The sequence below is a fragment of the Blennius ocellaris genome (assembly GCF_963422515.1).
Source record: "Blennius ocellaris genome assembly, chromosome: 13".
Lineage (NCBI taxonomy): Eukaryota > Metazoa > Chordata > Actinopteri > Blenniiformes > Blenniidae > Blennius > Blennius ocellaris.
The window spans coordinates 22,385,154-22,507,049 of record NC_137662.1 but is presented as its reverse complement, the minus strand read 5'-3'; the positions used below and the strand labels follow the sequence as shown (position 1 = coordinate 22,507,049).

At 44.3% G+C, this 121,896-nt stretch overlaps 7 protein-coding genes across 7 annotated transcripts; 1 reads left to right on the top strand and 6 right to left on the bottom strand.

The window, feature by feature from the left end:
• Positions 1–818: 818 nt before the first annotated feature.
• On the bottom strand, positions 819–26,184 carry fbxw4 (F-box and WD repeat domain containing 4). Its single transcript, XM_080507610.1, has 9 exons — positions 25,866–26,184; positions 24,355–24,450; positions 24,074–24,259; positions 23,018–23,150; positions 22,430–22,515; positions 8,803–8,868; positions 3,077–3,217; positions 1,611–1,752; positions 819–1,016 (listed from the first exon to the last, which is right to left on the bottom strand). Exons 1-9 carry the CDS (start codon positions 26,051–26,053, stop codon positions 882–884), a joined length of 1,173 nt encoding a protein of 390 aa, XP_080363736.1. The 5' UTR covers positions 26,054–26,184; the 3' UTR covers positions 819–881.
• Positions 26,185–34,098: 7,914 nt separating this feature from the next.
• fgf8a (fibroblast growth factor 8a) lies at positions 34,099–38,046 on the bottom strand (the record flags this gene model as incomplete). The annotated part of the gene is made up of 5 exons (XM_080507616.1): positions 34,099–34,383; positions 35,643–35,749; positions 36,895–37,075; positions 37,863–37,899; positions 38,015–38,046. 5 exons carry the CDS (start codon positions 38,044–38,046, stop codon positions 34,099–34,101), a joined length of 642 nt encoding a protein of 213 aa, XP_080363742.1.
• A 9,390-nt stretch (positions 38,047–47,436) lies between these two features.
• slc2a15a (solute carrier family 2 member 15a) lies at positions 47,437–63,016 on the bottom strand (the record flags this gene model as incomplete). Its single annotated transcript, XM_080507609.1, has 12 exons — positions 47,437–47,884; positions 49,679–49,806; positions 51,243–51,318; positions 51,792–51,893; positions 52,112–52,222; positions 53,250–53,437; positions 54,611–54,743; positions 55,742–55,887; positions 57,364–57,488; positions 58,247–58,407; positions 60,418–60,516; positions 62,972–63,016. 12 exons carry the CDS (start codon positions 63,014–63,016, stop codon positions 47,630–47,632), a joined length of 1,569 nt encoding a protein of 522 aa, XP_080363735.1. The 3' UTR covers positions 47,437–47,629.
• A 2,875-nt stretch (positions 63,017–65,891) lies between these two features.
• galm (galactose mutarotase) lies at positions 65,892–69,986 on the top strand. Its single transcript, XM_080507611.1, has 9 exons — positions 65,892–65,916; positions 66,370–66,556; positions 66,945–67,099; positions 67,367–67,480; positions 68,002–68,094; positions 68,534–68,615; positions 68,988–69,138; positions 69,233–69,407; positions 69,588–69,986. Exons 2-9 carry the CDS (start codon positions 66,370–66,372, stop codon positions 69,663–69,665), a joined length of 1,035 nt encoding a protein of 344 aa, XP_080363737.1. The 5' UTR covers positions 65,892–65,916; the 3' UTR covers positions 69,666–69,986.
• Positions 69,987–70,385: 399 nt separating this feature from the next.
• LOC308138471 (B-cadherin-like) lies at positions 70,386–86,816 on the bottom strand. Its single transcript, XM_080507599.1, has 18 exons — positions 86,646–86,816; positions 83,176–83,290; positions 80,689–80,771; positions 79,272–79,427; positions 79,006–79,137; positions 78,221–78,376; positions 77,353–77,497; positions 76,506–76,678; positions 76,282–76,410; positions 75,840–76,025; positions 75,499–75,743; positions 75,232–75,374; positions 74,386–74,477; positions 74,152–74,284; positions 73,084–73,302; positions 72,283–72,413; positions 71,968–72,111; positions 70,386–71,210 (listed from the first exon to the last, which is right to left on the bottom strand). The coding sequence occupies exons 1-18, from the start codon at positions 86,694–86,696 to the stop codon at positions 70,995–70,997; spliced, it is 2,649 nt and encodes an 882-aa protein (XP_080363725.1). The 5' UTR covers positions 86,697–86,816; the 3' UTR covers positions 70,386–70,994.
• Positions 86,817–101,156: 14,340 nt separating this feature from the next.
• nt5c2a (5'-nucleotidase, cytosolic IIa) lies at positions 101,157–112,941 on the bottom strand. Its single transcript, XM_080507602.1, has 18 exons — positions 112,848–112,941; positions 112,291–112,410; positions 109,920–109,993; positions 109,063–109,180; positions 108,872–108,967; positions 108,309–108,400; positions 107,949–108,006; positions 107,725–107,818; positions 106,968–107,021; positions 106,798–106,881; positions 105,750–105,791; positions 105,544–105,651; positions 105,391–105,457; positions 104,472–104,642; positions 104,227–104,278; positions 103,204–103,264; positions 102,420–102,596; positions 101,157–101,620 (listed from the first exon to the last, which is right to left on the bottom strand). Exons 2-18 carry the CDS (start codon positions 112,389–112,391, stop codon positions 101,384–101,386), a joined length of 1,686 nt encoding a protein of 561 aa, XP_080363728.1. The 5' UTR covers positions 112,392–112,410; positions 112,848–112,941; the 3' UTR covers positions 101,157–101,383.
• A 1,441-nt stretch (positions 112,942–114,382) lies between these two features.
• On the bottom strand, positions 114,383–119,624 carry cdk1 (cyclin dependent kinase 1). The gene is made up of 8 exons (XM_080507613.1): positions 119,594–119,624; positions 119,143–119,184; positions 118,875–119,031; positions 117,990–118,113; positions 117,113–117,283; positions 116,874–117,037; positions 115,738–115,879; positions 114,383–114,673 (listed from the first exon to the last, which is right to left on the bottom strand). The coding sequence occupies exons 2-8, from the start codon at positions 119,177–119,179 to the stop codon at positions 114,557–114,559; spliced, it is 912 nt and encodes a 303-aa protein (XP_080363739.1). The 5' UTR covers positions 119,180–119,184; positions 119,594–119,624; the 3' UTR covers positions 114,383–114,556.
• Positions 119,625–121,896: the final 2,272 nt, after the last annotated feature.

Here is a 121,896-nt window from a genome sequence, read left to right as displayed (position 1 = left end):
AACAGAAACTCACTGATGTCTGTAAGTACTGGAAAACAAATAACGTCTTTTAAATGTCCCTGGTGACCAATGAACACTGACAGCATCCTGCGAGGGGCGGGTTCGAGAGCGTCGGACACGACCAGCGTGCCGGAGCATGTCAGTGAAAAGCTAAAAATCCTCTGGCTCGAGGCAGGCTGAGCACATTAAAAAAAAAAAAAAAAAATGATTTGCTCACGACGTCTGCAGAGCCTGTGGGTTCGGGTCCCAGACAGCCTCCAGCTCCACAACCGGCACTTTGAAGGGATTAGGACGAACTGGCATGGTGACAAAGACGTCTGGTCGCCGCGGAAACGCTCTGTTTGGGTGTAAATACATTTGACCTTCACACCTGAGACCACACAACTGCGGGATTGTTGGTTTTCACCCATTTAAACACACCTTCTACTGTGTGCAGATCCTCGTGACGGACAGACGCGAAATCTGCATGAGCACATACACAGCACCTGGAGACACACTGTGTGTGTGCGTGTGTGTGTGTGTGTGTGTGTTACTTTCAATGACATTTACTGGCTTTGGCAATTCAACATTCTCAGAGGCTCAGATTTTACTGGATCAACTTTTCAGCCTTTCTATGCTTCGATTGTCACGTTTATCTCTTGAGCACACCGAGAATCCCTTTTTAATGTTTTGTCCTGTATAAAGTTTGGCTGAAACATGTATCATCTTTCTCTTAAAATCGCGGCGTCCACATGTTATTTGTTTATTGTTCCTCGGTCTCACCGACGCGGATACAGCCGCAGTCCCACAATCAGACAGCGAGCATCGGTAGGGTGAGAAAGTACAAATGTTTATTGGGAAAATAGACATCTTTGTTGAACCGGTGACGGCCGGTCCGTGCGTCACCGGAGGCTGGCGGGCCGCAGCCTGAAGTCCAGCGAGTGCAGCGACGTGGCCAGGGCGGCGTACAGGTGGGAGCTGCTGAACCTCAGGCAGTAGACGGGGCTGCTCACGGGCCTGGAGCTGAGCTGGAAGAACTGCAGAGCAACGACATCACAGGAGCTCAGATCAAGTTGCCAAAATCAACGCGTTAATTGTGGATTAATCCTGATCAAAACACAGTTAACCCGTCTGCAGGATCCTAAAGTCGTCTCAATTATCAGCCGTGGAACCAAAAATGTGGGAAAGGTCAAAATGTTTTACACTTTTCACTGAGCTGCTTTGGTACTAAAAGAGGAAGTTTGACTGAGCCGCCGTCTTGCGTCTCCTCTCTTAATGTGGATAAATGTTTGTTTTGAGAAAGACAGACCTTTTTTTCCATTAATATAAACCGTTAAAAGGAGTTTAATAAACACGTGAAGTGTATATAGTCTTCCTTGAGTCTGTTGGCTCAGGCAAAATGAAACATGATTAATATAGATTAAAAATCATGATTAATCTAGATTCATCCACAGCAAAACAAATATTTTGTGATATTTCGTTGCGCTGTTTTGTGTTGTTGTGTTACTTCTACCACTCCGACTAAACCTGTGTGATTCCTGGTGAATAAACTGGAATCCATCTTTGCTTTTGCGGTTTGACGGCGGTCCCGGCGGCCATGTTGAGCCCACTGCCACGCCACACACACACACCTGCAGACACGCAGCCTGCCGCCGGTCCCACAGGCGAACCACCCCGTAGTACGACGAGCCGCTGGCGATCATGTGGTGCCTGTCGGTCTGGATGCAGTACAGGGCGCTGTCGTGAGGCTCCTCCCACTCCATCACGCACTTCCTGTTGGGAGGACATCGCACGTGAGCTGTTCGGCGGACGGCAGGAGAATGAAGAGGAGCTGGTCCTTGAAAAGTCTTCACAGAGAAGCTGAGTTCATGTTTAGACAGTCACACACATCTGTTTTATGGAGGCACTGACATGATCGCTAACTTTATTTCCGTATCAGCATTTAACCTGTGGTGAAACATCAACAGAGCGACATAAAGAAATGTGGAGATCTACTCATCTTCGCTGAGAGAACGTCTCGAGGTTGAAATAGACGCCACCTCTCTTCAGGTTATGAATCAATGAGGCGACTTCTCATGTGTTCGTACTGTCAGACTAGAAGACGTGGATTTCAGACGTCAGGCTTCAGAACCCTGAGCGGGACTCCTGACCTCCGCCGGCTCCGCGGAGCGCGGTAATATGGTCCGCCCCCCCCGCCCAGGGGAATCAATAAAGTATGATTAGTTTAGTTAGCGAGTGATGGCGGCGTTTCAGGAGTAAAATACTGTGTGGTTCTTCTCCCCTGTGGTTTAATGTCGAAATATTGAAGTGAAATAAATTAGATCTGCATGTTCATTCAGTCGTTTTGTTTTTTTGTGTGTGCGTGCGTGCGTGCGCGTGCGTGTGTGTGTTGGTAACTGGGTTGCTGCCCGAGGTTAAAAGAGAAATAATGTATTTTGGGAACGATTTCTGCCAATAGGCATCAATCCACCATTAGTGCCACTTCATCAATAAGAGATGGAGACACCAGAGGAGACAATGGAACACACACACGCACACGCACACACACACACAAGCACACACACACACACACACACGTCTGAAGTTGGGTGAGTTTGTTGTGTGTTGTCACTCCGGCGCTGAGGCCCCTCCTCCAGACCACTTGGATCATCCTGGAGGTCTCTGGAACCTGGTGAGGTTTTGGCCAGATGAATTATTGATATCTAAAGAGGGACCCCCCTCTGCTAACCTCTTCTCTTCCAAAGTCCCCCGAGTAATCTGACAATCAAGTCGAATTTGTCTTACTTGACTGATTCCCAAGAAACACAGACTGTCCTCATTGGGAGGCCTGCTGTCTGAGACTCACATGGGAGGGCGGGACGAGGCCGGCGGCGAAAAACATGCACAAATACACTGGATTTTATACACCAGTGTGAAACTTGAATCCCACCCAGTGCAGAACTACATCAGGATCGATATCTTAAATGGGCACAGGGTCTCCTGAAAGGTTACTTGTCAAACGTCGAATGTAAGGTCTTGAGCAGTTCAGTGGAAATCTGAGAAATATGACTGAAGATGACGGCTTGATGAGGACAGTTTTAGAGAGGAGGTGTTGTACCGTGTGCTGAGCCGGAGGTCCCACAGGCGGATGTAGGTGTCGTAGCCACAGGTGAAGATCTGGAACGGAGTCTCGAAGACGATATCTAAAATGCCGGCGCCGCGGCGGAACCCTGAGCCGAGGCTGCCAACACACGCCAGCCTGGAGGAGGAAGAGAGCGGGAGAAGGTTCAGCCTGATGTATGCGGCTCCACGTGGAACTTCTGGGACGCTTTCCGACACCCGAGGACAGAGGAGTCTGAGGAAAACGACAAGAGTGGCGCCGAACCAGACCGACCAGGTCTGTGGGTTCTTCAGCTCCGTTTCTCACCTCAGTATTTCCATTTCCCCGACTGTGTTGGGAACGTTACTTTACAAAATGGAATTTATTAAAAGGTTTGTCCTTTAAGGGTACTTAGTTGAATTACAACTTTTTAATGTGACCACAACAACGGGAGGGTTTACGGACGATGAGATAATTCAATACTGCGGACAAGTTGGAGTGACGGTCGTCACTACCGATCCCGGTTCCGGTTCCTCGGTACCTCAACGGAGTGGGGCGGGGGGGGGCTGGTGGACAAAATCGTAGCCAAACCAAACTTTTTTTTCAGTGGGACCACGTGGAAACCAATCCCAACACCGCAGTGCGACCGCCGCTATAGCTCCCATTTTGAATAATGGCAACATGGCTCTGTCGTTCTGGCTTCAACGTCCTGCAGTTTGAAAAAAAAGGCGGATGAAATCAAGACTGAGTGAGCATGTGTGTGTGTGTGTGAGAGAGCGAGAGAGAGAGAGAGAGAGAGAGAGGGGGAGAGAGAGAGACCAGTGAGCACAGCTCCATGCAGGAACATGCTCTTGTGATCACAGCTACGTCCCGCGAGCTCCTCAGCTCTTGATTATTGAAGAATAACTTGCTCTCAGCAGGGCAGATTATTGCAGAATAACTGTCTCTTTGTTGCCATTTAATTCCCTCCATGACCGTGACTGTGCGCGACTCTGGCATGTTTGATACCTGCCTCATAGCAACCATTTAAAGGGGGCTTCTGGCCTTGGCGACCGGGCAGCCCTCCTCTTCGACCCGTGGCCCCCCTCCCTCGCCCTGGAGCTCAATCTGCTAGCTCAGGCTGGTAATCCCCTAGCCTTACCCTAGGGGGCCTTCTTATTGGGCCAAGACTTTCCCCGCAGGGAGCTGGATTGGGTGAGAGCTTTCTCATTGCCAGGCTCTCATGACTAAGCCCGAGTCAGCGGGGAGTCTGCGATGAGGCTGAGTTCGAGTCTGTGTGGGGTGGCGGTGGGGTAGTAACAATTATTTTCCCTTTACCACTAAAGCCAAGGAGCTTAGCACATGCCACACAAAAAGAAACTCACTGGAGTCAAAGGGATACGAGCCGCTTCATTCATAACTGAATTAAAACAATACCTCAACCACCGAAAGGTCCCACCGATCCGCAGCTCAGGCCTTCGTAATTCTTCAAACAAAAAAATGAGTGCAATCTTGAAACACTCTGAAAAAGTCTTGCAGCACTCACAAACACACGAAATAGGAGAAAAATAAAAGCCGGGATTCCATAAATGGGTCCGGACATCTGTGGAGGGGATCTTAAAGGCGGTAATAGCGCCGTCCAATGAGCTGGTGCACGGTGCGAAACAGCAGGGATTCTCAAATTGGTAGGTCGCTGGCTTTTATGGGCGGCGTGTGATTACAGGATGGCGGCATAACCATGTAATCTGTCATAACGACTGTATCTGTGAGCCGGCGGAGGGACAGTGTTCTGACCTGAGCGTCCTCTCAGGCTCGTCTGGGTCCTGAGCATACCTGGCTGCAAAAGTCTGAGTCGCGACCGTCGCACCAGGTAAACCTTCCGCCCGGTCTTTATTTATTGCAGCGAGACTGGAGGGGAAACGGACGCGGTCTCTCGGTGGTTCCCGCCATCGAACTGTCGCCACGACTCAACTGGGCGTCTGAAGGTCCAGTGTAAAAACCCACATGCTCACACGAAGGCATTACTTAGGAACGAGTGAAAATGCACCTGCTCACTGCAGTGTCTGGATGTTGGTTGTGAAAAAGGGAAAGCGGAAGCTGAATGTCGGCCACGTTCACGACGACGACTTCGCTTTCTGCTAAAACAAATGTAGTCAAACTTACAAATTCAGTTTATTATGATTCGAAACACACTGGAAGTTTTAAAAGATGTCCCTCGTCAATTAACAGACGATGAGTTTAACCACAAACTTTAAATTGTCTTTTGTCTGATTTAGACTCATCTCATTGGGTTTTTAAACAAATAGTTAATAGTTATGTCTTTAGAATAATAACATGTATCCTAAACTCTCAAAGCTCACGAGATGTTGAAACGTTCAGAACAAAGCCAGATCATCGGGAAATATAACCGCTGACTGGTATAAAGTATGTCTAAGCTTGATAGCTGAAAGATGTGTGGGATCATTAGATCGTAAACTCACTTGTTGCTTCCCTCCATTTCCCTTCCTTTAATCCGACGACGAGCAAACGAATTAACCGAACAAACATAATAATGGATAAAAGCAACTGACCAGGACTTACTAAAACAACTGTGATCTGTCTGATTGTGGGTTTTTTTTTTTTGTTTTGTTGTTTTGTTTTGTTTTATTGAGGACAAATTAGTCTTAAGCTGGAGAGAAGAGGTAGTTTGATGACCTTAAGGGGGCTGTAGACTTAGTGATTGTTAAGAAGAGTTTAAGTCCTGATTTAAGCCTGTCTGGCCTCACTGCAGGAGTCAGGTTGGCTTCGGGGGCCACACACACACACACACACACACACACACACACTCACACACACACACAAGATGTGAAAAGAATCATTAATGAATAGACAATGTTGGGGAAAAAAAACAAAAAAAACAAAACAAAACAAAACTGAAGACGCTGGGGGCATTATCCGTCAGTGTGGCGGCAACCACTGTGTGTGTGTGCGTGTGTGTGTGTGTGTGTGTGTGTGTGTGTGTGTGTGTGTGTGTGTGTGTGTGTGTGTGTGTGTGTGTGTGTGTGTGTGTGTGTGTGTGCAGCCCGAGGATGCCCCAGGAAGCAGGACCTCATGTCAGCTCCTGTCGAGTCGTCAGACAGGTGGAGAAAAGGAGCCTGCTGAGGTTTTCTTCCACTAAAATAAACAACCTGCTGCACGTCCACCCAAAAAAAAAAAAACCCTCGGCGGCTCGGGCTCCGCCGCGGCACCGAGGAGGGCCGCAGCGCCGCCGCCGCCGCCTTCCAGAAAGCGCTTCCACAAAGAAAAACCCAGCGCCTTCAAAACCCCACATGCACGTGTGCGCCCACAAAGACAATACGGCGGCAATTTGTATAACAGAGCGTCCACCCGATGCACACATTTAACCCCCTTTTCAGAGTCAGGAATGTGAGGAATCCCAGCCTGGCCATTTGATTGTAAAAAAAAAAGAAAAAAAGAGTGCTTCCTTTCTGAAGGTTGGGAGTGTCGGGGTCTCTTTGAAGCCTTTTTTCGGCCCCAATCTGTGTTTAGCCATGAGCGAAGACACTGTGAAAAGTCGGGGTGCCCCTTGTGTGGGACCTTAGTCTATATGGGTGATCAGAAGACTTCTTTGTCCCTCCCGAGTATAAAAAAGAAAAAGAAAAAGAGAATCATTTGCAATGGAGAGAATAAAGAAAATGTGTTAAATGAAATTTTAAATCAAAGCTGCCGAGGCTGAATGGAGGCTCCGGCTTCATGACTCCACACAAATTGAAGGCGACGACACGTTTTTCCCAGTCTGCCGTTTGACCCTTTATTGTGACAATCGGAGGGAGGCGAGGGCCTCAAGTCCAGAATGACCACACAGACTCCTGAAGCCTGGAGAGTCTGAGAAATAAACTGACTGGCCCACTTCAATGTCATCACACAGCCTGGCTTCATCTGATGTCATTTAAATACCTTAGAGGGGCCCGCTGCACACAATTTCAAGCAAAGTTGGTAAAAAAAAAACCAACAAAAAAGGTCTGTTTATTATGACAAAACAGTTCCCAGAGTGAAAGTTTTTTCTCTCCAAATGAACAGAAAAGTTCACACGAGCTGCACGGTTACAGTGGAGGACGGAGACTGTTTGTTAGAATCTAACAAGTCTTCTCAAACAAAAGTTTTCCTACAGTTTTATCACACCTGCAGAATTCCAGACGCATTTCTTCCATACAATTACTGAGTGAACCTCTGCCGTTTCTTTTAGCAGATACAGAACAGAATCTGTCGTTGGCTCGTGTGATTTTCAAGATTTACATGAGGCTGATCTGGAGGCTGCACACAGGCCATGAGACATGAGCCGGACGGAACCAATGCAGAAAGACTGACAGTCCAGCGGACGACTTTACAGACCCTGTCCAACAGGGTCGGACACAGATTTTGACAGTGGCGGGCCGTCAGGGCCTTCAGGGCCTTCTCTGCAGGCCGAAGAAAAAGATCTGACTCACAGACTGATGTTGATTATATTTGGTCCATGAATACTTACTAAAGAATTACAAATATTCTACCCGCTTCTTCTCATCGCTTCTCCCTCGGCTGCGCTGCTTCCAGACACGTACTTCGACATTTAACCTTTTAACCAATCGCATTTTAGCTATCATCTGTTGCCGGGTAAAGAAATCGGCCTTCACGTTCAGTTCTGCAGGCGTCTGCGGTGTAAAACTAGTGTGGGTCACGTGGCTGCTTCAACCAATCAGGTTTTGATATTGACGACTCAGGGCCTTCGAGAAGGCCGAGCATGACGTCAGCGTATTCAAGCCTTCTGATTGGCTCGTCAGAGAGTTCCCTCTTGCATGGACGGTTATTTGACAACGGTTTTGCAACGACTAAAGGAGACGATAAAGACATTTGGTTGTAGATTTATTGTCAAAACAAGTTTCAAGAGGGACTTTTCCTGGAGGTCATTGAACGCACCGCAGAACTCCGGAGCGCAGGTCCGATTCAATTTGCTGGTGCTCACTCCAAACTCCATGGCAGGATTCAGCATTATATTTTATATATATATGTATATATATATATATACATATATATGCTTGACCGTCCCGTCCTTCATTCCCCCTGGCGCGTCTCCCACCTCCTCTCCTCCTCAGGTTTCCACAACATTTGGGAACAGGAAGCCTCTTTTTGTGTTGGCCTGTTTTCACTGGCCCAGATAAAGCTGGGAATTACAGCAGCTTGCCAGGGTCATATCAGGTTTTCAGCTTTCCTTTCAGACACAGGTAGTCCAGAGGCCCCCCCCAACCCCCCCCCCCCTCGCTTCGGACTGGCTGCTCCTCCCTCAATACTTCACGCTCCTCTTAAATGTGTGCCTCATTTGCTTCTTGGATTAGCACTTACAGCCTTACACCTGCTCTCCAACGGCTCGGTCGGAGTTCGAGCACAACAGTTTGATTCACACGAGAAAAGATAACGGACATAAAAAAAAACGAAACCCAATAATAATTGAATTGTCTTATTTTCCCATCTCTGAATTCTATGACTTTTTTGAAATCATAGATGTTATCCTGACCTTTTTTCCATCATCGTGCCGCAACACAAATGTAAATTATAGTTTTATTTAAAACGAATCAGCTGTAAGAACAGAGTGAAACATTGTGGAGGGGGTGTCGTCCAGGTGAACCTGCCTTCACACACAGTTTTGTAGTCCAAAAAAAAAAAAAAAGCGTTCTTAAATGACGTAATTAAACCCCGTCGGCGTAACACTGCAGAGGTTTTATAGGTGGGTGACAGGAGGCGTTTCGACTCACCGCTCAGTATCCCAGATCAGCAGAGGAGAGAGGTTCTCGCAGCACGCCGTGCCCGTCACAAAGGAACTGCACGGAAAACACACAGGAGCAGGTGTTTAGAAAGAGCGTCACAGTTTTTTTTTAATGGCGTGTTCATGCAGACGTTCAATTTCCACGGCGGGATTCAAAAAATGTGAACAACTACCCTTGGATAACCCAGAAAACAGATAGAACGTTTGACAACTCGACAGCCAGAAGCAGCCGTCGATATCACACAAAATACAAAACGTGGATGGAGAGCGTAATAATGTACGGCAGCAAAATCAAAGTTCTTCAAAAAGCGCTTTGGACTGGAGGGAGGAACAAAAAGAGAACTTAGACCGGTCTTGTGTGGCCTCAGAGTTCAGAATTCATTAGAAAGTGAGGTGCTTGTGAGAGGCCATACCTGGTGCCACACGAGTAAAGCTGACGATACGTTATACGAATCCATACATATCATTATCATCGTTGTCGTTGAAGCGTTTGATGGAGGTCGCACCATTACTGGATGCCATGGTAGACTCAACTCAACTCAACTTTATTTATAAAGCGCTTTAAGCAGCCGTAGCTGAGACAGAGTGCTGTACATTGAAATAAAAATATAAGAGGCAAAATAAAAACATTAAAACAATAAAAAAGTTAAAGCAATAAAAACAATCAGATGGTAAAACAATAAAACAAAACAAAAACGAAGGCACTAAAACCAGAGCAGAGTCTCACGCTGAGGTAAAAGCCAAAGAATAAAAATGGGTTTTAAGACGAGTTTTAAAAATGGACAGTGAGGGGGCTTGTCTAACGGGGGGGGGGGGGGGGCATTCCAGAGACCTGCTAAGACATTTCCAATGAGCACCTATATACCACAATAATATAATGGAAAACTAAAATCAAACCATTTATACTGTATTTCTTTTGGCCGTTGTGGTTTTGGCCACCTCGGCAGGTTTCTTCACAGATAAAGGGAGTTTTGTGTATTCAACTGTTGAATTGAATTGTTTTTCAGCATGTGACTGTGGGGGGTGTTTACGACAAGGCTCTCTTAATGTGGACTTACATATTTTTCTGTTCTGAAGAAATACAACAGATTTGTTGTCAGCCGGGGGGGTTAGAAAACGTTGTGTGAATTGCAACACCGATCTGAGAAACGTGGGCCCTTTGTGCGGTAATCCGGGTGATTTAGATCTACGCCGAATAAATCACAAAGCGGAACTTTGTCCATCTCTCTGTCCTCGCCGCTCACAGCGTCACGGGAGGGCGGAGCAGCAGACCCTCCCTCCTGTCCATCAACCCTGTAGGAGAGCCCTAAGTCCGGGGACGAGGGGCCTGACCCCTGCTAGCAACACCCCTGGTCATAAGCCCACCCCCTACAGCTTCTCAGCTCACAAACACACACTCTCACACACACTCACACACACACACACACACACACACACTGAAAAGACAAAGTTGTGGTCGCGATGCTAACGATTCGCCTATCAATGGGATTTTCTATCACACGTTAGCATTAAGCTACCAGACTTGCAGGGAGGGCAGAATAGTGAGTGACGCATAAACTGGACGACAACGAATCAGTCATGAAATCCGTTGCCAACGGCTTCACGTGTGTTGGAAGGATAAACAAGTGAAGAACAGTGTTTTTCAACCACTGTGCCGCGGCACACTGGTGTTTCCGCGAGATCTAGTCAGGTGAGCCGTGGGAAAGTATCCGATTTCACATTTTTTTCTAAAAATCATTTGCTCTCACAGCCGAGCAGTGTGTTGCAGAGTAATCATGTATAAATACTCTTCGCCAATAGATGGCAGCACAGAACTTTGCCAGTGAAATCGAAACTGAAAGACGTCAGTCTGGTTAATCTCCACCTCCTGCTGCCATCTTGTATCAAAGTACTGTGTCAGTGACAGTGATGGAGAAGTTTTTGAAAAGGAAGAATGTGAACCAGGATCTCAGCTCTTCATCTATCAGGTCCAGGTTTCACACTGAGGGAGTCAAAATAAAAAACGAAATTGGGAAATACTTTTTTTCTGTATTTATTTGATTCCTGTTGATAAATCTTTGATGACAATTACTTTATATTGTTCATATAGGCTACAGAGTTTCACATTTTAACATTTTCGGGTGGTGGTCTGACTCCAGATTTTTCCAAACAAAAAAGTGTGCCTTGGCTCAAAAAGGTTGAAAAACACTGCCTTAGAAGAAGAAAGTGATCCGAGTGTGAAAAGTCGTGGAGCGGTACCAGTCTGCACAAGTTTCACCAGCAACCCCATTGGTCCCCGCCTCACTACCGCCAAAAGCCTCCGTATGGCACGGTGCGACAAAGTGCGCCCGGCAACGCATAACGACGCAGGTTTGCGGCATCACTGCCAACAGATTGCGGAACACATTTGTCGCTGAAGCGTCCGAGCGAAGCCGTGAGCCTTAAGTTAAAGGAAATGTTTGACGTTTAATTTTCAAATTTTTTTTAACAGAAAACAGAAAGTAGTTAACAAAATTCCATTTGATTTGGGAGATTTGAAAATGAAAAAGAATTTTCAAGAAATGCTTTTACATTTCAAGGTTGATAAAAAAAATTTTCATTTTTATTGCGTTTTCTTGATATTTGAACTCTATATCCCACGGTGAGTGGGCTCTCAACCAAGACGGGCCACATAAGATCTTCCTCATCGTCTTCATCAGTCACACTCTAGTTGTAACTTGGAATGCCAATCGTGCCCAAACCGTTGGCGTTGAACTATGGGGGCACTGTCGAGGTGTCCCTTCTGTGTACCGCCGCCATTGGGACTTGCTTCCACTATAGCAATGGCTCTTTAGCGCCATCTACCAGAGCGGCAGACGACGTCCTCCGTCCAGGTCAACCACCTGTACGTCGTCGTCCCACTCTTCAGAGGTACGGCGGAACTGCGCGGGACACGTCGACCGCCGCTGTTGGCACCGTCACAGACACGTGTTGCCGATGGGAGCGGCGTGAGTGTGTGTGCGCCGGGGTAAAGGGGGTCACCGAGGTGGCAGGACAGCACAGGGCCGCAGCGGTGGGGGGGGGGGGTGAGGCGTGGAGGCAGCTGTCAGGCCCGTTAGACGGCGCGGCCCACTGGCAGGCCTCTAGTAATTAGTGTTGGGTAAACTCATTTATGGTCCAAATGGGCCGGGCGGGGCTGGGACCCATATGCACCGTGAGCGACCTCTGACCGGGCTGACACAGGATACAATAGGGTGACGGTCACACTCACTATCTGGACCCTATTACTCTCCATTACTCACATTACTCCCGCCTGAGTGAGCCGCAGCGCTGCCAGAGGAACGGTGGGGGACACCGTCCATACAATAAGACCAGGACTCCCCCCCTCGCCCTCAAAGTTGCCTCACCCCTCTGAAGTGGCAACCGGGCCTGAGCCGGGGTCAAAGCCTGTACTGATATTATAGCTGCTAAGGTCAGAGCCTCTATCGCCTCATGTGGGACAGGTGTCCCCCCCAAAACACTCGGGGGCCAGCCAGACAGACAGACAGACAGACAGGTCTTTCCCCCCCTCCCCTCATCATTAGCAGCATGCTGGGCCTCTGCTGTCCACTGGTTAACCCCATCAGCTGGAGGCATTATCATGCCAGGGTCACACAAACTGAGCTTTCAGTGGGAAACGGCTCAGAAAGTGAAGACGGGGACGAGGAAACACGCCGACAGAGGTTCAGGCCATCTCCAGAAAACAAAGACACTCAAAGATGAGCTCAAAGGTAAATATTGTGTCCGTCCTCTCGTTCAGAGTTCGATCTGACTCACGGGGGCTGAAACCATCACCGACCTTCTCCCAGTTCAGTCGACGTCAACAGAAACCTCTGCACACATTCACTTTTTTTTTTTAATCGACTCGGTGGGAAACTCTACCATCGGCTGCACGGCCGCATTGCAGACGTTCTAATTTCTGCTTCTATTCATTTCAAGTGAACGTGAAAAGTAGCTCACTTCACTCCTATATAGGAGGTTTATTTTGCACATCAGCCTCAGATAATGATTGAAATTGTAGTTACTGTATATAGGTAGTTTATTAAGCAGGATGACATCACATATGACATCACATCTGATCACGGCTGATGTTTGGACTGTGAGAAGATAAATGCTGGATAAATGTCCTCCTGACATACTGAGTAAAGTGGAACTGCACCTGAATGGAAGGAAATAAGTGCCATACCTGGTTTATTTATGAAATATTCCATATGTCAGGCAGGTTCCATTTTTATTTATTTTTTATTTTTCACACCTTCGGGGGAAGTAGATCGTCGTCTTTCAATCAATACAGACATGATCTATGTGAAATGGTGCGAGTACAGAACGACGTGAGGCGGGAAACAGAACCTATGAACATCTAATAACCTACATGAGGACAAGAAGAAGCAGAACAGAACAGAACAGTCTCCACAAGTGTGGAACGGCGGATTTTACGATACCATGGAAATCATAATATCGTAGATATGGGCAGTTTTAGGAATTTGAAGAATGGGAGAAGAAAAGCATATCGATGGAATTAAAGCTGCAGAGGAGAGGAGAGGAGAGGAGAGGAGAGGAGAGGAGAGGAGAGGATTTGTGTCGTACAGTGTGACAAGCTGAACGTATACGATTGTTCAATCACAGTCTGCAGGAGCCTTTAGAAACGTGGTCTACGATTTTAGCTTCTCGGTGTTATAGAGCAAAGCTCCCTCACCTTGTATTTGCACCACGGATCAGTTTTAAGCAACATAATTATTCTGCGTCGCGGCAGGACGGCGTATGAAAAGACCGTTAACGAGTGTTTAACAGTGCATGAAAAAAAAAAAAAAAAAAAAAGTTAAGCCCTGAGAAAGAAGCGCTGACAGAGTGAAGCGTCGTTCAAAATGACAAAACTTTACAAATGTACATTTTCTAAATAAATCTTTTCATTCTCGCTTTGTAGCATACAAGTTCAGTAAACTACTATGAAACATGGTTTTCACTTCAAAACAAGACTCAAATACACAAAAATGGTCATCACAATCTAAATTCTTATTTTTTAAACCATTTTCACTTTAAATGTTTAATACATAGCTCCATTTTTATTTTTTTTCTAAATAAATTTAGAAAAAGTTTACACACATCCCAGTTTTCGCTGGTGTGAGTTAAATTGGTTAAAACAGCTGATGTTAAGAGAGGCGGATCCGTGTTGTGGCTAAAAAAAAGAAAGTTTTAATGGCTTGAGTTGTGTCAGAATACTGTATGAACGTTTATAATAATTCTGTTCCCACTGACTAAAAAAAAATATTATTAAATTATTTAAAAAAAAAGCTTTACAGGTTTGTCGTAATGACCTGGGAACACCTTGACATGTCATTTAATTCTGAAGTGTGCCATACAAATCAATATTAGTTCTGTGATCACGATTTCTTTTTTATAACTGAAATTAAATGTCCGCACGAAGAAGACTCGGCATCTAAACGGGATGCTGAACTCCGGCCTGCCACGGCTGACCAATAAATCAAATTCTTGCCTTTCATAGTGCTTGTGTTGACTTTTGTTAGGAGCGAGGCAGACAGGTCCTCAATTAGAGGGACATAATACAAACAAAAAGTAAGTCAGTATTTATCTCAGCCTCTGCTCCTAGGACCAATTACACATGAATGGAGGAGAACAGCCCACATCCCCACTCGAGGAATGCGGAGGCATTTCGCCCTGGACTCCAGGGGCGGTTTAGCTTTGCCCCATCACCCCCCCCCCCCCCCCATCAAAAAGAGGGTTGCTAATTTGTTGCGCTTGACCCCGGGCTTTGTGCCCGACGTGTATCTAGTTTGTAAAAAGGGCTTTTTTTTTAATCTGGTTTATAAGTATGTCTGGGCTCATAGGGTTATGATGCTTTTATATTGGTCAGCGTGGCACACACACACACACACACACACACACACACACACACACACACACACACACACACACACACACACACACACACACACACACACACACACACACACACACACACACGCACGCACACACGCGCACACGCGCACACACACGCGCACACGCGCACACACACACGCACACTCTCTCTCTCTTGCTCCCTCTAGCCCTCTCCATAGTGACATGCATGGGAAAACATTTACATGCACACACACATGGACTTTCTCCATCAAACACACACACACACACACACACACACGCTCGCGCACACACACACACCCCGGCCCAACCCCCATTGGCCCTTTTGGCTTCTGCTGTGTCTCCTGTGAGGAGGGTCACCAGGACATTCCTCGCCCGACCCCTCGGCTCTGTTCAGCCGGCTGGAACGGAGCGAGACCCAAAACAAGTATCCACACCAGACACACAACAGACCAACAACGCCGTCCCATTCAGATTTTTCAAATGAATAATCATTTAAAGGAAAATGTCATTCACCTATTCCTCCGTCGAAATAGTGTCTCGCTTTATGGTTTTGTCTCCTTTTAGACATTTAGATATTGTTGTTTGTTTGGGTTTTTTCTTTCTCACGTAGATAACTCCAGGGAAATATTATCACAAAAAACAAAAACAAAGATATAAAGGGACGTCCCACAGAAGGAGGCACAGGCCAGGTGGAAACTACTGCTGCTGCAGTTTCAGTTTCATTCAGTATTTAAGTTAATACGTCATCATTTATTACTGTCAATTTAAACATTTTCTTAATTTATTTTGTTTATTTAACGACATCACGTTCCAGTTCCAAATACAAGCAGAATGGAAGCTTTTGGTAGTAGTTCGCAAACTGAAATGTGTTTTTAACAGCGACAGGTGCCTTGACCACACGAAAAAGTTGTGTTCCAAATTCACCGCTAAAATCAATAGTGGACAGTGAAACTGAATACTGAATGAAACTGAAACTACTAAATCGAAAGATTAAGAGGTGCTTTTACAAGCAGATCTAAACATTTATCATTTGTTATATGTATATGTAGATAATGACAGATGAAAGTCTAAATAGTCCAGTTTCAGGAGGAAACAGAGAGAAAAGAGTTTGTGTCACTTATTCTTGGCAAGGAACTACGACTAGCTTGTGTCCTCCTACTAATAAAAGTAACAATTTCTATTATCAAAGACCTTTGTTCTGTTTAATGGCATTTTATCATACAGTCATACTGTATATGATGGTTGCACTTTGCTAGCTAGTCTTAGATTTACTAACTAAAAAAAGAAACATCAGATCACAATAAACACTAACGCTCAACACATAGCCACCGGCTAACGCTAAACACGTAGCCACCAGCTATCGATTAACACGTAGCCACCGGCTATCGATTAACACGTAGCCACCGGCAATCGATTAACACGTAGCCACCGGCTATTGATTAACACGTAGCCACCAGCTATCGATTAACACGTAGCCACCAGCTAACGCTAAACACGTAGCCACCAGCTATCGATTAACATGTAGCCACCGGCTAACTGTAAACAAGTAGCCACTCGCTAAGACTAAATATGCAGCTACCAGGTAAAGCTAAGGTTATTACTACTTTTAAAATACACACAAATAAGGTTTATGTATAGACTGGTCTCCAAGCATATGCAAGTCTAGTTATTGATTTAAAGCCGATGTTAGTAAATAAATCAATGCACGTCGAATTTTGAAAATGCTGCTTTGGTATCAAATCCTGAGATTAAAATGCAATAAATTGTGATAAAAGGATATAAGATTATTTGTCTGTCTGATAACAAGATATCTCAAAAACCAATGAGCGGAGCTTCATGAAAATTGGTACACCGGTGCATTTTCTTCTGAGGAGGAACCCATTAAATTCTGGTGGCGATCCGAATCAAATCCTGGATCCCAGATCCTAACCCCCATCCCTACCCTTGGCGGAGGTCAGAAATCTCTGACTGCTCCCGATTGGTTTAAATTTATTGAACGAATTTTCCAATTTTTGTTTATTCAGGGGAGTCCTCTAACTCAGTGGTTCCCAACCTTTTTTGACCAGTGTACCCCTTGAGCTGGTTTCCATGTGAAAAGTACCCCCTCTCTCGTGTGTGATTATTCGCCTTAATGTGTACTTATATTTAACCCTTTGTCTTTCTATCTATCCAACTGCTCATTTAAATAAAACAATTATTGTGAGTGTAAAAACATACCTTTTAATGAGACACTTGCGCTTGCTTGTCTTTCATAAGTCTTTCATAATTCCTTTTTTCACTGGGCTCCCCTGTGCCTGCGTCCGAGGCGACGGTAGCAGTAGCGGTAGCTGGACGTTTACTCCTGCCTAGCCATGCATCCATGTTTACAGTCGGTATGCAGCTAGAGTTAGCTAGCTTCGCGAATCGTGCGCGCCCGCAGCAAGAACGTGAACCTTTTTTTTTTTTTTTTTTTAAAGCGCGCCACTTTATAGTCTTTTCATATTATGTGCATTGTAGTGTTACAATCACTGTGGACGAACTGCTACTCATGGAAAATAAACGTATGGCCTTACTAAAATTCATGATATAATACAATATAATATAGTATAATTTTTTTTTTTTTGTGTGTGGATACTGTAGGGTAATTTATAATCTTTCTGCGTACCCCCTGCAATACCCTCGCGTACCCCTAGGGGTCCGTGTACCCCCGGTTGGGAATCACTGCTCTAACTGACCGTTACATCGACTGCGGAGTATTTAGCATCGACACACTTCGGGTTTCCCCCCAGCGCACGAGTCCAGTGACTTTGCACATCCCCGGCGTACCGCCGCTTCCAACATGAATAAAAGAAAGCAGTAAACCTGCGAGGTGAGAACACCTGTGTGGGGCTCGTGGGTAATGAGAGGTCTTTCTGTGCTGCGGGTGAGCATGTGTGGTGAATGTGTGTAAAGTGAGTCTCAGCCTGTGTTTACGTGTGGAGTTATAGTAGTTCTACTGCGTGTGTGTGTGTGTGTGTTCAGGGGAATGTCGGCTTATAATGCGTTTGCATGAAGCTATCTGTGTGTGAGAGGAATGTAAGGTGTGTGTGTGTGTGTGTATATGTGTGTGTGTGTGTGTGTGTAATGAGGGGCTTCAGAGGGAGCTGTGATTATTCTCGCCTCCTGCGGTGCGGGTCCTCTGGCTATGTGGGCCCCAGAGAAAGCGCCCTGTATTTAGCGTGTGGGAACACACATTCTGCCCCCTTATCGCTGCATTGTTGCAGCCTCGCTCTTTTCTTCTCTTTTTTTAACTAATTGAATTCTTGACTCCTGAGCCACAGGGACAGCTCGGGAGAGACCAAAGAGAAAGACCTGGATTTTTTTTATTTTTTTTGAGGGGGGGGGGGGGGTTTGCTGCGGTTGAGTGGGGCAAAGCAGTGGGGGTGAAATTGGAGTGTGTGAGGTTGGGAGGTGGTGCGGTGAGAGAGGGCCGGTGCGGGCCCGGGCTGGGTGGCTGCCGCGGCGTCGCAGTGTACCCGCCGGAGGTCAGAGGTCTTCCTCCCCTAGTGGCGGTGGGAGAGCGGCGAATCGGGGATGGTTTATCCAACAATCATTTTCTCCTTTCGGAGGGTTTTCAAAGGAGATTTCGGCCCCTGCGACATCTTTGTAGCTGTGCTTGAGAAATTCTAGACAAAACAATTGGAACCCCCTTCCCCCCTTTCGCCCACCAACCACCACCACCACCCCCCACCCTCCTCCTCCTCCTCCTCCTCCACCCTGCCCCGCCTGCTCTCATGTCTCTTCTGGGTAGCTTCTCCCTTCACTGGCTCCTGCAACCCCCCCCCCCCCTCGCCCCCCTCCCTCCCTACAGCAGTGGTCAGTGTAGCGTCCCAGCAGCACCACAGCTCCATGTCAGCAGACACACCTGCTGCAGGGGAACAGACCAAACCCTCAGTGAACCATCTACATTTCTTTCTTTTTTTATAGATTATCTATTAGCACACACATATTTCTATCATTGAAGCCATTAAACTGCCACAGAACGAAGTCCAAATATTTCAGCTGTTTGACAACAGGATGAAAACCTCATTCTATATCATTTAAGAGTACTTGAAAAAAAAGGCAAAAAATATAAAAAACAATTGTTACAATAAATCAAATGACTCCCGCATGACAGTGAAATGTCGTTTTGTGACAAGCATTTTTCTCTTTACATTTTTTAGGCAACAGTTGACTGGACTTTGTCTTTGCAAATCTGTCGCCTTGTTGGAGCTCCATATGTGTCAACGTTCCAAAGTGTAACAACAAAATATCATGGAAAATAACTGGTCGATAATGTAGCTTGAAATGTATTAAAAAACTTTTTTTTTTAAATATAAAATGCTAAATTCCATAACGTATCAATAACAGTCAATAATGTAAAAATATTAAACTATTAAAACAGGATGTAAATATGATTAATTTTCTACACTAATGGAGAAATAGATTACAGATTGTAGAGAACGGAAAACAGCAATCATATATGAACGCCATGAACCGTATATAGATATACATAGAAACAAATAGTCCAAACTGTTAGAATTTTTGCAGTGTTTTTCAAAATGAAGCACCATAAATCATTGACCCACTTTATGATGTAATAAAGTTTCTACAATATTTGGTGAAAAATATTTTTGCCTGCCCTGAATTGGAAAATGTAAAGTTTTTAGGTTTTGGGCTCAGCGTCTTGTTACATTATTGACCAGTTATTACAATTCTGGTTTTATTACATCATGTTTAATAACATTTTGGGTCGTTGATACATTTTGAATCATTGTTACATTTGGAATCTTTGTTACATTTTGGGTCGTTGTTACACTTTGAATCATTGTTACATTTTGAATCTTTGTTACATTTTGGGTCGTTGTTACACTTTGCGTTGTTGTCCTCACGTGGCTGAGGTATCTGTTAGTACCCTCACCATCCTGAAAAAGTATCATCTTCACCAATTTATTGGCGAACGGGAGACGTATCTCCCTGAAAGCGCATTAATTAAAAGGCTAACAAACCATCTCTATTCTATTTTACATGTGTCACTCCTTAGTGCCTTTGTAACTAAGTCTTTTGAAAATTCATTTGGTTGTAATATTGATTTTCCCAAGAATAGAGGAAGCAATAATTAAAGCTCATCTGGTGGTGTATTATTGGTTACACTGGCTAAAGGTTTAAAAAAAAAAAACTGAAACTAAAAATATATAGTAAATATAAGAAGATTAATTACATCGCCCTCTAGTGTTGCTGAGCTTTTGAGGCCCAGGAGAACCACAGTGTGAAGTCATGTAAGTAAAGGAACCACTCTCTAGGTAAAGTCAGTCATTTTAGTTCAGAAGATAAACGCTTTGTTCAGCCTGATAAACAATCTGCACGCTTCTCTTGGATGTCAACGTGAAAACAATATAATTCAATTCCTTTGAACAAAACAAGAAAAAGTAAACAGAATTTTAACCTAATAACATTTTTTATGTCACATCTTGGTTGCAGCATGCAAGAAAGTGTACAGAAACTGTGATGTCTATTTGCAGCATATTTGTATTTTGGGGGGATTTCGTTGAAACTAAGTGTAAAAAGTATGAAACTTGACATGTCTTTTTTTTCTTTTTTTTTTTACAGATTAACCCAGTTCAACCTGCAATAACAGTAGAAAAACCACAAAGTTTTCTTGATCAAAGCATGTTTGACAGAACCGATGTAACTGACATCCCACCGACAGTGAATCAGTGGAGTCCCTAACAATTCTTACATGAGGACATCCAACTAATAAAAACACTCAAGAAGAAGAGGAGGAAGAGGAGCAGGAGGAGGAGGAAGAGGAGGAGAAGGAAACTGTCCTGCTCTAAGCAGCCTTGACATTTTGCCACAGCCACAATAATCCTCAACAACACACCTACCTATGATTTTATCTTAAACAACACCTGCGTGTGCGTGTGTGTGTGTGTGTGTGTGCGTGCGTTGCCTAGTGTTTTCTTGCCAACGCTGACGTAAAAAGCCACTGTCCGTCCTCCTTCACTGACCACTTCTCTTTTGATCAATATAGTTTTTATTGAGCAAATCGACCCTGAAATCACAACTAACAAACTAACACAACTTTTTGATTTTTTTTTAAAGATATTCCTCCATCCATTCTCTAAATACGTCCATATTAGAACCAGCTTTTTCTCCATCTATCCATCCATCCATTTATCTATCTATCTATCTATCTATCTATCTATAGCATAAGCTACTTGGCTACATGTTTGACGTCTCTGTTGCGTTAATTTTCACTGATGTTTACTTCAATTTCACTTTACTTTTTATTCCCAAATTAATATATTCTAGCCTGTATGTTTTTTGATGGATTCTTTTTAATCTTAATTCTTTTTTTTTTTAGCGTGTGGAATTTCTATTTCTAAAATGTCGTGCGAGACCGAAACGCCATTTCACTTCACAAAAAACAACCAAAAAAAATCAACAATACTGACGATAAGGATATTAAAGCAAACAGAGCTCCGGTATCGGAAGATATTCAAATTCGGGTGTCGGGAAGTGGAAAGACCCTGGATCGGTGCGTCCCTAGCAAATACGTTCACTAATATATAAGAACGTTAAATACTGTCCCTACTACAGGCCAGATGATTCGCTTGATTCTTTCTGCTCCTTTTCCAGTGTGGACTCTTCCTCCCCGACTCGTGTTTGGACCGGTGAGCTGAAAAAAAACATTGCGGTTCCTTCTAGACCAGGGGTCGGCAACCTGCGGCTCTTTGGTCCCTCCACTGCGGCTCCTGGAGCCTCGGTCCCACTGCAGTTCAACCCGGAGGGACGTAAGGAGGCAAGGCCACCCAGAGCGCAGTCCCGCTACAAAGAGTGGTAAAATGTAGGGTCGTGAACGACGCAGCGACGTGACGTCATTACGCAACAATAATGGCATGAAGAACGTAGAATTGCGGCTGCAGGTCATGACAGCGGCTCAACTGGTGTCTGAAGCTGGGAGCTTCCTGTACCTTTCACAGGAAAACCGCTGCGCTGCGGAGCGCCGACAATTCCAGGAGGTTCATTGCAGACTTGTTGAGAGTGACGGAACATTCTAGTGAATTACACAACAACTACAGGACATAAAAGCCTCACCGCTCACACTCATGGTTCTAACAATCCCAGATCTCCCACATATATCTTCCATTTTAATAATGTGTAGCGATAAAGGAGCTGAGAGCTGCAATGCATTATGGGATTTTCTGTTTGTCGTGTTTTAAATGTAATTATTGGGGGTTGTATTAGGTTTGTAGTGTTGGTAATAATTGTGTTTTTGTTGCTCAGTTCATGTAGTTTAGTTTGTCAACCAGCAGTGAGGAAGGTTTTGTGTGTCGTGTCCTCCTGGCATGGTCTGCCAGTGGGAGTGTCAAAGTAAAACGTGTTCAGTAGGAAACGGGACCAAATGGCCCTTTGAGCATTAAAGGTTGCCGACCCCTGTCCTAGATTAATAGGCTTCTCAGCGAGTTCATGCCTGCTTCCCACCACGGACTTAGAACTCGGCCAGGCCGCTGTGCGGTGACATGTGAGAGCAGGTTTCTTGATACCTCAGCCAGCAAATTGGAGAATTAATGATGTGGATAATCTGAGAGCTCGTCTCTTCACACCAGAGCTGCACTGGGACACGTGGATTCACCCACCAATCAGTAACCAGACTGAAGGTGTGTCAGAGGCAGTGGAGGACACGCCGTCCGGCTCAGAACCGCGGCAACAAACCACGTTGGTGGCGGGAGTCTTACCTCTGAGCCGGGCTGATGGCCACCGACCAAACTCGCTCTGACATGGGGAGACTTCCTCTGGCCGAAGACGACGACAAACTCCAGATCTGAGGAAAGTCACATGAGCGTTTATTGTCCAATCAACTACATTCAGATCCAGATTCCTTTATGTATACACACACACATCATATTTTATTAGAGATAATGAGTTTCTGTTACAAGATAGATAGATAGATAGATAGATAGATAGATGAATGATAGATAGAACGATAGAATGATAGAACGACAGACAGACAGACAGACATATAGATAGATAGATAGATAGACAGACAGACAGATAGACAGACAGATAGACAGATAGATAGACAGACAGACAGACAGGTGAACGATAGCTAGATAGATAGCTAGATAGCTAGATAGCTAGATAGATAGAACGATAGAATGATAGAACGACAGACAGACAGACAGACAGACAGACAGACAGACAGACAGACAGACAGACAGACAGACAGACAGACAGACAGACAGACAGATAGATAGATAGATAGATAGATAGATAGATAGATAGATAGATAGATAGATAGATAGATAGGAATACTAGGTTCTGACCCGGACTGTGCGGTCTCTGGACCCGCTGACGATGAGGTCGTCTCGACAGTCCAGACAGTGAACCTCCTGGTTGTGACCCTGCAGCTCCACGGAGCCATCGGCCCTCCTGCTGTGCACCAGGATCCGACCGTCGCTGACACACAAACACACGGGGCGACTTTGGTCAAATCACAGTCCTCCCTGGACTACCCGCACCTCAGTGAAATGGTTTTCTTTTTACAAAATAAAGCTCAATGCAGAGAAATGGAAATTCAAAATGTACATTTTCAAAATGAAACTTCTCATTCTCTCTTTGCTGTATAAGGAACTGTTGTTGTATGCACACATTTATTTTCATCTAATTAAAATATTAAAAGGAATAACAGTATTGCTAAATGTATTATTCTTAACAAACAAAAAAAATATTTGATTCACAACACACTGTGATGCCATTATTTTTACTACCCAGACATCCAGACAGTGGCATGTGCATCACAGGATGTGGTGGTGAACGAGTGAAAACAATATGTTGTCCAGGAATTTGTACCATTTCATGTTTTTGTATGAAAAAAAAAGGAGGAGAGCGCTGGTGGATTTGCTGTATTCTACAGTAGAAAGGATTTCAAAATAAAAAACTTTCTTGACAAATTTTAACTTTCTTGTTTACTAAAAAAAAGTGAAACATTTGGAATACTTACTAAGTTATTTCATATTTTATTACAAGAGATCCACTCAGGCTGGTTTTTGCATTCTAAATGACTGACGTAATGGAAAATGAAGCTTTCAGAGCGCACAGTCTGTTCCTGACAAATACCGTATCGTTCCCAATAGACATGGCGTTCGCTTCAACTGAGAACAAGTGAGCGTGAGTTAAAACATTTTTGTAAAATATAGGAATTGACAAAAGTATTTCTGCAAACCGCTCAGATCGTATTTGCTCGGAACTTCGTTGGGGAAAAAAAAGAGAGGGGGGGGGGTGCTCTTCTATTGGGAGCTATACGGTAATTACTTCTTGTGGTTTCGATAAAGAGCGTCACGAGTCGGTTTACGTTGATGCGGCGACAGCGTGGCGACTACCTTCCCCCGCTGATCAGGTGGGACGGCGTGCACACGAAGCGGCACACGTCCCCCCGGTGGCCGACGTAGACGTGCGACGGGCGCTGCTGCAGCCGGCCGGACTCCCTGCGGACGTGGTGCGCTCGGATGTCCGCCGCCTGAGACATGAACAGGGTCTCTCTGTCCAGCTGTAACCACGGCAACAGTCTGACGTCAAGACACAGAGTTTGAATTGAAGACCGGGGGAGCGAGGCGTGAGGTCACCGTGACTGGATCAGTTGTGATAAAAACGAGCGTCTTACTTCGTCTTCCATTTGAGAAGAACGTCTCTCCTGCAGACTCCGCCATGCCAGTTCTGGGCCGTCCTCACTCGCTCTTTCACGGGGATGTGAGGATATCTGCAAGAGCAGGGAATACAATACTCTGATAATGTCTTTAAAAAAAAAAAACACACACAAAAACTGTGGAACCCGCTACTGCTGGCTACGACATAGATCGTTTATCTTCACAAGAGATGAAACATGTTAAATATAAATTTAAAAAGAAATACAGGAATACAGAAATCCAACACAAGCCACAGTTCTGTTACACACACATATATATATATATATATATATATATATATATTAAACCTTATACATTATCGTTTATGAGTCGCGTCATGATATTTGTGGGTCTAGAATGAATTCTAGTTGACAAAATGGTAAAAAACAGACATTTTATTTATAAAGCTCACGGAGCTGGAAGGACTGTAACAACCCGTTTCATGTTAAAGCTCACTTTGATAAGCTCAATAATAACACTTCGGCGAGGTTTACTATCTTTGAAGAGCAATGAAGCAAAACTAAATACTGCATTTTTTTTTTTTACACTCAGAAAAAAAAGTTCTGCAAAATTAACTGGAGAAATCTGTAAAAATGGCTTTAAAAGAAACACACTGCTTCAAGTTTTGAAAAAAAAAAAAAAAGATGTGCGACACCAAGGCTCCGCCCATGCAGCTCTTGATGCTCATTCCGATTTATTTTTTATTTTTTTATTTTGCTGGGGCGAATCAGCATTTCCAGCCCAAACAACGTAAAACCTACACACCTCAATTAAAAAAAACAAAAAATGGAAATAAAAAGGTAAGAGTTTGGTTTCCCAATTGGGGGATACCCGCCATATCTGGCAACACGGATCCATTTTTAAATGGTTGTTAAATACGAACTAAATCTAGACAAGATGAGGAAGAAAAGGAGAATGTTAAAAAAAAAATATATATATATATATATATATGATTTATGAAAACATGCGTGCATTTTCCCCTTCGTGAATTAGTTTACATGGAAAGTTGTGCAGGCTGACTCGCCTCCAGTGTTGCCAGATCAGATTGACAGTTTCCAGCCCAATCACATCTTATAACCCGCCCATTCCAATAAAAAAAAACAGCCGAAAGCAAGAAGTTGCATGTGCCATGAAACTAGCCTTACGTAAACAAAAAATAGCCCAATTGGGCGGAAAACCGCCCAATCTGGCAACACAGCTCACTTCGCGTCCCGCCCCCTACACGCCCACAATCCTACCCGGAAGCATCTTATAAATAAGGCCGCTGATCTTAAATCGTGTCGGGAGAGTCGGAGAGGGAAGGAGACACAGACGTGACCAGTAAAGCACAGTTTCATCCGTTTATTAAATGTGTAAATTAAAATATTCCAACAGTAACTTGGGAAAAGGCTCCTCCCTCTCCCCCACCACCTCCTCCGACTCACCCCCCCCTCCACCCTCTCCTCCTCCAGACTAAATGCTAAGCTATCAGGTGTCAGTTGGTCCTTACATGTCGGTCCCACTCCGGGTAATACCGCTGTTTAGAAACTCTTTCGCAACGCTCCTCCACACGACGTCGCGGCCCACAAAGTGGCCCAGGCTGCTGCACACTTGCGCGAGGCGGCCGAGGGAGGCGAGGTCCAGGTAGGACAGGATGAGGTAGAGGACCTCGTCCGGCAGCTGCGGCAGCAGCAGCATGGTCGGCCGACTCACGAGCGCCGCTTCCCCCCGCGCAGCGCTCAGGGTCCCGCTCCTGCGAGCGGACGGCTATCGGGGCTCCATCGGCCACGGGCTGCGGGACGAGTCAGGCAGCCATTACTGCCGGGACCGTGACGTCACGGCGACGCGGTACGTTGCGTGCAGCGTCACGACGCGCCGCGTGCCGCGCTGCCGCTTGTTTATCCGAGTCACACACACACACACACACACACTGATTGTGTTCTGATTGTAAAAAAAAGATAGAATTCTGACTTTAATCATCAGATTTTGTGTCTGCAGCTGTTCTCACTTCACCTGCTACCAACAGATCAACTTGATAACGTCTCCTTGAATGAATCTCAACTGTTTGTTGTTGATTGTTAGGAGATGGAGAGATTATTTCCCCACAGACCATCACCAGCTCCTTTCGGTGGCGTGGTAACTGCCACGCCAAAAGCGGAGAAGAAGTTCGTCCTTGTGTTGCACAAATTCAACATATTGCCGTATTAAGCCAGACGATAGCATCAGTAGCTGCTGCTGCACGACCTGGAGTCCGCCATTGACGTTGTTGTCGTTAAATGACGTCATGGCTCACTGGCCTACAGGTGGCTTCTAAAACGCCACGCCGTGTGGATGATCGGCCAGAAACGATGTGGTCATCACGAAACGGCGTTGTCATGTGGGTACAGGGCCTCAAGGTCATCAATTAGCTTCACATGTATGTTTTTGGACGGGGAAGAAGCCCACGCACCCATGGAGGGAACATGCAAACTCCACGCAGAATGGCTCGGCCAGCAGTTGAATCCAGACCACGCATCGTCACAAACATAATAACCTGCTGGACTGGCCAATCAAATAATGAAATATACATATAAGTGTGATATACATAAAGAAAATACGGCAATGATAAGCTGTGAGTGGTGAGAATAAGTTTTATTGTGTGTGAGAGAGAAATTATTGTAATAATTTGTCAAATCATTTATATATATATATATATATATATAGAGAGAGAGAGAGAGAGAGAGAGAGAAATGAGAATAATTTGTCAAATTATTTATCTTTCTAAAAACATGCTCTGCTTAGAGTTTGATCAAACTGTCTTTAATTCCACACGCACACTCCTTGTCTTGTCTGCACACAAACTAATCTTTATGCATTACCAGACTTTGTGCCGTGGAGTGAAGGAAACAACCAGAGCAGCACCGCTCGGAGGCCTATTTACCCTCTATAACTGCCAGAGATGTGTCACGGTCAAATGAATACCAAAAGTTGATTGACCTTATGACATCTTGTGGGGCGCTTAACTGTTTAGCATCAGTAGCATCAATTTGTGCTCATTCACATCACGAGAGTCCACCAGCCTTGAGTTGTAAGAGGCATCCCTCCAGCTCTTTGATCAGCTGAGCACAACCACACATGACTGAAATATGCAGATTGTTTTTCTTTCATTCTCTTTTTTAATAAAAGATGTGTCCCCCGGTTGAAAGCGGAGCGCTCCAAAGGCCACGTCCCCAACACTGAGCCGTCGGAGAAAATCATTTATGGTTGGCTTTGCAGCTGAACTGTCATGGCTAAAAGGAAATGAAGAGGTTGGGAGGAGGGCTGCAGGAGCAGAGGGAGGGTTGGGGGTTATGGTGGGGGTGTTTCAAGGGGACTGTTTGGGGGAGTGGGTTTCCTTTTGATCTTTTAGGGCAGTAAAGAGTGAAGAGGGGCTCTGCCTGAGCTGGCAAACACATTTAGCTGGTAATTGTTCAGATCAGCCTGACAATCAGTCTTGGAAATGCATGAACAAACAAAAGTTTACAGCTCCAATTGGATAAGTCAACAGGTCTCTCATAAGGCCCGTACATAAACAATGAAACTGTCGAACTGAAGCCACTCTTTGATCAGTTGTTTGCGTTTCAATTATCCTTCCTGTCCTGACTGGTCGCTTTTGTTAACATGGCTGAATGGAAACCTGGATTCAATGGCTTGTCTGTCATTTTTGATAGAGAACCCATCCTCCTCACTGCTTCTGTACTCACTCCATCTGAATGGGCCCACACAAGCGTCGGTTAGGAGGTCGAGAAACCAACGCGATTCAAATGATTTATATCACATGAGCAAAATCCCTACCAAGGGTCCCTGTAATTTCCCTGAAAACAACCGCAGATGTCGGACAGAAGATCCCCAGATGTTTTTAACACCAGTTTATTGAGTGTGGGTTGACAGGGAAGGGGCAAAGCATCACTCAAGATTCAATACTCCCACCATTAAAAAATTTTTTATTTTTTATTTTGTAGGTAAACCTACAAAAGGTCTGACATAAGAAATGATTTTAAAAACTCAACAATATTTCAGTCTCTCTGTCAATATAATCAACACCCGTCACCTCCCAAAATGACCACGTGAATAAATGAAATATCCTCATATATATATTGGGGGGGGGGGGTCCAGTGGCTGGGCTCAGAGAGAGGCAGGGTCACACCCGACTTATCTACAACCTCCACAGGGGAGGTTGACGCAGAGGTTAAATTGCTTCCTACGTAAATGAAGAAGGCGCCTCTGTTTATTTATCCTGAGTTCAGGATTGTATTTGTGGCTCAATAAAGTCAATGAAAGCTTTCCCCCTTTTTTTTTTGTGCACTGGAATTGTTCTACATTAGCATGGCAAGGCTGGTGCCTGAGAAGGTGTGATTTTTCCCACAAGCCAAACTACCTTACGCACACACACACACACACACACACACACACACACAGGCAGTGATAGGGCCCTCAATGCAGTCAATTTACTCAAAGGCCCCGTTTACACGACAACGTGTCATGTGACGACACCGAATCCGTGAAAAAAAAAAAAGGAGTGTGTTTACGCTGCGGCAGCGGACCCACTGACAACAATGTCGTTAGTATGTCGGGCCACGGGAGGGCGCTGTTGCTTGATTTTGTAATGAAACCACACAGATGTGTGTGCAGAGAACAATACACTATAAAATGTGAAGAAAATGGAGAGCACCCGACATCCTAGTGGACTGACGACGCATCGGATGCTATCGGGGGTGAGTCTCAACGATAAAACTACTGATATGGACGATAAAACTAGGATACGGCCCGTAAGAGGGAATAGCGACCGTGGAAGAATCTTTCCACCTTGGGAGCCGGGTGTATGACGTCAAAAAGCCACCAGCAGATAGGGAGCTGCAACATGAATCCAATGTTTCCCAAAACATTCAGCCTGTACCAAAGAGCCGACTCCAACAAGTTGTTGGCACTGAAGGCTCGTCCCCCTGTATGACAACTGGGGTAGCAGCAATTTCCATTTGGACAACCGTCCACACCCCAGGCACTTCCAGCCACTCCTTCCCCCTTTTGAAACCCCCCAGTAGCACTGGGAACTGCTCAACCCTCCACTCTCCCAACCAACAAACCATCATTTTCTTCCCCCCTCCAATCCACCGGTGCATGTGAGGCCTTTTCATACAGGTGCATAGTATCCTGCAAATATTGAACATCCCCCTGGTTTATGACAAAAATGCTGACATCTGCATAAGCAGAGGCATTCCGGGGAAGATCAAGGTCCAATAAGGACCCAGGCAAAGAGAGACCACCCAATCGTACCCTCAACCTGCAAATAGCTAACCTGCAAAGCTGACCTGAAATTGGGGCGGCCTTGTCGGATCCCCCGCTGCACAGGAACTGGTACGATCCAGCCCTGCCGTCACCAAAAGCTGTGTGCAATAAACTAATCCAGGAAAGGCACCCATCACCAAAACCCAAAGCCCTCAGTGTGGAAATCACATTTTACCCCGATGAGCCCATTCTCCGGGTCAAAACACACGATACCAAAATTAAGATTGTTATACGACATACATCATTGTCCATGATTGTTCTCTCAGGCACACAGTACAGTTCCTGCTCTGCGACACTCCAGCAAGGCTGCATGAAGCTCGGGTCCAAGGATATTCTAGCGTTCAACAAAACTCAGCAGAGAGACCATCGACCCCAGGTGACTGTCCTGATGCCGACGAATTGACGGCAACTGTCAACTTCCGGAGTCGGCTCACGGTCCATCGCGGCTTTCTCGTCCAGGCCGAGCTGAGGAAGCCCCTCCAGAAATTTCCAGCCAATCCAGTGCGGAAGTCCACTGCATGGTCCTCGTCTCAGCCGGCCTCCTGGAAGCCTTCATCTGTTTCCTCCGTGCCACCGATCCCTCGACAACGAAAGAGAAAGAAGTCCAGGCGTCTCCCCTTCACATGGTGTCAAACCTACATCATCTCTTCAAATCAAACAAACTTTGATTTGATCACACATTTCTGCTATTTTTAGGTGCATCGTTGCTCTAAAGAAGTGACTTTAAGCGATGGGTGTGGCGCCAGCGTGGGAAATCCTCACTGACAAATCCCCCTGGAAATCCAATGTGGAAGGACTTAAGCAGATTAATGTCAGGTTTTGTCAAGACTCTATTAGGTCTTTGGTCTGAAGGGGACATAGATCAGGGTCCTACCCTCATCTGTGTTTTATTGAGATCCCAACACATTAGATAAAGAATAGAATTAAATCATTTAACTCGTGTCAAAGCTTGTTGAAGAAGACGTGTCCGAGTTAAATCCAGTGCAACAACTGAGTTAATCAGAGTTAATCGTGGAGCATTCATGGGGTTGGGCGAATGATTTTACTTGGGATAATTACCTTCCATTGACTTTTACAAGGAATTCCTCAACAGTTTTAATTTATTTTAATGAGGAGGCTGAAGAGCTTCTTTTACACGGTGACATTAAGGTGGGACTGAAACATCTTTATTGGCTTATGGTTTAATTATTTACTTGTTCGCTATCACAGGTACTTCTCTATAGTATAATAGGCTGTTATAGTGCGTTCATGGTTTTGATTCCCCTTGTTGAATTACTCACCAGAACACGGGGATGTGTTTCCCGTGTTGACCCAACAAAGTAAAGGTTATTAAGAGAAACATACTGACACGTAAGATTGTGACATAAAACCCCGATTCAACAAGTGTACATCATATATGTCTGTAGTGAAGGCAACACTCACAACGGAAAAGCTTACATTTATTTGTATGTTTAAAGAATCTGCCCCTGGGATTTATAAAATGTTTTCTATTCTACACCAAGAGAGGCTATATATAATTGTTTAATATTGATGTGGTGATACAAAATGCATCAGTAATGTGAGAGATTACAGTAAATTCTAGGACTAATTTACTGAATAACTAACGAAACATGACATTTTGCAAAGTCCAATTGTTTTTTTGTGTGGTTTTTTTTCCCAATTAGGCTTTTGTACTGTGCTCAAATAAATAAAAGTATATACAGAAAAATGAATGCCAGTCACTGGGCTCATGTTATCATCGGCAGCTGATTGAAATCAGTATTATGTTCAGTTAAATCTCCTGGAGGACGAAGACATCTTGCTCTCCGCTCGTGTTTTTAAGGTCAAAGAGCATCCATGAAAAGAGAAGAGATAAAGAACGGGACTGAAACGTCTTTATTGAGCGGACAACCGTCAGTGTAAAACTCATATTATAGTTCTTGTGCTTTAAGAGGAGTCTTTCCTCTCTTTTCGTTTCTCTGTTTGGTCTGTCGTTTCTTCATTTCATTTTTTTTTTAAACCTTTTTAGGACAGAGTTGCCGAATTTTCCACATCTGATAAGAAGTTTTTTTTTTATGTCCACAGATTGTCTTCTGCACGCTTCATCCAGAAGGTCGTTTAATTCTAGTAAAGTGGACGACTTTGAGTCATTCTGAGAAGGAGAATCTGAAAATTGATAGGAAGAATAATCTTCCACGTCTTCATTGTCATCGTCGTCGTTGTGTGTGTGTTTTTCAGTCACAGCTCTCAGTGACTGTCTCTACTGTCCACTGTCTTCTCTAGTGTGTGTGTGTGTCTTTGTCCAGAGGGGTTGGACTTGCTTGGACGTCTTTACAGCCCAGTTTCACTCCTCCTCATGGAGAACTTGGAGAACCATCTAAAGCAGATAAGCTCGTTCTCCAGAAGCTCGTTGGGAGATAGAGGGGAGAAAACCAAAAAAAAAAAAAAAAAAGCGAAGGCAGTGACCCAGGTGGACGGTACAAACAGCGGGGACACCGGGACGTAGTCGTCCAGCAGGACACCCTGTTCTAGTGGACCATCTGCTCCTCGTGGAGAAAAGCCACCACGGCCTCGTTCATCCGGAGTCGCAGTGCAGGAAGTCGCCGTGGCCCACCTCCTCCCTCGACCTGCTCCACAGAGTCAGCCTCCACCTGGACCCAACCTTCCCAGGGTCTTTTCCTTTTTTTTTTTCCCCTCAAAGTTGTTGGGTTCTGAAAAACTGCGAGGACACGGCGAGGCCATGAACACATTCTTCTCTGAACAAAAAGGGCGAAACCTGAAACCAAGAGACCCGGAGGTGGTGAGATACAGCGCCGTATCGTATCAATTCCCAGAGTGGGAATTCCTCCCCGAGGCTCAGGGTGCGTGTTGTTTGGACCGGGGGGGGTCCTGGTGTCAAAGCCCACCTGAGGAACTTATGGTATCCCAGCATGCACCTTGGCAGGGGTCTGGAAAGAGCTGCTTCTGTCGCTTTCCTTTTGATGTAGTGTGTGTTTGTGTGTGTGTGTGTGGTACCTTCCACCAATTAATTGGTCCAGCAAGTGCAAAACACTCATAAGGAAACAAATTTCCTCCATGTTTCATGCACAGTTGGGTTTTTTTTTTTGGGGGGGGGGGGTAATTGTGGAATACATGTTCAAAATGGTTTTTGTTCAAATGTAAAAAGTGAGACTGCATACGCCATATTAATTCAACATGTGATAACACTGTCGAGCATTGCACTACGACTTAGATTTTTTTTTTTTAAGTATACGACGTTGACGTCTTTAGGATTTGTCCTTTCAATTAACAGTATCACTTCTCTTTCTTAATAACAGCTACTTTTTCTCTTTGCATCTTGTGTCTTCAGTTTCTGCTCCAGTCCCGTTTCAGTTTAACTTTGTTGTCATTTTTCAAAATCTCATCCTCTCCTGACTTCTGTCCTGCGTTCTCCATATGTGATTCTTAAGTTATGTGAAATCGGACCTGTTGTCAACACGATCAAGACATGCAGATTATGACTGTCCAGTGGAAACATCATTTATCACATCATGTCGTGTGTATTGTGAATTTATTGCAGTGCTCCAATTGTTTTTTTTTTTCAATATGAAGACTATGAGTGTTGGATGGCCTTCATGATGAAACAGTGCTATATGGTGCAGCCTTATAGGTGTGGCATTCACTGAAATTTAATTTATTAATTGGTCCATAGAGAAAATCCGACTGTTAAGGAAAAAAAAGATCCCACGTACCAAACTGACGTTTAATATCTGTATTCTAATGTACATTTATTACATGTTTTTAATAAATATTCCATCTTCAAAATTATTTTACACATCCTCAAATAAAAATATATGTATATATGTATAAAAGCAGACATTCACAGCCAACAAGAATACAAAGGGTGAGGGAAGGTAACTTGCACTTCATCAGTATCCTCAATTAGAACACACGATAAGACACTACAGTCCAAACAGGAGACCTGTGATTATCAAATATAGCTGCCATTAATGTCCGTGGAGCCGAAAACCACGTTAGAAAGACAATTCATCCCAACCTCAAAAACTGCAGCGCCACTCTGTGTGTGTGTTAGTGTGTGCATGTGTGTGTGTGTGTGTGTGTGGTCAGTCAGGGCCTTTCAAGTCCCATTGAGCAGCAGGGTAAAGTCCTAATAGAAATCACATCCAACACAAGAACAAAGAAATCAATGTGAGACGTCGTCGGGAGAAACAGACGCCTCATTTCACTTTCCTGCTGTTTCAGTACGAAAAAGTCAAGAGTACAAAAATAGATTTTGTGACGCGTTTCTTTTTTTATGTACATTTTTTTTTTTCTCTTGTACTTTAAAAAAAATAGAACTACTCATAAAGACATAATCCTGCTGGTTAGAAGAAAAAAAAGAAAAAGTCCCAGGGTGGCGTCAGAGAGGAGTGCGTGAACTGCTGATGGTCGATCTGGTCAGAGCCTCCCCCTCTCCTCTCTCAGCGCTGGGACGAGTACCGCGTACGTTTAGTCCTCGGGCTGAAGGGGTAGCGGATGAAGTCGAAGGGCCGGTGGTGGCCCGGGTGCGCTGGCTCCTGGCCCTTCGGCAGCCTCTTCATGAAGTGGACCTCGCGCTGGTGCTGCCGCGTCCGCGAGCCTTTCCGGGGCCGCCCGCGGCGGGTGAAGGCCATGTACCAGCCCTCGTAGCGCGCGTTCCTCAGGGCCGTGTAGTTGTTCTCCAGGACGATTTCGGTGAAGATGCAGTCGCGGCCTTGTCCGTTTTTCTACGGGAACAAGGGGAGAAAGAGAGAGAGAGAGAGAGAGAGAGAGAGAATGTGGAGTCAGATGTTCAGAGAGCATCGCTGCTGAAGATATGCAGGGCGGGGGGAATATCAGGGAGATACTGCAGCCTGCCACACACACACACACACACACACACACACACACACACACACACACACACACACACACACACACACACACACACACACACACACACACACACACACACACACACACACACACACACACACACACACACACACACACACAGCCCAACATGCAACATATGCTACAGTCATTACAGATCAGAGAGGGGGGCGGATGACGGTAAGCGATGACTCCCCCCCCCCCACCCCCCCCAGCAAACTTCCAGCAGCCCTCGTGGGTCAGAAGCGAGACGAGAGACGCTCCTGTCATAAAACCTCAATCAGCCTGGAAATGAACCCGTCGATCTTTGATTGGCGGTCAAATCACGCCAACTATCTCTGGTTGGTGACAGTAATTCATGTTCCGGGGTTTGTCTCACGGTCCAACGGAGTAATCGTAGTACCGTGAGAGCTTTTCAGTGGACGACAGCAAAAATCATTTTTTATACATCAGGTGAATTGAAATCGACCTTCCAGTGTTTAAGCTGTATAAAAGAGCTAAAAACAACCATGTGAAACACACACACACACACACACACACACACACACACACACACATATACACACACACACACACACACACACTCACACACCCCTCCCGCCCACCGAGCACCCTGCCCCGAACACCATCTGCCCCAAGCTACCCAGCAAATCACCGCCTCCCTCAGCTTCTGTGTGTGTGTGTGTGTGTGTGTGTGTGTGTGTGTGTGTGTGTGTGTGTGTGTGTGTGTGTGTGTGTGTGTGTGTGTGTGTGTGTGTGTGTGTGTGTGTGTGTGTGTGTGCGTGTGTGTGCTGAGCCAGCCTCAGACACTCTCACAGTGACATTGAGCACACATCTGAGAATCTGAATATCACAGGTGTGGTTCAAACAGGACGGGGGTTTTTCTGCCTGATCGTGGAGGGGATTAAAAAAAAAAAACACCCGAGGCTGCATCACTCGGAAAAGCTGTTTCCACTTCTGGGCCTCCCTGTAACGTAGATGAGCAGCGTTGCACAGGTCCACGAGCCCGACACTAAATCCTCCGGCCTTGCTGCTACAGTCGTTGACACTATGACCTTTCCACAATGCGACATCCAGCCTTTTGCCGCCGCTTGACTCCAGCTTTTGTCCTTACCTTGCCCACGAGTTTCCCCTTCTTGTTCATGCAGATGTAGAATCCCGTCTCGGCGCCCTTGATGCGCACTCGACTCCCGAACGTGTCCGTCTCCACGATGAGTTTCGCTGAAAGGGATCAACGCAAAAAAACGAACTTGAGTGGGGCGGGAGGGCAAGGAGCGAGAGAGAACACGGGGGATTTACGCAACTTCGAATCCTCGCGGGATGATAAAACCACGTGTGTTTTCATTCCTTTCCGGGTAAAGCGCCGACCCTGGCAGGCCCATGAAGAATTCCCCCTTCAGATAAATCCTCGCTGACCTCACACGTTTATCTCTACATGCTGAGACGCACTGAAAGGCTTTACGCCACATAACATTCCTGGGTTTTTTTTCACCACAAAAGCTGGTCGGGGACCATCCACCTAAACACACACACACACACACGGCCCTTCTAAGTGTTGGATGGGTTATTCCTGTTAGTTTCTGTCCCGCTGGTTCTGGAGGTGGTGGACGGATCCGTTGTGGAAGCTATGCAGGAAGCGTTCAGCAGTGAGGAAAGAGAACGGCGCCTAATGGCCCTTCCAGATCCGCTGGATCTCTGGACGATCGCCTCAAAACGCCGCCTGTACAACCCGCCCGGACACTTTCCTGCAGCTCGGAGCCCCACGCACTCCCAACAGTACAGAAACGGGGGTCACAAATGGTGCAACGCCCGGACCCCTAAAGTCCTCGTCCCGCTGACAAAGGCCACAATGAAATATTCATCAAGGACTTTCCTTCTGTCTGAATATGTCAGCAAATTGAAACCTTTTAGTTTGACCCGCGTGATTAATAATACTATGCCTTGTTTCTATATTGATCAAAATATTTGCTCATATACTATATTTGATTTTAAATTATTTATGAGAAACCAAAAAAATCCCATCTTTTCAAGTTTTATTTACCGTTTTTTTTTTCCTTTCCAATTTTGACAAGATTAATGACACACGAACAACAGAAGCCAAAAGAAAGGAGACTAAAGAGGGTAAATACCACAAGAAAACTCTCAGAAAATCACTGAACGAATAAAATAAATGCACAATTCTAAGCCTAGGGCTAATTTAAATGTGAAACCGTAAACTAAAAATGTCCATTGCGCAATGAGGGTGAAACTAGTAGACTGAAAACGTCACCGCGGAATGAGTTGAAACTCTCAATATATCCAACACAAACTCTTGACAAACAGTGAAGTTGAGTTTTTAAATGGCCTCCGGTTCCGTCCCAGCTCACCGTGAACGTCTCCATCCTGAGCCATGGCGTTGATCTTCTTGTTGGGCAGGACTTGGACGTGCTTGCCGCTGGTCCGGCTGTAGAGCTGGTAGATCCGGATCAACCTGCGGCTCACCTGGTCCGTCACTTTGCTCTGCTCGCTTACATGCTGCGTGAAATTAGGCGGGGACTGATTGGTTACCTGTCAGAAATTAGATGGCACCACCACAATCATCAGTTTGTGTTCTATTATCTACTTTTTTAATTTCTTTTTTTTAGATTTTGAACTGTGAAATCTAAGAAACTCGTTTTCAAACCAGATGGGAAGTGATTGGATGCTGTCCAGGTGACGAGAGTCAATAAATCATTTAGAAATTAGAGAGAAGCAGAAATCTGAAATCAACCGTTTTGGCCACCGATCTGTATTTATCGCCGTGCAAGAAGAAGAAAATCAGAATTATGAGAATAATAGCCAGACATTTTGTTTTGTTTTGTAAGGATCTATAATATCCGCGTGATCTCAGGTTGCGGTTGAAGCGGCGTAATAAAAGTATCCTCTCGAAATAAATAAAACACCTCAACTTTATTTTATTTTAGCCCAAATTTCACTTATATTTTAAAATGTCTTTCTGTCCAGCTGCCGTTTTGTTGCGTTATGGCGGAATGGGTCTGAATACCGGTTACTTAGAAACCCATGACAATTTCTTTTTTTTATTTTTTATTTATTTGGGTGAGCGCTTTGCCCCGGTCCCGGTCATCCGTATGTGTCCCTCCCGTGCCAGGGCCGCCGTGTCCGGCACAAGCTGCCAGCAGGCCGCGCACCGAGGGACAGTGCTGTGCCACTAAAAAAAAAAATATCCAACGAACAGCATCCATCACTCCTCCCCTCTCCGGTATTAATAAATTACACGTCTAAAGCAAACCCTCACCGCACATCAGCGCGGCGTAATTAAATAATGGATGGAATGGAAATGAAATCAGCAACCTACCTGAGCATAGTAGGAAAATACAAAAAAGTGCAAGCACCTGTGAAGGAGAAAAGAGACAAAAACCAAAACAAAACAAAACAAAAAAGTGAGTTATTGTTAAGATCGGTGGAGTTTTACGCATGAACGGTGGGTCAAGGTGGGGACACACTCACATGTATGGAAGTCTGGATGGCACGGGTCGCATGATGGATGGAGATCAAATCTTCTTTTTCGGGGGGGAGGTGGGGTGGGATAAAAAAAAAAAAAAAAAAAATCAAGTTCCAAAGGTTCGAGCGAAATTCCCCCCAAAAGGTCAGAGGTGCTGACAGTGACACATCTTCTTCATCCGTCCCTTGGCAAAGTCCCCGAGGAAGAGCTGGAGGATCAGCTGAATGGAAGCAGGACTACCTGCTGCAGTCACGGGGGATGGACGGACTGGAGTTCTTTCTTTCTTTCTTTCTTTTCTTTCTTATCTTTCAACAATCAAGCTCCAGCAGGTTAGAAGCCCCATTCCGTGTCGCACTGTAAATCCCAGGGCTGCTCCCGTCGGCCTCTCAGGTGCGTTGTGACCCCGCTGCGGAGGCGGTGGGACCGGCTTCAGGCTGCTGCGGCTCTCCTCCTCCGGGCGGCTGGCGGCTGGCTGCAGGCGGGGACTCTTGTGTGTCGCAGGCTGCTCGCTCCGCGCTTTCACGTCACCCCCCCCCCCACCCCCCCCCCCCCCCCCCCCTGGTTAAAATGGCAGGCTGATCAGTTAAGAACAAGCCCCCTTTTTTTTTTTTTTTTTTTTTTTTTTTTGGGAGAAACAAAAGCGGACACCCCACAGCACCACTCCCCTCCCCTCCCACCCCACCCACCCCTCCTCCTCACCCCCTCATCCAAACCGTCGCTTCACCTGAGGAGCGCCGCGCGCCCGGCGAGGAGGAGCCCTGCGCGCGCGCGCGCCGTGCGCACCGCCGCCCGCGGCTCCGTGGCAACGGCAGGGCGCACGGATTTTTTATTTATTTATTTTTTTTATTATCACTTTTTAATCACGTCTGCGCAAAGTTAAGTATCGTCAACCGTCGACCGTGTGGGATGAGCGGTAACCCGATGACCCCCACGCACGCCGCCACGCGCACCTCCAGGTTCAGCGGCGTCCGCGCGCCCGCGGGTTTCGGGGTTTGCGCTCATTGAGGCCGGATCCTCTCCGCTTTGTGTTTTGACAGAGCAAAGTGTGAGACATTAAAAGGATTACAGGCGATTAGCTTCTTTAAAACATCCCCTCTCTTGATTTGATAAAGAGAGCGGCCCCTTGTCGCCTTAAAGGCTTAAGGCGGCCGAGACACAAACAGCATTGTTAGAGTACGATAGGATTGGGACAAATTAATTCAATATGTCTTGAAAGATATCTGCACCTTTTTCTCTCTTTTTTTCTCTCTCTCTCCTCAAAATCCGGTTTTGTCTTTAAAAATCTATTCTCAAAGGCACATTTACAATGACAATACTGTGGGGAAACAATTTAATCCGAATATTTCCTCAAATTTATGAGATTATCGTCGGAATTGAGAAGAAAATCATCTCAGTTTACAAGAAAAGGTTAGAATTCTATTAAATCATAATAATAATGAATTGTAGACATTGTCAAACAATCTGACAAACGGCGAAAGTTCTGGGGGTGGGGTGGGGGGGGGGGGGGGGGGGGCGGGTATTGAATTCCAAGAAATCCAGAGTGAGAAAATTCTGGATGAAGTGTTGGGGGATTTTTACTATTTCACCATGTTATCTAGTGGAGAAGGGGAAACAATTATGTGCTGTGCGCACAGTGATCCGTCACCGAACTGATTTGAGCCTATCAACAGTTTGACCATCATTTAAGGCGGCCAAGCACAGAACTGCCCTCCTCATCTGGGCTCGAGACGAAACCCTGTTCTGCCAGTCCGACACTCTCGTGACGGCCAAGCACAGAACTGCCCTCCTCATCTGGGCTCGAGACGAAACCCTGTTCTGCCAGTCCGACACTCTCGTGACGTGTGAAAATGATCACGACCATCGACGATCACTGACGTCCAGTTTGAGAATTGACTGCGTGTTTGTGGAACACGACTCGTGTTCGGTGCGAGTGTCTTCACTCCTCAGCCACCAGGGGGCGCTGCAGTGAAGACGATGAGCTTCATCCAATGACCACGGAGTGGAACTATGCGTGGTCCACTCTCAGTGTGTGTGTGTGTGTGTGTGTGTGTGTGTGTGTGTGTGTGTGTGTGTGTGTGTGTGTGTGTGTGTGTGTGTGTGTGTGTGTGTGTGTGTGTGTGTGTCTGTGTGTGTGATGATGATGATGGTGATGATGATGAGCGATGAGCAGCAGGTAGCCGCCACTCTGCACCCTGGCCTCGGGCCCAGCTGCCCGCCCCCTAACACAAGAAGCCCCTGCATCCATCAGCTGCCCCGCGGGGGGGCAAACACCCATCCCCCCTCGGACCTGCTGGTGCTCTCACTTTCTGCTGCTCTCAGAGCCACGAGCCTTACGCGGGGAGGAAGACATAAAGACGCACCCCTGCCCTCAGATCGTCCATACCTTCGCTGGGATCCCCGTCTGGAGACGCGACGCCACGTCTCCAAAAGCAGAATCCTCCACTTTGAGGACCTCGGGCAAGGTTCCACGTTCAAAATCTCGCCTGTGTCGTTATTCCCCGGTTATCGTTTCCAGTTTTGTTGTGCGGCCTTGCAAACGTGTCCTCTTGACAACGGGCAGCGGGATTTGAGCAGAAAAGGGAGGAAGAACAGCTCCAGGGTTGAGCGGAATAAGGAAACACACTTATTACTTCTTGGCATATTGAACTCTTAACACCTCTCAGGTTCCAAACTCAGTCCGTGTATGTTCACGAGAACTAACCAAAAAAACTAACTATTACCATGAAAACTTTTTAAACTCCAATACCTGGTCTCTACCTTTCTATCAACTCACGTCCAGTAGACACCGACCTTTATTAAGCCATGCCTTGTGATATATAGCGTTTGAATAATTAGGATTGTGTTCCGCTTGTGTTGTGCATTCTGAAAGTTACATGAATAGAAAATAATGGCATGTTCATTTTAAATTGTGTAACTGATGCATGTTAATTGTATTTCGAAGTACATATTATACATTGGTGTATATTCGGGGACATGTACGTGCGTGTACGTTGTCTTACGTAACACATTGTTCCTCTCCCAAACTGTTTTTCAAATTTTTTTTTGTTTTTTTCCGTAGCAGGTCATATAAATAATCATTATTTCCGTCGTTACAACGCGGCTACTGTTACCGACAATCACATGTGGTGTGACGTCTGGAGTGGAACGGCTCCTTGAAGCGCCAAACCTCGAGTTAAATTGAAGTTGGTTTAGATCTTTCGCATGTAAAAATGCATCATTGGCACAGGGTTGATGAAGTTGTCTTATCTTCTCTGGCAGACCTATGTAGTCGTCTGTCTATACTGTTAAACCTGCTCAGGAAAAAAAGAAAAAATCAAATTCTAGAAGTATTTAAAAAAAATACTTGCTTTCCCTGGTAACTCGTTACTTCGAGTGTGGATTAATTCAGTTACAAACTTAACTTTTTTTGGGAGAAGTAATAAGTAACTGTTTTGCTTTTGAACCGACGTTGCTGCTATGAAAGGTGCTTGACCTCCATCCGGAGAGCTTCGGGGTCCCGTCGTCTTGCTCAAGGGCACGTTGAGACGGACGGATTGAGACGAGGGGTCGAAACGTCGCGGTCGTACTGCAACCCAGAGAATCTGAGACTCTTCCTGGTTTTGTTTTTTTTTCACTGCGAGCCATTCGGAAATCAACGAACGTCCGTCGCCTCAAACCGCTTCTTCACGGCCTCTCGGATTCCAAGGACTGGGTCGTCAAAAGTGGAAGTGGGATTAAAAAAATCGGTATTTTACCGTCGATGGAGAGGGACGTGCGAGGCTCCCAGACCCGTGGGGCTGAGTTACCGACCGGGATGATCGTGGGTAAAGACGTTCCGGTCGAGGAGACCAGAACTGCGAGCCGTTCGGAAATCAACAAACATCCGTCGCCTCAAACCGCTTCTTCATGGCCTCTCGGATTCGAAGGACTGGGTCGTCAAGTCGTGCGTGAAAAGTGGACGTGGGATTAAAAAAAATCGGTATTTTTACCGTCGATGGAGAGGGACGTGCGAGGCTCCCAGACCCGTGGGGGCTGAGTTACCGATCGGGATGATCGTGGACAAAGACGGAATCCTGGAAAGGTCATTTAGTCAGACGGTGCAGCATCTTCATCACGGAGTCAGAGAAGGAGGGTGTGTGTGTGTGTGTGTGTTGGGGGTGGCATGTCGACTGTACCAGTAGATACATCTGATCTCTGACAGGAGCTGTCAGAGGAGCAGCAGGGAGCCCCCCATCAATCACCCCGGCCCCCGGCTGCCATTCAAAGGGCCCGACCGCGGCCTGTTATCTCCACAGCTGTCGGCGCTCGGCCGCTCCGGCCGGCAGAATGATGCAAATGACTCGGGGAGCGGGACGCCGTCCCTCCGGATCACCGTCACTAATGTGTCTTCTTGACAGGAGCTGCAGGACTCTTCCTTTTCTCGTGTGTCTAAATGTGAAGGGGGGGGGGCAAAACAAAACAACAACAATAACAACAAATTTGACACGAACGTCAACTTGCCCAACACGGCGTGATTGATGGTATCGAGAGGGAGCCTTTTGTTGATTCCCCACATGCCGAGTCAAACCTGCGCCAAGTGGAATGTTCTGGGTGGAACCGCTCTTTTATAGAAACAGGAAGTTGAAGAAACAGGAAGTAGAAGTTTCAGTAAAAAGCGGCGTTTCTACATGAAATTACTGAAGAACAGACTATATTTTTCTTTTGAATAAATGTGTTTTTAGGACGCTGATTGCTTTCTCACACACACACACACACACACACACACACACACACACACACACACACACACACACACACACACACACACACACACACACACACACACACACACACACAGAGTTAACTACAGTGGCGTGAGGCCTTTGTTGAATGCTCGATGGGAGAATAATGTAAAGAGCTGAAAGACCTCCAGCTGAGGAAGCTCTGGACCCGTCCCACACATTCGAATTGACAACGAAGCACACACACACACACACACACACACACACACACGCACACACACAATTATCCTTTCAGACAAAAACTACCAGCACTTTAATCAAGGACCTATAAAGGAAATAGTTCTTAACAGATCAATCAACTGTGGTCGAGCCATAAAATAAAAAAATTAAAAAGAATGCACTCGACAGACAATTCATCAAACAAAGAATTAAGGAAGTAGAAGATAACTATGAAAAAAAAAAATGTTAACTGAAATTATTAGGGCATGTAGAAAGGAATATTGTAGTAAAATATTGAATAATAAAACTAAGATGAAAGGAAGATGGGACACATTAAATAGTTTGATTAACCTTGTTCTGGAGTACAAAGTTGTCATCAGTACTTTATTGATAATGAAACAAGAAGAAAAAAAAAGAAGATGGAAGAAATTGTCAATAGTTTTGACATGACTGGGAATAAACAAAATATTAGAACAATTATTCATACACAGATTAGATGAATGCTTAGACAAACAGGAAATACTTTGAGTCGACATAGATTCACATCAACGTCATTGGCATTATAACAGAATCGATTGAGGGAATTAAAGACGCTATCAATCAAAAAACAAAATGTATGAAGTAAGAGTATTGATCGATCTCAACAAAGCCTTTGACACAATGAACCAGGAAATATTTATCACTAAGTCAGAAGAGTGCTGGATAAGGGGTCAGGAAACAGTTTGTCAAACTCTGCAGTACGAGCCATCGTGCTCGGTCACTGCCTGCGGGGTTCCCCAGGGGTCAGTGTTGGGTCCAAAACTATTTCTTTCTACATATAAAATCACATCGCCAACATATCAAAAGTAATAAAATGTGTTGTTTTTGCAGATGACACCAGTGTTTTCTGTTCATGAATGTACATTACCACTCCCTCATTAATGGAAATGTATTTTTAATAATAAGCCGTCTTCATGTTCTTAGTGTCACATCGGGATCCAGCTTTTTTGTTTATTTGTTTGTTTTTTAACTTCTACCACTGCGATTTTAAACTGTGTTTTTATGTGTAAAAATACATTACTATTTATCATAGGTCACTGAAATGTTACAAATAATTCACTTAACAACATGCTTTTTTTATTTTATTTGATAATACGATTTTAAACTAAGTCGTCTATCTGGAGGGAAAAAACCACTGTCATCTAAATAGGAATCGTCTATCTGGGAAAAAACCCACTGTCGTCTAACTGGGAATCGTCTAACTGGGAATCGTCTATCTGGGAATCGTCTATCTGGAAAAAACCCACTGTCGTCTAACTGGGAATCGTCTATCTGGGAAAAAAAACCCACTGTCGTCGAACTGGGAATCGTCTATCTGGGGGGAAAAAACAATGTCGTCTAACTGGGAATCGTCTATCTGGAGAAAAAACCCACTGTCGTCTAACTGGGAATCGTCTATCTGGAAAAAAATCCACTGTTGTCTAACTGGGAATCGTCTATCTGGAAAAAATCCACTGTTGTCTAACTGGGAATCGTCTATCTGGAAAAAATCCACTGTTGTCTAACTGGGAATCGTCTATCTGGGGGAGAAAAAACACAGTCGTCGAACTGGGAATGAAAAAACCCCACTGTCGTCTAACTAGGAATCGTCTATCTGGAAAAAAACCCCACTGTCGTCTAACTGGGAATAGTTTAACTGGAGAAAAAACCATGGTCATCTAAATAGGAATCATCTATCTGGGGGAAAAAAAACCACTGTCGTCTAACTGGGAATCGTCTAACTGGGAATCGTCTATCTGGAAAAAACCCACTGTCGTCTAATTGGGAATTGTCTATCAGGGGGGGAAAACACTGTCATCTAACGGGAATCGTCTATGAGGGGGGGAAAACACTGTCATCTAACGGGAATTGTCTATCAGGGGGGGAAAACACTGTCATCTAACGGGAATCGTCTATCTGGGAAAAAACCACTGTCGTCTAACTAGGAATAGTTTAACTGGAGAAAAAAACACTGTCGTCTTAATAGGAATCGATTATCTGGGGGGAAAAACCCCACTGTTGTCTAACTGGGAATCGTCTAACTGGGACGACACCAATTGTTCAAACTGGACAGAGAGCACGGCTCACACATGAAGCTGACCTCTGCCCCCCCCCGCCCCCCCTCACTCCACTTCACACCCCGGCTTCAGGTCGCTGAGGAGAGACTGTGTATTAGCCACCGTAAACGTGTCTTCATGGGCCCAATAGAGCGGTGCTGGGACCCCGGGGGCCAAACACAGGTGCCATCGCTGTGAAACTGCTGTATTGTTATTCGTGGGGGGCCGACTGACAAGACTTTTGGGGGGGGTGGGAGGAGGGGGGGGTGGCCTCTGTTACAGGTAGTTGTGAAATGTTGTGAAGAGCCGGTCGCACAATGAGCTGCAGAGGGGGTCACAATGACTTCAAATACCTTCTTCAAGGTGAATCCCCCCACCCACCCCTCACCCCCCCCGCCCTCCCCAGGCACAATGGAAGGCGGCAGCCTCAGACTGTGGAGGCGGCCTGTGTATTGACCCGCGTGGTGATAATTTGTTGTTTTCAGGTTTTACCCGTCGTAAATGAGCGGCGTAATAACGTGCGAAATGCTTGTCAGTGAAAGGAGACACACACACACACACACACACACACACACACACACACACACACACACACACACACACACACACACACACACACACACACACACGCGCGCGCGAACACACACACACGAACACACGCGCTCAACACCTCACTACTGTCCTCTAGTGGAACTTTACCTGCATTCCAGTGAAAGTTGATTCAACATTTATCGTCTCCACTTTCAGAAAGTGTCACAAATTCATCAATGTGATTCTTTGTTTCTAAAAGGTGATTTCTGTCTTTACGGACATGATTTTCAGATTAATTAATTTTTTCCCCTTTGATTTGTTGATAAGCCAATCAGAAATAAATGACCAGAAATTAAAGAAAAAAGAAAAATGCCTGGAAATGTTAATGAAACGCTTTGTTTGCACACGAATGGTTCATTTATACGTCAGTGATCACAATACATCCACGTCACAAAGGCTTTATGATAAGGTAAAGGTGAGAAGAAAAAAACAGGAGAGGAGAGCAGAAAGAAAAACCGTCTCATCCCGGATAGACGATTCCCATTTAGACGACATTATTAGAATCAATTATTTGTAACATTGTAACATAGATAGTGGCGGTAGTAGTAATGTGTTTTGGGAGAGTTGATTAACATGTAACCTGGTCATAGGCCCACATTCCATTCACAAATGACCCCCCCCCCCACACACACACACACACACACACACACACACACTTCAAAGTTAACAGGTATGCATACATATTCAGGACTGAAAAGCCGCAATCAACACAGGCTGTTCTTTGAAGCAGCAGCAGAATAAACACACGAGGAGCTGATAGTCAATCTGCTCAGATGTTTATTTGGAAGTCGTGTTAGCAGACGTCACAACAAGCCCCCGGGCTGCAAGAACGTCTCGCGTCAGTAAGAAGTGAACCCGGAACTCGTCTAGTTTATGGGCTGCTCATGCTTTTTTTTTTTTTTTTGAGGGGGGGGAGGAATGGAGAGCGAGATTCTATTCAAAATCTATTCTAATCAACATCACAAAGTCAATATTGAAAAGAAAAATGAGCACAATTGTTACTTTTTATATTTATAGATTTTATTGGGAGTTTTTTTTTTTTTTTTAATGTTCATTAATGTAAATTAAAAAATTCTGCTCCATTAAGTTAATTACAAGTAAAAATTCACTGGCATCACACACACGGAAGAAAAGAACTATGAACTGTGATTGATGGACATAGATGGATGGATGGATGATGGATGGAGGATTACGGATGGATGATGGATGGACAATCATCCATCTTTACCATTCAATTCAAGAACTTTCCCTTCCCCATGATGAAACGACAACATCCATCCATCCGTCCGTCCATCCATCCAACTCCAAACATGACAGGAAACTGAGTTTCACACATTAAACTCATAGAAGTGAATTTCCAGCCTTTATTCAATACAATCAGTCCTCCACAGCTTACAGAATTCTTTTTTTTTTTTTTTTTTTAAATAAATACACATTTTAGAACAGGAAAATAAGGACGTTTCAACAAAGTTTACTTCACAGTCACAGAAAGTAGGATTTTACTGTGTAGAGCTTTTAGTACATTATAGAAAGTCAGTTTTAAAAGATTAATACACGTCTGTTTGAAATCATATTTACAATTTAATCAAAGGAAAACTTTCGTTATTGGATTTTGTTTCCTGTTGTATTTCTTAATGTGTTCTGGATGGGCTGGAGTCCCGTTGTACATAAAAGGTCATAAAGAATCAGCAGATCTCTGCTCGTTGTTGGAATTCTAAACAAGAAAAAAGCTTTTAGGTGCATCGAGTTGATAGTTTCAACAGTTTTTCCTCTTTGTGTTAAACGTGATTACTTCTCTGTGACTAATAATTTAATTTGACGATAGATAAGAATGAGAAGAAAACACTTTATCTTACATTTCAACAGACAACCATTATATAAACAGGCACATCAGGGTGTTGTTTTTTCCCCCCACACTTTTAAAAGTCTTAAAATCTTTAATCTCAGGCTGGGAATCTTCATTTCTTTCCCCCAAGACGAGTCCCTCTGAAGGCTCAGAGTTGTAAGAAGTGAATGAATGAATCTGAAGCTCAGTTTAAGGGACAGAAGACGAGCTGTCGAAGTCCCGCGAGGCGCGGTCCACGCCGCCGTAGCCCTTCATCTTCTTCAGCTTGAGCTGGTCGACGGGCGCCAGGCCCTCCGTCTCCAGGATGGCCTCCTTCTTGGAGAAGAGCCGGCTGATCTCCATGAAGGTCTTGTTCTTGGTCTCCGGGATCGCCACGAAGATGTAGGCGGCCACGGACACGGAGATCGCCGCAAACACCAGGAAACAGTACGGCCCCGCCGACATCTGGTGGACGGACGGAGCGCCGCCAGGAGAAGATGAGGAGAATGAAGGTGGTGGGGGGGGGGTGATAGAAAAAGAGTGTGTGAACAACCGACGTACTACGAACAGGCGGATCAATGACTGTTAGTTTGAGTGGTCCAATCAATGTTCGACCACAGGTTTTAACCCTTAGACGCACGCGTGGGGTCAAAAATGACGGGTCGTTATTCTTCAACATCTTTAAAATGAAAAGTTGTAATCTATTCATATTCCAGGTATTCCTCAAAAAAACATGTTTGTGACATGAGGCCATTTGCATTTTATTTTATTTTTTTCATTAATTTTAAGAAATTGCAGTTTTTGTATCACGACCCCACTCTTTGCACAAGTGGGGTCAAAAATGACCCCAAGCGGTTCCCAGGTCCTTTTTACCTCCAGGTAAAATGGAAAAATGGAGAGACTGCTGACATCACATGTGTAAGTGGGACAATATTGACAGTCAAAGTTGCATTAGATGTACAAGATGACATCAGATGTGTATGTGAGCCTGTCAGAGTTGCTAAGCATTAAGATTCCATAGGAACCGCTTGGGGTCATTTAGGGGTCGTGATAGAAAAACTGCAATTTCTTAAAATTAATGAAAAAAAATAAATACAAATGCAAATGCCCTCATGTCACAAACATGTTTTATGAGGAATACCTGGAATATGGAAATTGAACAACTCTTTGTTTTAAAGATTTTGAAGAATAACAACCCAGTATATTGCAAAAAGGCATTGATTTGAATTGAGGTCATTTTTGACCCCACTCGTGGAAGAGTGTAGGAACTGGTAGGTTGTGCCTCTAAAGGGTTAAAAGGTGTGGGGAATGATGGTGTTGGCCACCAGGGGGTGGTAAAGTGCAGGGAACGAGCGAGACAGGCAGTGTGGCGGCCTGTGAAACTGATGCTGAAATGTGCAACGTGCTGCAAAAGAGGGAAACGGTGAAGAGATGGACAATCTAGGGGGGAAAAAAACAAACTCTGATGTAGTTCATAAAAAAAAAAGTGGGTGAGGAGTTCTAATCTCATTTATTGTTGATCAGAGATTAAATCCACAAACACGTCGATCACCAGGAACCACAGTGTTTTGCTTTTGCTTTTTAAAATCAGAAAACTCCGGAAACAGTAATGTTAAGTTTGGTTTACTGCAGTAGAACTCACTGCAGGGACAACGAGTCTGCTTTTACCCGCGAAGAGTTCCGACAGTTAACGGACTTCTGAGCGCCGACTTTAAACTTTAAAACAATCTTCAGCAGCCACGGCGCCTCACGCTGCACGAGACGAAGCTGAATGATGGCGCCTGCAGACTGTAGGGACACGGCTTGCATCCCGTCGACTGATTGTGTAATCGCCAAAACACACACGTGAACGGAGCCTCAGCATTTGTGGAATTTATGTGTTAGGAAAGAAATCTGTAAAAAAAAAGAAGAGGAGGAGGAGGAAGAGGAAGACCTGGAGGGTAGTGATGCATCGGGAGCTTGATAGCATCTATTAGCATTTTACATCCTACAAAACCAAACACCAAAAACAAAAAACCCCAAAACAGACGGAATCGTCTATCTGGGATCAACATCGGACACGGTCCAGGACTGATGGTCTGGTGAACCTTCTACATGGTTCCACCACACACGGCCACCAACGAGACATTTCACTAAAAATTCGAGCCTCTCCAAACACAAATCTGTGTTTCCGCGGTGTAAAATCGTAAAGAGGATTGAAATAATATCAGCTTTTGCAGCAGGGTTTTCAGGGCCTTTGGGTAAAAGACGTGGACTGACCTGTAGGAAGGGGAAGAAAAAGCCCACGGTGAAGTTGGACAGCCAGTTGAGCGATCCTCCGATGATGTAGGCCGCCGGACGGTGAGACTGCTTGAAGAGCTCGGCGGTGATCAGGAAGGGAACCCCCGCTGGGAGACCGGGAGGAAACACAACACACAAACGTGAAGACCAGTTTCACTTTTCACCTTCCTGGCGGTGGAATATCCAAGAACCACGTCTTCAGCTCATACGTCGTCCTTAAATTGGTTCTAAAGCAGTTTCATTGGAAAAGAGGCAGTTGTGTATATCGTCGCTGGTGTTTCTGCTGCTCCTCTGACTGCAAATCAATCAGGAACAAACGGTTACTCGTATTGAAAATAAAAGCTCTTTAATTTTTAATTCCAAGGGCCAGACTGAACCCGTTTAACTCCCCTATTGTGTCGATGGTCAAAACCCCTCAATTCTCCATCAAAATGACATTTTACATTCAGAACAATGGTCTTCTCGACATGTTTTTAATTTTTTTTTAATTTAAATAGCTCAACACTACATGACGTGTTCAGTGCGAAACACATCAGCTGACACGTCGCCACATATCTTAGAGATGGGGTATATTAACGCATTTGTGGATGTCGGTTGTACACTTTCCATCTCCAGGCAGAACAAAATGTCTTCAATAGGATTGAGGACTGGACGATATCCTTTAGTTTACTAAACCAAAGGCTTACAGGAAGTCATTATGATGAATGGAGAAGAAGAGTGTCCCGTTGATCGTAGTGTTTTACATTGAACACGTCAGTTTTAATGGTTCTTATAAATGAGAGAGAGAGAGAGAGAGAAAGAGAGAGAAAGAGAGAGAGAAATAAAATAAAGCGCTTTATAAAACCCAGGCATTGTTTACAGTGTTTCTCAATTGTTTACGCACATTTCCAGAAAGCATGCCTCACACTCTCATAACTCTACACACAATTCAAAAACTCTCTCTCCCACACACACACGTATTAAATACATTCGTTTCAGTGAAGAGATTTTTCCTGTGAGGTTGAGGAATAATATAATAAAAGACAGATCAGATCCTCTCCTTCTATAATTCTAGACTTGATTAATAACTAAATCCTGGTCACGTACCAGCCTGCCGGCTGTAAGGATTAAGTTTTACATGTGAATAAGCAGAAGTCATATTTTTGGTTTCTCAGTCACGACCCTTGCAATAACCTGGCGTGACCTGCAGAGGGCGCCCTTCTCCCCCATAATGTGAAGCAACCTGCCCCTCAGCAGACCTCCAAAGAAAACGTGTTTTGACTCATTCCTCGAAGGAATAATACCCTTCAGCGGCTTATAATCACCGCCAGGTGAACTTTAAACCGCCGTGGTTTTTTTAAGTCTGCTGGTCACGACTCGTTTGAGGCTGAGCTGCCGGGCGGCGATCAGATATACAATTTAAATTCAGAATATTTGAAGATTTTCCGACATGACAGCAGATGAAGTGTCAGCCCCCCCCCGTAAAGAAGAAATTTTTTTTTTCTACACGGCGTTGGTTAAGCCTGAATCAGTGTGTGGATATTGGGTCGTAAAAACATCCCACCTGGACCGATGCAGAAGCCGGCGATGATGCCGACCACGCAGCAGACGCTGACGTAGCGCATGAATGAAGCGTGAGCCTGCGGAGAAGAGGGAGGAGAAGAAATGTGTTTCACAGAAAGACCGGATAGATTAACCGACCGTCGTCGTGACAATTTGTGACTCTTGTCGTCTCTTTGAAGAATTTGCTCAAACTTGTTTGATTCCTTGAAAGGCCTCGATCTTGAAGTGGCCATACTCAAAATAAATTTTATTTTTAAAAAAAGCACCTCCTCGATTCTTATATATAATAGAAAAAAGAAAGAAAGATAAAAGATTAATAGGACGAAACCACCTCATTTACTTTACTACGTCTCAGGTCCTACAAACTCTTTACTCATATTTCACTTTCAACATAGTTCATACTTTTCTTTTTTTTTTTCTCTTGCATGAGCTTTTATTGTGGAGGAGGTCCACGAGTCACACTCATACGAGTCAAGGTTGTTTATGGCAGAATGTTGATGATGATGATGATGTGTGGGCGTGGCAGACACACACACACACACACACACACCTGAAACAGCAGGGATAATGTGATTCCGGCACTGCAGAAGCCCATCATGGTGAACCCCCCGACCATAAGGGGCCTCCGGCCAAGTTTCTCTATACTGAAGCACTGCGGGACAAAGAGAACCCGAGTCAGAGCTTCACCTGGGTAACGAACACGGCGAGACGTCTGAGGTCTGAACGACACTTTGAATAATCAGTGAGAAGGTCCACAAAACAGGCAAAACTGATGATTTTAGTCGACACGGCGACATTTAAAATCCAGTCTCACGTTGGGGCTCCGATCAGCTCTGGCACCGGTAAAAGGAGAAAGTTCAAACCATTTACCCCGACGAGTCCAGCGATGATCTCTATGATCCCCGTCCCCGCTGTGGTGTACTGGATCTCTGGAGGTGGGATACCTGCATTCTCAAAGATATCATTGGTGTAGAACCAGATCTGAGGGGGGGGGGGGGGGGGGTGAAGAAGAAAAATAAACCATCTGTTATGTGAGGGAAAATATTTGGACTCGTCCTCATTTTCCTGAAGATTCAAACTTTAATTCCTGGAAACAGGAAATACATTGAGAGGTACCTTACGCGCGCACGCACGCGCACGCGCACACACACACACACACACACACACACACACACACACACACACACACACACACACACACACACACACACACACACACACACACACACACACACACACACACACACACACACACACACACACACACACACACACACACACACACACACACACACACACACACACACACACACACACACACACACACACACACGCTTCAAAGCTTTGCTCTTTCACACCCGACAGTTGCATTTTAAGAATTTTCCTTTATTTAACTGGCAAATAAACCGCAGGAAACCATATAAAAATAAATTAATTAATATTTTATGTAAATGTGTTCTTGCCCAGACGTCTGAACACAGGTGTTGAGTAGGACTTCCTGAAAGTCAGGTGAACAAATGAAATCTTCTTCTTGACTCTCCGGGGGTCTTAAAGTTTTGGCCGATTGAAAGGAAGCGTCGAGACGACGGCACGGCGCTCAAGTGAAAATCTACCGTCACGTCAGTCGACACAGTTTTGGTCGGTGACGTCCGTTTCCTTGTTTCCCTCTCAGACGTCGAGGTCTGTTTCTATTCTAAGGTTGTTTTTTTTTTAACAAACCTGTCCTCCGTCACAGGATGATGCAGAGCGACACATAGAAACAACATCTGTACCTTATAAACAGTCAGATTTCTCAGCGCAGGCTCACGAGGCCTGGAGGTTTCCTTGTTAAACCCCAGAATCCGTATTTGGTTTCACTCTCTACCTAAAGTCTTGAGAGGATTGTGGTTTCGGTGGCACGATATAAGAAAAAAAAAAAAAAAAAAAAACGGTTTTGCCAGCATCCTTTCCTGTTCAAACAATTTTTTTCTGCCAATAAAAATGTGCAACGGAGATGTGACTGGCTCACAGCGTCGATCCCGGACAGCTGCATTCCGATGTTGATGACGACCACGCTGAGGACCTGCCAGCGGACGCCGTCGTCCAGCAGCAGCTGCCACACCGACAGCGTGTCCACCGAGGACAGCGAGCGCTGCTCCTCCTGCATCTCCTCGATCTCCGCCTGGATGTTGCACTTGGACCTGTACCACTTCAGAGCTGCGGGAACAGGAGAAGGGAACGCGGGCGTCAACGCGTCCCGGGAAAAGGACCCGAAGTCACATATTTAAAAAAAAACAAAAAAACAACACATTCAGATTCAAATTGCTGGATTGTACGGAGCCCCTCTGGTGACATTGGTGAAAAAAATATTATTGCTTAATAACGCGTGGCCACGACTTATTTATCTCGTTCCCACGCCTTAATAACGCGTGGCCACGCGTTATTAAGGCGTGGGAACGAGATAAATAAGTCGTGGCCACGCGTTATTAAGGCGTGAGATATATAAGACGTGACCTTTAACTCGTCATCATTGTTCCTTTAGCTGCTTGCAAACATGGACGAGTTTGAATACATTTAGTTTTATTTCAATCTGGGAATGAATTACAATGATATTCTTCAGGCGCTTGCAGTTCGGCATGGAGTCATTCTTAGCAAGAGACACTTAATCCGGCTGCTCAAAAAGCATCGGCTCACACGCAAACAGTATGCGGACACCGGGGAAGTCATAGATTTCATCATGAAATGGCCACGACTTAATTATCTCCTCACAAACTGGAAATCAAAATATAATATCAGTAGACCTCAATGGAAAAATCCGCTGTCTGACTATATTATTACGGAATCTCAGTCGACACTCCCTGGAACCTCAATTCCAAAATAAAACTCATTCAATTTCTACAAAATGGATCATTTCACCCCTTTTTTTTTTCTTTTTCTCTTTTCTATGTTACTGTACAAACTATTTCCTTTCTCTTCCGTTTCCTCCATAAACATAACCAAGTCACACTTAGTATTTCATATACAAGCACGCACACACACACATTATGTAAATAGTATTTGAGGTAGCACTTGTTTGTATTACTTTTGTATATAGAATGTATTGTTCATTTCCACACATGTTTGGAATTGTTTAGCGTATTATATTGTTTATCTGCACTACCTTAAATAAAAAAAATTAAATAAAAAAAAGCGATGAATGGAAGAGGTGTGGAGAGGCCAGGTGAGGGACCAGGTGAGGGACGACCCTCCTCCTCCTCCTCCTCCTCCTCCTCCTCCTCCTCCTCCTCCTCCTCCTCCTCCTCCTCCTCCTCCGTCAGTCGAGGGTCATCAGAGTGAAGAGGAGGGAACTCAGTGGAGAACCTGAGCTCAAAGCTGCGCCCTCACACTGACCTGTGATGGTGGCGTGGACGTTGTGCTTCTCCATCAGCAGGTACCGGGGGCTCTCGGGGAACCAGGGCAGGAACAGGAGCTGGATGAACGTGGGCACCACGACCACCGAGAGGAAGATGGGCCAGTGCTCCTCCTGTAACAAACAACAGTGACGCACACGGCTTTCAACCATTTAAACAGGAAATAATCAGGTTTTCTATTCCTGTGAAAGGTACCTCCCACACCACATGACCGGGACAATAAATACTGTAAAGTGAGTCAGTCAATTGCTTTTATAGTGTATATGGAAGTAAAATAGAAAAAGTTTGCCAGAAGGCTTTCCTATATGTTAGGATACAGGCTGCGGATCTCAAATTTTTTTTTTTCTCCAAGTAATCAATGGATTTTATCTATATGTTTCTCTCATGTTTAGATAGATAGATAGATAGATAGATAGATAGATAGATAGATAGATAGATAGATAGATAATTACTTTATTCATCCCCGAAGGGAAATTGTCTTGTTGCAGCAATCTGGTACATACGAATATTATAAAATACAATAGAATAGTAATAAAAGTAAGAAATAAAAATATAAAAATATCTCTGTATAAGACATAAAGTAAAACACAGAATGGAACATGGGCACTTAGAAATAAGCACGAGATAAAAGCAAGATAAATAAATAGTAAGTAAGGTGCAGTGGCAGAACCATTAGAAGTAGGCATTATATAATAATAATAATAATAATAATAATAATAACAATAATACAGATAATAACAATGTGCAATAGTGTATAATACTCGTGTATAGTACTACTAATAATGGTAGCAATAAAATACCAATAACAACAACAATATATATATATATCAGTAATAATAATAATAATAATAATAATAATACCAATAGTAATAGTATACTTATAATAATAATACCAATAGTAATAGTGTACTTGCACATGTATAAATATATGTATATGTACATGCAATATGCAATATGAAATATATGATATAATATAAGTATCAATGTAATTTAGTCCAGGTGGGTGATGATTGAGGCTCTGACGGAGGTAGAAGAGTTAAAAAGTCTTATTGCCGTGGGGAGGAACGATTTCCTGTTTTCTGGTTCTCGTTGGACAGCGGTGTTCACATACCTTCCCCAGGAGCTCGTGAAGGCCGAGGATTTGCGCCAAAAACACCCCGATACCAATGAATATACTTGGCACCAGACCCAGGAAGCCTCGCACATTTTTTGGTGCGATTTCTCCCAGGTACATCGGTACGACACTCAGACTGATCCCTGCAGGCACAGAGCACAAAAGCACTTCAGTGAAAATGTCGTTGAAATACAATCGTTGTAAATCAATAGAACGTAAATACAGCTGAGAAAATAAACAAGCAGGGTCATTGCCGATTAGATGCACTGCCAATGACACATATTTCTCTATTTTGTAGTAATTTTTCTATTATGTAGTGGGTTTTTTTTTTTTTTATCTAGTGAGTTTTTTTTGTCTCTATTTTGTACCGTCTTGGGCAATTTGTAGTGTTTTCTGAAGTTTATAGTTTTTTTCGTGTCGTTATCCGTTTTTAACCAATATTAAGAGTTTTTAGTTTGCAACCACTTAATTTCTGAACCAGTACTTCATTTAGACTCTCAAACCGTATTAAATCAACTTTAACACCTTATTTACGTACTGTACATTACTCCGTTTTAATCTATAGTGTAGTAAATTTTACTTTTTCTGGAACGGGTGAGAAAATAATTAATACATCCATCTTTCAATACTGCTTCGTCCCAGGCTGCGACACGGTTGATCAACTTTACAACACAATAGAATGGAATATTATAATATCAAACAAGCAAGGATAAAATATTAGACAAGTAAATATTAAAATGCACAAGGAAATATTAATATTTACAAGTCAAATCATAAATAAAGCGATCAGCTTGGTAAACAACCCAGCCTGCACTCCATTTAGATTTTAAACAGATTTTCTTCCTCTGCAGCATAAGATTCCCCCGGACTCGTGAGCGCCCCCTACCGCGAGGCAGAAGAACTGCCTGCCTCACCTTCTGCCTCTTAACTGCTGCTGGAAGAGCGCCGAGCACTCAATTAATACATACACATCAGATGAACTGTGGAAAGTCAGGGGGCAGACATTAACGTGTTTTGAAACACTTGATTGGAGGCCTACAGTCAGCAGCGCTCCCGTGGATTTTATTCAGCACGTTTATCATTAAACCAACAGCAGCGGACACGGCAATTTAGGCAACGTTCAACGAGGTTGCATTTCTAACAACATTAAAACATTTACTCTAATGCAAAGCGGAGAAAACCTTGGCATTGCCAACCCTCCCTCTGATTGGCTGCTGCACGAAGGGGTGCATGACCGACAGGGCAGTGATCCAATCGTAGCAACGATGTTCTCAGCCTGCGCTCAAACCGGACAATATTGGACATTCATTCAACAACAACACACAAGTCCCGAGTCTTTAACTTCAAAGTCCATGTCGAGTCTGAAGTCTTTCATTTTTTTGGGGGGCAAATCATGAGTAACGGGTCCAATTCCCTGGCTTTTAGTCCTACTGCAGACCCTCTTCTGGAGTTACTGTGGCAGTATAGAGAGTAATGAGAATCCTGGGCCGACCTCAAGGCCTCGTCCCAGTCAGACGTGCCTCGTGAACCTCTAATGGGAGGCGACCCGAGAACAGCCCCGTCAACTGATATTCACTTCCAAACCTGAGATATTCGACGCGACGACAGTGTGTGCGTACCCGAGTGGATTCCCGTGATGAATCGGCCAATGATGACCATCTCAGGCGAGCCACAGATCCTGCTGAAGCCCATGAGGAAGCCAGCGATGAACACCAGCACCGTGGTGTTCACCACTGTGCCCTTCCTGCACACACAGAGCCGCAGTGTCAATATACACCAAACCTGGTCACGGTGAAACAATTATTAGAGCATTACAGCATCAGATCCCTGCCCGGATACACGTACAGTAACGTATAGACATAAACATGTGTTTGTGTAACTCCTAATAACCCTGGGAATGCAAGTACAGCTCACAGTATGTGGTCATGGATTGTGATTAGCCGTAAAATCCGACTGCAATAAGAGAGCCGCTTGTAAATGGGATTATAAGTCATTTGCTTTTCATTTGTATGAATGTTCCACTGCGGTTCTGAAATATTCGATATGAATGCAGCTTTTGTTCCATCATTTTGTAGGTCAGAGCTGTCGAATGTAGTGTAAGTCACTTCAGCGGGTCTGAGTTTTGGTGCAAAACATTGTTTTTTGAATCTCGTCAATCTTAAAAATTATATTCCGTGCAACGTTTTTTTTATGCGCTTCTCTAAATACACAGGACGTCCCTCAGCCCCAGGGGTGGAAAGTAATAAATTAGATTTACATGGTATACTGTAACTGAGAAGTTTTTGTTCACTTCTTTACGGCTTTATAAAACTCAGTTCTTTATCCGTTCATCTGTCTATCTAAATAGTTTAAATCATCGTGCCATTATATCAGCAGTAGCTGTCGTCAAGTGTTTCTCCTTCGCTTCATGCTGCCTCTCACCATCATGACAGTTTTGCTTTGGCAGACACTCACTTACACGGTCTGTGATTCACCAATTATTCCTGAAAACAAACTTCTTACCTGCCAAAGCGGGTGACCAGCATGCCGACAACCAGGGAACCCAGCAGTCCTCCAATCGCAAACACCGAGACGGTGAGGGAGTACATGAGGGTCAGAGTCTCCTCGCTGAGGCCTGTTCCATTTCGACTCAGCACCGTCTTGTTGTAGAATTCTTTGATATACTGACGGAGGAAGCAGGCAACAAGGCACGTTGGAAAGGACTGGAAATCGTTAAACCGCTACACATGAAGGATTGTTCATGAGTTCATTGTTTGGGTCAGACGTCCTCCTGGTTGTTATCATTGCTGCGTTTTGTTTTTTTTGCCTATCTGCTGATTTATACTCTTGCTAGAAAATCATGTTACTGTCATGATAGAGCTGCTCAGGCGGGTTTAATCTAGAAAATCATGTTATTGTCTAGATAGAGCTGCTCAGGCTGGTTTACTCTAGAAAATCATGTTACTGTCTAGATAGAGCTGCTCAGGCTGGTTTAATCTAGAAAATCATGTTACTGTCTAGATAGAGCTGCTCAGGCGGGTTTAATCTAGAAAATCATGTTATTGTCTAGATAGAGCTGCTCAGGCTGGTTTACTCTAGAAAATCATGTTACTGTCTAGATAGAGCTGCTCAGGCGGGTTTAATCTAGAAAATCATGTTACTGTCTGGATAGAGCTGCTCAGGCTGGTTTAATCTAGAAAATCATGTTACTGTCTGGATAGAGCTGCTCAGGCGGGTTTAATCTAGAAAATCATGTTACTGTCTAGATAGAACTGCTCAGGCTGGTTTAATCTAGAAAATCATGTTACTGTCTGGATAGAGCTGCTCAGGCTGGTTTAATCTAGAAAATAATGTTACTGTCCAGATAGTACTGCTCAGGCTGGTTTAATCGCATAACAGTTGGAAAATATTTGGATCAGTGTGATTACTATAAAAAGGGTATTGTACGTATCTCCCCACCCAGTCTATCTCTCTGTCTATCCTCTCCTCTCCTTTCCTCTATCTTCTCACTCCATCCGGTCAGCAGAAAGCCGCCACCTCTGACTCTGGTTTCTACAAAGGTTTCTTCCTGTTAGAGGGAGTTGTTCCTTTTCACAGTCGCAAATAAACCTGCTTGCTCATGTGGATATGTTGGGCTTTTCTATTTTCTCTGTTAACGACACCTAGGAATGACTGCATTGCATATATATGACCTGCGCTTCCTTCTGTTAGATCTCCGTCTTCATCTCCCATCTCCTACTACTGGAAGTTCTCCCACATCACATTTCATACTAAACAGCCACGAGTTTCTGGTAAAACCAAAAAAAAAAACCTCTTCAAGTCATTAACGGAACTTTTCTTGCAGGTTAGAAAGGATCTTATCTGTTTGCATCATGTGAGTCAAACATTCCACTTTCACGAGAGCAAATAAACATTCACTTTTTCACTCAGCCTTTTTTTCCAGGTCTCAGTGTAATCAAATTGGTCTTTCTTTCTTTCTTTTCTTTTTTTTTTTTTGACCTCGGCTTCCCAATTAGCTCATCATGTGAAGCCACATGCTGTTAGATCAGAGTCAATTTCCCCCCGGAGAACGTTGCTGGCAGAGACCAGCTTTTAATTCTACGGAGGCATGCAAGGCTTTCCTATTCAGACTGTAACCAGTGTACACACACACACACACACACACACACACACACACACACACACACACACACACTCAGCTGACTCCGCCCCTTCTCCGTTCTCAGCCAATCCCCGGGCAACTCGCTCTACATCCAGGTGACACAAGAGAATCGACGCTAACAAACACAATCAATATACCTTGACGTGGCAACAAGAACACAATTGCAGAGACGTTGCACTATTTTTGTGACTTTAGGGTTGGAACTTTTTAAAGTTTTTCCCTGACGCATGATCTTTTAGCTATGTCGACTTTTGCGAGGCACTTTGCGACCACCGTGTGAAAAGCGCTATATAAATAAAGTTTACTTACTTACTTGAAGGTTTCTCACGAGGGCCACAAATAAAAACTGGAGTTAAAACCTATAACTGCTGAATGGAAACGACTTCACATAAGCTGCAGAAGTCAGTTTTACTCCATCGGGACGGCAACGCGACGCAACGCCGAACGAAAACCAATGAAACTTCTTGTTTTTTCGCCCAACACAAACACCTAAAGTGGAGTTTGACGGCGTCTTTGGACGGCGATTCCTCACCGCAGCAGGAGAGTTGACGACGGCCAGGTTGTATCCATAAAGCATGGAGCTGCCGAAGGAGGCGAGGAAGGCCACGACCAGGAGAGAGGAGGTGAGGTGCTGCAGGCAGAGGAGCACACACACACACACACACACACTTTGTTTAGAGCAGGGGTGTCAAACTTGTTTCAGTTGAGGGGCCACATCCAACCTAACCTGACCTCTGGAGGCCCAACAAGTCAAACAGAACATATTAAACTGCAGATATGGACAAATGCAGAGTCTTTCCTTCTTTTGATCCTTTTGTAACTGCAAGAATTTGCCAGTCTATTCTGAAATATACATATTAAAGGAAATCAGATATTATATTTGGAAAAAAACAAACCTCAGTCACCTGTATATCATATTTTTATTCAGGATTAAAACAATTTGTCACCATCTGGAAATATTTTTGAGGTTACGTGTCTAAAGTATCACTTCACACAAGTTGGACTCATTGTTTTATTGTGAAAGGCGTTGCGTTATGTGACCTCCACAGATGCATTAATGTCGGGGGTCAAATTCTGACCAAGGGCGGTTTTGAATGTCATTTTTGCCAATCGAGTGTTTTTAGATCAGCCTCTGTCAGTTTTCATATTTATACTTTAAAGTGGTTTAGAGTCACTTCACACCGCCGTCGCCGCAGTGCATAAAGAAAACTACCTGTGCATTCAAAAGGAAGTGACAGCCGTTCTCAGTCGTCTAATCGTTTGCCCGCCATGCACCAGTTATTTGCAGTCCACAAATGAGAGTTAAAGCTGTTTTATTAAAAAAACAAAAAGAAATCTGATGGACTGAGTTTCAAAAAGCATGGAGGCCGAGGGAACGCTGAGCTTTTCTCAAAAGGTTTTCAAATTCTCCAATTAACGGTTTGTTCTCATGTGAAATAAACTCTCTATTCAAACGGGTTGATTAACAATGATCATGAGAATCACTGCAACGTTTACATACCGTCTCAAACCTTTTGGATTTTTGTCTTTTTTTTCCCTCCCCACTTTAGTCTTTATTAATTTATTTTTTCCACCACAAACAGACAGAACAGGACAGCATATCGTGAACAAATGTGACTGAAGTTAACATAATCTAGAGTGAAATAGCATATATAAGAAAAAAGAAAAGAAAAGGAAAACATTTTTAAATAAGATTTCTATCTCGTTTTGATTAAAAAACAAACAAAAGGAAAGCTAAATAATTTATTGAAGTTCATAAGCACACAGACCTGCTTCTATACGTTTGGAAAGCTGTTGTGATATTATGTTATGTTATAATTCAAATCATTTCACACACGTCCTTGTTTGGACGTTTCCATACAATTTCAGTCAGGTTTGCAGGCAGTTGTGTCGCCAAAAATCTAACATTAACTACCTTCTAACTGCTCGGTAAGGTTTTCCGCACATTTGAAAGGTGAATATAATCGTCCCTCTGTTGAGACGCCTGATCGGGTGAGCAGAGGAAGTGCTCTGAGCGTGTGCAGACCGTCACCTTTGACCTGAACCTGGAGAGGCTCAGAGCTGCAGGAAGTGGTGGAGAAGACGGATGAATGGAGAAGACAGACAGTTACGCCAACATGTGCCACCCGACAGTTGGCATCACTCAGCCTGTGTCTCGCAGGTCTCGTGAAAAAACCCCCAACTAATTTACACACCAAACCTGAATTTTTTTTAAAAGCGAGAATTAGATTAGATACGCCTTCATTCATCTTTTATTCCATGTTTGTGGCCGCCAATTTAAAGATCGTTGTAGTATTTTTGCACCTTTAGGTCTGGTATGTTCCTCCAGTATATCAAAATGAATAAATAATTGTAGAATTGTATAAGTTGAGGCAGTGCTGGGGGGGGGAAATCAAGTTTTAACAGCTTTAAATAGTGAAATAAGAAGGTAAAATCAATAGTAGTCAAAACTGTGGCTTTATACAATTAGAATAGGTAGATATTTCTTTATGAATTTGTGCATTTGTTTGTGAAATCAACTAATTGAATATGATTTCTAAGTTGTGAAACTAAGAAAAGAAGCATCTCTATATATAAAAACAGATTAATTTTTTTTGCTTCCTCCCCCCCAGTGTGTCAAAAACAATAAATAATTGTAGAATCGCATAGTCGAGGTTATGCTGAAAAGAGCAGATCACTAAACATTCAAGTTAAACATTAAATTGGTTTAAGGGAAGAACCATAAGCGGTCAGAAGAGATAAAATGACCTTTATGGACTGAAGGGTGAGCAAAGAGAAGCAAACATTCAAGGAGTTGTGAGAAGTTACACTTTTCAAGTTGAGCTGCAGACCAGTTAAACTGATCAGAAAGCACAATATCAAAAAAAGTACTAGTTGTTGTAGATGTCTTCTTAAAATGGGGCTGTGGATTTAATGTTTTGGGGTTTGTTTGTTTGTTTTTTGCAAAGTTTAAACAAAGAGTTGTGTTTATTCCTGCGTTAAGCTGCTGGGCCTCAGTGTCTGAAACAATGAGCACACAGTCGGATGATCCTGCTGCATTTCGATCCAGACAGACAGACAGAGAGACAGACAGACAGGAAACTTACCGAAGTGATTTTCCCCCTCGATGGAATTAAAATCTCCTCAGCCATTTGGGAAGTGTGTCGCCGGGACCCAGCAAGCAGGAGGAAGTTCACATCAGGCGGTGCAGAAGCTCATGTCTGAGGCGGATGGAGGGATGGATGGAGGGATGGATGGATGGATGGGTGGATGGATGTCCTCCTCCTCCCCGTCCAGCGCTTTTGGACTGGGCATGTTTTGCACATGGTGTCATCACATGACGGGGAGCAGCGTGACGGACTGAGAGAAAAGATGCTGGAAGCAATTAGACTAAATGAATTACCAAAAAAAAAGAAAAAAGAAAAGAAAAGATGAATGGGGAGAGAAGAAGTGAGGTCCGGAGACAGAGTTGTTCTTTTACACGTCGAGAAAGAAACACAATAGAAGAGTGAGAAAATGAAATAAGAGTCCAAGGAGTGGAAGGAGGAGGAGACCAGATTAGAGGCGTGTTAAACCGCCTGAAATCCAACCTTGACACTCTTTTCCCTCTGTGAGAACATTTCCAGGACTGAGATTCGGGTTTAAAATTCAAAACGCGGTGAACGAGGTTTTTCAGCATTATTGATTTTTCGGGATTGCCGGTGTTTCGGATTAAGTGGTTTTCCTGTTAACTGGTGACCCGCATCCTTTAGCCCTTGCTGCTAGTCGAAGCAGATGTTAAAATAAGACTCACTAACGTGTCGGAATCCCACTGTGGTGACAATTTAAAGAGCTGCGGGGCTCCTACAGTAGCGACGTTATTGATATATTTTTGATGGCTTATTCAAGGTTTTTGTCACGTTTTCCTCCTCTGAACTTCCGTAAGATCTATTGCGGTCGCCGCCATCTTGGATGTTTTTGCGCTCTCCTATTGGACCAGCAGCTTCCATGTGACCCAAACGCATCCCGCGAGACAACATTATAATCAAGCTAGAAAAGATAGTACCGACTTTAAACACTGGTTTAAAAAAAAAAACTGCGGGATAACACATGGGGAACTTTTGACATCTAGCTCAGGACTAATATATCTTTGTGACGGTGGTAAGACCTTGTCGCGTCCTGATGTCGGAACGGGATAATGCCACTTGTAGCTAATTGCTTTGAGTGATGCGTTCATGTGCATCACGTAAGAGCGGGTTGCGATATTTTATCGAGTTGCGGGGCTCATACAGTAGTGAGTTACATGATAAACTTGACAAAAAAAAAATAAAAAATGACAGTCATTAGCGAGCTTGTCTGGTACGCAAAGAAGACCATTATTCATGAGAATAAGACATATGACACTATACTAAATATATACGGACATATACTAGGTATATGAAACGCATACAAAATATCAATTAGAAATAATATGTAAAAGTACAGTGTGCATGGTTAATTTTCTGCAAAGAAATTCTGAAGTCTCATTCGTGGACGAGTAGTCCCGCTGAGGGTCCTGTCCATGGACGAGTTGTCCCTGGAGGAGTTGTCCTAGAATTTCCTCACACTCCTCATGTGCTCATCAGTTCAGTGTACTCCCACTTATTTGTTAACAATCACCCGCCTTGGAGTACACATTTCTTAATCCTGTGACTTTACCTTCACAGCAGCTGCATGAAAGGTTGGTTTTGTTTTAAAAAAAACAAAAAAAAAAAAAACATGGCCTTTGGCACAAACAGCTCGGCCATTAATGCAGAATAAGATGTTTGTGAAGCTCACCAGCTGACCTGAAAACTTTATGGCAAAGGGGAAAAAAAAATGTTTCTCTCAGCCGGACCTTAAAAAACCCTGAGGAAAGCTTCCTTTTTTCACACATTCTTCTCATTGCTGGGATTTAAACCCCAGAAAGCTGCACAGGGATTTGACTGTGTGGTTCAAACAGCGGCTCACTGTGTTTGAAAAATGTGTTCCCAGCATGCTTCAGTACCACTGTGGAGCTTTTATTTTTTTATGTTGACTTTCAATAATTTTTTCAAATTACTTAAAATTACTTGGTAAAATTACTTTCATAACTTTTCTTTTTTTCACAGAAAGGTGCTACAATGAAAACAAGTGGAAAAAAGTAATCAACCATGACATCATGAAACAATAGGAGCTCCAAGAGTCAGTTTTAAAACGCAGTCATGTTCAGATCATGTTAATTTCACTATGTACCATTCAGGGAAAGAACAGCAACAAAAAACAAAAACAACCGATGTTGATGGCGTCTACAGAAAGGCTGCCGTTTCTATGTTATATCACATAAATCAATAAGATGGTGAAAATTACATACAACAGCACACATAACTGCATCAGGTTGTTAATACTAATACAATCAAGAAGAAGAAGAAAAAACAACAATAATCATAATAATAATATGATTAGCGGTACAAACAAAGACGTGTACATCTCTCTGTGAAGAACTGCATGCAGGCTGGCAACTTTATTACAGTGAGAGAGTGAAGATTCACCCTCATGCACGAATAAAAATAGTCTAGTTTTACACATGATAAGGAAAAAACTGAAAACAAACATTAAAAACAAAAAGGAAATGCATGGGGGAAAATTGCATTTTCCCAATATTTTAGAGACATCCCCCCCCCCCCCCCCTTCGTTGTTCGAATTCCGCTCACCTCACCAATTTGTAATATATCTCAGAATGTATTGAGAGCGGTTTTATGCCTGTCAGTCTTTGCGGAGGGAATTTGTACAGGCTGTCAGACTGCTTGCGGGGGCAGCAAGATATCAGAATGCCTGTCAAATTCTACTGCGTGTCTCAGAATGCCTGTCAGACTGTACCGAGGACAGTTTGTATCCCTATCAGACTGCACTGTCACAGAATGTCTACCGAAATGTACTGGGTGTAGTTTAACGCCTGTCTCTCTGTACTGACGGTGTTATGATGCCTGTCAGACGTACTGAGGACTTTTCGCCCTCGCTAACCAGGAAGTGAGCTTCCCGACGCGTCGCAGTCGTTGTCCTGTTCTGTTTGAGGGTAAGAAGCTACTAGAATCACAGGTTTCTTCAGGTAAACCAGTTATAAAAGCAGGACAGTCAGTTATGTTGGAACTGTTGGGAGTTTTGTGCTGAAAACAGACCGGAAGTCAGTCAGAAAAAAAAATGCCCACAAATAAACAAAACTGTAGAATATTGACTGTGTGCGCAATGTTGAACCTACTAAGCTTCCGTAGTTCTGACATGCGCACTGAGTGTTCCTCGCGCCGACACTGACCAGCAGGAAGCTGCTGTGTCTAAATTAAAACTACAAGTTCTACAGTTACAGTTGTCGTCATTGTCACAACAAAAACCAAAACAGTGAATAAGTGGTGATTGTGTTTCAGTGAAATTCAAAATAAACTCAGATACAGAGACAATCGTGAGTGTTTCTGTGTGTGTGCGTGTGTGTGTGTGTGGGTGCGTGCGTGTGTGTGTGTGTGTGTGTGTGCAGATGACTGAGGTGAGCCAGCAGCAGTGGGGTCAGGTCTCTGGTCTGGGACCAGTGGATGTCTGGGTCCTCCAGTCCTCCCAGGTCCGGGTTGAGGTGCTCAGCTTTGGGGCCATCATCAGGTCCGTTCACTGCAGCGGGACCGACGGTCAGATGAAGGACGTCGTCCTGGGCTACGACGACCTGGAAGGTGGGAAATAACCGAGCCAACGACCCTCAAGAACATATGACTGTTTGTAACGGTTTGTAAATTCAGTGGAAATTATAAAGCTTCACGCTGTGGTGGAAACGTGCATAGACACATCAAAGTGTCACATTTCTGACTCCCACTGATGGGCAGTATCGTGTCAGGTAGTCACAACATGGAGGGCAGCAGAGCGCCGGACCAACCTTACTTTCTATCTTACGACAAAGGGGTGTCCAAAGTCGGTCCTCCGTGGTTCGGGTCTCTCCAAGTTGCATTGAAGGTCTCACGGTTGGGCATTTTCACAAGTTTGATGATGATGATGATGATGAAGCAGGGAGAGAGCGAACAATTCCCTTTTTTCCTGATCATCGCTCCCATTGCGTGTTTGCAGGCTATGTGTCTGACAAGCGGTACTTTGGGGCCGTCGTTGGCCGCGTGGCCAACAGAATTGCCGGCGGACACTTTGTGGTGGACGGGAGGGAATACCAGCTCCATCTCAACAACGGACCCAACGCTTTGCATGGAGGCCTGAAGGGCTTCAACAAGGTGAGCTTTACACATACGCCACGGATTGTAATAAGAGACAGGGGAACGCGATTGAAGAACACATGATTATAACCCTATTTTATCAATTATGGACACGTCCTTCATCTGTCCATGTACTAGGAAGAAAAAGTAAATAAATAAACAAAGACAACTGGAGTCAGAACTCGTCAAAGGAATAACTGTCGGACTGAGTCAGTCAATGAAGAACCGCCGGTCGCGTGTGATTAACAGTGTTAACGATTTATATTGTGTTTAAAAATCCGTGAGGCGATCTGGTGCGCGGCAGCAGTGGACAACGGCGTGCAGCTGAGACTCACCAGTCCCGACGGAGACCAAGGCTACCCCGGGGAGCTGGAGGCGTCCGTCTGCTACACCCTGCTGGTAAAGACGCTCCGGCTCATTACGTCCGTCCGGCGGAACGTTCGGTTTGATCAGCTGACTTTTTGAATAAGGTCCAACATGTTCAAGGTCAACTCTGAACTTTGCAGCCAAACGAACTGTCTTAAAAGGTTTTTCTCAAAAAATGTACATGAATTATTACTATTCTAATTTAATTCTTCTTGAAATGATTGTTGATGGTCTTTTTGGTTTGGCTTGGTTTTTTTGTTGTTTTTTTTAAATGATCAGCTACAAGCTACTTAAAGTTTAAATTTCGTCCTGTTGATCGACAGACATTTCATCTTTCTATATTTGGTTTGTTGCTGTGAAGTGGCTGGATTAACTCCGTTAATTACGTAAAAAACATTTTTTAATGAATTAACTCTTCAAATCAATTAATTAAATTAGCGCGTTCATTTTTGACAACACTATTATTATTATTATTAGTTTATTCATGTAAAAACTGCTCTACAAATAAAGCTGGCTTGAGTTGCAGTGAATAGGATTTGACTTTTATTTTGCAGGGGAACACGCTGACGGCCGAGTACCGAGCCCGCTCCACCAGAACCACACCCGTCAACCTCACCAACCACACCTACTTCAACCTGGCTGGGCAGGTGGGCGCCTTTCACCCGCTGGCGTTCCGACTCCAGAAACTTACTTCTCTTGTTTTGAATGCGAATCAAGGGTTTCTGGGTTTTTTTTGTAACCAAACATAACTTATTATCCTCTTTTTTTTCATCCATTTGTTTACATAAGTTCATTAATTGAACACGTTGGCATTTTTAGAAAGGGGTGATTCAATAAGTAAGTATTGTCTCCATTTCCGATTCCACTGGACTTTGAAGTATCGCTTGGTCGAATCTTGTTTTGCTTAAGATATATTTCCGAATAAATTAATTCTATTATTTTTAGTGACAAGATCAGCTTGGTTCTGTTTTGATGGACTTTCGATATGGAAGTCAATACCGCGAAACCAAAGCCATTGTTCTTCATTGATTTTCAAGTACTGAGGTTTTGTTTTTACACAAACTCTTCTGGTCGGTGTGGCTTCAGGATGCAAAAGACATCTATGACCACGAAGTGTCCATCAGCGCTCCGTCCTACCTCCCCGTGGACGACACGTCCATTCCAACAGGTGAAGGTTTTACACCTCCGTGTGGGAAAGTAACGCAATGCGTAAACAATTGTGGGAGCACACATTTCAGTGTTTTGTACAGCGCTTGACAAATGTGCGGATTTAAAAAAAAAAAAAATATTATTAGCCTCTGAAGTTTCATTCATTCATTCGTTTGGTGAAGAAGCACGTGTGTGTGTGTGTGTGTGTGCGTGCGTGCGTGCGTGCGTGCGTGCGTGTGTGTGTAAAATTCACTGCAGAAAATTCCAAAGTGTTTGGACATCGTTCATGTTTTTCATTGCAGAATTAAAGCTTCTTCTGTTGTGACAATGTTGATATAAGTATTGACAGTCATGCTTTGTCCCGTGACTTTGTTGTCCAACGTGTCCACAGGAGAGATCCGAGCAGTGGACGGTTCCCCGTTTGACCTCAGGAAGCCAGTTCTTCTTGGCCCACGGCTGAAGGAAGTTCCGGGTCTGGGGTTTGACCACAACTTCTGTTTGTCGGCACCCAAGGACGCCTGGGCCGAGAGACACGCCGCCCGGTGTGTCAGAAGTCACTTTATCTCTTCTTTATTTTTTTCTTACGGTCACACAGCAGCACACTGACCCTTTATAAACACATAAACCAACTTTCAGAGTCCATCATCCAGCCAGTGGACGTGTGCTGGACGTCTCCACCAGCCAACCAGGAGTCCAGTTCTACACTGCCAACGTCCTGGACGGTTCTGTTGAAGGGAAGGCTGGCGTGAGATACGGGAAGCACAGCTCCTTCTGCCTGGAGACCCAGAACTGGCCTGATGCCGTCAATAAGGTCCGTGTGGAGGAAATCAAGACCGCCGTCATCGGTTTTAACTACTAGAACTAGGATTAAAAAAATAAACCCATAAATAAAACAGAATAGTCTCCAACTCTGCACTAAAACTAGCATCTCAGTTTGTGTTCCACATTATGCTGACTCAGGGTTTAATTCTCTCTCTCTCTCCGTTTCCAGGTTTCGTTCCCTGACTGTCTCCTTCGTCCTGAGGAAGACTACCACCACATCACCCGCTTTACCTTCTCCACCGTCTGATGGGCTGAAGAACGGACAAATTCTACCTTCCAATACATTTCTCTTTACTTTCTCACCAATCAATCATGTAGCGTGTACTTTGATGAGCACGACGGGTTTGTTTCCTCTCCAGGGTGTTTAAACGTGATGCACATTTTCCGGTTCTGACGACGGTGGAAAGAAATCCAGAATTTATGATTTTGAACGACGTAATCACAACATAAACAGTCGCATCCTAAATGTTTTCTGCTGTATATTGTTATTCTAGACAATAATGGGTACATTTAATGACATGACACTTTTTTGTTAATCAAAATACTATTAAAATTTATTAAATGAATCTTTTTTTAATGGATGTCCTAGTCCTCACTACTTTCAGTGGTTTTCCACCATAGTTCATGATACATATAGAATTTAAACAGAAGTTAGTCGACAGTGTGGATTCTCAATATTAATGGGAATCATTTTCACCCTCTATTTCTCAAGGCTGCATTTCTGTTCATTTATCGTCCCTTCATTGTTCTCTCTACGTCTTCAAAGATCCAAACTCAGATTTTGATGGCAGAAGTAATAAAAGCTATACTTGTAGATTCACTGCGACACATTAGTGATGTAACCTGGTGTCATCTGTATTATAGGTCCAGAATACGGTGATATAACCATTTTAATGAGCTTCTAGCAGTTTTGCCATCAGTGTGACTGTTTGCATTGGAGGAAAAAAAAAGACCACTGACAATTGAATCCTTGTATTAAGATAACTATATTTATATGTATAAAAAAAAAATCAAACAAATCATTCAGAATAAAGTACCTTTGACAGTAGCTGCACACAGATTTGACAGCGCAGTGCATAAAAACACATGAACTCAAGACAATTTTTTTTTTTTTTTTTTTCCAAAAGGAAAAAAAAAAGCTGATTTGACGATATCAACGCCCCGATCAGGAGTTGATGTGATTGTCTGGATGTCTGGATCCTACTTCACACAGTAGTAAAAACTTAAAAACAAAAAAAAACAGGGAAAGAAACACCTTTGGCTAATGTAACACAACTTTTTCCCGTGTGTGTGTGTGTGTGTGTGTTTCATCACAGGCTTAGGCTTGTGCAGTGCAGCTCAAAAACTGGAGAGCTCAACAGGAAGCATTTAAACTCATTAGCCAGCAGGTCAAACAAGTAAAAGTCAACAATGGGACATCGTGTATTTAAAAAAAAAAAGAAAACCCCAAAATGATCCCTTGTCTTGGGAGCACAGGGAAGCGCTTCCACAACCCACAGCGGAGAAACGGCCGTGTGAGAGGAGATTTCCTGCGCTGCTTTCGTAGACGTCACGCCGTCCGTCCCGCCGCTCGGCTTCACAGCATGTCGTCGTCTTCTCCCCCCCCGTACATGTCGGCCAGCTTCTTGAACCGCGGCCCCCACTCGCCCAGGCAGTCGTAGTTCTGGTCGCCGCTGTTCAACGAGTTCAGGGACGAGAGGCTTCCGGCGTCGGAGCCGCCGCCCTCGAAGTCGAACACCAGCAGGGAGTCGTAGGGGGGCGCCGTCGGGTCGTTGTCCGCCGCTTTCAGGTTCTGAGAGGAGAGCAAAGGCGGTGTCAGTTGGCGGAACTTCATTTCTGCTTCTGGATTTATTGAAATGCTAGTTTTTGTTTTGTTTTTTTGAAACCATTGAATTATCGAGGAAAAACTACGTGACGCGACGAACCGCGTTTTTAAAAAAACGATTCCTTTTTTTTTAAATAAAAAAAAAAAAGAGACATTTTTAAATACATTACAGTCATTCCAATGTGCTTTTATAGAGAAAATAGAAAAACCCAACATATCCACATGAGCAAGCAGGTGTGTTTGCGACTGTGGAAAGGAAAAACTCCCTCAACAGGGAGAAACTTTGCAGAAACCAGATTCAAAGGCTTTCTGCTGACCGGTTGGGGTGAAAGGATAGAGGAGAGGAAAGACAGAGAGATGCATACAATACCCATGTTAGTGCTACATACATTTTTTTTTTTTTCATTATAATACAATAATCACAGTGAGCCAAATATTTTCCAACTGCCATGAGATTAAACCAGCCTGAGCGACAACAGAGCAAAAACCAAAATAATCACAACAATAATAGCAAAGGCAAAAACAAAAGGACATAAAACAAAGAACAAAACAACAACAGGATTTTGATAATTGACAGAACAATAGCAGAAAATAAGAAAAATCAGCAGTAAATCTCATCAATGGGGAGTGGAAGTGTGTGTGTGTGTGTGTGGTTTGTCCTCTGGATGTGAATGGAACTGTTGTGGGGGGGCCCGCAGTAAAAAAAAAAAACGATTCCACTCACGTCATCGATAAAGTTGCCGATCTCCTCGGGGTTGGCGGGGCGGGGACGGTACTGCGGAGCCGGGGCGAAGTTGGGAGGCATGTCGTTCCTGAACACCTCGGGCCGGTCGTCCAGGCCGCGGTGGAGAACGCCGAGGTCGTAGTCCTGGAGGAGGGTCAAGCAGAACGGCTTTACAAATCACTGGACCGGCTGGCAAATGCAAATGAATGACTAGGACATTTAAAATTGCGTTTTTGGGCTTCAGAGGTTGATATTTTGAAACTCGGGGTTAATAAATGTTGGGATGGACATGGACGTGTGTGTGTGTGTGTGTACCTGATCGTCTTCTCCGCCTCCCTCTTCATCATAGCAGTAGATGTTGTCTCGGATTTCCTCTTCTGGCAGAAGGAGGTCCTTCTTCTCTCCACTCCGCCGCCGGGCAAACAGCAGCGCCAGCAACACGAGCACTGAGCAGAGAGGACACAGTCAACACAGGCTGGGGGGGGGGGGGGAGGTGTTACGGAGAGACTGGTCACCTCAGTCAACGTGTCCAGCAACCGTCAAGGATTAATGATCAATGGGTTTCCCCGTACTTTAAAATCACCCCGGTAACTGACGCTGAATGTCTAACTGGCTCCGGACCAGCTGATGTTCTCGACAAGCTGCCCGGAGCTCCGCCTCCTGACCAATCGGATCTCCTGGAGAAATGCCCCGCCCCTTTCCTTAAACGATGGCGGGTTCAGCGCTGAGCTGCAGCCGAGCGCGAGAAACTAAACTTGCAAGGGATCTTTTTTTTGACAGGATAAAATAAATCGTGGTCACTTGAGGCTTTGAAGGACGTTTTTGTTCCCGTTTCGCTCAACGAGGGTTCGATCTGGAATAACGAGGTCAACGGTCACACCGATGACAGAAACATGAATTAATGGAACGGAGAACTAGCTACTCGCGGTGACGAATGTTCCAACACAAAAAACAAACAAACTCAGCCTCAAAACAACTGGATGGAAAAAAAATCCAAACGAAAAGAAGAGCGGTGAGGAAGTTCAGCCTGAAACGTTTCGGCTGTAATGAAGTGAAACTGAGTGATCGGGTGGCGTTTTCCCTTTATATGAACTGCAGTGGAACGTGGAGACTCACTGAGCAGTCCCAGGATGGCGCCCAGGATTCCCAGGATGACCGGCAGGCTGGTGCCGCCGGCGATGCGCCCCTTGCAGACCACGTCCTCCCCGGAGCAGTCGCACACCGTGGCCTGGACGGTGTTGTCCTGCTCCAGGCCCTGGTTGTCCGCCACCCGGAGGACCACCGTGTACTCGCCACTCTCCAGCTCCGTGGCCAAACTCAGGATGATGCCCGTTTCTGTCGAGACGACGAGAGAGAGAAATGTACCTCAAGAGCTTTTTCACAGCTACAGCTTTGCACTGTCACTCCTCCTCCACCGGGCAGAGAAGATCGGGGCGAATGAATCACACCGAGGAGGATTTAACTACCGGACATGAATAGTTCGACTTTATGCTACGACCTGAACGGTTTTAACTTTCATGAAGACGTGTTGATTCTAGTCAAGTCCTTCATTTGTCGCACAATAACTGCACGTCGTATAACGTGCAGTGAAATGCTTCAAGTACAAGTTCTGCATGGATAGAGGAATAGAAAAAATGGAAAACACAAACAAGGAAAATGGAGTATATGTATATAATATTATATTATATAATGGAGAAGGCCCACGTTTGTTTTACCAACTTGTTGACGCCATCACACACAATCAACGGACGACTCATCCACAAATACTTTTTTCAGCATTACCGATTTGAAGGATTGGATTTCAAAGTATATTTGACACATTTGGAAGGTTTATTAAGTATATTTGACACAAAAACATAAGCGGGGGCAAAGTAGACCAATCTTCGAGAGAAACAAAGCCATAGGATACCATACTATACTAATATATATGGAAATATACTGGATATATGAAACAATTAAAATATCAATTAGGAATAACATAGAAAACTACACTGTACAGGATTTATTTTATTGTGAAATGTCATCCGTGGAGGAGTTGTCCTACAATCATCTCTGCGAGTTTCTCCTGAGCCTCGTTTTATCGAGGAGCGTCACTCGATACCTGCCAAAAACTACATTTCCGAAGAAGCAGAACTTCATTTTTCTTTCCCTTTTTCTTTTGCAGGATCACATCCATGTACGTACTTGTGTCGTTCATCCTCACGGTCCAGTTGCTCCTGGACGAGCCCTGCAGAGAGACGGCGTACGGCGCCGTGAAGCCGGGCCCGTCTTTGTCGGTCACTGCCAGCAGGCTGGGGCCCGACTCTTTGTTACACACCTGAGGAAAAACACGAGGATCCAATTAAAGCTTTGCCACCACTTCACCGAATGAGTTCCGCCAAATCGTTGGCGGAGCCGACGGGGGAATTCGGGGCTAACCCTGATGGAGCGCTCCACGATGGTGGGCGCGTTGTCGTTGACGTCCTCCAGCTGAATGACCAGCGTGCCGGTTCCCGTGGCCGGGACTTCGTCTGGCGAGGAGAGAGACATTCGCACAATGAGAAAAGTCAGTGAGAAAAAAGCCATTCTTAAAACTGGGAATGACTGCATATTCTTTATTTTCCCAATCGGTATTTCATATTTTTTTTACTTTTTATTCAAAAGAAACTGGAGTGTGAACCTAACAAAGGGATCCAGAGCATAAAACTGAGCTTTCAACAAGTAAAATTAAGCTTTAAACATAACAGAAAGGGTTATTATTATTCCTCATAGCCTATTCAAGATTAATCATTTCATATTTTGTTGAGCTCCCAGAAAATCACCATCCAGAAACAGGAAATCAGGAGGACTTTGTCTTTAATATACCCGACAGGTTTAAAATTATTTAAACAGGAAAAGGCCATTGCAAGAAACGAGGAAAAGGTGGTTTGATATTCTATGGGATGTTTTTTAAGATGGGAAGAATTACAAAAGTGTGTTTTTGAAAAGATGGGAAAGACGGATCAGGTATATTTAACCAGTGGCGCCATCTTTTATATCATTTTAAAGAATGTGGTAAGATTTTAGTTAAGAGTGTATTATAACCTGGTGGAAGGACCAATCATTCATCTATGTACCATTTATACAGGTTTATACAACCTGGAATGTACCAATTAATGCCAGAGGCAAAATGTTATGTGGAGAATTTGGTGAACCAAAAAAAAAAAAATAATAAATTTGTTTCAGGAAAACCTTTAACGTCCCACAAACGACCAAAAAAAACCCAATTTCCAGCCTTCCACTTACCGTTGTCATAAGCGCCAATGAGTGCAGTGTATTTGTTGTCCTTGACGAAGTGAGACTCTCGGTCCATGAGGTTCTTCACGGTGATCAGGCCCGTGTCCTTGGCCACGTTCAGCCAGCCTGCAGGGTCGTTGATTACCTTGTACCTGAGCAACCAGAACCGGCACGCAGACGGAAGTTATGTACAAATCAAGCCCTGAACAGACTTTTTTTTTTTTTTTTTTAAACATAATTTAATATATAAAACTCCCGCTTCGGCTCGGCTCTTACATGACTTTCTGCTTGCGCGCAGTGTCCGGGTCGGTGGCGGTGTACTGCACCACCTCGCTGTCCACGGCCAGGTCCTCCCGCTTGGACAGCAGCTTCTCCGCCGGGTCGAACACCGGAGGCTCGTTGACGTCCAGCACCGTGACGACCACCGTGGCGGTGGCGGTGGGCAGCGGCGTCGCAAACGGAACTTCGTTCTCCACCGCGATCAGCAGCGTGTGCTTGCTCGCCCTCTCGAAGTCCAGGCCCTGGGTTTTTTTTTTTTGGTCGGGGAGGGAAAGTCGAACGTGAGTGTCGACGCTAGAATGTTCAGGAAATCGCTGCAATTGGTTCCCTTTGCTTACCTTGGCGGTTGAAATGATGCCCTCTTGCTTGTTGCTGGACGTTTTCACGGTGAAGAGGCCGCCGGGATCACCCTGCACGATGGTGAACTTGGCGTTCCACGCCGGGGAGTGCGGCTCGTCGGCGTCCGTCACCGACATCTTCGCCACGGCAGCGTCCACTTTATTTTCTGCAACCGAGGCGGTGTACTGGAGGGGAGAGCCAGAGGAGGGTGTAGATTTAAAAAGAAGGAGGAGGAGAAGAAGTGGCACGTTTTCCCAAACTGGCACGTTTCACAACCACAGACACTGTAATTTTAAATTCCTCTACGCATTTCAATACTCGTCACCTTGGATAATCACATGAAAGTTATATATATAAGATCGTTTCCTAAACGACGCTCCAGATTTGTGTTCGGACGGTTTACATTTTTCGACGACTGACCGGAGACTCGGTTGTACTTACGGAGGGCTGAGTGAACTGGGGGGCGTTGTCGTTGCTGTCCGTCACCTTGAGGATGACTTTAGCTTGTCCGGTCAAGCCTTCGCCGACCATGTCTGCCGCTTGTACCACCAGGGTGTACTTCGGGTATTTCTGTGGGGGGGGGGCAGAGAAACATTTTAAACTACTTGCTAAAGCGATTGAGATGAATGAAGTCGTGGGTACAGACCCTGCCGAGAGCCGCTCACCTCTCGGTCCAGACCGACCGCATTGACTCGGATGACGCCGTTAATTGGGTTGATGACGAACACCGTGTCGGAGGGTTTCAGCGGCTCTTGGCTCAGGATGCGGTACCGTATGTCTGAGTTGTCTGTATTTGGCTGGTCGATGTCCTTGGCCTCGACCCGGATCACCTCAAAACCTGGAGGAAACACATCCAGCAGGAGGACAGTCAGGAGCAGAGAACCACTGCGGTGAAAAAAGAGGATTTAGTGAACTGCTAAATACAGTTTCGGTGGTGATTTCACCAGGACGCGTCACTTATGAGCTTTTTTTCCACGGAAAGGTTCTTTTCTTTTTTAAGAATAATTGGGGATGCAAAAGGTCTTTTTAAGTTGGACTGCGTCAATACTTGCATATCTTCCATTAGAACGACGATAAATGTGAACAATCGGTAATGCAGAGCGAACAAAGTTCAGACTCTGGATTCATGAGTTCATAGTGAAAACTACGAGCCGAGAGTCAGAGGAGAAAATCCAGCAGACTGTTGGTGCTGAGTGCAAAGTAAAAGCATCACGATGGGAAGAGAATTTCAAAAAGTCTTGCATTCAGATTGAATAATTAAACCCCTCTGATCACCTCCTCCGTGTTTCAGTCCATCAGTTAGAAAAGAATGTGAACGACAAGTCTTAATTACAAAGAATTACAACCGATACACTAGCCATCAGAATTAAGTCTCGATAAATGGACATCTTTTTCTGTCAAAATAAAGCCACTGGGCGTTTTCCCAGGTGAGAGTTTTCAGATACTTTAGAACGACACGTTGCACAGTGTCACTGGCAAATGGTTCTCATTCCCTTCAAATCCAGACGGTACCTATTGGCGAGGCCTCTGCCACTTCCCCCACAAAGGTCTCTTGGATAAAAATGGGTTTGTTGTCGTTTTGGTCGATGACATTGACGACGATTTCCATGGGCTCCTCGGCATTTCCTGAACCTTCAGCCACAGCGTGGGCGTTAAACTGCACACAGACAAGAGTTGTACGGTTTAGACAGCAGGAGATGCAAGTGGAAGGCAGGACCCACCGCGGGCCTGACACGCGTTTCCACATTAGTGGGTAAAACTTCAGGAGCTATCGTTTTCTGTAATTGGTCAAGAAATTATACAAAGTTACTGGCCATATTATTGGCCGCAGGTAAAAAAAAAAGCCATGACCAGAAAATGGTTGAAAATGGAATCACCGACCATTGAAGAATGGATCGATATCATTCATGGAATTTGTATAATCGTTTTCCCTCAGGGGTGCAAAAAGACACATTTTATAAGCTTTGGTCTAAATGGACAGCATGTGTAAAAACAGTGAGATCAGATTTCAACTGATATCCTATTAGGTGTGCCAACATTTTAAAAAGAAATGTGTGTGGATGTTTGTCTCAGGTGATAAAAGCATAATGAGGAGATGAGCCCCCCCCCCCCTTTTTTTTCTTTCCTTTCCTTCCAATCATCATCGAGAACATGGAGAACTCGGGAGGACGGTGTGGACTGAGATACTTGGACTCTTCTTCGTTATTGGTTTCTGTTCGTTCTCTGTTCATTGTATTTAATGAAAGACAATGAGGATAGGTCCAAGGATACTGTAAAATTGTACAAGTGAAATGGTGTCTACCCATGTGTTTTCCAAATAAAAAGTTAATTACAAAAAAAAAAAAAAACAACTTCAGGAGCTGAATTGAAGTCTACTCACCAAATACTTGTCCTGCTTTTCTCTGTCAAGCGGCTGACTGATATACAGAATGCCAGTGTCTCTGTCCATGCTGAAAAGATTCACCGGAGGCTGGTCGGCTCCTGGGCCAGTGATGCTGTAATAGATCTTCTTTAATTTATCTTCATTGGAGCGGATCTGGAGGCGAGAGGAACCGACCACAAGAGCAACAATGACCATTACAAACACTGCAAGTGAACAAGTCATACAGCTCTGCTGGATGTCAAGCAGCTCCTGCCACCTGGTGGTAGCCAGTGGTCAGCACTGGAACTCGTCCTTCGCAAGTGGTATTGGTGTCAAGGTAGAGTTTAAAAAAAGCTGAGCACCTTCCACTTATAAAGCTAAAAAGAAACAATGGCGATCAGAATGCTTTTACATACAAAAGGCACTTTATTTCTATGAAGATGCAACATAGTGAGGAAAGCAAAGCCTGCAGGATGTTTATATCCGTCTTAATTATTTAGATTTTGTCTCAGAGTGCAACAACCTGACGTTTCTCTAACCTTTTAATAAGTGGGTCTTCTGCTTCACAGTTCTAATAACCAACACCCTGGAGAGTGTCCCCATTTGACGCAGTTGATGAAACGCAGGCCGCCAGTGAAACCAGTGCCAGTTACACAATGTCAGCATTTTTCATATCAACGTGTCTCATGGTTCCAAAAGAAAGGCTAATCTTTTGGAAATACCACTTTATGAGACACAAGCACCGAGTCGTGCATGAAATGTGGGAAAATGGATGTAAGTGTCTATAATCACGGGGAACGCACCTGAGATACTGCCAGGGGATAAGGTCCTCTGTCATTTTCAACAACAGTGAGCGGTGGAATGACCCAGTCTCTCTTCCGCCTCTTCAGACCGCCGTTAGACTTTGGGAAAAGCAGAACCGGCAACGTGGGCTCCTGTGGGTTAGTCAATGGGGGGAAAAACATCAGTAAGATGCTGTACGAAAGAACAGCTTCAGAAAATCACGGTAAAACGCTCAAGCGAGATTTTTGTAACGAAACGAGAATGCAGCCTTCAAAAGTGACCGTACCTGTGAGGGGGAAGCAGGTTGTACTTCCTGTTGGTGGTTTTCATGGTGGCCGTGGTGAGATAATGTGACCGGAATGGTTATTCTGCGACCTTCTGAATCCCGGGCGTGAAGGAAGAAATTCAAGTCTCCTTCGTGAAGAAAAACTGGTCTCGTTACCTGAAAGAAAGAAAAAAAAGTCCGTCCATATATATAGAAAATATTAAAAAAGCTGCACGCGGCATTGAACATTATGGTCTGAATGTAAAGTTAATACGGTCAAGTAGTTAAGAACACTTGGCCAGACACATGTGCAGTGATCATAAAATGTAGAATAAGGTACTTCAGACATCCATGCAAATTTTCACGAAGTTAAACATGAAGCGGTGAAATAATTCCTTGCAAAAAAAACAACAAAAAAAAACACCTCTACGTGGCACAGTACACTTGTTCACAGACGCAGTGTGACGACTGCCCAGTGGAGGGCGCCAGATAGCTGGAGGCTGAGTGGAACAGAAGTGGAACTCTAAAACTCAGGGAACTTTTTCCTCCCGTTTATTTTTCCTTTGCAGTGAAGCCGTGACAATATTCTTTGCAGCTTTTCAAGTCGATTCTGAAGTCCTCCGCTCTTTTCTCTGTGCGCGAGATATTAGATTTGATATACTTCACAGTAAAATGGCAGGTCTCGTCCTTTTTCGTTGTTGATAAATCGTAAGTTGTATTCATTCTGTGCATGTTGTCCGTGTTGGACTTTAAATATCTGCAGCATCTCCATCACAACTCACCAGACTGATCCTTCGTCTGCTTCTGTGATTCTGACGGCCGTTGTTACTTATCGTTTTGCACCGCGAGTCTTTACTCTAACTTTTATATGAGGTTGTTAGTAGTTTTAATGGCCGACAGTCACTACGCTGCATCACCTCCACCGAATGTAGGATCGGCTGCAATAAACTACATTTCAGCTATTCAGAGTGTCTGGTCATATTTCTGTGGTTATTTTGCCGAAAGTCACTCAAAAGTAATACAAAGGGAGTGTTACTTATTACTATTCAGAGACAGTGATAATGAAACGCAGTAATAATATTATATTTTGGAAGTAACTTGCCCAACACTGAAACATGGCAGGAAACATTTTGATCTGAAAGATTAAAAGTTAAATTTTGTCCAACTTATAAACTTTATTTTATAAGTCAACAACTTTCACAATGTGAAATAATGTTTGTATTCGATATTAGTTATAATATATAAATATAGATTATTATAGATATTAGCCCACAGACAGTGTCATCTCCCAGTTTCAACCATCCATTGGTCCCATCAAGACGGAACTTCACGGGACGTCAACAGCCCGAGAGGCCTGATGCAGTTTTAATCGAATTACAAGAGGTTTCCCAGAAAGCTGGATCATTAGGAGGAGAAGCTGTGTGAAGAGTGTACTCACAGTTAATGTGCCGTCTCTTTGCACGGCGAAGCGGGTGTCACTGCTGAGAACCACCCTGTGGTCGGTGCATTCAGTGAGGCCCACTGGGAATGGACAGGAGAGTCGCGTTACAACAAGGCACATCTTCAATAAACTGACAAAAACAAAGACATTCATCAGGTGCCGCCATTTCCTCCCACCAACAATGAACCCGCTGATCATGCACCAGAACTGGAGGAGGAAGTACGATGAGAGACATGATTAGATAAGACCCAAATGTGTTGATGTGAATGTTTCCATCTTATGGATGGAGTAGTTTCTTTTTGCGTGATTTTAACAAGATAAGTTTTACTCTTCGCGAAGGGAGACAAGAAGAGTAGTTATTGTGTCTCTGCTTCAACACACTTGAAGGAGACACGAGCTTCAGATTCTCTAACCAGCGAGCAAAGATGAGAATCGCCACCTTCACCACCAGCTACAGGTACTTCCTGTTCCCGGCACAGGATGCAGCTTCAGGTCAGGACTTTCTCTGCAGCCGGCTTGTAGAAAACAGCCAGCGGTGGACGAGAGAGACATTCAGCCTCCGACATAGAGGTGTTCTCGGATTTCTAGTACCTAAATAAATTCAACCATTTTGCCCAGAAACCATTTCTTTTGTCGAATCCTCATTTTTTTTTGGTCTCCCGTCTCAAACGGTTCACCCGGCAGGCGAGTCGGAAACAAGCACGAGCGGTATGATCCAGGACATACGCAGCGAAACGGCGTAAAGCCACTTATTTGTCAGTCAGCATTGTGTACACCCATTTCCAAATACTTTAATCAGAAAGAACTCAATGTGGTGAGCATGTCAATGCAGCAGACGGAGGACGACCACGATGGACGGTGACTCCCACCCACAGGACACGACGACTCTATAGAGCTCCTCCAGCCACAGGCTACATCACACAAGAGGTACGTCTGAGAAATATCGCAGGTCCTTCCATCATGCTGCCGTCAGATGAGGACAATCGGCACTGCTAGTAGTCCAACTGGTTGAGTTCTGCATTATAGACAGTTTACACGCATGTACTTCTCTCTCTCTCTCTTTTTATTGTCCCATTTGAATGAAAGCATCATGCTCATCCCAACACACTTTGAGAAGCCCTGGTCCAAGTGTGCGTTTGCTTTCACCTCGACAAACAAGGTGCACTCTGACACGAACTGCAGCTTTGAAGGTGAAATTGGACTCCATTTGAAGCCGTTCATTCGCACGCAGACAGAGAGAGACCCACATGACCCGCGCTATTGGTGGGAGATACGCCTGCTTGCAACGAAACAAGTGTGTCATCTGAATCGAGACATGTTCGTGTAAACACCTTTAAACGGTGTTCTCGCCTGTACAACAGCGCGTCGACGCCGTCATTGGGGCCGTTGCACCGTCTTACGGTTCCGCGTAACGGCGGTTGCGTACAGTGTTAAAGACCGAGTCACCCAAGGCACCTCAAAATATAATGGCCGCCGGTGCAGTTTAGTGTGAAGTCAGAGTCACATCGTGGGGTTTGTGGGGTGATCCTGCATTTTGGCCAGATAAAGTGACCGACAGACAGAGTGGACGTCATACATGGGCGAAAGAAATGGCAGCAGACACATTAAGGGTTTCCACGTCCCTGAGAAGGACTGCTGACTGCAAGCTACGCTGTTAATTATGAAGATAGAAACATTCTGGTGAGGAACTCTTGTGAAAAACACAGAACACGCATCACCACTTTCCAGTAAATACAACCTAAAAAGAAACCCCCACACAAGTTCTGCTTTTTTTCTTTTTAGTGTCTGACACCATTTGAGATGCAGAACCTGCCAAACGGGATTGGGGGCGTCGTTGCAGCCTGCAGCTCGGCACAATGCACGAGCCGAGTCCCGACACTTCATGGGCTCCGTGCGAGAACCAGGTGAACAGTTCACATCGTTTCGTGCTAAACGTATAGAGTCCAGGCAAGAAAAGCCACAAAAACATCCGGAGCTCGCTTGCGAGCAGACGTAGCAACACATGAAATACCTCATTTTAAAGCCGAGGTAAAGCTCTATTGCATGGAAAAAAAACAACAATAATTTTCCCATGGGATAGAGCTTTTCCTCAGCTTTTAAAAGAAAGTACTATTCGTGTTGCTACCTGGACTAGCAAGCGAGCTACGGATGTTTTTGTGGATTTTCTAGCCTGGGATCTATACGTTTAGCACGAGCGGGTGACCTCCCCAAGATGGCGGTGCCGCGAGTCATCAAAGTGTTTTACATCTAGGGCGTTGCGCTCATTAAAATCCATCTCACTTTCAACACACACTGAGCACAAACGTGCATCAAACGGCTTCATACCATCACCGGCTCGGCGCGCAAACACCAGAGGATCAAGCTGCAGGCCTTGTGATTATCTGCGTCCGACGTCACGTGATCCACACCCGGCCCCCCGAGACACTTTAATTACAGACGTCGGGGGAACGACAAAGAGCACAGTTTTTCGCGAGCGGTTCTTACCGTTGCCGAGCCTATGGCCGCGCACCAGGAGCTTTCGGGTCACGGACACGCTCAGCGTCTCGGATTTAAAGCCCGGCTCGCATGCCGGCGTCTCGGCAGCCGTTTGAGCCGACACCTAGAGGAGGAGATGTACGTTAGAGCTCTGCCATCACAGTTTAATAAGCAAACAACTTAAAAAAAAAAAAAAAAAAAATATATATATATATATATATATATAGCAAAGAAAGACAAAACATTGATTTGAAATTCACAACATAAAATCAGCATGTCGGCGTGCAAAATCCCTGAATATCTAGGTTCATATTAATGCGGCAGACTGTGGAGAGAACAGGTCGTCGTGCATGACAGACACACTTGGTGAAAGTCAGACGGCTGCGACGGTTCCAGTTTTACAACAAACCGCCTCTGTTGAGTCGGCGCACTTTCGATTAAAACCACAGTGAGGCACATTGAAGCAAAGCATGACTTCTACACACACTGGCTTTGTCAGACAGATGAGGGGGGGGGGTTTGTCCCCAATATCACTTTGGTGCAGCGAAATGTTGGCGTGTGATATTTCATGACTATTTATGCGTCAAGCTGCAAAAGGCAAAGTGTTTCAATTCAAAAGGATTGAAGCACGATCAGCAGTCATTTGCAGTTTTAGCACCAAAACAAAGAAAAACAAAATCAAAGTATCACTTAACTATCAGAGTTAATACGGTCACACAGTTGCATTTCGTGAACGAAGTGAGTTAATGGACACTGAAGTTGAAGGCGTTTCTCCACAAAAACATAATGAAAATCAAGACCAAGTTATTAACGCCATACGTTGATAATTCTTCCATAAAACAAAAAAAACAACAACCGATTAGGTTCAGGGGCGCGGTTGGACACCCCTGTCCTAGAGACCTGAAGTTTGAATAAAATAAACATTAGGCACATCGCCATTTGTCTCGGTTAATACATTTCTCAAGCCGTTATCGACATGAAAGTTTTAAAAGATGGTGGCAACAACCTGTGGAATCCACACATGCAGTGAAATCAAACCATAGCTGATCATGAAATAAGTCATGTGTAATAATGTGAAATGGCGCAGGACAAAAAAGTTATGGGGTTGGTGAAACAGCTTGGCAACCCAAGACACCAGCTGAAATCCAGGGATTCAAATATTCTGAAGAGAGTCGGGCTGCTCAGGACGGGGGGGGGGGGGGCTTTTCTCAACTCATGAAGAAGTTCAGAAACGAGGACAAGCTCATCACAGACCTGTTTTTTTAGAAACCGTTTGACTGGGATTTATTTTTCCTTCTTTAAATCAAAAAGTTCAAACTTGTCCAGAACCACAAGACACAAACGGACCAACATTCTGTATAAATCTGTAAATACAAGACTAAAAAAGTAGAAATTAAAACCGATTTCAACATGCATCATGATACAAATACTTGATGTACACCAGGGATAGAAACCATCAGCTCTGCCAAATGTGAGTGAACTGAATCCATTTATGAGATGACACTCATCCAATTTATCTAATGATCAATATCTTGGTAAAGACAAACCAGTGCACTTTTTTTATTATTAATTGTTGTGTACTGTGGTGAGGAATTGGGTGTTTAATGGCTGAACTGTGGGAACGTCTCTCCTCATCTTTGGACGACTTTTCCACAACAATTCCCACTTTCTTCAAGTGGATCCAGTGCAGTGGGACACAGAGAATATTGAATCCCGTCCACACTGAACAAATACAAGCTTAAACGCTCACTGCCAGGGCGGCAGGTGGACGAAAAAGCAACTTTCCAAACTTTCCACACATCTGTAAGCAATGTATGACAGGGATTATGACTAGACGCGAGTCAGTTTTTATTAAGAAACTTGCATTCCAAAACAGAAAGTCGTGCGAAATCTAAGAAAATATATTTCGCAAAAGGACGACCATTGAACCTTCACGATGATTAAAGCAGCTCCTCCACTTTGGACACCTGCCATCAGTTGCTTCCCTTCGTTTCCTGTAACTCTGAATCATTAATGTATTATTACGATAACGATTCACATGTTAATGTCTTTGTGCCTTGAGATGTGATCGTCTAAGTAACAGTGCTCATTCTGTCAATAGCAATTTATTCATTTTTAAACTCGTGCTTTCCCCCCCCCCCCCCCCCATGTTAAATTTGCAGATGTTTCACAGCATGAATTCACAGTGATGGAAACGGGATTTATTAGTTAAGTCAGTCTTGTATAGGTATAGTGTGCATATTGGGATGTACTTTGCGGCCCGAGTTTTAAGTAAAAGTTGCCAGAAATACTCAAAAGCACAGACACTAGGAAAAATCTATATGCACAGTCACTAAGTACAGACATTTAAATGATAATTTAGGGTTTAATTATTAGTGTGATAGTTTGCCAATAAATATTACCACATGCATGGGGCGTCCCATTTTATTTATACATCATCAAATAAAAGCATCAGAAACTAACCTGCTGAAAACAGGATATCAATGTCAAGCAAGCCAACATCTACCTACAAGTTAATGTTTACTTAGTTCGTTTAGCACGACTGGATCACTGTTATTTTAGAAATCAGAGTTTGACAAATGACAGTTTGTTAAATTTAATGAGCCCTTTAATGGACAAATGAACATATTTGGATATTATTTTCTATTTTCCCCATCATGACATTTAGTCCCAGTGACTGAAAACGGTTGTTAAACACTGGGATAGAAACTTATCATAAACAAATAGTTACTTCTTACTGTGAAACACTGGAAAAAACACAAATCTATTGCATAATATTTGATCACATGTAACGATATAATGAAATTTACATCCAGGAAGCCGTTTTAAACATGTTTTCTTTACTATATATTTTTTTAACTTTAGTGCTCAATAGCTTCACGAGCAAGAAACATGACACGACTGATATTCAACAATAAACTCTGAAAATGGTATTTATGACAAAAAACCAAAACATTGCTTTCCTGTAATATCACAGGCTAGAAATTGCAAATCCTACCAACTTAAAAAATAAATAAATCAATAACAGAGCCTGCGTGTCAATAAGTTGACCCATAAAAGGTTAATCGGAACTTTTTAAAGTCACTGAAATGCTTTTATTTTCTGTATGAAGCGATGGAGGGTTTAAAAAGAAAATAAAAGGAAAAAAGAGAGAGATTCCAGTGTGGTAGAATTAAAGAGCAACGACAGACGGAAGACAACCAAAAGGAAAACGTGTCGAAAGTCAAACCATTGGCTTGAAATTCAACCTGCTTGACGACGACGCCATGAAGCGGAACGAAGGGCGAGGCTCCGGGAAAGAAAGGTTCCGGGGGGGGGGGGCAACTCCACAACTTCTACACTTTTACTGATTTAATTTTGTTCAATTAATTTATTAATTTTTTAAAAGTCTAGTCCCTACTTGGAGAAGAAGGGGGGGGGGGGTTGCCAAGTTTCGAACTGATTTCCGCGGATTCAACGGACGAAGCAGGAAGTCTCACCAGAAAAACGACGGTCAAAACGCCCAGAACCGCGCACCCGGCGGCCCCCATCGGTCTCCGCAGCGTCTCGGTCGGTCCTCAGCGGCCGCACAAAAAAAAAAAAAAAGTCCTTAAGTCCTTTCCAAGTGGCGGGAGAAGGGAGGGTATAATCCTGTCCGCTCTGTCCCGGGCGGTTTCGGTGACTGAGGAGGAAGAAGCAGCTCCGCCGGGCGAGTCTCTGCAGGTACTTTCGACCCGTGACGTCAGCACACAGGTGCGCGCGCTCCGGGCTCCTGATATGGTAATGGCGAGGCGGCCACACCTGGAGGGGCTGATACCTGCTGTGTGTGTGTGTGTGTGTGTGTGTGTGTGTGTGTGTGTGTGTGTGTGTGTGTGTGTGTGTGTGTGTGTGTGTGTGTGTGTGTGTGTGTGTCTCAGTCTCACACGAGCTCATAAAAACAACTCAGTGTGTGAAACTCAAAATTCATGTCAGTCAGACTATCAGAGCTGAGTCTGTGGTTGTGGTTTCGCTCTCTCTCTCTCTCTCTCTCTCTCTCTCTCTCTCTCTCTCTCTCTCTCTCTCTCTCTCTCTCTCTCTCTCTCTCACATATACACATATGTGCTTTCCTTTAGTTGTTATTTATCAAAGGTTGCCTACAATGCGTTTACAATATGAATGTGACAAGTTTGTATATTGAGTGTAAACAGATGTTGGGCCCAACAACACTAATAAATAAACATCCACCCACACATAAACTACAATATATACTGGATGAATAAGGAATAGTTATTATTTCACATTTATTAATACCTGATTCTAAAAGACTTGATGAATTTATTATTATTATTTATTAATCCTAAAAGTTGCCAGTCCATCACAGGACAAACACACACAGCCACCTGTTTCTGTCGGGTCGTGTGGTCAGCGGCCGCAGATAGCCAGCTGTTCAGAAGCACTTCCTTAATGCGCTCAGTGAAGTCATCCTCTGTGGAGAAGATGAATAATTGATCCGTATGTGAACGGAGAACTTGTTCCACCCTCCTTACTGGAAGACTCTTCCTCACATGAGGTCAAATCGTCTCCAAAAAGAAGTTTGTTTTGTTTTGGTTTCAAAATAGGAGAACGTCGTCCAACCGTCCTCACTCAATCGAGAACGCGACGAGGTTGGAGAAGTTCCACCGTGCAAGTCCGCTCACGTCCGTCCTGTCGGGTCGCCAATCCGCCCAGGAGGTTTCAGGTTTCCCACTCACAGTGTGAGTTGAACTGGTCCTGGATCAGCTTCCGAGCTTGTTGTGACACATCATTTCAACACAAAGGCCAGCTTCTTTAAATACAACTTTTATCATTGAGCTCAGAGAAGCAATAAAACAAAACAAAACAAAAACAAAAACACCTATCTTCATCAAGACGTCTCTCCTGTTTGCTGGGAAAACCAACATTTCGTTCTTAAACGGCATTAGTTGTAAAAGAAAAGTTGTTGTTTTTTTTAACAGTGTGAAGTCAGATGTGTGTAAATGGACTCTGCTGAGACCTCACAGTGATGGAAGCAGGGCTGGAGGAGAAGAAGCAGTTAAGTGATGTTATCAGCTGCCCCACCCGACCTCCACCTCCAACTTCCCCGCAAAACGCCCAGTGGGCAAGAGAAGGACCGGTCAGTCGACAATGGGCCACCACTTAAGTCAGAGATGGGGGGGTGGAATGAGGGGGCAGGGGAGGATGGAGACCGAGTGGGAGGAAGACAAGAAGCAGTGTCACATTACAGAAAGGAGCTTGTTGAGTTTGAGGGTTTGAGCGATTGACTTCCTTTTGCATGTGATGGAGAATGTGATTGTGCCTCTAATATCTGAGTGCAGCTCCTCGTCCACACTTCACATCCCGTCATTAAACTCCCAGAAAACAACGACCAGAGTAATAAATAAACATTATTTGTACAAGTGTATTATTTATTTATTTATTTCCATTTTATTTGAACTTATTTGTCTTGTCGCCCACCCTACCCGAACCAGAGTTTGTCACGAACATCTCGGCAAACCCAAATTGTGTCATTGCATGTCAAAGATGTTTAGCTCTCGTTCTGGAGGGTTTTTTGGGGTTTTTTTTTTAGACTTTTGAGCGAAATCACACCTGAAGATTGAAGTTACTCTACGGTGGCATAATTAAACTTCACCTTTCACACAGATACACCACAAGCAACGGCACCACAAGGCCCCGTCCCGTGATAAGAATCTAGAAATTCAAACACAGCCAAGCTAAGCTGGCCTGCTGCGTCAACAAAGGCGAAGGGGGTGACTCGTATCTCGTCATTGTGTTTGTTCTCGGCTCGGACGCCGTCTCACCTCTGTTTGCTCCTCCTCTCGACGCCGACGGAAGCATAACACAGGTGGATTAAGGGTCTTGTATTAAGAAATACAGACAAACCTTGTTGATTTAGAAGAGTATGAGGTCACTTTGAAGTAAGTCTATGGACCTCGTGTAGTCATTGTCATTGTTCAAAGACTCTGGAGACTCGGAAGAATCCAGTTCTCTGTTGAAAAGTCTTGAAGAAACTCAGGTAAAGTTAAAAGTGCTGAAGTCCGTTAGAGAGACACCAGGTCCGGATGAAAAAGCCTTATTAACAAGTCTTTAATAGAGTCTTATTAAAGGAGTAACGGTGTGCCGGTAAAGCGTCCTGGTCAGGTCTAAAAGCCAAGTCGGAGTTTAAAAAGTCCACGTCAAGCTTAAAGAGTCCAGAGGACTGAACTGCAAAGCGATGCTTTCTCTTATCGAGGTAACGTCTGGGATCAAGCTAGGGTTCTACGTTGCAAAATAAAAAAAGCACCACCTCCTGACCAATCAGATCTCTTGGATGAGCAGAGCGCTAAAGGAGAGAAAGAGTTTTAAAGGGAGAAATGTGATCCTTTTGACACAATGAAATCAAGCTTTGTCACTGAGGCTTTGAAGGAGGTTCTTGTTCTTCACTTCTTCACGAGGGTTGATCTGAAATAAAACATAACGGTCACTTGTGGCATAACGCAGATGCTTGCAAACCCCGCCCCTTTTTGTGTGGACGTACACTGACCAGGATTGGAAAAGTCTGGGTTGAATCCGGGAGTCCATCGCCAGCTCCCTTGTACCGCTGATCAGAGATTGTCTTTGTTGATCCAGATAACAGAGAGACATATACCTGCTTTGTCGTACGGGCCCCAGGTTGTTGCCTTCAGTGAACGTTTTGTTTTGCTCGTATTTATTTATTTATTGGTTTGTATTTGGGACGTCGGGGCCACGTCACAGATCACGAGACGGGACGGGCGCCATATTTGCATAGAACTACCGAGAGGAATTCTACCATAAGGAATAACCAGGTGCTAGTACAATCCCTGGTTAAATATTTTAGAGTTGTCTGACTGTCCATACAAGCTCCCGACAAACACCTGGAGCAACAATTCAAAATAGTGGCCTGACTTTACCTATACCCTGACCTGTACGATTACGTGATCGGTGAACTACCCGAGTGTTGGCAAGCGCTACACTGAAAAAAGGAAAATAACTGGACCAACTTAACCGAGTTTCTTCAATTGGTAACATCTGAATAAATCAAGTTCTACAAAACTTAATGCGATTAATTAACTTAAGGAGGTTAATTGAGATGTGTATTCTCTCAGCGGGGGGGGGGATGACTCGCTTCATAACTCACTCCCACTTAACACTATTGGTTTGTTTGGAGCTGCACTTAATGTGGCCAATCCTCAGGTGAACCAGCTAATGGGGTGAGAATGTGTTGTGGAGGAGGAGGAGGAGGAGGAGGAATGTTGGCGCTATGACCATTAAAAGCCCACGCTAATGTCCAAACATGGGCTTTTATTGGTCATCATACATTTTGAAGTTACCCAACAACCCCCTCTACCCTCTGTCTTGTCGACCGTCCCTTCAGCAGAGCAGTGAAAGGATACTGGAGTGGAAAACTAGATTTGAGCATTCTATTATTCATGTCACACAAATCCCTCTCGATCTGGCCACGCGTCCTGATATTGCGACACTCCGGCCAAATTAACAAGCATGGATTTCCATTGGTTCGACACAGACACAAGATGAACTTGCAAACAAAAACGAATCTTCGTCTTCGTCTCTTGTCCTGGAAAGCTCAACAGTAATCAATGAGGCCTTTGACAAGAATGTATACGAATCTGAATTGCTCAATAAAAGACGTGTGAACTAGAAAATATAAAAAATAACATTGTGGTTTAAAAAAAAAAAGAAGAAAGTTAAAGAGACAGAACAAGAAGCTTTTATGAGTGATTGTTCTCATTCTGACTAATAGTCTGACCTTGACAGTGTTCATGTATTTTACTGAGAGACACAATTTATTCCCACCAGATTACTTATCATGTTGGGAATTTTTGAGTGAAATATTTACGCTCACACACACACACGCACACACACACAACCCTGTGTTCTGCTATCTTAGAGGAATTTATAACAAACTCCTTGACTCCAGATGAACCTCAATCTCGTTAATTAGAGCAGAAAGTTAATGTGAGGGAGTCGGAGAGACCGTTCCAGAGAAGTAGCAAAGAGATAGACTTTCCGGTAGAGACAGAAAGAAACAGTAGTCTGATAGTGGCAGGACAACAATGGAACAGAGAGTACAGGCAGTTACAATGAAGTGATTTGCAGAAAGAAAAACAAAAACAAGAAATGAAACCAAGCACCGCTGGGTGACTGTCTGTTCTCTGTTATCAGTGGCTGCATTTATATCGTCCCTTATTTTGGGGGTGGCAATGTGATTGAATTATTTCCAATTCTATAATAAGATCGTCACTGAATAAACTAATGGCAATGTTGTGTCACTTTGTTTGTCTCTGACTTGAGGAACCCTGAGTGAACCTCTTCCCGAGGACCTCAGAGGTCTGGAGGTTTGAGATTCTACAAGTCAATCTGAGACCGAGACCATTCAGAGCGTTATGGACCAGAAGGAAGTCAACCCTTTGACACGCAGTGCAGGGATTTGTTCTGGATGAGCTGCAAGGTAGACGAATGAGAAGTATGGACGCAGAGGAAAAGGATTGCAGCACATTGTGGCGGAGGGAATGCCCGGTGGCGATGCGATGGCGAAGCTTTTGGGTTCCTGTTAATAAAGTCCAAATTCTATGTTCCGATAGGAAATCTCACCTATCCATTCAAGGCATGCCCAAGATGCAATTATGACCCTTTTTCTACTTCTCTTCCCAAAAAAACCCTGGAGATGTTTAACTTCACTTCACTGTAGCATGTCTGCTTACAAACCAACAACGTTTCAGACGTGTGAAATCGCGAGGATCGGATATGGGTCACTTGATAAAATACGTGTACCGTCAAAACGAAAATCTGATTTAGGCAGCAAATCCAATCTGAGCTTCAAGACTTGCGTGTGAAAGCAGCCTAAGTGGCCGAGCGACTCAGTTACAGCGGCCACTTACACAATTTACTGCTCTTCCATCCGTACGGTGGCAATGAGAGAAGTGCTTCTGCTTCGTGAACGTCTGTTCACCAAACCACCGTGAAGCACAGAGCAGGGAGCGGCTTGACGGACGCAGGGAGTCTCTACCGTCCTCCGGTCTCCATCCTCACTCCTTCTAATGATTCTATTCATAGGGGCCAATAAAATGTCTTCCTGGCGGGATACTCTAAGTGAATCCTATGCATCCAGACTGAAAGTCAAGCTATAAACACTAAACTCACATACAATATAGATAATGTGCTGCAACGCACTCTACCGCATTGGGCTTCTCTTTTTTTCTTATTCTTTTTTTTAATTCTGTTACTTGTGTTGAATGACTTTTTGATTGGTCTCTGGTGGTTTGTAGTAAATGTTGACTCGTAGAGGAACACTGTGTCGGTGCAGAGGCGATATGAAGGATTCTGATAACGTGATGTCGGCATTGGCGTGTCACTTATCAGACGTACAGTCACAGATCTGGTCCCGATCAATGACTAACTGCGCTTCAGATCCGCGTCAAAGATGAAGTCACCTTTTTTTTTTTGTTTTTTTTTTGGCGCAAAGCAAACACTGAACTCCTTTGTGTTTTACTGTTGGGCAGGTCGACTCTCTGTCAAGGCCATTAGCCCCGAGACACGGTGTCAATTATTGACTATGGGTGGTCAATGTTTAGAGACTCTAGTGTTTCCTGACGAGCTGCAGGGAGACGGTGGAACTCTGGTCCGGCCTTCGCTGGGCTCAACTCAGAGGAATCCTGCTCAGCAAGGATGCACAAACACCTCACGTTTTTACTTTCTGTCCACTGACTTCTTTTTTACTCTGGTTTTGTCCATTGCAGATTTTTTTTATTTTTTATGTGAAACCCAATTTCTTGACGCTATGTGTGATTTATTTAATTTAGGCATAAGGTTAGTTGCAGCCTAATTTCTGTCTTTCTTTAAAAAAAATTTTAATAACCCATTATATTTACTACTTTGCAAATACTATTCTTGTTTATTTTGCTGGCATGCGAATGTTTGTATTTATTTTCATATTCATGTTTGACTTTAATGTCTATTTTTTTCATTTATTATCTTATTCATTGTGGTTTTTATTAACCTCTTAAGGATCGTCTATATTGAACGAGCGCTGAGGGTTACAGGAAGAGAGTCAGTACATAAAATAGAAGAACTTCTCTATCGGTCTGCTGCAGCTGACAGCAGCATAAAAGCACTCCCATCAGCCAGTAATGCTGGACTTCCTGTTAGAAGTCCATCATCGCGCTCCTCAGAAGCTTTTAGTTAACCATCAGATCTTCATGGCTGAGAGTCCGTGTGTTTTCTGATCGTGCTCAGAACGCGGAGAACCCGCGGCTCCAAAAGCTGGAAAAGTCAAAGGCGCCGTGAACTCCTCCGCTCAAACCTTATCTTTCATTACTCCCGATATGAATCCTGCATGTTGAGCTGAGCCTGACCTGCAACTCAAAATTCTACTGCATTCTAATCCGTTGCATTTTATTCTATTACTCTATTTGATTCGGTTCTATTCTTCTCAATATTACACGTTATCCAATTTGATCATTCTATTTGTCTCATTGTTCCATTGTTGTTGGGTTTGGATTGTATTTCTCTTGAAATCATTTTGGTTCTATTTAGTCTTCTAGCATATTCTGCATCATATTAAATGGGATTCTCTTCTATTTGTGTGAAAGCGCTTTGGTGTCTGTTCAGACTTGTCATCGGTGCTCGAAAACTGAACTCCAGGTCTGGACAGAATTTCTCCCGATGACTTGTTCCTTCCTCGGTGTGTCTGGGAATCGGTTACAGATCATATCAGCTGGGGGGAATTTTATCTGCCTTGCAACAAACAGAAAGGAAAATTTAAAAGCTATGAAAGATTCAGTTGTTGCGACAAACAGAGCCGGTCAACACACGTCGGGTAAAACCGATTCTAGATTCAGTGTGGTGAGAGGGTAACAGATTTAAAAACACGACAATTAAACTTAATACACACATAGATAACTTTGCATAAACCTTCCTTGTGGGACTCGGAACTGAATTTATAGTAGAACTGTCACCTGATTTCACCACCAATTTGTTTCAAAACGTCCACGTGATTGTTTGAAGCGTCAGTCAACATTAGGACAACAGGTGTGATAATGTGCGGGTCACCTTCCGATCAGAACCAAAATCAACATGTGGAGCAGTTCGTCTGTTTACACTCAGTGTGTACTTCCCACTGTGTACTTCCCACTGTGTACTTCTCAGTGTGTACTCCTCCTCCGGTTGCATTGCCCACATCAGCCTCTCGGTGCTCCAGGTCCAAAGGTGACTGGACCGTATAAAAGATTCCTCTTGACATTTCACCCCGAATCAATTCAACTCCCACGTCGTCGCTTCTTCTTCGGGTCAAAGGTCACGGTGTTTGAACGCGACGTCACCCAGACGCCAATCAGAGAGTTTCTCTGGACGCTTTCAACTGCGAGAGGCAGAGGATTGTGGGAAGTTCGGCAAAGACGGTCGACGCATCCGTCTTGTAAACCGGACCTTGAATGTCCTTCACTAAGAAAGTTTGAGTTGCTCGGACACAGAGAGCAAATGAAAAAGAAAAAGAAAAGAGTCTAAAACCCATCAAATAGTTTAAAATCAGTGAGGTAAAACAAGAACACGGCGACTTTTTATTTTGTTTCCAACCCTAAACTCGGCAGCTCTGCGAGTTTAGCAGCGGCAACATTTCACGCGACATGAAAACAACGACGAACTGGAACAAAAACACCGGCCACAATGCGGAAATCAGATCGTGAAGGTCTGGGAAAGCAAACATAATGAGATCATGACCGAAGATAGATAAACAATAAAGCACGGACACAGAATAAGCAGCATTTTTTTTCTTTCTAATAATAGCCGTGACCCTGCCTGCCTTCTCTGCCATGTGACACATATATATATATATATATATATATTTTAAAAAAAGAGAATTATCAAGGGTAATAGAACCGTCGACACATCGTCTGTTTGTTTTGTGACACTGACTTGAGTTTGAAGAAGATCGTGTTACGTGTGGATTCCAGGGCCTCGTGATCAAAGGTCAAAGGTCAATGATTTGTCATCATACATTCATATGATGCTGTGGGGCCACTTCCTGTTTACCATCCGCGTGGGTGTGTGTGTGTGTGTATGTGTGTGCGCGCGCTCTATGAGTCACAGGGGAATAGAAGTGAAACTGCTCCACTCTGCTGGTGGACCTACAGGTTTTCCATTCTCATGTAGAGAGAAGGGATATTTTTAGTGTTGAGAATGAGAAATGTTTGTCTTTGTAAAAAAGCTATTTAATTCTCCTTATTTCCCATAATCGACTCTGTGGTTTGAATGATTTCAAGCGTTTGCATTTTGACGAACACGAATGAAAAACCTGAACATGTTTACCTAAAGTTCAGTTTTACTGAGAACGAACGTGGTTTGAATACCTTCAACCTGTATATTTCAGGTTGAAGGTCCCGTTCTTGCGACTCCTGCATTTTCTAAATAGAATTTACAGCATTTTTGTTCATATAAATAATCTGGTTGATTTCAGGGATGTTTGGAGAGAAAAAATGCAAGCCTGTCGAGGAAATTTGTTTTTGTCATAAATTCGATTTTTACACTGTGAATTTTCCAGGATAATACACAAACACGCTGTTGAGTTCTCTACTTAAGGCCTCACGTGTTTCGTCTGGTTTTTCAAGACGGGTGAACAAGAGTTGAGATAATGGTTTGTATAAACATCACTTCATCATCATCATCATCATCACTGGAACGGTGCAATAATAGTCAGTTCTCATTATGCAATACACTGGTGTGCAATACCTATTTTACAAATTTAAACTAACCCCAACACTACTATTGTTTTTTTTTTTTCATTTTAATAATTCTTTAATTGTCTTGTTTCTCACTTCGTCCATTACGCTGCTGCAAGTTTCCACTTATAACTCTAGTTTTGTGATTGCAGTTTAAATACTTGGATTTTGTGTTTGAGAAAATGGGCTGAATTAAAAAAAAAAAAAAAGTGTAATATTTTTAACATTTAAGCACTTAATTCTGCTTTGTGTGTGTGTGAGGAGGTAAAAAAAAAAAAAAGGTGTTGTAATCCCCGGTGAAGACGGCCTGAGGCCTGTCCTCTATTCATCCCTGGCAAAGCCTGCGACCGCACCCCACAACTTTACCCCTGGCTTTGTTTTGTTGTGTGTTTTTAACTGCCAGGCTATTGTCGCTGCTCCTTAAGTGCAGGTGTGGCGCCGCTTTACAATTACAGTCATTGACGTGACGGTAAATCGGGATCAAATCCGCTCCGGGAGCAAAAGAGACGGAACGTGTGACCGAAGTGCTCTCAGTTTATCATGGTCATGCGTATCGAATCTGTGTGTTTCCATCAGGCTCAGACATATGTGTGTGTCAGCATAACACACACACACACACACACACACACACACACACACACACACACGTGCACCGTGTGCAGCCATAAAGCAGCGTCGCTCAGGCGGCTGCAGACAGCCAGGCAGACTGCGGCGCCGCTTTCCAGGAAACACAAGCTTCACCTGTTAGTCTCGTCCGACAGAGTTCGCAAGAGTAAACAACTTAAAATTGTGTATCGACAGTATTTCTTCATCCGTTAGTGGCGAGAGCGAGAACTTCTCATGTCTTCGCCGAAAGCGTCTGACGAACGCCGACGGTTCTGCTGCTGGGAAACGGAGGTTGAAGAGGATGTTGATATACGAGACTCCAGCTCCAGTCCACCACCTCACCAGGTGGCCCCCATCCTACTGCCCCCATCCTACTGCCCCCATCCTACTGCCCCCAGCCTACTGCCACCAACCTGCTGCCCCCATCCTACTGCCCCCAACCTGCTGCCCCCAGCCTACTGCCCCCATTCTACTGCCCCCATCCTACTGCCACCAACCTGCTGCCCCCAACCTACTGCCCCCATCCTACTGCCCCCAACCTGCTGCCCCCAGCCTACTGCCCCCATCCTACTGCCCCCAGCCTACTGCCCCCAACCTACTGCCCCCATCCTACTGCCCCCAGCCTACTGCCCCCAACCTACTGCCCCCATCCTACTGCCCCAACCTACTGCCCCCATCCTACTACCCCAACCTACTGCCCCCAACCTGCTGCCCCCAGCCTACTGCCCCCAACCTACTGCCCCCATCCTACTGCCCCAACCTACTGCCCCATCCTACTACCCCAACCTACTGCCCCCAACCTGCTGCCCCCAGCCTACTGCCACCATCCTACTACCCCAACCTACTGCCCCCAGCCTGCTGCCCCCATCCTACTGCCCCCATCCTACTACCCCAACCTACTGCCCCCAACCTGCTGCCCCCAGCCTACTGCCCCCATCCTACTGCCCCCATCCTACTACCCCAACCTACTGCCCCCAGCCTACTGCCCCCATCCTACTACCCCAACCTTCTGCCCCCAACCTGCTGCCCCCAACCTGCTGCCTCCAACCTACTGCCCCCATTCTACTGCCCCATTCTACTGCCCCATCCTACTACCCCCAACCTACTGCCCCCATCCTACTCCCACCAACCTGCTGCCCCCAACCTGCTGCCTCCAACCTGCTGCCTCCAACCTGCTGCCCCCAGCCTGCTGCCCCCAGCCTGCTCCCACCAACCTACTGCCCCCATCCTACTCCCACCAACCTGCTGCCCCCAACCTGCTGCCTCCAGCCTGCTCCCACCAACCTACTGCCCCCATCCTACTGCTCCCAACCTACTGCCCCCAGCCTGCTCCCACCATCCTACTGGCTTCCTACCGCCTTTCAACTTCATATGTGATCATGTGGATAAATTGTGTCACTTAATTATTGATTTCTATCAATGAAGACTATCATAAAAATAATTTTTTTTAAAACAACCAAACACTGCTATGAAATGTGTATAAAGGTGAGTATTCTTCACGATGTGTCGTCAATGTAAACAATCTGAGCAAAGAGTCCCACAGTTTTGACTACGAGCTCAGAACCGAGGCGTTCTATTCGACGGAGGAGTCGGCAGCACCGCCTTCTCTCATCTCACAACAGGAAAACATCCTCTGAGGGAGTAATCCCATCTTCGAGATGGGATTACTGTATTTCCCGACTACCACAGAGCCACTTTCTGTAAAAAAAAAAAAAAAAGACCAGTTAATTCGACGTGCCGAGATGAGACGACTGACAGGAAGTAGCCAGAGACTTCCCTCTGGAACCGGCTGTTTGTTTTCTGACGTTTCATGTTTTTTAGCTCCTTTAACCCACTTCTGGTTTCATGTTCTCTTCCCTTCGGTGTTCATCGACTCTTGTCCGATCGCTGCAACCAGGACAAAAACACCGACACAACACCATCTGTCACAGATTCTCATGTGACCAGTGACTAATGCTTTATGCAGGACCTTTGTTAAATCCAATCTTCATTCTTCCATGAACCCAACCTTAATATTTGTAGCCTGAGACATTAAAAAAAAAAAAAAAAAAAACCCACATCGTTGACTACATTTAAACCATTTTGTGGAATTATATGACTTTAACTTTTCATTTCTTTGCCAGCTTTTATTAGTGTTAATCTTTACAGAGGCAAAAGACAAACGTGTGTTGTTGAAGTGTCTTCGTCTGTTGCTTATTTCACTGAAACTCGTACACGCCTGAGTCGTTGCTGGTTCACGTTGTAAACTTGAGGAAACAAGACGTATTGATTCAAAGTCCAGGAACAGAGTGTGGTTCATGCCGTCTGATCTTTAATAGACTTTCAGTTTCATGTCAACGACACAGTAGAGCCTCTTTGTATCAGTGAAGCAGTAGGAGGAAATAAAAACGTACACAGAAAGAACTAGTCTGGTGGAATAATGCAATAAGAGACAGTTCACAATAAAAAATTGTCGCTCTTCATGTTTGGAAACTGGGGGAAGTGAGTTGTTGTGTTTTTTTTAGAAATTCTCCTGTACCCACTGCATTGGGGTGTTTTTTACTCTTGCGTCATGGCGAGAAAGTCCCACAGTTTTGAATCTGGCTTTGCAGCGTGTTCTCACCTGCCGTTTACTCCCACAGTCCAAAATACACGCCGCCACAGTCGCTGTGAGTTCCCCCCCCCCCCCGTGTTGTTCGATTTGAAATACCGAACAAAGGGGCATGGAATGATGTCGGACCGTAGGACCAGAGGACCGTCTCAAAGTGTCAACAGACTGGATATTTGAATTTGCTCTGGAGGATTGGCTGAGCAGCCTTCATTCATAAGGTCACGTTATATTTGTCCCCCCCCCCCCCCCCCTCCCCTCCCCCGACTCTTGATTCAACAACACTTTGGGTTTTTCAGTTTCAAACAAGTTTCTGAAAAGAAATAAACTAACCGATGACATTTTCCAGAGCGGCCCTCCCGGCAGACGTGTCCAGATGCAAAAACCATCCATGTGAACTTCCTCACCGACCCTTTATCCGTCCCTCTCGCTGCATTTTTGTGGGCAAATTCACCAGAACTTCTCTTTATCCATCCCACCCGCTCCATTTTCGTGGGAAATTCACTGGGACTTCCTGTCGGCGTAAAGCCGTGGGATCCGGCTTGTGAAATGTCTGTGGCGTCAGACTGAGTCACCGACGTGACGACACGACGGAGCGGCTGAAGAGTTTTTTTAAGGACAGAGGAGTTTGTTTTTTGTTGGGGGTGGGGGGTCCTGTGTCGTCGCCATCAGACTGGTGTCGTGGGAGTTAAAGTGAGACAGAGTGAACTTTACCTCCTGCAAACAACAGGGCGTGGGCCAACAAGGCGAGCTGCGACTTGCAGCGAGGAATGCGGTGAATCCTGATTCACCCGGTGTTGAGTAACCGCTTCATCCTAACTGATGACAAACCTGATGAGTTTCGCCGGACTTCCCCTCGGAGGCGCTCGTCTCCATCCATGGGGGGCCACAGACGAGAGAGACAACAAAACTTAACGAAGAAAATAATTACTTCTTTTTTTTTTGTAATTTGAATGTAAAATTCAAATATTAATGTAAATACTCAGAGTCAGAGGTTGAAAAAAAAAATGTCTAAATGTGTACAAAGACCTATCCATTACGGTCCGGTTGGGTTTCCAGGGCGTTGATAAGACAGTTCATGCACGTTTGTACTAAAAAAAAGTTTTCTGCGTTCCCAGCAAGTGTGCAAAACTGAGCTTGTACACGTTTTACAACGATGACATTTAAGAGGAAGGATTTGGGAACGTGTAGTCAAGACATGGTGACATGTGGAGTTCCACTAGTCTTCCACTGAGCTCGTGTCCTCAATCCTTTTGCAATTGTTGATATTCGGTATAACGGAGATTTGACCTTTTAGTCGATGTGGAATTCATCAAAACCTTCTCAAGGCAATGTTTTCATGGATACCTGAGCGGCTGTCGCCACCTGCTGGCAAGCTTCGAACGTTGCATTGAAATATGTAGGAACACAGCAGGAATTAATGCCATCCATCAATGTCCATCAGCAAAACATGCGAGCTCCTTGACAGTAGTTTTTTTCAATTATTAATTGCTTTAATACATATTTTAACTAATATCACCAGAAAAAAATAACAATACTGAAAGTTACAACTGACAACAAAGGAAAGGGGGGGGAGGGGGGGAGCACACAATACATAGTACTGGTAAATACAGAGTACAAACATTATGCAAATTATTTAAATGGGGCTTTAAATATCATAATCCAAATAAAACTTTCTTAATTAAATAAGCTATAAACAGATGTCAGCCTTCATCTGACATTGCTTTAAATAAACTAATAATAAAGAATTCTGACCATGTCCATTAGATCTTTATTCAACAGTGCGTTGGTTTGAGCAGATTAATCAGTTTCCTGGTTTTGGCGACACCTACAGGCCATGCCATATAATATATATATATATATATATATATATATATATATATATATATATATAAATAAATAAGAGTATCTGATGGCATTTTGGAACCTGATCAGCACAGCAGCTAGAACCAAAATGGTTCAGGTCACCAGAGCCAGGAAATGCTGACTAGTGATGTCGATTCCGTAAAGAAACACGGTCAAGTCTTCAAAAGGTTCACTTATTAATGCTGTTTTTTATTACAAAAAAAAAACACAAACAAAAAACAAGCATTTCTTACAGTAGAATCACGAGTCGCTTTTCTCCCATATAGATTCATTCAAAGCAAATAAAGGCTTCTCAGTGTGTGACCTTCAAATCAAACGACAGTGTCTGACGACGTGACCTCCTGGAAGCAGCTTCACAACATGAGCCGGACCTCGGCAAGAGTCTGTGGTGCAGCTGAGGAGGGATCTCCTCCTCCTCCTCCTGTTTCTTCTACTCCTCCTCCTCCTCCCCCTCTTCCTCGTCGTCCTCGTCGTGGCAGTGGGTGATCTCCTGGGGCGTCTGGGGGAAGAAGTGCGGGGGCTGCAGCTCGCTGACGGAGCGGGTCAGCTGGTTCCGTTTGCACTCCAGGTCCTTCACGTCCACGTCGTGTCGGTTCCTGGTGGCGAGCGGAGACTCGCTGTCCAGGATGCTGATGTGCGTGTGTTCCACCGTCGACTCGTGAGGCATCTGTGAGGGACGAGAGGCCGTCAGGGCTCAGAGTCGCAAACAGAACCACCCCCCCCCCCCCCTCCACTTCATTCAGTAGCTTCCTTCACAAACGTGTGCGTAAACATTTCTGACTTTTAAGTTGCACTGATCTCAAGGTTGTACGCATCACATCCTGACATGTCAACAAACAAAAACCGGTTACAGTGAAGCAGCGAAACGACTAAAAAAAGCCTTGGCCCTTTTTTTTTTTTTTTTTATTAAATTTAAAAAAAATTAATAAATAAAAAAATAAATAATAAATAAGTAAGTAAATAAAAAAAGGCCAAAGCCTGGCCTTAAAAATAAATAAATAAATAAATAAAAAACATATATAAGGGGGAAAAAAAAAAAAAAAGGCCAAAGCCCGGCCTTTTTTTTTAATAGAATTCAATAAAATATACTATAATTAATATATTATAAAATATAATATTGTATTAAATATACAAGAAATTAAAAAAAGAATTAAAAAAAGGCCAAAGCCTGGCCTTAAAAAAATTAAATTAAATTAAAAAAAAAAAAAAAAAGGCCAAAGCACGTTTACGTGTTCAAGTGGAAAAATATACTTTTTATTGCAATTATTTTTTTTTTTTTATTGTTTTTGAAACACTGAATCCACCAGCGACTTGCTCCAGTAAAACAGTTTCCTCCGTTTCCACGGAGATCGGAGTATCCGTGCTGCTCACTCTTCAGTGTTAAAACAGCTCTTTTCCAGCAAAGCGAAACGTTTCCCGTCACTTACGGCGCCACCAGGAGTCACGGAGTGGAAAGTGCTGCTCACCAGGACGTGCGCCGCTCTGAACAGGTAGCTGAAGGGGTAGTAGAGCAGGTTGATGAAGGAGGCGGCGTACAGGTCGGCGTAGCGCATCACCTGAGAGGCGAACAGCGTCTGTCGGGAGCCGCTGCGAAACAGGCTTCCCATCATGCCGTAGCACATATCCATGTCATGAGTCACTTTCTGGAAAAACACACAAATCTTTGTTCAAGGGTGTCGTTATCTGAAAGTGAAGAAAACGTGTCGTCTCTCTCTCCCCGGCTTGTTCCAGGTTTTAAAAAGTGTGTCGCTCTCAACCAGCCAATCAGAAATCAAACCCTATATGGTGTCATCGGGGGCGATGAAGATGGGCATGTGTGGGCGGAGCCAGTCCAGCTCACACAGACACAGCAGATTGTGAATGCAGCTCCTATGATCCAATGTTGAAATGGAGGGAAAATCAAGGAAAAGCTTTGATTTTTGCTTTTTGGACCAACGAGATCCGGTGAAAGTGTTGAAAAGCTTCGCAATATTGACCCCTAATTCCCAACTGATCACACTCTCTGAAGAGCTCATCAATTTGTCTTGGAACATCTTTCTAAAAATGTTCTTAAGTCTCCTCGTCTCACTGCAAACCGTCACCGGTCCTGGCAGTTTAAAACACCTCTTCTACTGCCGGATTCTACATTCTCAATGTTCTCACACCCGTTCAAACTGTGCCTCAGAAAAAAAAACAAAAAACAAACGGTCTCAGTTTTGAATCGAGTCACGTTTCAGTCCCGAGCAGAGCAGTTCTGATGTGTGCTTGTACCTTGATGCGTCTCTGCAGCGAGCTGATGTCCGGCCTCTCGTTGCTGCTGCTGTCCAGATGCCTGGAGACACACGGAGCCGGTCTGAGGACTTCAGCCACCAAGTACACAATCTAAACCACCACGTATTCAAACAACCAACTACGGCAACACAACCACTCACCACAATACTGAAACCGTTATTTACAATATTAAAACCTACAACTGTGACTATATACATATATATTTATTTTATTTTAGTCTTTATTTGGATACAACACTAACGAAAATGATAAAACCACTAACTACAGTATCAAAATAAAGTACAATAATGAAACTCCAGTATTAAAATACAAACTACAATAATAAAACAACTATGGTAACAGGACCATGAACTACAATAATAAAACAACCAACTGCAGTATGAAAACTACAATAATAAAACTACAGTAAAAAATGCTGAAGACAGTATTAAAATACAAACTCCAATAATAAAACTAACTACAGTGATAAAACACTAACCACAGTATTAAAACAAATAATTACAGTATTAAAACCCTAACTACAATAATAAAACTAATAACTACAGTATTAAAACCCTAACTACAATAATAAAACTAATAACTACAGTATTAAAACACTAACTACAATAATAAAACTACTAACTTCAGTAAAAATGCGAACTACAATAATCAAACTAGTAACTACAGTATTAAAACAATTAATTACAGTATTAAAACACTACTTACAATGGTAAAAGTAACTACAATAATAAAACTACTAACTACAGTATTAAAACACTAACTACAATAATAAAACAACCAACTACAGTATTAAAACACAAACTAGAATAATAAAACTACTATCTACAGTATCAAAACACAAACTACAGTGAAAAACACTTAACTCTGTCATCAGTGTGACGAGGAGGTTAATAAATCACACGCCACAGTGATTTGTGAACAGATTCTCCAGGACTGCTCAGCTGAAAGCTTTTCTTCAGAAACGATTTTTAAAAAAAACAAGAAGAAGAGCCGCTTACTTACTTGTAAAGCTCGGCGAGGAAACAATCCAGTGACTGGAGTTCTTCAAATACAGCTGGAGAAAAACAGAAGCACAGCTTTTCTTTTCACTTCCTCCTTTCAGCACGTCCACTCACTTTGGATCGTTTAATTTGGTTACAAATAAAATAAATCAATAAATACATCTCAGTATTCATTCTAATGGGCAAGTTGCATACTGGTACAGCCAGTGTGTGTGTGTGTGTGTGTGTGTGTGTGTGTCCTCTCACAGCTCTTGTCCGTCCACACATGCAGTTCCTGCGCCAGCTCTGGAATGACCAGGAAGGTCCTCCAGCCCTGACGCTTCTTGGACTTGAGAATGTCTCCGAAGATGTGGTCTCCGATGTAGACGATGTCTTTGCCTTTGGCGCCCAGCAGGTCACACACCATGTCCGACGAGCCTGAGGGAACGTTTTCACCGACACCCGTCATGAACGAAAGCTCAAACTTCTGCTTTGTTTGTTTGTTTTAAATCCTGCTGGTCTCACCAAGAGGAGCCTCTGGAAACGACGTTTCTCAGCTCTCGTTTTATTAATTGATTCTTTGGTGATCCCCGTTCTGATGCAGGTCGACGGGAAATCATATAATTTAAATAAAATATGAATTAAAAATCCTTTTTTTTATTAGGAGTTTGTTGCTTTCTTTCTTATCATTATTGTCTGTATTTGGTTTGTTTCTCATTTCCGGGCTCAAAACCAGAAAAGAGAGACGGTTGCAGAATATGGAGAAGCTGCAGGTAAACATGTTTTATTTATTTATTTTTAGCTTGAGATAAATACGTTTGTGTGAAGAGCTCCGTACTGAATCGGTGCAAGATTATTCTAAATGTTACCCAATTCAAAAGGTGGAACAATGATTTATATTGATTATTTATCGACTGTCTTTTAAATAAATATATTATGAATAAAAATCATTTTGGATATGATGGTCATTATTCATTTATTTACTTATTTTTTTCCACTTTGCTCCGATATGCTTTTATTCATTGAATTTCATTTTTTCCCGCATGTCCAAAATAATACCTTTTTCACTCATTCATTCCAGGTTGGTCTCTCCGTTTCGCTCCAATCGTGAGAAAAAAAAGCTCAATTGATCACTTTTTACCCAACTGAAGCTATTAAAACGAGTGAAACACGACGGACTTCCTACCTCCGGAGTAAACGATGCCGTGCTGCAGCGGCCCGGTGTACGTGCCGATCTTCAGTCGACCCGTGGTCTGGAAGAAGCCACACATTCATCCATTCATTCATGCGTTCGTTCGTTTCTCCACAGGTTGCCGGGGGCGACGCGCTCGGCGCTCACCGTGTCCACCTGCCGCAGCGTCGTCCCCTCGCCGAAGAACAGCGGCTTGCGGGCGTCCACCAGGATCAGGTCGAAGTAGGTCTGCCAGGGCCGGTGCGGCGTCCCTTCCTGAGGAGCCATGCGGCAAAAATAAAATCAGTCCGGACACGTTCGGTTCGACAAAACAAAACAAAAAAAAGAAGCGGTGTGGAAATGGTGGGTGCTACCTTCGGCCCGTGAGGGAAGTCGAACAGGTAAGTCATTATTTTCTGGAAGAGGAGGGTCGAGTTAGAGATGAGAAAAATTGAAAAACACACACAGAGGGGGAGTGTCGGAACCTCGCGTTTGATCAGGCTTTGGTCCTAATGCAGTGTTTTTCAACCTTTTTGAGCCGAGGCACACTTTGTCTTTGGAAAAATCTGGAGTCACACCACCACCCGAAAATGTTAAAATGTGAAACTCTGTAGCCTCTATTAACAGTATAAAGTCATTCTCATCAAAGTTTTATCAACAGGAATCAAATAAATACAGAAACCAAGGACTTTTTTTAATAGTGACTCCCTCAGTGTGAAACCTGGACCTGATGGATGAAGAGCTGAGATCCTGGTTCACATTCTTCCTTTTCAAAAACTTCTCCATCACTGTCACTGACACAGTACTTTGATACAAGATGGCAGCAGGAGGTGGAGATTAACCACACTGACGTCTGTCACTTTACATTTCACCGGCAAAGTTCTGTGCTGCCCTCTAGTGGCGAAGAGTATTTATATCGGCTGTGAGAGCAAATGTTTTTTAGAAAAAAATGTGAAATTGGATAATTTCCCACGGCTCACCTGACTAGATCTCGTGGAAACACCAGTGTGCCGCGGCGCAGTGGTTGAAAAACACTGCCCTCGAGGAACCTCGTTTCAAAGGGGTTTTCGCGGCTTTCATTTCCTTTGGACGACTCGTGACAGTCGCTCGCTACCGAGTGAAAACACGGCCGACCAGGCCTCTGACGGATTTACTCAAACCTCCACTTGTTCTACTTTTTCACGCGCCTGACACCCGAGGCGTTTCCCATTTTTGTCCACCTCACTTATCAGTAAGTCTCGGTTGTTGAAGTTCAACAAAATGGTTCTTTCTATAAATAAAATAAAAAAAATTGAATATAAAAACGTTTGCACAATTATCCGTCATAACGTCACAGAGTGTCATTTTTTTTTTTTTTTGCCTCGTAACTTAAAAAAAAGTATAGAGCCGTTGTGTAAAGGGTTCCAGGTCTGCACGTCTCACCTCGGTGTATTTATAATCACTGTTGGTGGCCAGAAACACTTTGGAGACTTCGTTCATACGGCTGAGGAGGAGAGGGAGCTTCGGCTGGGAGCAGGAAAACACAAACTTTAGACAATGACGACCACGATTTACAAATCAACTCTGTGTGTGTGTGTGTGTGTGTCACTTACATCCTTCACCACATACTTTTCCAGGTTTTCAACGGTCTTTTCCTTCAAAGATCCCTGTGAAGAGACAACAGAGCGAAAGTCATGTTAACGATGAAGGCAGTTCGGCTCGTCAGCGTTCAGAGGCTGGTGAAGCTCTAAAGATACTGAAACTGTGGCTTTTATGTTGCATTTATGAAATTTAAGCCCTATGATTAAGACCGGTACAGATCTTATGAACATCTTTGTCCTTATTTGGATTTAATCCCGATTTTCTGACTTCAGAACGTCAACATTCCTCAACTAAAGTGAAAGGCAGGAGACACCGTGGGATGTGAAGCAGGTTTTAATACATCAACTACCGTAATTTCCAGACTATAAGCCGCTACTTTTTTCCACACGTTTTAAACCCTGACGTGGCTAATTTATGGATTTTTACGGATTCTGCGTTTAGACACGTTGTCGTTTCCCTAAAAGTGATATTTCTGCTCGTAGTGACCTCGTGTTGTGCTGCATTGAGCGATGCGTTCAGGTTCATCACGTAAATCCGCCCCGCTGGACTCTGAGGCTGAGACATCTTACCTCCTCAGAATCGCAATCGGCAAATAACCGATGGAAATACTTTTTCCTGTCCCGTTACTACATAGACACCTGCGGCTTATAGTCCAGTGCGCTCAATAGTCCGGAAAATACGGTATTCAACCTTTTCGAACTTTAAATGGCTCGCCTGTCACGTCCGACCGGAGCCGTCAGAGATGCTGCCAGCCGTCTGACAACCCACCTTGAAGTGAACCCAGTCCACGGCGTCCCTGACGTCCTGGAACATGCTCTTATAGGACATGAACAGGTCGCCGTCCTTAAAGCCAGTCGCACAACTACGGAGACAAGAGTTCAAACTAAATCGGAGCGTCGACATTCAAAATGGCAACAAATCAACACCCCGTCTCTGTTCCAAAACTTTTTCTCATACTCGTCTCCAACTGTACGATATTCGGAACCAGGTACCTGGAGTATCTGGAGCAGTTGCTGAAGAAATCCACGAGGCACGCAAAGAGGTAGGTTTCTGAGAAGAGAGAGAGAGAGAGTGAGGAAGAACGACTGACAATCCGTCTGCATCTTTGAAGAAATACCACCACATTACTGTAGATCTAGTCTCACTAGATCCATCACACCCCTCCCTCTTTTAATCCTTTTGATTGTGTAAAGTGCAGCAATGAACAGGTCGATTTTTTGCTCTGATGATTTTAGACCATTAAAACAATACTAGTTTAATAGCTATATATTTTTTCATGCTTGATAACAGGCCTTCCTGATGAAAAGTATTTTACCTGGAAGATGTGAAGACTTGCTGATGCGTTTACTCACCAGGCAGGTTGAAGAGCGTGTTGAGGATATAGAAGCGGTCCGTGTCGCCACGTTGGATAAACTTGTTGGGGTACATCTCTCTGATTTCAGGTCTGCGTAGACAAGCAGTCGATGCGAGACGTCAACACTCGTTGGGAGAGACATTTCCGCAGCTCACCGTGATTCCCTCCTCGGACACTCTCTTGATAAATACTGGCCACAGACGAGCAAACTGTCAACGTACTGCCCGATATAATAACCACAGTCCTACTGTTATGGACGACCGACGTGTAAGACACACATCTCTCAGCTCAGCTAACACGCCGTCCTTCACCTGCATGCTTGTAAAGCCTTAAAAGTTGAAATCGACAGACGACAAACTTTCCGAGCGCAAAACGTTTCCTATGAATCCACACGTTTGTGAAAGACTGTCAAAGTATTTCCCCAACGCCTGCAATTCCTGCCACTGCTCGGTAAACCGGCATCCTCCGCAGTCTCGTCCGGGACGACCCTCCGCCTCGCCACAGCACCTGTCCAATGGGACAACCAGCAGTCGGCGGCTCGGCGAGAGCGGCGGACCTCACCCCCTCAAGAAGTTGAATCCGTGCGCACACACCAGGATGTTCCCGTAGGCGTCCACCTTGAGCAGGTTGCCGTGCATCGTGTCAAACACCAAACCCCTGAGGACAAGAGAGGACACAAGAGCACTGAGTGTCCCAACGGCCGGTCAGTAACCAAACAAAGGGTTTATTGTTTTTTATTTAAATGAACCCACCTGGTGGGGAAGGAGGGGTCGTAGACGAAGTTGAGCAGCTCCTGTGGATAGCCAATGGACACCATACGCTCCACCGTCAAGTCAAAGCCCAACGACTCGTACTCGGGGGATTTGTACACTGGACAGGAGGACAAGCTGGTGAAGATTCAACGTCAAAGAGCACTGAAGGCGCTTTTCCACGAGTTCCTACTCGGTCTCACGCGACTCCATTACAGTATCGTGCGACCGCGGCGTGGGCGGAGCCATCGGAGCTTTACCCCCCCCCCCCCCCCCCCAACGTGTACAAATATTCACCGCCGACATACGTTTATTAATAATATGACAAAATGTGGAGACAAAATGGAGCGTCACTGGCCGGTGTTTCGGTTTCACTGGTGCCCCTGTTAGCTGGTGACTTCCGTTCGCAGCAGCCGATGTTAAGATGAGACAAACAAACGCTACGATACTTTAAACTTGAAATACAGCTTAACGGCGTTCGGCTACGGACTTTGGGGGGGTTTTCAACATCTGCTGTGAAACCGGGGGGGGGAAGCTCAAGGAAGATGGTCATCAGTTAACAGCTAAAACCAGTTAATCCAAAAACGCCTAACCGATACCCGTCGAGTTCCGGAATCCTGTGGTCGACACCAGACAAAACATACCTGCGCATTTTACCTGCATCGCTGTGATTGGGTTTTAAAAAAAAAGAGCTCATCTGTGTTCGTGAAGCAGGTACCCGAAAAAGGTACTCGTTTCAACTGAACCCCCTCAAGTACCAGGAATCACATCGGGAACCTTTGTGCGTTCCGTCAATCAAACAGCCGATCACAGAACCGACCAGCAAGCAATGACAAAAAAAAAGGTCAAAGGTCACTCACCGGCAAGTGTGTAATCCATATCAAAACCAAAACACTTGATCTTCTCCATGGCCAGGCTTCGGTTCACAAACACTCTGGAAGGAGACAAACGAGTGTCAGCTGGAAGCGTCAGTGACTGACGGTACGACCTCGTCGTACACGACCCGCAGACACGCGACAGTCGCCGGGGGGAGGCGGGAACGCGGCGGGAAGTCGGGTTTTGATCAAAAGAAATCAGAATTTAAATAAAAGTTGAGGACAGCACCGGGAAACATGCAGCTCTACTTGTTCCTACACAGCGACTCAAACGTCTCGGGCTTCACGTTTCCAAACCAGAGACTCCGTTCAAGGACTTCTAAGGTCCAATTTAAGGACCGTGTCCCACTGCTAAACAGTTTGTCTCACACACTCCGCAGAGTTTGGTCTCATAACTTGGTCAAGTTATGATTTTGTTTTTTTGTTTTTTATGTACTACTGGTCCAAACAGAAAACTGATACACTCTGCGGTGTGTTTTACCGTTTCAAACGACTCGGATAAACTCCTGAAGAAACGTGGCTCTGTGTTTGTACCAGCAGTTGGGGACGGAAGGAGGGGAAAAGGAGAGGACGGACGGACAGAATACGGAGAGGGATTCAAACCGCGGGTCGGCCAGCGGTTTGATCCCGAGTGTTGATGAAACGACGAGCAGATGTAAAGTGGAAAAGAGCAAAAGTCCGACTCCACTGATCACGGAGGGAAGCCTTGGACGAAAAACAAAAGGCTTTGGAGCTTGTTTACCGTTTGTTTTGTTGGTTTGCAGAACTATTGACTCTACAACTGTCATTGACATGCTAATCAAGATATGGAGAACATGTTGGAAGACTTGTTCTCCCTCAGTCAATAAAAAATATCAACCGTCTTAATAATGATGGAGGAAACATGAGGGCCGTCTACGGAGGACCCAAGTTCTTTGTATCGAAGGACATTAATAAACCAGTCGAGTGCAATAAATGTGAATGTTTTTCAGAATGTACTCGTATGTTTAGCTTATTGGTCCCACTGAGACCAAACAAAACAATTTCAGCATCACGGAGGGGAAAATTTCAGCTGGAATCCTAAAAAAAAAAAAATCAGATGATGGAACAACGTTCCTCCGACTTCCAGTCATTTAAAAAACATTTTTTTTAAACCCCTCCAAGATCAAGTCAGCTGCTCTCTGTGAACAACTGCGATGCTTCCCGTTTCCCCACGTCGCCCCAGCCTGCGTGGATCCGGGACATTCCGGAGACGGTCCAGACGGATCCTGGACGGAAGGACTTCGGGCGCGGGTGAAACGGGAGGATGCAGGATGGGAAAGCGATGCAACAAGAAGGATGAGGAGCAGCTGCAAGGCCGGTATGGATGCGTGGGGATGGGAGGACCGGGACGCGGTCGCCACGGCGACGGGGCTCGACCCAACGACGACAGAGAGTGACCTCGTACCTCATGGCGGGGTGCTTTTGAGCCAGATCCCTCGGAAAGCTTTGCAATAGAAAGTACAGGCATCACCACGGTTCTTTACACTCGTGCCGTCGTGTGCACGCCATCAGGCACACGTTGCCAGGATGTACTCGAGTACTCGGAAGAACGATAGGACGTCTCTGCATGTTCTTTTTCTCCTGCCGTCACCTCGTTTTATGTGCAATGTTGAAAACATGAAGTGAAATACAATTGGAACGATTCATTTTAAGGTGGTATGACCGGCATCTTAGTGATCCACCTTTATTTCAGCAAACATTTTAAAGCTTACCGGCAAAAGCCTTCACCTTTATTCTAGAGCATATATACATAGAGTATATCTATATACATAAAAGTACTGCACAGCAGCCGGCCCATGGAGGGCACCAGAGCACCGCCCCACTGGGACCAAGAAGAAGAATTCGTTTTAATGAAATATATGAATAAACTGTAACGCTGTTGAAATATGTTTATGGCAACAAATTAACAGTGGATTACGAACCTGAATTCTATTAATTTTCTTGATTCCCTCTCGCTTTCACAGTGTGTGTGTGTGTGTGTGTGTGAGCAGCCAGCGAAATATTATATTACATTTTTAGATATACACACAAGCTGAAAATGAACTTTATACACTCCTGATCAAGACCCGTTAAAAAAAATTACAAGAATTTACATTTTGCATTGTTGGATCTTAAAAAGTTTCCAAGTAGAGCTTAGAAAAAAAAAAAAAAAAAAAAAAAAAAATATATATATATATATATATAATAAAAATTAAAATAAGAACTCCACTTGGAACCTTTTTTTTTTTTTAAAGAAATGCACATTGGTGCAATTGTGCAACTGGTGTCAGGATGTTGACCAGGAGCACCTGCGGGTCCCACACCGGGGCTGAAAGCTCGGCAGACCGGCGGGTACCTGTGGTGGGCTTCCCGGCGGTACTTCTTCATGGCCACTCGGTCCATGTTGGCCGGCAGCGCTGCGTGCTTCTGCAGTCGGTCGCTCCATGAAGCGCTCATCGTGGATCCACACCGGCCTCTGGGGGACACACGGTTCATTATTTCATTCATTGTTAAAATAAATAAATAAATAAAATAAAATAAAATTAATACTAAACAGAACAAACGTTGTCAAATTGCCGGACGAAAGGGAGCAGGGAGAAGATTAATTGATATTCTCTGGCGGTCGGTTCCAATCACTGCAGCGGGACTCGTCTCGAGGACGTGACGGACACACAAAACAGGAAGCGCGTGAGTTCGTGTGGAAAAACAAGAGGAACGCTTCTTTCCCGTTTCTCAGACTAAACGTGTTGGTGAAACCCGAGTCAGAGCCTTCATGTTGCCGGAGACACGGAGGCTCTGCTAAAGTTAGCCCGGGTCTCTGTGGAGGCAGGCGGAGAGGGAGGGAGGGAGGGGTGGGGGGGGGACCTTACTGACACCGCCAGCAGCCGCGACGGATCCTTCGATCACTCCTACCTGAGAGTCCGGACAGCTGCTTCCCGAGGAGACACCCACCTCTGCTTCCTCCGATGAGGCACGCGCAGCGAGAGGCGGAAAAAGACGGAGAAACACGAAGAGACACGGAAAGAGACGAAAAGACACGGATAAACACGAGGAAACACGGAAAAACACGAAGAGACACGGAAGGAGACGGAGACACGGAACGCGACGCGCAGAAACACGGAAAAACACGAAGAGACACGGAAGGAGACGGAGAGAGACGAAAAGATACGGAGAAACACGAAGAAACACGAAGAGACAGGGCGCTGCCGCCACATGTAGACATACGACTATAGAAACATTTAGCTTCACAACAATAGACAAAAGCGTACTAAATGTGGATTCACCACATTTGTTTGTACTGGAGAGATACAGATGTATAACTTTACACATAAATAAAGACACAAATAGTGCCACTGCTTTTTACAATATCAGCATGGCGGCCAGCTTGGATGAGGACGTCCTTCTCCAGTACATTAATTTCTTTACACAATTAATTCAATATTTACAAACAGTAGATATGTAGTCTGAAAATAAATATGGGTGTACAGTTGGTGAAACTGGAGCTCAGACTTTTCGTGCTGTATAAAATCCCATTAACCGACCTCTTATGAGTAATTTAAAAAAAATAATTTCATTTTTATAGCACTACATTAAAGTCATCTGAAAGCACTCACTCAGCAGTATATAGATACAAGCTAAATTACACCTCATCCAGGCCTCGTCTTTCAATCCAGCTTCTAATTTGACAAGTTCATCGTCACCCTCATCTGATCTCATAGAAAAAAAAAATTGTGTATCATCTGCATAAGAACAAAAGTTAATGGAATGCTTCCTAATAGTTCACTACAGGACGCATGGATAATGTTGAAAGTATAACTTCAGGCTGAGCAAAAACCATCATCAACATGAAAGAAGTCAAATCTTTAGTTTAGTGTTGTACTTTTAATCCTAATGTTCAGGTCCAGGATAGTCTGATCAAATGCAGCATTGACATCTAACAGGACAATTTCGCATTAGTTAAAATAGAAAGAGAGAGAAACTTAGATTTTAGAATAAAAAAAGTTAAGAGCACGTGAAAACAATAGTTATTCGATTTGTTTGGGGAAACAATGTTTGAATTTGGAAGCGTTACCATAAGATCCATTTCATGCTGTTCAATAAATGCCAAAAGTTTTAATAAGTTCAAAAAGTCCCTTTTGTGGTTAAGAGTACTTTTGTTTTTTTATTCATTTTTGATTTCCTTTTATTCACTCTGACCCCCCCATTAAGTTTAGACAGTCAAAAACCATAATATATCAAATATATCTTAAAGTAAACTGAACTCTGGAAACAGTGCTCTTAACTTTAAATGACTCAAACATTTCTGGAGTTTGCAGTTTTCAATAAAGAGTACATGTAGAACTGGTCAAAACTTCAACACAGCTTTATTGTCTTGAATAGAACCTAATTTATCGAACAGAAATACGTCACACCAACACTTGTTTTGGGGTCAAAACACAATCAACCAAAACCACAAATTCATTACAGAAGACAGAAACATCTCGTCTTACACGGGAGAACCAAAATGTAAGATTTATTGAGAACAACAATGTTGATTAGTCACTTCTGGTACATTTTCAACACACAGACACATACAAGTATTTACAGATTGATGATGGACAGACTGGGGGAACTCGTCTGACTCAGACTTTGTTGATGGCGGCAGCCGGCAGGGTGGATTTATCCAGGTCATCAAAGTACGGGTGGGTCATCGCCTCGCGTGCCGAAACCCTCTTTGGAGGATTGTAGATCAACATTTTCTAAAGGGCAAACACAAGCACGAGACCAATCATTTCTCACACACACAAAATCAGGATGTATGTCAAAATGACCATTTCTGCACATGCTCACACACCAGGTACATTGCTGCACAATAAACACTTCAGAAAAGATGAGAATACCATTTTAAGAACATTTATGGTGCAAAAACAAATAGAAAATTAAATAAAAAATACCCTAAACTTTTCTGAACTGTTAAAACACAAACGAATAGAGAGGACAGGCTGTGATACAGAGACTATAATTATTTATTATTTATTTATCTACAATGTTTTTTGTTTATTTTAATCAATTTGAATACATGCAATGCATATATTGTAAACATGTACATAAATAGGTACAAGGGTGTCGAGTGACTGATTATGAAGGAGAAAAGGTTGAAGTAAATAGGTTTAGGATCCTGAACAATTCGGATATGTTATTTTTATTTTGTTATGTTCGTTTGTGTTTTTATTTTGTTTCGGATAATTTGATTTGTTCTCAGGTGTCTGAAATAAACCTCAATGCTTCGTTTTTAAGCAAAACACCACGTTACTCTCACAAGACCACTTTTTCCAGTTACTAGTAATCCAACGCGTTACTATTTCCAAAACCGGTAATCAGATTAAAGTTACTTGTCCAAGTCACTGTTTCTGGTCTTTAAAGCCGTTTCGTTATTAAAAACACAACCGGCGCTCCTCTGTTCACCTCACATGACCCCGCCCCCTTCTCCACTCTCAGCCAATCACCAGCCAACTTCAGGTGACACAAAAAAATCGGAACAAACATCCTTATTATACCTTGTAATTGCAACAACTTTTTTTTCTTCAATCAATCAACGAAAGACTTAATTTGCCCCCCGGGGGAAAAGGAAATGTTGCTTAAAGCAGGAGGTGCAAACAAATGAATAGATAAATCATTCAACAACAGACTACAACTACATCACGGGGTGAATAAATACCAGTAAGAGTAACAATCTGATAACAAAACCACGAGTTAGATATGAATACAACAAAGGTTAACATGCAATAACATGGTGCAGGAGGATCCAACATGGCGGCCCTACCGTCAGCAGGTCCAGGCCGTTCTTGTCCAGGTTCTTCACCACCGAGGACACGTTGCCGCACTTCCACTTGGGGAAAGTGTTTTTGTAATCGGGCAGACTCTCCACATCGGGCCACACGTCATTGTTTGGAGTTCCCAGGGTCCTGCAAAAAAAACAACAACACACAGGCGCTACTTCAACACTGAAAATAAGACCGACTGTTGCAAAGCTGTGAATTAACGCCTCAATTTTCTTTACGACTGCCGGCTTTTCCCCGACAGTCATATGAACATGAAGTCTTTAATCTAGAAAATGACAAACGTCAGAAACGTGACTTTCGTCTGAACACAGCAGACAATTGTACCAACAGTAAATATTTGATTTAATATTTAAACTGTCGATCGTATAATCAGATCAGACTCACTGCAACTACATCAGTACATGTTCGGCTGCATCTTTTACATCAGGCCCTTTGTTACACCCCGCGTGATGCGTTCAAGGACACCACGTAACTCTGATCAGTGTGTAAATAGACGCCATGCTCGGCTCCGTCGTAGACTCGTCGGTGGAATGTCGAAGTAAACAAAAAAACATTGATTTGTTGACACGCTTTGAAACCGCAAAGGGTGCAGGCGAACGGGTCTTTAACGTCGCACGCACACGCAAAGCGCTCCCATAAAACTGTGCGTAACCGCCGTTACACCGAAAGACAAACGGCGCCACGACCCGAATCGCAGTGTCAACGTCACAAGTGACGGCTTATGAAGCGTGAAAAACCTCCCGTCCTCTGCCAGCGGCCCTTTTATAACCCGGGTTTAAGCAAACGTGCAACGGCAACCACGGAAACCCACAAGGAACGGTAGAACGGAACGCATCTCGCAAAGCGCACCAAGACCCAGATCTGTTGCATGTTTGTTTTGGGCTTTTATAGCAGACAACACAGGTCCAAATGTACGCAGGGTTGTGAAACGGCCACGTCACGACGAAGGTATGCGACGTCACTACATGAGTGGGAACGCATTTGTTGTGACGCTGCTCAGCTGTACGAGCAAAGTCCAGAGGACCAGACTGGCCACAGACCAGAGTATCGAGCTCTCAGGGTTTGATGACCTGGACTTATTTGGCTTACGTCAATAACAAGTGTCGCATTCGCTTACCTGAAGATCCTGAAGAGTTGGTCTATCTCAGAGTCTCCATGAAAGAGGGGTCTCTTGGTGACCAGCTCGGCAAAGATGGTGCCGGTGCTCCAGATGTCCACCGGGGTGGAATACCGAGGCGAGCCGAGGAGGACCTCCGGGGCTCGGTACCAAAGAGTGACAACCTGAGGACACAACGCTTCCTTCAGCTCAACGCGTCGGTTTAAGGCGCTCTTAAAGAGTCGGGACGGTCTGCTCACCTCGTGGGTGTAAACTCTGACGGGGACGCCGAACGCCCGGGCCAAACCGAAGTCGGCCAGCTTGATCACCCCCTTGTTGTCGATCAGGAGGTTCTGGGGCTTCAGGTCTCGGTGGAGGACACGGCGACAGTGGCAGTAATAGATGCCCTCCAGGATCTGGTAGAGGTAGCTCTACGAGGTGACGGGTCAGAGCAGAGGGGAAGCATGGGCACATCTGCGTATTAACAGCTGGTCTTCAGGTAGAACTAGTAAACTGAGATGATCTGAGATGTTGACATGAGAGTCACTCACACACACCCCGTGACCCGGAGTCAGACAAAGTATTAAGGTGTACGCGACCTCATTCTTTCCTCATCTGTTACCTACATTTCCCTGGTTATTCTTATTAAATCCAAAACGCTTCACATTGCGGACATCGTCAGGCCGATTTCCACTGCTGACATTTTTAGCCGCGGCGTCGTTTCCTGCCGGTTTATAGACTTTCTTCATTACAGGGGAGCACAAAGAGACAGCTGAAGAGCCACACGTGGCTCTTTAGTCTCTCTATAGAGGCGGCTAGAAGCCTTTGCTTCATGGCAAAATATATTTGACGACTAAAAAGCTGAAACTATGAGTATTACTATTAATATAGAATATTACCGATAGAAACTGCAAGTTGGAAACTGTGATTCGGAAACTCTCTGAATGCCACTAAAGATACAACTCTTGTATGTATATCAAAACTAACAGCTGTTTTATAATGGTTTTTTTTTTTAATTAAACATCTGGTCAGAGGTTCCTCGGAGAACGAAGCTCCATCACCAGCATGTTGCAAACCATTTGCAGAAACATTGGATGGATGTTGTCGCATAGATCATCAGACTCATTCTCGACTTACCTTGGCAAGCATGGGATCCATGTACTGGCCCGACGGGATGGAGTCCAGGTACTTCTTCAGATCCATGGACAAGAACTCAAAGATGAGGTAGAGACGCGACTCTTGCATCAGGACATCCAGGAGCCTGAGACAGACGTAGGGGCTCATTTAATGACGTATAACCGCATCGGAAAAAGATTCCAGAGTCCAAAACACAAGAGCTGTGTGCCGATTTAATATCTCAACTCAAAGCTCGGAAATATACGAGTCCGCCCTTGACCAAAATAAGCGTCTTGCCTCGGATATGACCGTGTCACTTCCACACTTTGCTCTGTTCCTTTAAAGTTGCACTAGGTTTGCTTGCAAAAGTCCAATACAACCGTTCATAGTCGGATTTATTTTCTGTAGTGTGAGGGGAATCCATCTGATGTTCCTGAAAGAACTTGAAAATGTGTGTGTAAAGTGTGGAGGCACACCTTTAAATCTGCAGGTTTGAATAAAGCTCACCCGCCCTGAATCGACACCGAGTCCCAAAGGGACGTCAGATCAAACTTCCCCCGGCAGCGTTCAACCCAATAACTTTTGGAAAAGCTTCACCGATTATCAGTGCGTGAGCAACCGGTGTTACAGCAGCTTGCTCCGGTGAAAGAAAGCCGGCACTTCCCTCTGAAGTTCATTTTAGTATGTCGGCCTACTGTGGGTGAATGAGTGGAAAGAAAAAACCCCTGAAGGACAAAGAGGAGCTGCAACTTTGGAACTGATCACTGATTAATAAATAACCCTGGAAGGAAGCACGTCTCTTCTGAGCCGTCCACAGATGCTCAGGTGAGGCCGGGCAGAGCCGAGGGACCTGGAGGTGGGATCAACATGTGTGTGTGTGTGGGGGGGGTGAGCTCCGGTTCTTACCGGACAACGTTGGGATGTTTAAGCTCCTGCAGGAGGGACACCTCCCGGACGGCGGTGCTGGGCACTCCTTCCTCCTCGCTCTCCAGACGGATCTTCTTCATGGCCACAACCTGCCCCGTGGCCTTGTGTCTTCCCTTGTACACGACCCCATAGGTCCCTGAGGAACAGGCCAAGAGGACACAAGTCACTCAGTGGTCACATCCAGCTTGTGTCATTGAAAGTGTAAATACAATCTGATTTAATGTTGTAATTAATGGACTTGACCAACCTTCTCCAATCTTTTCTATTTTCAGGTAGTCTTCCATTATTCCTGCAAACCAAAAACAACACGTTAATAGCACAGTTCACGTTGGGAAAAAAAAAAAAAAAAAAACGTCTCCATGTCTGTGACACTGAGGTGATTTATGAACGGATGAATAAGGGCATGTTGAGAATGCGACATGGGAGGACGGCATCCGTCTAAAAGTTACTTTTGAAACGGTTACCAATGTTCTGTACAACCGGCGGAGCCGCCTGGTCACAAAAGATTTAACGCTTAAAACAGTAAAACGTGTTAACGAGAGTCACGGTGTCCCTCGAGCGACCGGGTGGCTTTATCTCGCGCTAACAACAAATGGAACTTTCTCAAACCGAAATGTCATTTATTGTGTTTAACTCGGCGTGTGTGCGAGCCTTTGTTAGTGTATTAAAAAAAAAAAAAAAAAAAAAAGTTTCTTTACCTGCTAGCTACTCGTCCCGTTCACTCTCCTGTCGAGGCTGCCGCAGCTGAACTCCTCTTTTGAAATGAGCCTCAGAAGAGCAACGGTTCAAAAGGGACGAATCACGACACGGCTCCGATTTTAAAGCCGCCAATCAGCGCTAGGAATGGCTGTGACGTCGTCGAAGCGGGAGCAGAGGCGCATTTACGCAACTTCCTATACGAGAACAAGAGGTACTCACAGTCGCTACTCAAGTTACATGTACTTATGTGTAAAATACATGGAAAACGCGTAGCCACCTCACGGATAGAGGAAAAATGAGAAACTACTGCGTCTGAAACGCTTTTAAGAAGTGGGACATTATCTTCCGGTTTGACGTAAAACACCACGTGGCCCAATATGGGCTCAAATGATAGGCTAAACAGAAACCTCGTCGTAATCACGGAGACTCTGACGCCTCATTGGCTGTCGCGACTTATTGCAGCTGACGTTCCACGGGGCCGCCATCTTGGATGGGACACCCGTGCGCCCCCAGTGCATTTATTCCTACTGTGGAAGAGTATGTCCAATTACAATAATCACAAATCCCGGAATTTTTACACATTTAAAATAGATGCGTTCATTCTGAAATAATTTGTAATTAATTCTATATTATTATTATTATTTTTTTTTAAATAAAGAAATAGCCTGGACTGAAGATGCATGCATACATACATACATACATACCAGTGAAAGCTTGTTGTGGAGAATTTAGGCCCACTCTGGGACACGTGTTTACAAAAAAAAAAAATGTTTTCAGGCTCCTAAAATGCGGTAGATGATCGGACAAAAACTGTGTGTTTTTGTGTGAAATTTCAATCTTGCGTGGACAGTTTCTGAGACTGGCCGTTCGAAATACGTTTTTACATATATTCTGAAATGGACTGTACACATTGACTGTTATATTGAAAATTACATGACAATGCTTCCCGAAGTTTTCTCAAGTTTTGCCATGTTTCGCCTCATTTATTAATTAAAGCGTATTTATTACAGATTAGTGAATGTTTGTTTTTTTTCTTCTTCAGCGGTCACCAGTCCAATATTGGGGTTCCTAAATGAGTCACCTTCTGCTCTGGTTGTCCAGGCTCACATCCACATCGCATCTCACCTCACCCAACAAACACTCACCCCTGCTGGGCTGGCCGCCCACCAGGCGCACCCTCCACTCCACCTGTCGCCATCAGACATCCACCTGCACCAAGCAGACCCACCTCTCACCCAGCGCCTCTTGCCCTGGCGGGGCCTACCACCCAGCAGGTACACCCCCTGCTTCCTGGAGGTAAACCAGGTGGATCCGCGTACATGGCATCACATCAATACGCCAAAAACAGACCGTCGGTCACAGTGCCACGTGGGGGGGGATACGCCTCCAACCGTTAACCAGCAAGGATGCGAGGACCCGTTCAACACTGCTTGCAGCTTTAATTTATTTTTGCTTCATTTGTATGAGATTTAAAACCATATTAAATTCTGTTCTTGTCGGTTTGCCTATTACATTTCCCCAGAATTTCAGAAATCACAGATGAGAAAGCATCAACACACTCATGTACAATTACAGCACTTATATTATTTCACTCGGTTGAAACTTGTTAGAAACAGTAAGAATTATATGCTTTATGCCGCGACAAGGAGAAATCTCTTCAGTGGATATTTACATCAAAAATGAGTGGAAATCTTCCGTCCCAACCTCTCACACCAATCTACACGGCGTGGACACGTGAACACGCATCACACACGTGATGCACACTATAAAGAAAAGCTCGGAGCAGTAAAATCTGTGTGCCGCACGTTCAGTCGTAAAAGAAAACAAGACACAGCTGATAAGAAAAGTTAAGATAAGATAAGAAAATGCAAATAAAAAAAAAAAATCTTGAATACTCAACATATAAGATAATAGACAGTTCAGATCAAATTGGCCTGGAAATGAATTGAAAAATGTGAATCGGCCTTAATGTTTCCTTTTAAAATGCAGCCAATCTGCTCGTTGGGAGACGGTTGGCACTGTGCCAAATAAGACATTTTTTTTATTGTTCAAGGCAGAAAATAGTAATTCAACCAAGACCACCTGGCGATCACGTTGCCCCCACACAGCCTCGCACGCCCTCCCGGTTCTGATCATGCAGCCAGTCACGTCCAAGTGTCACTGTGGAACTTCAGGTTCGGATTAAAGTGAAAACCACTGGCCCTTTTTTTTTATTTTTTATGATTGTCTGTACTGCGTGAGGAACATCGCAGAGCCCATTCTAACACTGGCGAGTTCTAAACAACTGGGATAAAGACTGAGC

Coding starts and splice junctions, on each gene's coding strand:
- fbxw4 (XM_080507610.1), bottom strand. CDS start 26,053: ATGCTGCTGCTGCCGCAGCTGCCGGACGAGGTCCTCTACCTCATCCTG. Junction 24,451..25,865: donor ACCCGGAGTGGGACCGACAT/GTAAGGACCAAC, acceptor CTGCTCTTGCAG/ATATCCTCACATCCCCGTGA. Junction 1,753..3,076: donor GACCTCCGGCTCAGCACACG/GTACAACACCTC, acceptor TCCTCCCAACAG/GAAGTGCGTGATGGAGTGGG.
- galm (XM_080507611.1), top strand. CDS start 66,370: ATGACTGAGGTGAGCCAGCAGCAGTGGGGTCAGGTCTCTGGTCTGGGA. Junction 66,557..66,944: donor GGGCTACGACGACCTGGAAG/GTGGGAAATAAC, acceptor GCGTGTTTGCAG/GCTATGTGTCTGACAAGCGG. Junction 67,481..68,001: donor CCGTCTGCTACACCCTGCTG/GTAAAGACGCTC, acceptor TTTATTTTGCAG/GGGAACACGCTGACGGCCGA.
- nt5c2a (XM_080507602.1), bottom strand. CDS start 112,391: ATGAGCGCTTCATGGAGCGACCGACTGCAGAAGCACGCAGCGCTGCCG. Junction 109,994..112,290: donor CGCCGGGAAGCCCACCACAG/GTACCCGCCGGT, acceptor GTCTCCTTCCAG/AGTGTTTGTGAACCGAAGCC. Junction 103,265..104,226: donor TTCCTCGCCGAGCTTTACAA/GTAAGTAAGCGG, acceptor GTGTGTCTCCAG/GCATCTGGACAGCAGCAGCA.
- LOC308138471 (XM_080507599.1), bottom strand. CDS start 86,696: ATGGGGGCCGCCGGGTGCGCGGTTCTGGGCGTTTTGACCGTCGTTTTT. Junction 78,377..79,005: donor ATCCCCTGGCAGTATCTCAG/GTGCGTTCCCCG, acceptor TCTCGCCTCCAG/ATCCGCTCCAATGAAGATAA. Junction 76,411..76,505: donor CGGTCGGTCTGGACCGAGAG/GTGAGCGGCTCT, acceptor CCCCCCCCACAG/AAATACCCGAAGTACACCCT.
- cdk1 (XM_080507613.1), bottom strand. CDS start 119,179: ATGGAAGACTACCTGAAAATAGAAAAGATTGGAGAAG. Junction 117,038..117,112: donor TCAGAGTTTACACCCACGAG/GTGAGCAGACCG, acceptor TTGTGTCCTCAG/GTTGTCACTCTTTGGTACCG. Junction 115,880..116,873: donor CAACTCTTCAGGATCTTCAG/GTAAGCGAATGC, acceptor TTTTTTTTGCAG/GACCCTGGGAACTCCAAACA.